Here is a 140,764-nt window from a genome sequence, read left to right as displayed (position 1 = left end):
TATACTAGCTTTTAGTATACCAAGTATACGGTAAAGTATACCGAATACTGTAACCGGCGATCCCTAATATATATAGGGGAAACTATTACAAAATGGGGAACTAGGGCAAAATCGTTTTTTGGAAGTAAATTTTGTTTTAGTATGCAAACAATTAATTAGTGATAAGTTTTAAATTATCATGTGACAAGATACCGCCATCAGTTTCATTAATTTAAAGTTTTTGCCAAAGTAATCTTAACTTAGTAAATATAGTTTTAAATGAACTTTGATGTAACTTTACAGTGTTAAATTACATGACATAGTAATTTAATATTTTATATGACATGTCGAAGCTTATATTGAATTCAACTAATATAAAACAGGGTATTAAAATGTTTGAACTTTTAAATTTGTGAACTTTTCCTAGATGTGGAACTGTTTTTAGCAACATGCCACAATTGGGGAAGGAAACGTTGGGGATAATGGGGTATTTTTCATTTTACGCCAAGTCTTTTGGTCTTTTTAAATAAATTATACGAATTATATTCAAAATAAAGTAAATGAAAATAAAATAAATGATAAAAATGAAATAAATTTTTATACTGAATACATTTATGCTCGATTTATCTTTTATATGTTTTTTGAGTTCATATACATGCGCGTGTGCGTTTGTACAAACGCACACGCGTTACATACACATACAAAATTTATATTTTTATACACATACAAAATTTATACACACAATTGTGTCAAAGAGTTTGCTGTTAAAAAATCTTCCAACCCATTACTGAAGCCTTCATATTGCAATATTATTATTAAGGTTTTGTGCTGTTGCTGCAATCATATATATTGCATTCTGGTCACTGATAATTGATACAATTAAGAATAGATGATAAATTGGGTGACATTCTGCTAACTACCATGCTCTTACGCATGCTGCTGGAAAATAGATGAGCAATCAATTTGAAATTCTTCATTGACATATTTGTCAGTAGAAACATGTTGGCAAACGTTTTATCATTAACTTATCTGAATTGCAAGCTAACTCCTTGTCATTGTATTTAGGTAGGCCATACTACTGACAATAATGGCAATGAATCAAGTGTATTTACTGATTCGAATCATAAATACATACGATATCTATGGATCGATATTATTTTTTTATTTTCGCAAATTTACTTTCGCCAGCTGATGCTTTGCTAAAAATATTTAAATTACTTGAAACCATATAGGGGAAAGGTGCCTATGATGGCATACTTAACTTTAAAGTTTCTCTGAGTCATTACCTGAAAACTTAAAAAATAACTTTTGACATGGGTGAATTCCCTCTAGCATGCAGAATAATAATGAACCTCAGAATTTTTACTATTTTGCTTTTTTATAAGTTTATACCATTAAAAAAAAAAAACAAGTATTTCATCATAGGCAACTAACTGCTCCTATAATGGCACACTTTAAAGAAAATAGACAAACAAGAATTTTTTGTTTTTTATTAATGGAAACACAACTTATCAAAAAAAGAAAATCAAAGATAAATATTTGGTCTATAAGCATAGTTGACATATAAGTTTTTTTCAATTATTATTTATGCCTGCACATAAACAATGACACCAAGATCTGCATTTTTGACAACAAATCCATGGTTCTTTAGAGCAAGACAGCAAATAAAGTTCATAACAATACAAAAATACTGTATCAGATTCGAAATCCATTATTTTATTACTTCCTTTAATCTCCTCACTGCAGTATTTTTCTTCAACAGTCGTCTTTCTTTTTGTTTTTCTAACAAATTTTTCCTTTTCTTTGTTATCTTTTTCTTTTGCCATATCTTTTAATTCTTTGATATCCGGTGTGGTATTCAGAGATCCAGTTTTTCCACGTTTTCATGCCCTTTTCAATTCAATTTTAGGGGTTGCTAAAGGCACTGGACACAACTTTGTATACTAGATCTTATCCTTTCGTTGAAACAGAAGATCTAATGCATATGGAAGCTTCTGATGGGGGAGATCTCATTTTTAAATTGGTTTCTCAAACTCTTGTATTTCATCTTTTTTCTTAGCCTGATTACTTTTTTATGCGCATTAAAATTTATTTCAGGCATTTTTTTCAACTCATTTTGCAGACTTTCCTATGATGGCAACTCCTCGGTATGCCATCATAGGAAAGAGTCAACATATTTATTAAAACAAGCCATGTCTACCTTATTCTACACGTAGCATTAAAATAAGTATTCTAATAAATGTACAAATCCTGCAGATGAAATGCATGAAAATTTCACTTCTGTATGATATATTATAAAATCGTAATCCTAAATATATAAGGGCATTAAAACTACAACACCACATGCGAAAATTTATGGTTGTTGATTACAAAAGCATTATTTACGACAGAAGGACTAATTTTCACCAGAAGTAATTAATTACTAATATACACGTGTTGGTCTAATCACTTATACACCAAAACCAATATTTTTGGAAATATGACCAGTATGCCATCATAGGCACCTTTCCCCTAGTATGTGCCAACATTGTCATTTGTGAAGAAATTTGTTACAACATTTTATGTAGAAATAGGTTTTTACTAAAGAAAAAAAAATGGTATAGCGGGCGCACCATAATCTATTGATTGCCTCTAAATAGGTATATAGGTATAATTGGTTAATAAGAGCATTAAAAAGAGGGCTGTCGCCATTTATTACGCTCTAGAAATATTCTTACAGTAATTTGCAGCTGTTGCTATGTTCATAACCATGCAAAAAATAATAGTAATATAAGGTTTAAAAACGTGTTAAGGAATAAAGTAATAATTTTAAAAATCTCAAAAACTGCTCATTAACTAAATCAAAAGAATTTAGTTAATGCTGCAGGTGCAAATTTTACTAACGCGCCAGCCACATGTAAAGCGTGCTTTACATGAGAAAAAATTGTTTACGTTCAACACTGAGAAAAAATTGTCATCGTAACATAAAAAATTGTTTACGTGTTTAACACAGAGAAAAAAATGTCATCGTAAATAAAGCTTTTGTTTTGCTACACTAGTATGGAAACTTTTACGCGTTCGCGTGAATGTCTTTTGATAAAGACAGTAAAGTTTTTTTAATGCGCAATGCACTCAAACGTGCAACAGGATCATGATACCAGCATTCGCTCAAGAGTATCATTATCGCTTTTGTTATCTAAAAAAAAAAAAGTTCTTTATTAATGAACCGAACTTAGTTCATAAGCGAAACCGATTAAGGGCCTGTTTATATGAAAAGCGGGCTGGCTCAGCAAACGAGCCAGCCCGTTTACCGAGATCTCGACGTCGTCCTTATTTCAACTTAATTTTATTTTGAGTTTATATGAATAAACGAACTAGCCCGGATCGCTATCCGGGCTAGCTCGTTTATTCATATAAACTCAAAATAAAATTAAGTTAAAATATTGATGACGTCGAGATCTCGGCAAAGGGGCTGGCTCGCTTGCCGAGCCAGCCCGCTTTTCATATAAACAGGCCCTAACTCCACATTTTGAAATTTAACGTGTCAAAGCAATTTATTGCGTCATCACTTTTAGATTAAAAAAAAACTTCTCTTATATTAAAAACATTAAATGAATTTTGAATTTATAATTTAAAAATAAAACTTAAAAAAGAATGTAGATTATTTCATCGCCTTTCTTCACGTTTTGTCTAATACAGTTAATCAATTGGGCAAATGAGCTGTTAATATCGTAATAGATAATGTTAGTACATATTGTTAACAAATACGGCTGACAAATATTGTTAATACATATTGTTAACAAATTTGACAAGTATTGCTTTCTCCAAAAAGTCTACCTCATTTTGACGCCAACTCTCATCAAACATGGGCCTTTTATTTTGAATACAAACAACTTCATTCATTTCTTCAAAGGAAGGATCAGAGTTAACTGCATCAAAGTAAGGCAGCTCGTAAGATAAAACTATTCCTAAAAATCATAATTGAGATCAATCAAAAAAAAAATGTCATAATTAAAATTAATGAAAAAAATAACATTCTGTTCATGTTATCATTGCATCATCAACATGATAGTATTGATTCATATTCATATTAATGATACAATAACATGAACAGATTTTTATTATCATTATTATTATTATTCTTAAATTTAAATTTTTATCAAAAAAAAAAAAAAAGTAAAAATATGAACAACCTTCTGAGATTTATCTAATAATTTTAAAAATGTTAAGAATTAAAAATTTTAAAATCCATACCAATACCAATATCAGTTCGTCTACAGATTTCCCAAAGACATAAACCAAGTGAATAAATATCTGCTCGTCTATACGAGTCAAAATTCTGAATATCAAAACTGCCACTCAAGATCTCTGGAGGTTGATAACGAACTGTTCCTATTCTCGAGCTGTTTGGCATATCAACCTTATCATTGAATGAAGTGTGTAAAACAGATAAGCCAAGATCTGCTATGCAACATGTCTCTAAGACCAAATTATTAACATAACAGATTTTTGAAGAAAGATAATTTCATTTAGAATATGTTCTAAGAAAATATAAAAGTAATAAAATGACAACAAACCACTTACTATTAGTTTTAACTAAAATATTTCTTGATTTCATGTCTCGATGTGCCATAGCTGGTTTTCCCTGTGTTCCAATTACCTCTGTATGCAAGTGTGCCAACCCATTAACAATACTTATACCCATCAAAAGTAATTCCTCTAAGCTCACAATGTTTTCGTGTAAAAAATCAAACAATGAACCTAATGGATGAAACTCTGACACCAACCATAGTTGTGTACAAGCACCTGTGTCTTTATTGTCTGCAGCAATAAATCCTATCATAAAAAAAAAAAATTTAAAAAAACAGATAAGTGCAATCGAGTTACTTGATGCAACTTTTTTTTTAAAAAAAAAACATCAAATTTATTTATTGTCATTAAAATTTAAAGTCGTAAATGCAGAAACTTTGACACATAGGAAATATGTACCAAGTATATTTTCATGACGGAGCATTGTAGTCTGATAGATTTGATACTCACGAAACCAAGACGCCTCTTCATTTGTTGAGAAGATTTTCACAGCAACATCTTGCCCATTCCATGTACCTCTATACACATCACCAAATCCTCCTCTGCCAATGCATTCATGAAGAATTATCTGGCGTGCAATTGTTCGTTGAACTAATAGCGGCAAACCAGCTCCACTTCCTTAAGGAAAAAAATTAATTTTATTTAAACAATGTATTTTGCATATTTTTAAAGAGATAAAATGATATTAGAATTTTGTAATTAAGAAGATTTTCTCCCACTTTAATACCAACTTTTTTCTTCAGTAAAAAATTTCAATAACTAAATTGTGTATTTATTTGCTTAACAGCAAACCAATGCACAATTACTTTTATGCATGTAAAGTGATAATTTTTTTTTATAAGCATTTGTATTTTTATCCTAAATATTTTGTATTTTATCTTAAGAATGATTAACGATTGATCAAAATACATTTTTACTGAAAATCAATAAAAACACAACTTAATTACAAGTTTAAAGGAAATTATTCACCTGAGCTGGTGATATCCACTAAGCTTAATTCATTCAGTTCCATTTCCTCTTGTAAGAGACGCTGGTGAGTTTTTCCTTGAATAAGTTTGAAAGCTTTTTCTTTTCGCACCTTGTGAACATAAAGCACAAGAATGGTACAAATAATAAAAATCATTGAACAAGGAACCGCTATGAAGATTGCTACTAGACTTGCACTGTATTTAGCTGCAGGTTTTGTTGCTGGAATAACTGTGCTTTCTTTACTCTTTTCATCTAAATAGTAATAAAATATCAAATAGAATTTACCAATCAGAGTTTTGTTAAATGTAACAGTATTTAAAGTTAAACTGGAAGTTATTTTTGCTGGAACAAAAGCTGATTTTTCAAATTTAAACAAGAGGTTTAATCAGAATTTATTTACATATTTGAGAGCAATTAATTTTAGCACAAGAGTGTAAAAAGTCTCTACCTGTAAAAATACATTTTTAAAGGATGGTCACAAGATTTAGCTATGATATAGATTGTTCTTATAACATTTTAATATAATAAAATAAGAAGCATACGTATTTTATAATACTCCATTGTTTCTTGTGTTATGTTGAAATTGCACATATTTGTTTCACAACAATCAAACACTTTTTCATGAACTGGTTTATGTTTTTCGTTGAAGCACATAAATGGAGTAGTGCAACCTTTTTCAATATAAGAATTGCTTTCAAGAGCAGCATAGCATATAGTTTCTTCTATTGTTCCATCTCCTACACAAATGTTATTGTCACATTTGCGGTGAGGAAGACCAGTAAAGTCAACATTGTTGCAATAACAACTTATCACCTTCTCAGCAGCTGCAGTATGAAAAAAAATTAGATATTGTAGAAAATATTTAAAGTGTATATTAATCTTAGATGTAATAAAAAGTACTTTGAACAAAGAATAGAGTATGTACAAAAGAATATTTTTTATTACATATATCTAGTAAATATTAAGATTTTAACAAGTTAAATTAACCTACCAAGTACATAATGCTTGAAATCATGAGCAAAAAACACTAATGTCCAAAAGATTGACTTATTTACATACATGTGGCAAGATCATGTAACCAAAACATGTGATCAGATCACTAAATACATTATTGCTACTCTTTACATAATTCCTTGTTAAAAAAATCAAAGAAAAAGGAAAATCTTATATTGTTCAACAAAATATTAAAAAGAAAAAAAGTTCTTTTAGAAAGAAATCAAAGAAACTGAACTTACATGACATTATTTAAACCAAAACATATTTTTTAAGATTCTTTTATTTCAAATTTAAATTGATTTAGTAAAAGACTAATATATTTACAAGAAATAAACAGAAAAAAGATTATTAATTTTTCAAAATCATAACTTAACACATAACTTGGATAGCACATAAATATAATGATTTTTACAAATTAAACAAATTCATAAACTTTAAATTTACATGTTGTTACAATTTCTCTGCTCATTTAATTTTTTTCCTGAAAATGTTTGTAACTTGTAAATACTTTTACAAAGAAACCAGATAGACTGGTCACCTTGAAACAATCTACACATTTTCTGTGAAGAAAAAATCTTTAATCATCTATGAAATTATGAGATCACAAATCAGTCTCAGCCATTGGATCACAAAAATTGAAACAAAATTCTTCTCCTTTCATTGAAGCACTTACAACAGGCTAAAAAAATATTATGATGCATAAAAGAGAGGCATTAACTTATATTGAAAAATTTAATGAAAAATTTAAAATATTGTACATTTTAAAAATATCATACTATGTCATTTAATTTCTTTTTGATAAACACACTTTTCTTCATAACCGCTTCATCTACACTAATCAAATGACTTGGAGGGGCTGTATGGATAACAAAATTTGTCTGAAACAAATAGTCTTTCCTCAACACAATTTTTTTTATTAAGTATCCGATTAAAGCAAAAAAGAATATCAATTCAAAAAAAAGATAACATATTTAACTCTCTAACATATATTTAACCAGCAGAAAAGAGTATTACCTTGCTTTTTTGCTTGAGCAGCAAGTTTTTCTCTATAGTTGCCAAAGTTCTGCTTCATTAGCATTCGTTTTTTAGCCTGGAAGAAAAAAAGAAAAGAGCAATTTAAAAAATTTCAATTAAAGAGTTGCTTTTATTTTATGACAGAGCTTTAAGGAATACCTTAGGTGTTTTTGTAGACTTCAATTGTTGGAGTAATTTTTGACTTTTAATAGCTAAAAAAAAAAAAACCACTTTATGTTTGAAGCTGAGATTTATAAACATATTATTTTAGCATTAGTAGTGTTTAAATTTTTAAATTCAGCTGCTAAAGTAACAAACTACTGGAAACTTATGCAAAAAAAAAAAAAACAAAAAAAAACCTTGATCAGGAGTTGGCTTCTGATTTTTTAGGCCAAGCTCAATTTGTTGTAAGCACCAGTACAGTTCCTCAGCAAATTTATCCTCTTCACTTGTCTCCTCCTGAAAACAAAATTAATATCTCTGCAACAAATACTCACATTGTTAAGTTATCAAAAATTTTTAAAATGTTTAAACAAGTATGAAAAAAAGTATTTTTACATCTTTTGCTATTAATTTCAGAGTATTAAATCTATAATGAAGAGAATTTTAATAATTAAATAGATTTTTTAAATTAAAGTTGAAACTTAATGAAAGAGTAAAAGTATTAAATTTTTAATTTTTCATTAAAAGTATCAACCTTAATTTAAAAAAAAAAATACAACATACATTAAGTATCTAGTGGTGTGTTAATAACATTTTTGAAAAGTATTCTTATATCAAATCTTACAAAAAAAAAAAATCTAAAATTTAAAATAGATCAGTTTAACAATCAGCTTCTAAAGTTATGTTGCATCTAAAGTATTTTAAATCAAAATTAAAGTTATTTTTGTTTAAACTTCTAATTTATTACCATGGCTAAAAAAAAAAAAAAAAAAAAAAAAAATAGATAGAGATATGATTCAAAATGAAATGTAATGGTGAAAAAAGAAATTTACATTTTCAACATCTTTAGTTAGTATTTGCTGCTTTTTAATCTTCATGGCTTCTTTTTTTTTTGTGTTTTTTATTTGTTGTTTTGTTTTCTTTTCATCTTCATTTTCCATCTTCTATCTTTTTTATTTCTCACCTTTTTATTTTATTTCTTCTACAAAAATAACATTTTCTCAAAGCATTTTAAGTTACATGACTTAAATCATTAAAACAACAAGAACTGCTTTGATAAAAATTTTATCATTATATATATAAGAAATTATAGTATTATGACTAAGTTGCTTCCAAAAATGTGTATGTGAACTTTTATATCTCATTATGTTTTTATTTGATTCCAAAAGTAATAAAAGTGAAAATATGAAAAATATATTGGATGCAAATCAAGTAAAAGGAATCAGTATTTACTTGTAAAGAAACTGGATGTGTTCAATGACAACTTTTGCTTGGCAGAATTAATGTTGAGGGACTTTAGCGTTTTAAACAAGATAACAATGATTTTAGTATATTTCAGTATATAGACACAATGACACAATGACAAAGAGTTTCAGGTTTACTTCAAAAAGGGTAATGACAGTCAGTGCTGGGCAAAATACTTTTTAAAAGTATTTGAAATAAAAATAAAATAGTCTACCTAAAAAGTATTTGAAATGAAAATAAAAATAAAATACAAGGAAAGTATTTCAAATAAAAATACATTATAAAACTATTTTAAATACAAAATACAAAATACTGGAATTGTAGCGACTCGAATCGTACATCACAACTTTATTGACATAATTTAACCTTTAAATCAATATTTATTGGCCTTTAAATCAATATTTATTGGCCTTTAAAAGTAACAGTTTTTCGAGTGTTGCATCACTAAGACAGTTCCTTCGTGGCGTCTGAATTTGTCCAGCGGTGCTAAATAACCGCTCAACAGGTGCGGATGAAGGTAAGGTCGTATTGTACCTCACAAATACGTGTTTTATAATTTCATATTTTGCCAAGATTTTAAAATCCGTACCAGAGTCGCTTAAGTACGATAAACATTCGTTGTTGACTGTTGTTTGTTCTGCAATGTTAATTTCGCTAAACGAGAAAAAATTATCACTCATGCCAATACCATTAGCTGATTGAGTACCTGGAAGTGGGTCAGGGTCAGAAATAGTATTAGCTCTGTCCAACAACTGTTGTTGCTGAGACTTAGCTGCACGAACGAAGAGATCACGACAGAAATCTTTTTTATCACCCGGAACCCATCTCATTTTGAAGTAGGGATGCGATACTGCTGCAACTATCCTGCTGGCATTATGTTCAGAAAATGATAGATGAACCTCAAGTCTTGTTTTCAAGCTTGTAAGCATAGATTCTGCAAATTTCTTAGCATGCTTCAGTGATTTCTGCTGCAGGTCCTGCAACTTCTGCTGTACAGTGTGCAGCGTCGGAGATACATCGCCAAAGTACACATTGTCACTTTGTAACCTGTCAATGGCAACAGCAATAGGAGCCATTATCATTACATACTCTTCTAGACATTCTAACTCCTTCTTTTTGAACTTTGGCAACTTCAAAACGTCGCATATTTCTCCAAGCTTATCTTGCAACTGGAGAATGCATTTCAATGCATCATGCCGGGAGTTCCATCGTGTAGGGACTGGTATCAGTATTGCCCTTGCGATAATTTTTTTCACAGCATCCGATGCCTTGGAACTTCTATGAAGCAAATTCCAAATGCTGGTACACTTGGCCAATGCAGCTCGATAAAGACGTTTGAAATTAGCATCAGAATCACATGCTTTATCTGCATCAGTAGTTGATGTGAGGCTGAGAGAGTGACTATTGCAAGCTTCATGGTGAGGCAGAGCAACTTCAGTATCATCATCCGTGTCTTCGCTAACTGGTAAATTTAGGACTGCAGTCATGTCCGCTTTTTCAACATCATTGTCGGAATTTTCTGCTTCATCATCATCACCAGTTCCTGTTTCCTGAATTTGTTCTTCAGCAGTTGCAGAGATCCCTGAACCAGATGCAGTACTGCTAGTATCTACAAATATTCTCGGAAGGCTTTGCTGAAGTTAGAGGCATTATCTGTTACTGTTGCTGTAATTTTTTCCACGTGTAACCCATAATCATTATGAATTTTTGAGATCATTGCAGCCACTGAGTCGTAAGTATGACTTCCAAAAAAACATTGACAGGAAAGAGCAACAGATATGCGTGATACTGAGCATTCAGTACTAATATCAATACAGTGAGCTGTCATTCCTAAGTAGCTCTTTTGGTTCACTGACCAAATGTCAGCTGTTGTACAAACAAATGGTACTTTACTGAAGACTGTTCTTTTATCATCACGCATTTTTTGCAAACGGGCATTTAATCGCATTGCCTAATGTTTTGCGACAAGGTATACTGACATTGCGATTGAGTCCGTGGATCAAATTTTTAAACGCCGGCTTTTCCACTGTGATCAAGGGGCGCATTTCCTTCACAACGTAGTCAGCAATAAGCTTGTCAACTTCATCCTGTGAAATGGATGTTTGATTTCGAGGCATAATATGTATTTGTTTCAACTTCTTAGAAGCAGGACCAGATTCGACAGAAGGTCCACCTCCAACTCCAGATTCCATCTCAGCTACCGAGCGCTTACGCTGTTTTGCAACTTAAACCTTGTGCTGCTTGTATTCCTCGATTCGCTTTTTGCCATGAGCATTCTGCAACAACAACAACAACAGTCAATCAACCGAGATTATTGCATTTATTTGTGTTATGTTGTAGCATTGCTTTATGTGTTTATCGTTTTTACTGTTTAGTGCGCAATATAATATAGTGTTTTTGTAATTATATACATACCTGAAGATGTTGAGTAAAATTAGAAGTTGCTTTCAGTGAACCACTGTAGGTTTTTTTGCCAACACATAACATACACTGTGCAATAATTTTAACACCCCCTGTAGTTTTACTTTTAGATATAATTTTGAAAAATTTTCCATCAAAGTATGGCAGGGACGGCTTGTTCACTCTCAGCATTTTCATTTTCTACAATTTCAGTCGTTTTCTACAATTTCAGTCCATTTTGAATTTTTGGTAGATTGGTTCCCTCTAATATAGTAATTAAATAACAAATTACCATTACCAAGGGTGGTCCAAGGCAGCTCAATCCAGCCAAAGAACTTTTGGAAACCAAGTTTTAATTAATTTGCTGTTGGTGGAAAAGTATTTTGTATTTTGTGTTTTAAACAAAATAAAAAATAGCCTTGAAAAGTATTTGAAATAAAATTGAAAATACTAATGAATAAAACCATTTCAAATAAAAATAAAAATAATACAAAAGTATTTTAAATAGTATTTTAAATACTTTCATTTAAAATACTTTTTAAAATACTCAACACTGATGACAGTACATACTATATTAGCATTATTTCAATATGTTCAGTATGAATGGTGTTGGAGTGCTCACAGGTGTGCCACAAGGAGGCACAAAAATTTCCTACTTCCTCTGTGTGTGGAAAAATAAGAAACAGAAAGACATTACAACAACAACTATTGGCTAGATAGACAAGAGTATGAGGAACATATTCAGTCAAACATGATGAGTTATATATTATTTTCTTGACATATAAAACTAGGATTGTTAAAGCAATTTCTTAAATCTTTAGAAAATACAGAGCCAATGAGGATAATGGTTGAGATGTTAGCCCACAGTTTAAGAAAACTTGTGAGAATCAATTCATTCAGGTTTTAATCAGGTGGATCAACTATTTTGTTGCTTTTTGGAATACAGTGAGTGACTTTCATGGAAAACACTATTTAGCCAACTACAAAGGTATTCTTTTAGAACTACTAGATAAATTTGCTGAAATGAAAGTAAGCTGTTGTGCCTTTAAACAACAAAATGTGTAAATGAGTCAAACTTATTTCCAAGTTCATCTGTACCAAGATATATGTATATATACAATATACTATCAGAGATAAAATATCTTCAATACAAATATTAATGTTTTCTTTTACAGGTAAAATTGTCTCTCAAAACTCATTTTCTCTGGAAACTTTCTGAAAATTTGTACATTATTTACACATTATATATATTAATTTATACATTACCTTATTCATATCAAACTGTTGTTGAAAATGTAACTATTATTAAACCAATTTTTTCTAAAATATGATAGAAAAGTACTAACATCCTTTTAAGAATTAGCAAAAAAAAAAAAAAAACTAAATGATGATTTAATCACAAAAAACTTAAAAACTTTAATTTAATTCTAATTAAAATAATTGAATGAAGAATTTCAAAAAGGGCTTATCCCAGAAATCTTTGAGCATGAACTTTTCCCCTCTTTTTACATGTCACATACAGATTGATAAATTGTGAGTGAAAAAAGTACTTTTATTCCGTATCTTTCTGATGTATAAATGAATTTTGAAAAAAATTTCATCTAAAATAGTAAGACCTTTTTTAATTTATTAAAAACATCTACAACATATAAGCTAGCCAATCAATCCTCAGATTGATATCTGTCAAGAAGCGAGAGTTCTTTTCTTTATAATATGCAAAAGCAAAAGCTTAAGCAAAGGCTTAAGCAGAAGAAGACAATATTTAAAACATTTATAACTCACTTTCTGAACTTCAAATTTTGCTTCGTTGTTTTGTTTTAATATATTGAATATAGTTAACACAACTTAACGATATTAGCACAGCGAAATCAACACACTTAAAACTAATCAACCAGACTGACGCAACAAAAATTTATAATTTCTAAAGTGAGCGCATTAAGAAGATTTGAGATAAGAAAAAGCCAGAACAACGGATACAAATTAAGAAAAGGACACCAATTGCAAGCATTTGTGGATGCGTTTGATGTAAAAGATACATCAAAACGACAAAGTGCTTTTTTTTTTTTTTTGTCAACATTAATGCAGAAAATTTAAGTTTTCTTTAACAAATTTATGTGGAGTAATTTATTAGTTAGAAATTTCTGGCAGGGTCAGAGATGACGTCAGGAAGGGCGAAGGGGGAAGGGGAGGAAGGGAAATGTTTGTAAGTGTTAATGTGTGTAGGTGTTAATGTATGTAATTGTTAATGCATTAAATGTGTCAAAATGACGCGATTGTAAAAATGTATAAAAAGAGAGTGTATTTTGTAAAATGTATTGATTCGCAGTCAGATGTAAAAAATATTATCAAGTTCGTAAAGAAAAAGAGACTCTTTAGTGTCTCAGGGAAAATCTAAAAATCCCCACTCTTTTTGGTGGCGACTACTGCCCGGACGAATGAAACCCACGAGTTAGCGAAGAATGAACCAAGAGCGAACTTACCAGAGAGAAATCAACATAATAAGAAAAAACGTTAAAAGCATAGAACGCAACACGATTAATGGCGACAAATCAAGCATATCCTTGGCGCTGGATAAAATAATAAATTTATTGGGAAGATTTGAAATGGCAAAGGATGAATTGACCAGAAAAATGCTTGACGACGCCCAGTGTATCGCTTCATACAAGCTAGGTGGCTAAAAGTCATATCAAGAAATCGACTAATTAATAATATTTTCACAATAACAGTACAGTCCTACATTAGTAATAACTTGCGGTGTTAGTTATAAAAACATTCCAGAGCAATGAGTCATAAGCAATAAAAAAACGTTAAAATGTAATTTCATTTTTGAAAAAAATTAATTAAAAATTTACAATGGTTGCATTAACATTTAACAAGAATTAAAGAAAGCAATCATTTTAATGCAGCGATGGATTTTACATTGAGAATAAGTACTAGGGTGTCCCACTTTTAACCTGACTAAAAAAAATTCAAATGCACCCTATCTCAATCATCCTTATTTGGTCCCAGGACACACCAAAAAAATTTTTAGGTCTCCAAGTCAACGGGTTCCAGTACAAGGTATTTTCATATGCGAGGTTCCATGGAATTATTCGCCGCCCCCTCCCTTTCGGTGCCCCTAACTTATGAATTGAATAGTAGAAAATTGTCCATTTTACATTTATTTTTGTTCTGAAAAAAAATCTTTCATTTAAGAGTTAATACTTCTGCAAACATGTCATTTACAACAACTAAAGACAAATAAAGTCAAAAATCACATTAAAATTACATAAAATCACTTTTTTCATGTCTTTTCCAACCTCTTTTCGGTTTTTTTGCACAACTTGCATGGTATCCTGTAGAAGACTTTCTTCATAACTTTCAGCCACAAATTAAGATGTCTTATTTTAGACATAAAATGAGATTTTTTATACAAAAATTGAAATATTATATCTTGAATGAATAAAGTCAAATTCAAATATGTTGTTTTTGCAATATTTTGTCATTGCTTTAACGATATTAATGCTCTAATCAAATAATTGTTTTTATGTAAAATATTATAAAACCCTTTCATTTTATACTTTTCAGATTATAACAATTTTCTTAAAATATATAATGGCCGATGATGATGGATTTCCTCGTAAATCTCCAAGGACTAGAAATGCTCAGAGTACTGTTAGAGAGAAAAATGAGAAGAGCTCCATGGTAACTACACCTCTCCTAGGACTAACAGGGATTGTCAACCAGGAACCTCAGGTACATTCTTCAACATAAGATTAGCTTCACAGAGAACTAATAGGTCTAAAAGAACAATCTACATACTTCAGCATCCATTACATATGTTTGCACCAAACAGGTAATATTTTAAGATTTAAATAAAATAATAAATTGGAGAAACTTTTTTTAGGTGAAAAACTTTTGAAACAAATATGTAAAGACTTTTATATATGTTTAGACTACCCACACTGGGAGAAGTTTGTCGTCGAATATATTGGCTCAGGTCAAGTAAGAATAATCAAAACGCAAAACTATCCTGTGCACAAAAGACAATGTCAAGATCTATGCTTTGCATTGGAGGGGAGTGTACAAAAAGTAACAGGGGAGAATTTACTGGAGTATGCATTCTGAGAGAACTGTTAAGTATTTGGGACAAGGGTGGGTTTGATTCAAGATTTCGGGTTACAGAACAAGTAGTGAAAGAGAGGCTTGAGAAATCTTATGAACGCTACGAGAAACTATGTACTCTCAGTACCCTTATGGAAATAAACAAGATGAAAGAAGAGCAATATAAAAAATAAACAGAGAGTTTTATAAAATAAGCAAACTGTGTTTTTCCTGTTTATAAAACAGACATCTTAAAACTTATAAGAGATGACAAAAATAGAGACAAGCAAGCAAAGACAGAAGATATTGAGTTCCTGAAAAGAGCATTCAAAGGTGAAATGGTTAAGTTTGACACTTGGAAAGATAAATCTTATCAAGAAAAAATGGTAGACGGGGAAAAACGAATGTTAGATATGATAGAAAGTATGCGAAGAGAAGAACAACATAAAAAAGAAAAACAAGAAATGTCATAGAAATGGACATAGAAAGGATGAAAGATTTTGAGATAGAATTATCTTCAAGTGGTACGAGTGCTACTGATACTGACAGTGAATTTGAACCTTGCCAAAAAAAAAAGAAGATCAGTGAAGATAGAGTTTACATGGAGCTTTCAATGAATGATGTTCTTGACAAGTGGGTTCCTTTCTTGACTAGGTACAATGTCAGTGTTCGAGCTGAAACTTCACTTCTGTCCTCACTTTTCAAGATTGGTGGTGTTGATTTAAATACAGTTCCTGTATCAAAGAGTAGTCTACATAGAAACAAAAAGATTGTGATTGAAAATGAAGCTAGATTAGTGAGAGAAGAAAATCTGGACAAAGTTTGGGGTTTAAAGGTTGCCATTCATTTTGATACGAAACTGGTCAAACACTATCGAACTGACCAAAAAATGTCTAAAACTGTAGAAAGACTTGCTCTCAGTATATCATCCCCCCAGGTCAATGAACCCTTAGATTTCTTGCTAGGAGTTCTAGAAATTGAGTCATCTAAAGGGCAGGATCAAGCTATAGCTATTCAGAACATATTAGAGTATTATGAGCCCACTGACCAGATCATTAGTTGTATTGCAGATACAACAGCCTCTAATACTAGAAAATACAATGGGGCAATTAAGTTCTTGGTGGATCATGTGCTTAAAAGACCTGTGCTTTGGCTGCTCTGTAGGTAAATATTTTGAAAACATATTTTTAAAGCTTGTTGCACTAAACTGTTGCAAAATTATTACATTTTGTAACTTTTAAAAATTGATATTTAAAGGCACCATATATCTGAAAGACATATTTCCCATGCAATGGATTATATTCAAGGTTCAACAAAATCTCCATTACGTGCAATATATAAAGATTTTCAAAAAATCTGGCCAGAAATAAGAGAAAGGGCAAATAATGTTGATCAGTTGCTGTTTTTCAATTATGAAAGAGAGGAGTATATGGTAGGTGCTGATTTTCATAGAAGTGTATTAGATACTAAGAACTTCTGCATAACAGCCCTAAAACAAGATTGCTTTCAAAGGGGAGATTATAAAGTTCCTTGTGAGCTAATAGTCATTTACCTTGGTGGCCATGTACCTGGTTTTCAGTTCAAACAACCAGGTGCCCACCATCAAGCAAGGTTCATGGCTGATTGTCTATACTTGCTTACAATGCAGCTTACTTCAAAAATTAATTTATAGTTGAATAATAGTGAGAAAGATATGCTCGAACTGTCAACTGACTTTATTGTCACATTTTATGGAGCATACTTTTTAAAGTCTCCTCTGGCTGCCCAGGTTCCATCACATGATTTGGATACTTTTAAGCTAGCTTATGAAATGATGAGCAATAAGCTAGCTTAAAAGCATCCAAATGCTTCATGCAAGCCTGGATGCTTTTAAGCTAGCTTAAAAGCATCCAGGCTTGCATGAAGCAGCTTTCCCAGGGGACCAAGTATGGTCCCCTGGGAAAGCTGTTTCATGCAAGCCTGGTCCGTCATAGTTGGTACCTGACCCCACAGCTAGTTATTCTTTCAATAGCAAATAGACATTTTGAACTGAAGGAAAGAGCTGGGCTAGCTCAGAAGCTGCTAGGTTTCAATTGTCCGCAACCTGACGATTTTGAACAGGAACAACCTCAACCTCCAACTCATGTGGTTCCTATGTCAGTTTTGTCCGACTTTATCACTAAGGACTCCTGGCTGCTCTTTACATACCTAGGTATAATTACGGGAGTAATCAACTCATGGATAAAGGATAACTTTGAAAATGATTCCTACAGACATTTTCAACATCAGATGGAAAATCTAGCAGTAGTAAATGACAGGGCTGAGCGCCATATAAAACTTGTGCAAGATTTTGTGGCTGAAAGTCAAGAAGAAAGTCTTCTACAGGATACCATGCAAGTTGTGCAAAAAAACCGAAAAGAGGTTGGAAAAGACATGAAAAAAGTGATTTTATGTAATTTTAATGTGATTTTTGACTTTATTTGTCTTTAGTTGTCGTAAATGACAAGTTTGCAGAAGTATTAACTCTTAAATGAAAGATTTTTTTTCAGAACAAAAATAAATGTAAAATGGACAATTTTCTACTATTCAATTCATAAGTTAGGGGCACCGAAAAAGAGGGGGGCAGCGAATAATTCCATGGAACCTCGCATATGAAAATACCTTGTACTGGAACCCGTTGACTTGGAGACCTAAAAATTTTTTTGGTGTGTCCTGGGACCAAAAAAGGATGATTGAGATAGGGTGCATTTGAATTTTTTTTGGTCAAGTTAAAAGTGGGATACCCTAAGAAGTACTATTTAACTACAATAAATATTTTATTTAAAAGTTAAGCAATATGTGTTAAAATATGGTTTAAAAAACTGGGTTAAAATTGTAAAATATTTTTTGGTTTTTAATTTTTAAATTTACAGAACTTTTTGTATCCACAATTTATTAACAGCGTATAGCTAAAGTCCTAAGGTGTACAACAAGGAAAATATTTTCACCACATAAATCCACATTTTTTTGTTATTAAATTTCATTTAGATCATGTGCGCTCTTTTTCAAAAATGGAGCTATTTGAAGAATGGCGAAGACATAATCAAGAAGAAAGAAATTCTCGTTTAATGGATTTTATTTTGCAAAGATTTTGTGTTACTGATGTAACTGATGTGACTAGAGATTCTGAGAGGTCTTTGCAGTTAAAAATTTCATGTATGGCTTCAAAGTTCGCAAAAAAATGGTCTGCAGCACATATGATGATGGAGCGTTTTTTAAACAAAAATAAAATTTGGTTAGAGGGGGCAAATGTAAAATTTAAAGTAAGTATATACCAGCAATGTACTTTTGATCATCTGGAGAAACTCAAGGACGACCAAAAAAAAACTTTAAAGACTCGTCCTTTAAAACCAAAAAACGAAGGGTTGAAAACTTAATAAAATCGCAAAGTGCAACTGAGTTGACCACAGCTGCTGAAGTAGCATGCCGTGCGTTGGGGCACAGAAGCCAAGCTACTTTAATCAGAAGAAGTCTGGAATCATCAGAAAAAATTAGATCAAAAGACTTTATTTGTGGGGGCAGGCAGTTAAATCGTGACGAGGCATTAGCTTATTACATTGACTCTAAATGTACAAGCCATTCTTGTAAACAGACGAGAAAGTGGTCTTTAAAGGCAGGGCATATATTATTTCCATCTTATTATTGTCTATGCGAGTTGAAAAAGTTATGTTATCCATTAGCCTACAAGCTATACTTGATAAAACTACTGAACGCCTAATTGAAGCCCAATGCGAAGTTCTTAAAAGTATTACTTTTACTACGCCATTGACACTAATTAGCAAATGGGGATGTGATGGGAGCTTCGGTCACAGCACATACAAACAGAGATTTAAAAACTCTGATGCTACTGATGATTTTATGTTTGTATTTTCATTTGTTCCGTTGAGACTGAGTTACGGTCAAAATATTATTTGGCAAAATCCACGACCTTCATCCACGCTTTATTGCCGACCAATTAAATTTATTTTTTCAAAAGAAACAAATCTTTCAACTAAAACAGAAACTAACCAAGTTTTAAAAGAAGTTTCTTAACTTGTTCCAACATCTATAAGACTCAACGAATCTCAAATTACTGTTAAACACGACCTAATATTATCAAGGATAGATGGAAAAGTTTGCAACGACTTGACTGACACAAGTTCCCAACAAAAATGTGACATATGTGGTGCGACTCCTAAAATGATGAACGGTGAACTAAAAGACTTAGTTGTTAAAAAAGAACATTATGGTTTTGGTCTGTCTACTTTGCATGCGTGGATTCGTTTTTTTGAGTGTATGCTACACATTAGCTATCGTTTAGATATAAAAAAGTGGCAAGTTAGAAGCGATGAAGATAAATCTAGTGTCCAAAAACATTCAGAAGGTATCAAACAAAAATTTAAAAAGCATATGGGTCTTATTGTAGATAAACCAAAACCTGGCTTTGGGAATATAAATGATGGGAACACAGCTCGCAGGTTTTTTTAAACCCGTAATCTCGCAGGTTTTTTTAAACCCGTAATCTCGCCAGAGTTGAGTGGCGAGATTACGGGTTTAGACATCAATCTCATTAAAAATTTCAGTATTTTATTAAGAACACTTTCCTCTGATATTAACTATTATGAATTTGAAAAGCTTTGTTCTGAAACCAAAACTCTTTATACTAATCTGTATCCGTGGTACTATATGCCTGTTACTGTGCACAAAATACTTGCACATAGCACGGAAGTTATAAAAACATGCCTTCTTCCAATAGAACAACTGTCGGAAGAGTCTCAAGAAGCCCGCAATAAAGATTTTCGTCGATTCCGCGAACACCATACAAGAAAAAATTCACGTATTTGCACAAATATAGATTTGCTCAATATGCTTTTGGTAACATCAGATCCTGTCATCAACTCACACAGAGAATTGTCAAGTAAGAAAACTGGTAAACTACCTTTGGAAGTTTTGAATTTAATTATCCCACCTATAATTCCACCACAGCTTGTTGAAAATAGAATTATGTGCGACGATGAATATTATTTAGAGTCCGATTCATCGGGTACTGAAAATAACAATGATTCCATCCGATAACAATTAATTATTAATAAAATATTTTTTTATTTTACGTAGTGTAGTGAGTATATTTTTATATTTTATATATTTGTAGTGAGCATATTTTTATTTTAGGCAAAACTTTATTACATTATTTATGTGTTGAAATTTAGTATTTATTTTTATTACTTAATTATCTTTTTCAAGACAAAAACTTTTAAAAACTTAAAAGTAATTAAAATATCGCCTTTTTTACAATAAAACTAAAAAAAAAAAAACTTTATATAAAAATGACTTTTTGGCGCCCTTTAAGCTTAAACGCGCGGGGTAGTTGCCCCCCCCCCCCCTGCCTCTCCCAGGCTACCCTACTGCATAACTAATCAATAAAACACCAAAATATTGTTAACTACATTCTTAGGAATGAAATTACAAAACAAAATATTTTTGTCCAGCTAGCTTGTATGAAGCGATACACTGTGCGACGGCGAAAACATCGATTCGGTAGAAGAATGGCTTTCAAAATCAGTAATGGAAGTAGAAGCAGCGATTGAAATTAAAAAAGAAATGGTGGACAAGCTGGATTCGATGAACAAAAACGAATGCGTCAGAAAATTCGAGTATGAAAAAAAAATAATGGAACAGCAGTTAACTTTTCAAAAAGAAGCAGAACAAGCCTCCTTGAGAAAACTTCAAAGCGAAGAAGAATTTTATCTAAAGAAACTAAAAATGAAAGAAAAATTGCGTAAATCTCTTGGAAATGAAAACGAAGCTACTCAACAATCCGTCAAGCTTCAAAAGTACACAATCACAAAACTTAATGGCGAATATTAAGACTTTTTGCGATTTTGGAATCAATTCACGGTAGAAGTCGACAACTCAAACATATCAAACATCAGCAAATTCAACTACTTACTGGAACTCGTCGAAGGAAAGCCCAGAGAGGACCAATTTGGTTTACCACATTCGATGAAGCTAAACGCATACTACAAGAAACTTACGGAAAAGATATTTGGGTTCACAAAGCACTGATTAAAGATTTGGAAGGATTAACGGCTATACACAGCACGCACAAAATCAAAGAAGTTCACGACTTTTACAACAAACTTGCGAGAACTGTACGAACATTGAAAACTATGCAGAAACTACAAACGGCTCAATCATTCTTGTATTCATTGATGGATAAACTTGGACCAGGTCGTGAAATACTCACACAAAACGATGATGGATGGGAAGAATGGGGACTGGAGCAACTTGTCGAAAAATTGCAAAAATACATTGAAAGGAATCTGTTGAACTCAACTCTTAACCCCAGCGACAAACAATCAAAGGGCGATAAAAAGAACACAAACGTGCAGTCAAGGTCCTATGAACATCGAAGCACTACATTCAAACAATACAATGGCGGTCTTTATGACAAATAAATCATGGCAACTAGTGGTAAGCATGGATGTATCTACTGTGGGTTACAAAATCACAAAAACGAAGATTGTACAAAAGTGCTAACGTTTGCAAGACGCAGGGAGATTTTAACAAGCAAAAGATTATGTTACAACTGTATTGGTTAAGGACACTCGGCGGAAAATTGTAAATCAAGAGGATGAAGAAAGTGCAATGAAAAACATCACTCGTCCATTTGTCAAGCTGGGAACGCAACAATAGATGGTAAAGTGGAAAATAAAAAAGAAACAATAGGAGCAGTGCTTAATGCAAGTACAACTATTCACCCAACGGTGATTGCAAAAGTAAACGGCGAAAAAGCAAGGATAATGTTGGATACGGGTACTGGAAGTTCCTATATAAAGTACTGTGAATAAGTTTTAGCCCACTTATTAAAACTCATGTTTTTTTTAACAGATTATGAATAATAGCTTCCGATTATTTTTTTATATAAAATAATGTCTAACTTCAAACAATACTAAACGATATTTTAACAAACAAAAGCAATATTTATCAAAATTTTACATAGATTTTTGTATTTAGTTATCTAACGTGTTTATTTTTATTGTATGCTGATCTGAACCCAATTCGTATCAGCTCGTTTATTTATTGGCATTTTTGTTTGTTTATTGCTGTGAAGGCTTCATATTAAATGATAGTACAGTTTACAAAGATATTTCATAGATACTGTGTCTATAACATTATCTTTTGTTTCTTTAAGAGCGAAACTTCTTCTTATTTACGTTTTTTTTTTTTTTTCTTTCGTATTATTATTTTTATTGTTATTTAAGTAATAAAATGGGTAAAATTCCACTACTGGAACGTAAAAAAATTACGTGCTTCATGAAGAAGGTTATTCTCAACGACAAATTGTCCAAAAAACAAAATATTCAAGGACAGCCATCAGAGAAATGATAAAAAATTTTAAAAACACGGGATCTCTTGAGGATAAAATTCGAAGTGGAAGACCTCCAAAGCTTACAAAACATGACACAAAGTATTTAAAAAATGTGTCTCTGCGAAATCCGAAAAAAACCTCCAGTGAATTAGCCCAAGACATTCAGGCTGCGACTGGGACAAATGTTTCCTAATCTTGCATTCGACAACATTTGCTAAAAGCTGGGTTAAAAGCGTGTGTTGCAGTTCGAAAGCCTTAACTACGTCGTGGCAATAAAGAAAAAAGACTTAAACATGCAAAACAGCATAATAATTGGACGCAAGGAATGTTAAACCGTGTACTATACACAGATGAATCGAAGTTTGAATTGTTCGGTAGCAGAAGACGACAGTATGTAAGAAGAAGGGTGAAGAGGCTTATCGTCCTGATTGTCTACATCCAACAATCAAGCATGGGGGAGGTTCTGTTTTAGTTTGGGGTTGTATTTCATCATCTGGAGTAGGTGATTTAATCAGAACTGATGGCAAACTGACAGGAGAACAGTATAAAGAAATTTTAAGACTTCATACAATACGATCTGGAATGAGACTAATTGGTAATAATTTCAATCTACAGCAAGACAATGATCCCAAATATTGTTCCCGAGTGGCCAAAAAATATTTACAGGACATGTGTGAGGAGGGAGTTCTCGAAGTAATGAACTGGCCTCCTCAAAGTCCAGATTTGAACATTATTGAACATGTTTGGGATTATTTGGATAAAAAAGGCTGAATATAACCCCAAAAATGTCGAAGAATGCTTTCGAATATTAAAAAGAGAGTGGGACAATATTCCATAAATTTCATCACAAATTTATATGAGTCATTTCCCAGGAGATTCACTTCTGTGATCAACGCAAAAGGCGGACATAAGAAGTATTAATTGTTCTTTCTTTTTGTATCATATTTTATCAAATTATTTCTAGATATTTTTATTTACAATATATGTGTCTATAAACCTGATTTTTTTTACTTCATAAGTCCTTCATACTTTTATGATAAAATCAAAAATAATTATAAACTTATGGTGGGCTAAAACTTTTTCACAGTACTGTATGTACGAACTTGATAACAAAACTAAAGCTGAAACCTACTCGAAAGGGATATAAAAGTATTGAACAGCTCTATGGAACGGTGGACAAGCATGTAGAAATATATAACGTTACGATAGAATCAACAACGATACCGGAATTTCGTATCAAAGTTGAATGCACCAACGCAGAAAATGAAACACTCACCTTTTTACCCAATCCGATGATTAAGGATGTTAAGAAGCATTTTGCAAAACTGAGGAGGCTGAAATTAAGCGATGATGAAGGGATTGACGAACTTCAACCTGTTCACATCATACTCGGTGCTGCTGTTTATCAGCGAATAATAACCACGGAACCGGTAGTTCTCGGAAAAAATCCCGATAAAGATCCAGGAGCCGAATTAACTATGTTGGGATGGACTCTTTCTAGGAGACGAAAACAATTAAGTTCTGGTATTGAGAAAAGTTTCTTATTGAACACTGGTCGTGATGAGTTCGAACAAATTTGTAGTTTAGAAGTACTTGGATTATCAGACACAAACAGCGAGTCAATGTTCCACCAAGACTTCAGGGAGAAATTGCATCAAACTGACGAAGGTTATTATGAAACCAGAATGCCGTGGAAAAAGGGTGTTGTTAAACTGCTAAACAACAGAAATCTAGTTCTTAAAAGATTGGGAAGTGTAACAACTCGATTGAAAAAAACTTAAAAAACTAGAATAGCATAATGATATAATGATGGAACAAATCAATGAGGGAATATTGGAAACGGCACCAGAAAAACCTACGGGAGAAATTATTCACTACGTTCCTCATCAGGCAGTAATCAAAGAAAATGCCGAGTCAACGAAAATGAGAACTGTTTATGATTGTTCAGCTGGAAAAGACGCTCAATCACCTTCATTAAACGACTGTCTAGAAGTGGCACCATCGCTGCAACCCTAAGTATTCGACATACTCACACGAAATCGGATGAATAAACTCTGCGCTTTAGCTAGTGTGAAGAAGGTTTTTTCTACAAATTCGAATACACCGAATGAAAAGAGACGCACAACACTTAATTTGGTATAAGGACTTAAAGAAAATTGAATTTAAGGAGTTACGATTTACAAGGGTGATTTTTGATTCAAGTTCAAGTCCTTACATTCTCGGCGCTACGATTAAAAAGCATATATCAAAATACAAGGACATTTATCCAAAAACGGTACTTGCTTTGGAAGAAGATACTTATGTCGATGATATACAAGCAGATGGAGAAACGGAAGTAGAACTTGTCAGGTTTAAAAATGAGTCAACACACATCTAAATGGAAGCTGGTTTCCAGCTGCACAAATTGCATAGCAACGTAAGCAAATTGGAAAGCGACGCTGAGGCTAAATCAACAAAAATACTTGAAATTCCTTAAAACAAAGAAACGGATCAACTATCGATTGACTTTACAGCTTGCTTCACTATCGGAAGAAGTGATAACAAAAAGGAAAATGGTATCCGCTATCAACAGTGTCTTTGACGTATTGGGATTTAGTGCACCTGTTTTAATCACTGGAAAAATATTATACAGTCCGCTATGCTTGTTAAAACTCGGATGGGATTAACAAATTCCAAATGAATTTTCAGAAAAATGGAAGACCTGGATCAAGGCAATAAGTATTAAAAGAACTATTTCAATTCCGTGGAGCGTTCTGTCTGAAAGAATCATTGAAATGGAGCTCCATGGATTTTCAGACGCAAGTAAATCAGCAGTATGTGCATGCGTCTAGATTTCAGTGAGGCATCAGTATTCAAAAACGAGCAACCTACTTGTAGCAAAAGCACGGTTTGCACCAAGGGATCTTAGTATTCCTAGAGCTGGTACACACCTTGAGCAAGTTAATGAATCATGTTAGGAAGACATTAAACAAGTATAGTGTTATTGAATTATATCATTGGGTTGACAGTACTGCGGTTCTTTACTGGTTAAAAGAAAGGGGCAATTGGTCACAGTTTGTCAAGAACCGAGTTCAACAGATCTTATTTAATGGAGAAGTAAAATGGCTTTATTTCCCAACAAAAGAAAACCCAAGTGATCTTGGAACAAGAGGAGTGAGTCCTGAGAAATTATCAAGCTTATGACTAAATAGACCTATATGGTTGAAACACATACAAAATTGGCCAATCCAACCAGAAATAATCGAAGAGCCGTATGCATCATGCGAAACTATTAGTGTAAAAGAGAAACGAGACTGGCGAAATTGGATGCAAAACTAAAGATCAATTACATCATGGAAGACGAGATGGAAGATAGTTGATTAAAACCGAAGTCTCAGCTTTAATCGGGGGAGGGTGTCGTGAATAACGTATTTAAGATGTAACTAGCGTGTGTGAAAGTGTTAATGTTTGTAAGTGCTGATATGTGTGGGTGTTATTGTAATTGTTAATCATTAAATGTGTCAAAATGACGCGATTGTAAAAATGTATAAAAAGATTGTATTTTGTAAAATGTATTGATTCGCAGTCAGATGTAAAAAATATTATCAAGTTCGTAAAGAAAGTGTCTCTTTAGTGTCTCAGGGAAAATCTAAATAACTCCCCACATCTCAAGTTGAATCTCTTGCTTATGTCCACGAGTTGAAGAATTAACAAACTTAGGAAGAGTTTGTTCATCAAGGAAATCTAATCCATGAATAATTTTGTATTTTAGTTATTTAGTTATGTTTTAGAATTAGGTACAAATAATTATTCATATTCCCACAAATTGAGAAATTGTTGCTATAATCGGTATTGGCGCCAAATCAAATTTCCTCGTTCTATCTCTTGAGGCAGGTATTGATCCATATATTGCTTTTTTTTTTTTTTTTTAAATTTCAAATGTTTCAATAAATTGATTGCACGAAAAGTGATAAACGTCCAAAGAAGTGAAGACATTTTTCATTAATTTTTTTCTTTGAAATGATCCCAAACTGTTGGTGCAAAGTTTTTTTAATAAATTTCGAAGCAAAACTCGAAAAAAACATACTCTTTGATAAATTTCGAAGCAAAACACTAAAAACCGTAGGAGTTTATTAATTTTTTAAACTCTTTCGGTTTTAGGGTCGCGAAACTTAAGTGCGGTAAAATGTTTTTATTTTAAACATTTTACCGCACTTAAAAGTTTCGCGACGCAATTTCCTGCAACATCTTTAAAAAAAAAAAAATTATTGTTTGCATCCAAATTTTATCAAGTAATACTAAATAAACTAATTTTAACTTAATACCTTCAATAACTCTAATAACTATAAAATAATTTTATCTAATAAAAAATTTGCTCTAATAAAGTAACTCGTTGTATAACGCAATAGTTTCTTTATAAAAAACTAACGAAATACAAATTTTTGATCAATTTAAAAAAATGATTCACCTAAGTATAAAATATATTTTTATTTTAAGAGAGAAAATTATAAAATAGGCCTATGAAGATTTCTACTTAATATAGAGCGAACATCATTTGTAAAACGCAGAGCATCTAGAATTGGCAACAGGTTTAGTAAAGCTGTGTCAGAGGGATCAGCAAACCACGAAACAATGGGGATTGCGTTATCTAAAAATTAATAAAACACGAATGTTAAAATAAATAATCTTACTCAAAAACAGAACCCTTTTGCTATACTAACAATCTAAAAGAAAAGTACAGAACGATGTTAATAATGTTAACCATTTTATTAACATCTACTAATACAGAATTAGGTTAAACTCACATAGATAATTGAATATAAACTTATTCGACAGCGACAATAAAAAAAAAGGATTTTTCTACTTAAAGCAGCGATTATCAATTCTGTAGATAATATTACTCTACAGCTAAATCCTCATTATTCTACAGTAACAATCAATTATTCGACAATTATAATTTAATATTCTATTTATATTAAACTACTAATATTACTATTTTTATTCCACAGTTCTGAGGTTGAATATCACCTCACTTTATATGCTAAAAATACTTTAGCATCGGCGTTTGTGATGCGTTAATCGAAATTGATCAAAATTGAGGTTTCTTACGATTATTTGAACCGCAACTAAAATTCGGTTTTCAGTTAAACGATCGTTTGTAAAAACTCGACTGTACTCGACCAAGATCGTGAAGTGGTCATTTTTTTACATTTTTGTATATTGTTAAGATCAAAATTGGTTTTCACAATGGTTATGACATAACAAGGTTTTTTACGAATAATACAATGTTATACAATTATTTCAATTTTTTAATTCTGTTTTGTGAGCTGTTTTTTTAATCCAAATCATTGAAAATGAAACAAGCGCACATTAATAAATATTCTAAATGAATTTTAAAATTTTATAGATGCAATCGTGCAAAAAGAATCATACCCTGTAGCCCTTTTACACATATCTTGATGCCTGGAACATATTGTAATAAATAGTTAATATTATAGTCTAAACTTAGCAGCAACTCTGAGTTCTTTCTCAATTACGATAGCAGTTAAACTCAAGCTGAGTTCAGCTCTGAGAAACTGGGGCATTGCACACCACCAGAAAGTAAACCCGGACCTTCATCACGGCAGAGAGTGTGTTACCACTGTACTACTAAGTGTGTGCATAATGTGGACACTTGGAACTTCTTGTGATTAAACTTTCATGTTCGTAAAACAAACCAAAAAATAGTTGGCTTGTTTTCTCTGACGCGCCATCTTACTAGATCGTTGAAATCGATAAAAAAACTTTTAGATTGTAGAATGTCGGCGTGAAGAATTGAGTCAATCGTATCATATTTTCTCGACTTTTTACGATTTTGAAGATTTTTACCAAACTACGATTTTCATTAGTATTTTTAATAAAAAAGAGACTATATATTTTAGATTTTCATGAAATAGATACAACTTTTTTTTATGTTAACTTGAAAAAGTGAAGAAAGATTGCTGATTGCTGGTAGTTTAGAGTAGTGATCCTTTGAGCTACCAAGTTAATTTAAAGGACACTTATCATTTCACTGTAGCCAAAAGTATAGGAAATAATTCTTCCGAATAATAAAAGGTATAAGAAAAAATTCGAATAAAAAAAAACCTTCTACAACTAGTGTCCAGCTTAAGCATTTATAACACGTTTAAATGTTTTAACAAAATTTTTGCTCTGGTTGTCAATGCTGTAAATGACGTCAAGCGTAGTGGGCGAACCGACCGGAATTAACTAGCATTTTTCTTAATAATGATATTATTATAGTCACGGTTATTATGGATCATGACAATGCCAACCTAGCTGACCCAAAAACGCCACTTATATAGGACGATAGCGTACATATCAAGGTACACTGTGATGCAAACTTTGAAATCTTTTAATTTTGTCCGCGGAAAATAAATTCATTTGAATGTTCAAATTAAGTGGAATTCTTACTTCATAGTGCGCCAATAAAAACACCTGTAGAATGAAAGCCACTCTAGATAATTTGATAAAATTTGGTGTAAATATTATCTATAGCCACAACAAACTCTGGATAAAATGTCAGCCGAATTGGTTATTTGGTTAATGATTTATGGCAGTTTTAGTTTAAATTTTGATGATTTTTTGCTACTTATACCTCAAAACGTTACCGATTTCTGTGATATTCGGTCACTTTTTCAAAATAATGGTTACATGAGTGTTCTACTATGTACAACCACAGGGTACCTTGATATGTACGCTATCGCCCCATATAAGTGGCGTTCTAGGGTCAACTAGGTTGGAATTGTCATGATCCATGATAACCGTGTAGTGTAGTTGTAGCCGTGTGGGTTTATAGAATATTAAGTTTTTGTGATTTAGATTAAACTAAAAGTATTTGGGTGCTGCGCTTTGTAAAATCATATGAAATAGATTAAAAGTGAATTTATTCATTTTCACTGGAAATAAGTAATATGGAAACTATCACTGCAAATCATTCTTACAACAAAACAAAGAAAGCTGGCAATTTACACCCCAAGATCTGGACAGAAAAACTTTGCCAATTTATTATCAGAAGTTTTCAAGTCAAAATCTCAGACAACTGAAGAATGACATGAAGAACACTAAACTGATTGTAATGTGCAACTTAATGTGAGTAACCTGAAGCAACTGCTAAGATGTGGCTCTGAAAACCACATCTTAGCAGTTGCTCACCTACTGCACCCATACTAAAAAAGAGCACTTCTGAAGCAGGACCGTAGTTTTGATCCAGTTTACAACAAAGTGGTCAATGATTATCCAGCTACAATTTCATACAATGATGAGAACAAATCAGCTGGTAGTGCTGATAGTGCGTTAATCCTTGATAACGTAGTTGATGTTGTTTTACTGGCCACACAAAGGGGTACTCAACATTCCAAGTAAACTGTTGAAAAAGAACTGATAACTTTATGGCACTGAGATTCCCTCATGATAAGATAAAGATAAGAAAATGGTTTTAATCAACATTTTTGGTCTCAAAACATAATCGATTTTTTACAAGTATTTCCTTTATTGATCGTTAAAACACGCTACAACGGTTTTTAAACCTCTGTAACGTGTTTTAACGATCTTGACATTTTTTCACGAACCGCAAAATCAAATTTTATTGATTTTCAATGTTTTAAACAATTCTTATGCTCTTTAACAGTATGAATTAGTTACAACAATTTAATGCTACATTATTTTTCCAGGTTGATGTTTTGAATTGGTGGAAAAACGTTGCTAGTGAATTCCCTCTCCTGGCACAACTGGCAAGGGACTACTATGGAGTACCAATCAGTAGCAGTGCCTCTGAGCAGGTCTTCAGTGCTGCAGATAACATTTTGACAGAAACCAGACATAACTTGATTCCAAGAAAACTATGGAAGTGCTTTTATTTTATCAGCAAAACTATGAGAAAATTACAGGAAGTAATGGGACTACGCCTATGATGAAGTGGTGTCTGTAGGGAAGGAACAGATAGCACAGTAATCCTGCCTCAGCTTCATCAGCTGCAGTTGATGAGGCTTAGGCTGGACCATTAAATGAACTGAGCAGGTAATTAAGACAGTCAGACACAACTACTAGTAATCAATGTTGATAATAAACCTGCTACCCCAACTAGAGCAACTACCAGGATGTCACCTACAGCTGCACCCTCGAAGAAAAAGAAAACTTTTGAGAAAGACTGAAGGCCTATCAAACTACAATAAGCCAAAAGTTTAGTGAATCCTTTTCAGATAAGGACTTAAAGAAATCTAAATTACTCCTTGAGAAATGATTGATCAATTACGGGCCAGTTTCTAATTTAATACAATATTTCCTTTTCACCTTGCGAAAATTTAAACTCGTTTTACGATTTCAATTAGTAACAACCTAAAGTCATTATTTAGAACAAAACAACTTATATAGCGCAAAAGTTTTTTTTACGAATTTCGCGGTATGTAATCGATTAGACGATAATTCGTCTGACTATTTTTTCCCGTGAACTTTGGAAAGTCAGGGCCTGTTTATATGGAAAGCGAGCTGGCTTGGCAAGCGAGCCAGCTCATTTGCCGAGATACCGACGTCATCATTATTTTAACTTAATTTTATTTTGCGTTTATATGAATAAACGAGCAAGCCCGGATAACGAGATCTCACTGTTTTTTGCCGAGATCTCGGCAAACGGGCTGGTTAATTTCTCATATAAATTTGTACGCATGCGTATAAACTCTTACATTTTGTAAATTTGAAAGCTTCCGCGTAAAATAATAAATTTAATAATAAAACTGACAACTTCCGTGTACTTAAAATTTTAGTTGTTTTGCTTTTATAATTTACCAAAGATCCAGTATCTTTTAAGTAATATAAAGTAAAAGCTACTTTTTTATCTGCTGATAGAGCTCTAGAGTTAGGCGAAAAAGGGTCAGGAGATAAATAAGGGCTTAACTCTGAAACCAAATTCATGAAAAGAAACCATAAAAGGCTAAAATTTTTTTCCATACATCAATGGGAGCTACACCAGTTATTATATTATGCCCCCATAAATCAGTTCTGCCAGTTTTAAACCAGCAACTACGGTTTTTCTTTTAAGGCGCCTCTCTTTTGCTTGTTTCAACTTTTGAAGTGATTGTGATCGTTTTCGTAAAAGAATAATATTTAAAAAATTGTCAAATTTAAATTTGTGAAGCTTATATAACACAATTAGGCTTTTAAGAAGCATCATTTGTGTTATAATACCAGTTAAACATATTGTTAAAATGCAATGTGTTTTTTTGTCGCTAGCCGCCATCTTTAAAGTTATTATTTTACCGATAAAGAGACCAGCCCTGCTAGAAAAAGCCAGGCTGACCTCGATATCATTTTTTATTTTTTGGCAAAAAATTCATATAAACGCAATTTTAAAACTGGCTCGTTTTCCGGGCTAACTCGGCAAACGGGCTAGCCCTTGTTCATATAAACAGGCCCTCAGACGAGAAAACTTTTGTTATTTAAAAAAATGAATAATGGCGAAATATAATCACGTTTTGCAGGTTTAATGACGGGGGTAATATGCCATTGCTAAGAGCTTTTAAAGCTTCTTTTTTGTAATCCTTCAAAAATTTAATAAAAAATAAATCACAATCTATTTTAAAAGCATACTTTAAATTATCTTTTTCTTTTGCTATACTGCTTCTGAATAGCACTGACAATTTAATTAACTAAATTTTGGCGCAACCTATGATTAACCCCCTCCCCCCGAAACTTTACGATATTTCATTAAGATCAAAGAAAAGCCGCAGGAACATATTTGTTCCGGTAGATGAAAAATTGCATTAGGGCTTGTTTATATGGACAAGGGCTAGCACGTTTGCCGAGCTAGCCCGGAAAACGAGCCAGTTTTAAAATTGCGTTGATATGAATTTTTTGCCAAAAAATAAAAAATGATATCGAGGTCAGCCTGGCTTTTTCTAGCAGGGCTGGTCTCTTTATCGGTAAAATAATAACTTTAAAGATGGCGGCTAGCGACAAAAAAAAACACATTGCATTTTAACAATATGTTTAACTGGTATTATAACACAAATAATGGTTCTTAAAAGCCTAATTGTGTTATATAAGCTTTACAAATTTAAATTTGTTAGTTTTTTAAATATTATTCTTTTACGAAAACGGTCACAATCACTTCAAAAGATGAAACAAGCAAGAGAGAGGTGCCTAAAAGAAAAAATCGGAGTTGCTGGTTTAAAACTGGCAGAACTGATTTATGGGGGCATAATATAATAACTGGTGTAGCTCCCATTGATGTATGGAAAACAAATTTTAGCCTTTCACGGTTTCTTTTCATGAATTTGGTTTTAGAGTTAAGCCCTTATTTATCTCCTGACCCTTTTTCGCCTAACTCTAGAGCTCTATCAGCAGATAAAAAAGTAGCTTTTACTTTATATTACTTAAAAGATACTGGATCTTTGGTAAATTATAAAAGCAAAACAACTAAAATTTTAAGTACACGGAAGTTGTCAGTTTTATTATTAAATTTATTATTTTACGCGGAAGCTTTCAAATTTACAAAATGTAAGAGTTTATACGCATGCGTACAAATTTATATGAGAAATTAACCAGCCCGTTTGCCGAGATCTCGGCAAAAAACAGTGAGATCTCGCTATCCGGGCTTGCTCGTTTATTCATATAAACGCAAAATAAAATTAAGTTAAAATAATGATGACGTCGGTATCTCGGCAAATGAGCTGGCTCGCTTGCCAAGCCAGCCCGCTTTCCATATAAACAGGCCCTTAGCGCAAAAACCAAAGTTTTCTCGTCTGACTTCCCAAAGTCAGACGAGAAAACTTCACGGGAGAAAAAAGTCAGACGAAGTATCGTCTAGTAATCGATATAATTCGTAAGAAACCGTTGCAATAACAGTACCATGCCGAAACTTTAATTTTAAATGATCGTTGAAAATCGAAGGTTCGATTTTGAGTTTTAAGATTGAAACGAACCGTATCGTTCAAAACCGAAACCCAAACGCCGATCCATAGAAATATTTAATTTTGTAATAAAACTTATATTTTATTAACGGCACTACTACCAAGACAAAATATAAAAGTTCTTTCAAACTACATAAACTATAACTAAAAAACTTTCTAAAAAAATTTTAAAACTAAAATCGTAGTGATCCTGTTTTATTAAAAATTTAACACCATATTGCAAAGTGAGAGAAATGATTATCCTTTTTTTTATACACCCCTCATTAGGGTAATGCGGAGCAATATGAGACAGTTCGCGTTTATTATGATGCCAGCCCTACAAATTATTATTTGCAAGATTTCTAAATATGCAGTAGTGTTCAAAAACTATTTTGTGTCAAGAAAAATATATTGAGTCACTTTGAAATAAAAAAGTTGAATAGAAGGGGAATCATTTCATCCAAAATTACGAATTTTTAAGTGTTGTTATTATATTTTTTCCTAGCCTTTTTTGATCTCACTGAGTGGAAAAGCTTTTTACGTTTAAAGTTTTTTTCTTATTAGAATCTTTAGGCCTTTTCCTATCATTTTCATTCTTTGGTATTTTATATCTTCAATAAAATAGTCAGGAAATTAGGCAATTCGATACCAACATTATGCGGGTCAAAACGAGACATTCTGTTTGTATTTGTTTTGCCGATATCTACATTATGTTTATTTAATGTTTTACATTAAAACAACAAACATAGAAAATATTAATATTTACATGCTGTAGATTTAAATTTATTATACTGTATTTACTTACTTTTTATTTTATTAATTGAAATGTTTAGTTGTTATCCAATATAGAATTATGTTTTATATTTTGTTATATAATTATATTTAAACATAATAAATATTTAATCAAATTGAAGCAAATAATTGCCTGATGTTTATATTTACTATGTTTGTATTTTATAATCTTATTGTATTGTATTGTATTGTATATGCAATTGTAATGTAATAAAGTAAGTGGTATATAAAAGATATAGTGAGCAGATTTAAGCATATAAGTTATTGCAGTAAACTTTAAACAAAATACAATGAATCTTATGTGTACTTTAAATACCTAAGTACAATATAGGCATGTAAGGTTTTATAAATTCTTGTAGTTGTTCTCTCTCTCTCTCTCTCTCTCTCTCTCTCTCTCTCTCTCTCTCTCTCTCTCTCTCTCTCTCTCTCTCTCTCTCTCTCTCTCTCTCTCTCTCTCTCTCTCTCTCTCTCTCTCTCTCTCTCTCTCTCTCTCTCTCTCTCTCTCTCTCTCTCTCTCTCTCTCTCTCTCTCTCTCTCTCTCTCTCTCTCTCTCTCTATATATATATATATATATATATATATATATATATATATTTCACTTTCTAAATATATAAATATATTTAGAAAGTGAAATATGGTTAGAAACTATATATGAAAAACTGATCGTGGCAATTTTTCTGAGCAGAGCATGTTATTGGCAATCAACTCCGTAAAATTAAAGAAAATGTCACTGAGAAAAGCAGCTTTGATATTTAGTGTAAATAAAGATGCTTTACATAGAAGGATTCAAAGAAAATTAAAGAATTTAGAATCTTGTAATATACATAAAAGATCACTTGGTTCATTTAAAAAAGTATTGCCAGATGATACTGAAAATTAATTAGTTAGCTACATTAAAGAAATGGATTCAGTTTATTATGGATTGTAGATAAGTTACATTCAACAAATTGTCTTCCAGTATGTAGAAAAGTATAACATATTTCATCCATTTAATAAATATAATGGTGTTGCAGTAAGAGATTTTATAAGTGGATTTTTGAAGAGACATCCAGACCTCTCAATAAGAAAGCCTCAGGGGTTGTCTTTTTACCACCAGAAAAGAGAGAGGAGTCACAGATAATAACAACATCACATTACAGAAAATCACTATTTGAATCCTCTGAAAAATCAAAAAAGTTAAAAGAACGCAAAAAAGAAAATAGTGCATTAGGAAAGGGTTTTGCAACTCATATTTTGTAAGCTTCAAGTAAGATGGTAGAAGATTTGAAAAATATCAAGTTATTTTTTCAAAAGTTATTTTTTCAAAATTATTAGATAAATTAGTGCTTAAGTGTCTCATTTTGCCCCTTGTTACCCTACAATGATTACCCTTTCATCAGTGAATACATTTTTCTATTAAAAAACACTATGCAGTAAAAAATGCTTCAAAGAAATGCTCACTAATAATCAGTCCTCTAAGATTCTGAAGTGAACAATTTAAATGTGATTGTTTTATATTTTTATAGATTGCTGTTTTGGAAACTGCGTATTACAATCAGTGACATAACGTTTGATGGAACGTACGATGGATAACTAAAAACTCTGACAACTAAAAGTTATAAAAATAATCATGTTTTTGTAACTTCTTAAGCTCCCACTGAAAAATATTTCGGTCCTTAAATTTGTAATTTGTTTTTTTTCTATCGTAGAATTTTATTAACAATTTGTTATTAGTATTTATCAACATACATTAATCCTAATATAAAACTTTATATTACTAATCATGTATCACTATCATTAAATATTACTAAACTGGATTAGAAAGAGTTTTTATATTTTTGCTACAATAAATTTATTTGAATTCTATACAAAGTTGTAAATAACTTACGTGGATGTCCTCTGTACGCACCAGGGGAGTTATCTAGTATAAATATTCTTGATAGATCAGGATTAATTACAGTTAAGTCTTTAGAAAATGCTCCATTATCCATTTTACAATGCTAAAAAAAAAATTTAACTTTCTTTGTAAATATGTAATAAAAAAATTCATCTTGGAAAACAAAACAGCATTAAAAAGTTTGCCATCACACAATGATCCAGATTAAGTAAAAAGTGGCAAAAATTATCTAACTGTTAAATATATGTACATTAGACATACACAGTACATCAAAATAGGAGTTTTTTGAAGTCAAGGAATTCAAAGTTGGAGCTTAAAATCATTCTCATATGCATTTATTACCTGTATAACGCAAAAGTACGCGTTAAAACGCACAAATATGCTTTAAAACGCATATTAAGGGACTTAAAAATTTGTAAATACTATTTTTAGTGAAGATGAACTCAAGAGATCCAACAGTGCAAATTTGAATTATCTAGTAAAAGGCTTTCTCATTAACAGACCGTTTTTTTTTTACTAAATTTATATCATTTATCTCTTTTGGCTAAATCTACAATCTTTGCTTATTCACTTCTTTCACAAAGATCTCCCCATTCCTTAATTGGTCTTCCTGGTCTAGGATGAGAAGACATCATAATTGATGAGATTCCTTCTTCTTAATTTTTACTTTCAAAATAAAAATCTGGGGCCAATGCTATAAACAATTCGAAGTTTTTTTCGAGAAAAAAAATCTTTTGTAAAAATGCAATTTTTTAAGTAAATTATTTTTCGTAAAAAAATGCGTAAACTCGAAGAATTTATCGGTGTTTGTATTTTTTTCAGCATTGCCATAAAGCATAAAACGTAAAGTCACTAAAACTCAGGGACTTTTTTTATCCGTAATATGTCATTGATAGCAATTTTTATTTTAATTTTTATTAAGTAGGCCTACTTAATAAACTTTATTAGTTATTAAGTAGGCTGTGCTGTCTATTCTATTTTTATAAATATTTTTATATTCTAGTATTTGATGTTTAAAAAAACTGTGTAAAATTAAAATAGGAACATGGATTTAATTTTTTCGGATGAAGACTTAGATTTCGAAGTTGCAGAAAATGAGCTTCACCACTGATTGCCTCGAAAGGTTGGTGTTTAAAACATTACTTAAAATTACTAAATTTTGATATTTTTTTAATGATTTTTTATCGAACAAAATCAGAAATCATACTAAATAGGCGCAGAAATTATAATTTTGTTTTGTTTTTCAATTTCATTTTAGTTTAATGGTTGCTTTTTTAACGAAGATGTTTCTGACAACATTTTTCGAGAGCAGTATCGAGTCCCAACAGCTGTATTAGATTTTTTAGAAACTAGGCTTAAAGATGATTTGCAACATTATACTAAGTGAAATAAAAGCATTTCAGTACATTTCCAGGTAATGGTATTTCTTCATTTTACTGGCATATATGTTTTTTTCCATGTTCTCAGAGACTGTCATGGAATCTCTACCAACACAATTTATCGTATTATACACAGTGTAGGAGAATATTTTATAAGCTATATTCAATGTTAGTGTATTAAGTTAATAAAACTATTACACATATTTTTATTTAAATAGTTTGCTAATTAAAACATACTAAACTTCTCAAGAAGAACCTCTTTGTTTTCTCTGATCTTTATTGCTAGTAACATTTTAAGTTCTTTAGACAGCATTTTATTTTTTGTGTATTTGTGTATTATGGCATATTTTATTTTGTTGTGTATTTGTGTATTATATGGCATATTTGTCGACTATTTATACTTTTCTTTTGTCAAACACTATGAAAAATTTGTTTAACCAAAATAACTATCGAAAACCTTCATAAATAAGCATGGAATGTTAAATTCATGCATGCTTTGTTAACGAAACACAACAAGGAACTGAATAATCGATTGAATGCAGATTTTAAGTAATTAGTTTTTTGTGGAGTTACCAAAATCCTTTTCAGTTTTATCTATAAAATATCTACATAAAAACACAAACAAAGAATGCTCAATGATTTTGAAGCGCTAACGTTGTTCCAAGATTAGCTGCTAAAAATCACGAAGAAAATATCTAAAATTGAGATTTAAAAATTTATCTGAAGTTTTTTTTCGAAAAAACACATTTTTTATCTGAAAAGGAGATTCCGTAGTTCGTTTATAGCATTGGATTTAATAGCGAAGTTTTTATCTTAAAAACTGAATTTTTTGAATGTTTATAGCAATCGACTTTTTTTTTCTTCACTTTTTACGGTAAAAACTTCATGTTTTACGGAAAAAACTTCGTTTTTTATGTTTATAGCATTGGCCCCAGTACAATTCTATTTAAGCTCACCTAACTTATCATTAGGATTTTAACAGTTTTGATAAATTTAATAATTATTTCAACAAGTGCTTCATTATTTGCTTCAGACTTTCAAATCTTAAAAAATAGTTCCAACATTTTCATTTCACATTTCAACTTTAATTACTTTATCATCAAATATTATTATAATAAGATGTAAAAAGATATTCTTCAAATTTCAAAATAAAATGTAAACATTAGTTTGTGTGTTATTACTCAAATGCCCAAAAACTGCTTTTGAATCAAAAGGGGAGAGACAGGTGTTGCATTTGAAAAAACATTGAACTTTTTTTGACTGGTTCATATGTTTAAAATTGTGCATTGTTAAAAAGAAATTGTGAAAAGTTAAAAAGAACTGGTTTTTTGAATCTAAAGAAAAATACGCAAATTTATTTTTAATATCTAAGCACTCACAGTACTTAAATAAAAATTATAATAAATTTTTGTAAGGAGGTAGAAAATGCTGTTGTTTACTAGATAAACATACCTTAAGTTTTCATACTTTTTATGGTGATAAATTTAACTTTTTTACCTTTAAAATTACACAATAATATCAAGGGAATTTTTTAAAGTTGATTTTTGATCAAAAAGTAGTGACTTTTTTCAGATTTTATGCCAATTTTAGATTAATATGGGTCACTGTGCATTGTAAAAAAACAACAATATAATGCTGAAATATTTCCTGGCACACCAAAAGTAAAATAAATAACTACCTGTCTATAATATCTTCTGTTTAATATTCCTTTGTTTCTATCAAGTTTATCAGCAACAGCTGACCCATATACCTCCATACTAGCTGTAAATACAACTAAATCAAACCACTGGCTTATCTGAAAAAATAATGCCAGAAAAGAATTCAATCACTTTACAACCTATGATTTTCTTAAAAATTTTTTTTTTGGTAAGAAAAACAAAGAAACAAGTCAATTATATACCATTACAAGTAAAATTAATAAAAAAACAAAAAAAAAAAAAAAACAAGAACAAATAAGTTGAAAAAAGAAAAAAAACTTGCAACATCGAGAAAAAAGTCAGCATGTGGTCTTTTGTGTACATAAAAACGAACAGGATGCCTATCAATTGTTACCTATAAAGATATCAGCTGTCTCTAGAAAATTAGCCAGTATTATTTAAAATAGTTTACTCTAGCATATACATAAAAACTTTTGTTAAACTTTATTTGTTATTTAACATAATAAATAATAACTTTTCTTAGAGAAGTATAACCTTCAGAACAAAATCAGCAGGAGTAGAGGACTTGACTGTAGGCCTTGCTAAACTAAATAATAATTGATAATAATAATAATAATAATAATAATAATAATAATAATAATAATAATAATAATAATAACAAAAATAATAACAAAAATAATAGTTATGATTTAAAGGGACATAACTAAATAGGCACATAGTATTTTCAATTTCTAACAATACACTGTTACGGAAAAAGGTGTCCGTGTCTGAAAAAAAAGGTGTTAGTGTAAAAAGGTGTTGATAATATGAACGCGAACACCTATATTGGTGTTTATGTTAACGTAATAGGTGTTGAAGACAAAAAATTACAAACTGTTTAGAAAGTAGGTGTTAGCGTTAAAAAAAAAGGTGTCCACGTAAAAAGGTGTCGACGTCGACACCTTTTTAAACATAAAGCTTTAAAAGTAAATTCTTAGGGCGAACGAAGAAAAAGCTTATTTTGGAATAAAATATTTGTCATTTGGCGCGAAAAATATTTGCAATGGCTTTTCCTTGTGTCAAGTGTTCATTTAGATGCAAATCCGTTGGCAATTTGCTATCTCACTATCATCGAATCCATTATGGACAAAAGTACTTTAACTTTTCATCATTTACATAAAAAATATACACACATGCACATACATGTAAAAATTAAAAAGTTATTATCTAATTGAAAGCTATATACATATATATATATATATATATATATATATATATATATATATATATATATATATATATATATATATATATATATATATATATCTTTCAATTGAAAGTTATATATATATATATATATATATATATATATTTATATATATATATATATATATATATATATATATATAAGTTACAAACTTTTATACATTCAATTGTCAAACATTAGTTATAACATTTTAATTTTTGTAATTTTTTTTAGAATACCGTGCCATTTTTGTTCTGCTGAATTTAAAAACTATGTAGTTGCTAAAAATCATGTTTATAGAAGGCATCAAGATGAACGACAACATAATATTTTACAGAATCAGATTGAATCACCTATTCAATTGGATTTGCCAGTTTGTATTGAGACAAAGTTATGTGACAAAAATGCAGACCAGTCCACTGATATATTTGACATGTTTGATGAGATAAAAAAGTTTTTTATGATAACTATGAATTATCATTTGCTTTCTGAAAATACATCAAAAAAGTTACTTTTGCTACACGGTGATTCAGTTAAAGCTATATTGGGTGACGTATGTAGCTCATTTAAAAGTTTTTTGCAACAGGCTGGCATATCAATTCACAACCCATATGCCCAATCTTTCTTGTGTAAACTTCAAAGAGACAACAGTATTGATTTGTGTTTATCACATTGCACGAGTCCAGATAAGTTTGATAGTTATTTAGGTGAATTGGGTCATGTAAAAGCAGTGAAAGTTACTGTTGGTGAGGATTTTTTTTATCATGTGCCACTAGGAGAAAACCTAAAAAGTATTCTTAAGGGTCAAATAATTTTGCACCCGGACTCTTTATCTTTTTCAAAATCAAACTACTTTCAAAGTTCTATCCTGCCATTTTCAGATCCAGCCAAAACAGTATACATTGGTTTGTATTCTGATGAGTTAGAGGTATGTAACCCAATAGGTACCAGTAGGGGTATACATAAAATATCAGCCATTTATTTTTCTATTTTAAACCAAAACAATAATGGATCTAAAATGAGCAACTATCATTTAGCTTCATTGTGCAATTTTAAAGTGGTTAAAAAAATTACACTCAATGAGTTTTTTAAGCCAATTATTGATGACTTGTTCAACTTATTATTTAATACATTTTTTGTAAATGATGAAGAATATCATGTTATTGCATGTTTTATGGCTGCTGACAATTTAACAGCTCATCCGCTTCTTGGTTTGCAATCACATTTTCATAGTGGATACATATGTAGACATTGTTACTTTTGTGTTAGACAGGAAAACACAAATGTATTTCAAAGAACTCACGAATCTTATATTGTTGATAGTACAAAACAACAACATGGATGTTTGGAGTTATCTCCGTTTTTACACTTACCGTATGTATTTTTACCTGCATTTTTTCCAAGTGATTTCATGCATGATTTTTTAGAAGGAATAAGCCATGTTGTAGTTTCAACATTTTTGAATCACTACATGGCCAAGCGAAAACTAACATTGATTGGTATGAATTTATTGCTAAGAGATGTAAAATTGCCAGTGAATTTAATATTGACGTCAACTTATATGACATCAAAGCTGGCACTTACTGCTAGTGAAATGCTAACCATTTCATTGTGTTTGCCATTGTTTCTTTTTGATAATTTCTATGATGAAGATGCACCTTATTGGGATATGATGATTATCCATTGTGAAATTTTATTGATTTTAAATAGCCGTTGTAATGAACATATTGAATCGTTGTATTTTCTTATTCCACAACTTATTAACTATATCAAAACATTATATAATGGCACAAGAGTAGCAGCAAAGCTTCATTTCATCACTCACTATCCTGACCTTTCAAGCTACATGGGAACAATGAAAACTTTCTGGTGCATGCGTTTTGAACAACGGCATCAGATTTTTAAAAAGCTAGTCAGAGTTAGTCATCAATTCAAAAACCCTATATATTCATTTTCAAAAAGGTTTCAAATGCATGAAACTTGTAGACGCCTACTTGAAAGGACTAATGATATTGTTCCAGGTAAGCTGCAATCATAGTAATTGAATAATCACATATTTGTTTATTTTCATGCAATATTATACAAATATTTTATTTTTCAGGATCTATCTCATATGCAAAGATATCTCTTCGTCATGCTCAAGAAGTACTTCTTGAACCGTTTAAACCATATTTGAACACAATTTTTCATACAGAAAAGTTAACAGTCCAGGGAAAACAGTTGACAGTATCTTCTTATTTGATTCTAAGCGAAGAAAAAGCTGTTAAAATAAATTATTTGATGTCTATTAACAATGTTTGGTATGCAATGTGCCAAGAAATAGCAATATCATTTTTTCCTTTGGTTAACTCATATGTTGTAGAGCATCATAAAAACTCATTTTCTTTACTTGACATTTTTTCTCTTAAATCAAGTGCATCTAAATCTGTTGAAATAAAAGAAAAAGAGTTTATTGTCCGATTATTTATCATATGAATATTTTTCATGAGTTGTTATTTCTGCCTTTTATGTTTATAATTTATTTTATTCAAAATTAAACAAAACTAGTAACTATGTAATGTCACTTTTTTTCTTTGGGCCCTTGAAAAAACCCAGGGCCCTGGCAAACTTCTGCGTCCTCCCTATTACCCTCTTATAAAGCCAGCAGGTAGGTCATGATGTTTATATCTTATATTAATGATAATTAATATTAATGATAGTATTAATTATATACTAATTTAATACTAATTAGTTAATTATATACAATAACAAAATAATTTACTTTTTGCGTTATATATTATCATCGATATTTGCAGATGCAATCAATTAATGTACAAAAAGGTGACACAATTAAAGTTATTCTATACACATCATATTCTGATTTGCTGTCAAAATGTGGCAATAAGTTCCCATGTTCGTCCAGTAATTTGCTACAATTGTATGATGGTTCTGGTGCAGAAATAGATGATGGAGAAACCCTCGATTTTTTAGTTAAAAATAATAATTTGAAACTAGTTTTTTTGGAACGTCAAGTGTCAAGTTTAGCATTAAATAAATCATCAGAAGAAGTTGTGGGAAATGAAAGTATTTCTTTAAAACAATGGCCAGGTTTGAAATTTGAAATCCCAACAGATGCAATTGTGGAAGCAAGGCTTACATGTGGGATACTTGATGCCAAATCAATTGTAGCAGATGGTCAATTTATGAACCACTGGGTTGGGATCATTTTTCATAAAGTATTGGAATATGTTGATCAACAAAATCCGTGTGTTTTTAGTTGTATTATATAGATTTTTTATCTAAATATTTTAACTCTAAGTTCTTAAACTAAATTAGTTTGTTTCAATATCATAGATATATAAATGGAAATCAATTAAATGAGCTGGTGATGGTTATTCAAGAAAAGTATCCAGAGTTCAAAGCTGTTCAATATTCAGTGAGTTAATCTGTGGTGTAGTGGTTGAATTCAATAAATTAAATTATAATATTTTGTTGTTTAAAAATATTTTATCCTTGCTGAAAAAATGTAAAGTTTTATTATAACTATTATAAAAACATTTTATTACAGTTGTGTTATGACTTTTAAATAAATTGATTAAATCTAAAAAACTTAACATGTGATTTTTAATTTATTATGAATAAAATTTTAATAAAATTATAAATTATAAATTGAATTATAAATAATAAAGTTTTTTATATTTTAATATCATTTTAAGTAATAATGGAAACTACACAAAGCAATACATGATTAAATTGACTAGAAAAGAAAAACGTTAATTTATTTTTTTTACTACTAGAAATGCTTCCACCAAAGAATTATTGACAGGTTCAAAAATTATAGAAGAAAAATGAATTGTGCTTCTGTCATTGAAAAGCGAAAGAAATATGCAAAAGCTACTGTGTCAAAGGCAATGAAGAGGTTTTTTTTATATAAATATACTTGATTATTATGTATTAAACTAAATATCTATAAAAAGATGAAAAGTTAGTCAGTTTTCATTAATTTCTCCTGATTTTCTTTGTTTACTTTCAAAGCAAGATTAAGAAGAAAATAATGGAAAATATATTCCGGATTTTTCCAGATATTTTACGCAGTCAGTTTTCCGGATTTTTAAAATGTGATATGGATGATCAATGCTTGTTCAATTTAATAGTTTTTTTTTATTTTATGATCATATTATATATTTCTATTGTGTCCTAATCTATTTTAGAGCAGTAAGTGACAGTGATATCAATGAACCATTAAGACTTATAACCAATATTAATGAAGTATCAGACATTGTAAATGAGGCATATGTAAGTTTACAATTATCTATTTGCTCCAACCTTTTTAAATTGCAATTCCTAGATTGTCACAAAAAATTGGGTACCACATATTAGCTTTATATCTGTTTTATAAATTATCATATTTTTGATTGTATAAATGTTTATTACATATTTTAATAAAACACTTTAGCTTGTTACAATTTCAAACAATGTTCAAACCTCACTTGAACAAGAGGTTGTAATGGAAACAACTTTCATGCAACGTAATAATGCAAGAGAAACTGTTGGATTTTTGACAGAGTTAGAATTATTTAAGTCCTACTTTTTATCAGCTAAAAATGTAAGAATTTCTTTACCTAATTTGTTTTTGACGTTTTTCTATCTATTTGAAAACAAAGATAATGTGTAAAAAGTAATGACTTTCTCCTTAGTTGTCCTTATCTTTTAATGAAAACTTTCCTGTTCAGGGTTAAATCTTCTTAAAAATTGGGGAAATTTCACCTTAAATCTCCTTAAAATCCTTATTGGTATCCTCATTTTATTAGTGGTAACTGTGAAAAATTATATTTTTTTAGGTATATAATGAAAGCAAGAGAATGCTCCAAGTGTATCAGTTAAATGAGAGCTCACCGTACAAGGATAATGGACTAGACTTTGAAGAGGTTCAAGTTTTGATGAAAGATTCGCTAAGAAATATTTGTATGAAATGGGCCCCATTTTTAAAGAGATATTCATCTGTTCTTAATCTGGTAAAGATGGTAAATCCTACAATGTCTTCTTCCGATTCACATACAATTGGATTTCAATTTATTGTGGCTAGATGTTCAAATTATTGTGGCTAGATGATCAAAAACTTGTAGAATTTACTGATAAGGTAAGTTTAACTTTAAAGTTAAAGTTTTTTTGAATTCCCTTTACAAGGCCTATGGAGCTACATTTTTTAGTTATTGTTACAACCCTCTCTCAACTCTAACTCCAAAACACAAGCTTTGATGTACTACATGATGATGAATCTACCACAACAGCAATTTTAATTTTTTCAAAATTTCTTAAATCATTTAATGTAAAATTAATAATAATGATTATTTAGTTTAAAGTTATTGTTATGCCTTGAAACTCCATTCTATAACTGTTTTATTGCATAATTACTATTGCATAATTTATTGTATTATTTATTGTTTTTAGTGTATTATTTGCGTAATTAATAAACAAGTTAATATAAAGTATAAGTTGTTTTTAAATGCATATATCTTTTATGAAACTATACTAGTGAAAATTGTTTTGTCTTCTTTTTTTTTTTGATTAACATCAAAAATAACTTATTTTGATCTATTTGATTTATTTATTTATTTATAGAATATGATTCGTCTTCACTATGAAAATGGAGATTTTGCAGTTACAGTTGATAAATTTTCTATTCCCTGTGCAAACTTAATCGAAGTTCTTCTTGTCGGCACTTCTTTGAGTGTAGCGTTTAATTTAATACATTGCAAAAAACAAGAGGCGGTTTTTGAAATATTAGAAATAATTATGCAAATTAGAAAAATGAGTAACATCAGAATTGTAAAATCTATTTTGTTACTTTTATAATGACTTTGTTAAAATGCTTTAAATATATTTTTGGTTTTATCTTTAACATTTTATGTTAATAGTTTTATGTTTTTTTAACATTTTTTATTATATAAATTGTTCTAAGTTTAATTTTTTTTGTCACATTCACATATTTTGTGTTTGTAAATTATTTATAAAATAAATAGCTGATTATATTTAATTGATTATAAGGCTTCGATTCTTAGTTCTAATTCAACTGAGTATAATCAGCTGTTTTACAACTTGTCAGTCTTAAAATCAGTTAATACATCATACAAATAATACTACTGCTTGTAAGGCACCATATAGTTAAGGAAAAATAAAACTAATAAAGAAATTATAAAAAAATAAACTTTGTTTGTATAAACTTTTGCCTATTTAAAGGATCTTTGATTTAAAATGATGATATGAAAAAGTTTTCAAAAACCTTTCAGGAACCTATTTGATAAATGCAGTTTTAGATATTATTATACATTGTATATAAATGTATTTGTGTGATTTTTTTATTTTGTATATTAATTGTTTTATGGAGATCTTATTTGTTCTCATACAATTTTTGTTTAGTTTATTCAGGGGTACAATAAATAGAAAACAACAATGGGTTGAACAAAAGATTGAACTTCCGACTGAAAATATTTAAGAGAAAGAACTCTCTATTGAGAATTCTTTCTCATCATCTGCAGATGGAAAAAGTAAAGTAAATGAAAAGGTAACATTATGTAGTTTTTCTTTTATGAAATGAACTAAAAATGAAATGCAGTAGGAATATGTTTTAGTAATTATTATTATTATATTTTTTCAATGTTAAATTATAAAAATTTTTGCTCGTTTTTAGATAATCATTCATCAAATGTCTGGAGAGCAGATATCTATTATACCATTTTAATGCAAGTTCTGTTAGTCAGCATGACAACCGTTTAGTTGCAAAAACTGGTGAAGTCAAGTATATTTTAAAAGTTAAAAAAAACAACTTAAAAAACTTGTATTAAAATTTTATTTCAAATATATGAATTTCTTTTTTACTGATAATTTTTATTTGTTATAAAATATGCTTGCATATTTATAGTCTTAATGTGTATATAATATAAAATGATAGGTTGTTTTATAAAACATATATTATTAGCGCTCATGGAACTTTTTTTTCATAAAACTAAATTGGAAAATTTTTTGTTAAAACATGCTAATTATGAGTAAACAGAAAGGTTAAGAAGATCATGTTTACTTTTAAATAATTAAATATGTGCGTCATAAACGCGTTGTAATTGCGTGAACACCTATTAAACATGAGCACCTTTATTTGCATCGACACCTTTTAACAGCAACGCCTATTAGGTGTTAATGCAACAAGAACACCTTTTTTTACATCAACACCTTTTAACGGCAACACCTAATAGGTGTTCATATAGTATCACGCATGAACACCTTTTTTCTTTTACATGAACACCTTTTTCCGTAACAGTGTACAAACCTCTTTTAAAGTAATTTGTAAAAGGTTTGAAAAAACAATATTTACATAATTTTTTTTTGATTGCTGTTTTACATCGCAAACAATAAAACAAGATTTTTTAATTGAAATAATTGTCTCATTTTGTAAAGGCAAAACTTTATTTAGGCAGAGGGGTACAATTTTTAGGCTCTTTATTTTTTTTCAAATACCACTTAGTTGATTAAGAAGTTTAAAAAAAAACAACTTTATAGCTTATTTCATCTTGGGGAAGTTGATTACAAATCTTTGCCTACATTTTTTATTAACAAATAAATTTTGTGAGCTCAGATAAATTGATAGTTTTTAATGGTTTTTGTTGCATTGCCAGGAAGCTGAAATTGAACTGATTTTCTGCCTTAGTCAAACATTAATAACTTTAGAAATTTATTTAAATTTCATAAAATTATTTCTCAGATGTTGGAACAGAAGAACACAAACAGCATTTTGTTGTTAGACAAATGAATAAACATTGTTAAAACAAAATGACAATTTTAATATTTTTGTTTACTTTTTATAACTTCAACTGCTCCTATTCAGCTTCTGAAATATTTACATCTAAATCTAAATTTATCAAAAGTAATGAACTTTACCTTTCCAACATTTATAAAAAGCTATACACATTATCAAATACACAAAGACTTAACCTACCCATCATGATGTGAGTGAATCAGTGTTTCATCAAGATCTAAAACCATGACTTTACGAGGTACAAGTCCTAATAGTTAAATTTAAATAAATAAAGAATTACAATTAGAAATACAATTAGTACACAAAAAGTAAATGACACAAACATTATGATAAGTAAAACAGAATATCTAAAAATCTTTGGTTTGGAACATGTATTATCTTTAATTCCTCAGCAGATTAGCTTCAATATTTTGTGAAATATGTCTCATTAAAATTCTCAGCTTATGGAAAACCTATATAAATAAGAGCAGCATTTGTTCATTCAATTCATTAGTTCCGCTTAATTTGCTAAGAAACCTTGTGCAACAGTACAGCTTCTCTAATTTTGTATGGTTCAAAAAAATATTATTATAATCAAGATTAATGAAAAAATGGTGTTGGCCTTTAACTTCGATTTCAATATTTAGTTTGTCATTGAGCTTTGACTTTTTTTTCCTATAATTGTCTCATTTCTCATCACCCACTTTTCACCACTATAAATAAAATAATCATTTTGTAAATTATTACAATAAAGTATATTTTATATATAGTTGTCCAGGACATGTTATGTAGTGAACAAAGCTTATTTGAAGTGAAGTTTTTCCCATTATACAACCAATATTAATAATAATTTTTTATATAATAATTTTTACAGATTTTTGGTGATCTTGAACTTCCCTGAACATTCTCCTTACTTTTGAGCATGACTCAAAACAACAAAAATCATAATTGACCATATTAGTATGGTTTCTTTTATTTAGATGCTAGTAAAATTCATGAAAAATTTCAAACTCTTAAGTATACTACTAAGCTCTCCATTTTGGACTTAAAGAAAGTCCATATATCAAAAAATAATTTTCCTTAAAACAGTTTTTTATATATAAAAACATCTTGTGATGATGCTGATGATGGTGTAGTGTTATGCATACTTAACATTTTTAGAATTTGTTATTTTTAGTTTGAAGCTTTAGAAAAATATCAAAATGAGAAGTGTTTCTTTTAGGAGGAAGAACAGAAAAATAATTGAAAGAGTGGCTTTTATCATTATAAATTTTTTTAAAAAATAGTTTTTAATAGTGGCAATAAATCCTCATTTCAATAGGCTTAATTTTGTTCACATTATGATGATTCAAGAAAGATTATACAAAAACTAATTATCTCAGGTTTCGAGTAACAAGTAACTTAAATAAATTTTTAACAGTAACTTTTGCTCACAGTCTAAAATACATATTTTTTACTTTTAACATTTTATCCATTTGAGTTTGAACATAGGGTATGAAACTAGGAATAATAAAATAATATCCAAGAGACTTATAGCAAGTCTTTTGTATTTGCCACTAATTATTCTGTAAATTAAAGGATAACAACAGTTTTCTTAATTTATTGCAGCAACTGTAAAAGGAAGTAAAACTTATAAATAAGTGTTGAGCTCAGAATGAAGAATGTCAAGCACCGTTCTTAACATCCTAAAATTTTGAAAAATTTAGTAATAAAGAGTAGTGATTGTCTTGGTCTTAATAAAAAAAAGACCCTGATAAACCAATAAAAATTTTTGCTGATTCCATTTACCAATTAAATATTACCCATTAGGACCAATATCTTCAGGCATTAAAAAACTTTAGTGCTCAACCAGACTCAATACCATGAATAAAATTTTAAATAACTGATTCCTATTGGTCCTATTGGTGTCATTGTCAATGATCACTAATCAGAGACCTATTAATCAGCCAAACAATCACTAAAGAAATGTTTACTAGCCATTCAAATCTTTGATCTTAGTTTTGTTGAAAGATAATTAAGAAAGCTACAAAGGTAAAAGTGACATTCCATTATCAGATCTGAATCCCACTACCCAATAAAAGTGATATTAAAAAACCCAGGTATTTAAAACAAGTTACATTCATAACCACGAATGCCTATCTAGCATTATTACATCCTAAAAAATTTAAAATGCTTTTAGTAAATAGATTTTAGTAAATGAAGTGTTTTAATGCCTAGTAAGTTACTAATAATTATTTAGTACTGCTAAAAACTGTTTTTCTGTAATAACTACTATTATTTATGCAACAAATTACATAAATTGTATTATTAACCGCAGAAATAAAACTGTTTATCAGATGCCACCATCCTCCATTTCTTGAGTATGTGAACACTTTTGTCTCAAGTGGTCATTTAAGATAATGAATTTAATAAAATATTATTGTATTAAAAAAAAAACAAAATGAAAACATTTTGGTAAATAGTAAAGTTGATCTTTAAGTTCTTGTACATCTGAAATTATTTTTGACTAGCTTAGTCATGTATAACTGGGCAAGTGATGATAAACCTTTATGTTTAAGTCTTCTGATATTAATATAGGTTTTTTTTCTACTGATCATAATATAGGGCAACTTTTTGTTCATTCTTAAATCCAAACACCTAAAAAGCTTTAAAAAATTAGAGCCATTGTCAGTTGAATTTTACTAAAATTCTCATGATAAGTTTTTTTATTGTTTGACAAGGTCAGTCTAACAAAAACTTTTTTTTTATAAGCCAAAGAGAAAAATGATTTCATCAGTGAAGATTTTTTATCAGAAATTCTATTTTCTTTTGGACAAGGGTGTGTCAACAATCTTTAGTCTATTACAAAAAAATCCAAATTATTTTTTTTTGTTTGTTTAATGTGTTTTGATTAACAAATTTACTCCCCATCAACAGACTGTTAAACAAGTAGATTGCTGAATATGGCCAGTTGAATGGTAATTTTTTTCTTAAAAAACTTTCCATACATTTCACTCTTAGATTTTCTCATCTAAGCAAAGTTTAAAAATAATTCTACGAAGTTAAAATTAAATTTAGAAGTTAATAGAACAATTTGCCCATATTAAGAAAGTTCAACATTTCCATGCAATAACTGAAATTTAGCAGCGCTATTTTGCTAATGCTTAAAACTCTTGAATTCCTTTTAAACCATTTTTAAATTATTTACAAAGTACACACACTTTAATTAATACTTAAATCCACATTTAATAGCATTTATATAAACACCAACATTTTGTATTCATTTTTTAATAATTTAAGCAAACAGATAATTTTGTTTTTTTGTTAAAAACTAAGCATCAATGAGAGAAAAATTAATTTTTTAATATGAACAAAAACATAAATTTTTAATGTGAACAAAAACATAAATTTTTAATGTGAACAAAAACATAAATTTTTAATGTGAACAAACAAGTGAAAATATAAAAGAAATACTTAGTCTTTCAATAGAAACTGGTGAAAGAGGATATATATCATACTTGACTGTTTGATGCTGAATTATCTAAAATTAAAACACTGTAATTGTAAACATTAAAAAAAAAAAAAAAAAACATAAAAATGCTAAGCTATTGTTTACATTTTTGTTTTGTTTATGACTCTTTTGTACATTTTAATTATTGTTAAATATATTAATTACAGGATATTTAGACTTGCAGGATAAAAATGGAAAATATAGAAAGCTATTCAAATCACTTAAACCAAAAGCAGTACAATAAACTGGTAACTCTTAATGACAACTCAGCACATAATAGATTCATAGATTACTGCTATTACTACAGCAGCTTTCTTGCACTGATTGGAAATCATTACTTTGTCAATCAATAAGATGATTTTTTTAATTTCTGGTTTTCAATTTGATAAATCACTAATATTGGAATGAATATGGATTATAAAATAAAATAGAAAAATTACTAAAACAATCTATTATATCTTTATTAGACCAAAATAAGCTGATTTTATATTTGTTTTTATTTTAATAAACATTGTAAATTAAGTAAAATTAAGTTACTTAATTGTTACATGTGGTTACTTAAAACAAGTTTTTACTTAATTTTAACTGTTGCATCTTAAACTGAATCAAAAAAAAAAACTTTTCAAATTAAAAAAGAAAAAAATTCTTTTCAAATTAAAAAAGAAAAAAATTCCTTTAGATAGGAATGTTCTTTTTCAACATTTGTTTTTTCCATTTATTTATGTGATGAATCTCATCTAATCATATTTTAGTTCAGTAAATTAAACAAGTTTTGATTACTTAGTTTCTTAGTTTTATAAAATTTAAAAAACCACATAAGATATTAAGATAAAATAGTTTAGAAAAGTATTCTTCAAAGATGTAGATAAAATATCTTCAGGCACTCACTGCATCTATACTAGATAGAAACGTCAATTGAAAAATGTTGGAGCTAGGAAGAAAGTAGTTCTCTCTGCAAATGAAATGAGAGATCCAACTGAAATGAAAGATCTAACCAAAACATGTTAAATAACTTAGAAACCGAGTTTTTCCTAAAATCACAAAAATGAAAATAAAGAGCTGGGTGAGTAAATCTTAAAAAGTGCAAAAGCAATAAACAAGAAAAACAAACCTGACCATACAAATAAAGTTATAGAAGCCCACCACTATTTTGATGATAAGGTTTTACAAGAAGACAATTGTGTTTAACTTAAAATGCTTTAAATTAACTGTTATTTTTACATTTGTAACAGGTTTTGATTAATAAATAGCCTGTACATAAATGGTGGCTTACAATTAAGTTGATAATTTCAAGAATACAATTGAGCTAAATTTGCATAGGTTTGAATATTTATTTCTATATTGTTTGCAGGTTACAGTTAATGAATACTTTGTTTTAACACAAATGGTAATATCATGGGTGTTTTTAGAGGCCACCTACAGTTGTGTGTTTTTGCTAAAATATTAGCAAAGAGCAGAAACTAATTTAAGAATTTTTAAGGTTATGGTTTAAAAAGGTTATAGAAAAATAAAGTATTAGAACTTTAAAGTACCAAAATATAAAACTTTGATTTTATTTTTAAATTAACTTGTTTAACAATATAAAAAACCTTACAGTTTCTGCAAACTTGTAAAACTTATAGTCATATCAAAAATACACTATAACTAAAAATTATGTAAATTTTACGTACAGCTCTCATATTTTTTCGGAGTAAGCATCCAAGTAAAGTCCATATCTTCATAATAAAGATAAAAACAGCTCGTAATCCCATAATAATTTCAGTGAATATCTTCGTACAAAGACCTTATAAATCTATTTATTGATACTATTTAAATTCATGGTGATTTCTACATGAAGTAGAATTTTTGAAATTAGAAAAAGTTAAGTAATGCAAAATATTATGTATATGTATGTATGTATGTATGTATGTATGTATGTATGTATGTATGTATGTATGTATGTATGTATGTATGTATGTATACATGTATGTATGTATGTATGTATGTATGTATGTATGTATGTATGTATGTATGTATGTATGTATGTATGTATGTATGTATGTATGTATGTATGTATGTATGTATGTATGTATGTATGTATGTATGTATGTATGTATGTATGTATAAATGTATGTATGTATGTATGTATGTATGTATGTATGTATGTATGTATGTATGTATGTATGTATGTATGTATGTATGTATTATGAATATATATAATATAATATATATATATATATATATTATCACAAATCATTATTCATTAGGCAGAGTAATCTAAATCAATTAAAATATTGATTTTTCTCACAATAAAGAAAGTTGGATTATCAGGCAAACCAATTAGCAAAGATTTTAGCTATAAAAAGAGCCCTCTCTAAAAAAAAAAAATTAAAAGTTTGATTAATTTTGACTCCAACTAAATATTAAATAAACAAGTTTGAAACAACATTTTTAGAATAAACAACTTTATTTGCTTCAAAATATATAAGTAATATGCATCAAAAGCATATTTTTTATGACTTGCCTCCTACAGCAAAATCAAAAAATTTTATGTTATAATACCAATCGATAACGTGTTAGTAGGAATATATAGGGAGATTAGAATATGAAAGTGTTAAACTGTATTTTCTTCTTCCGAATCTGGAATGTAAACTAAAGGAAAATATCAAAGCAAGTTTGTTGCGGACGTGGTTAAGCAATCATTATCAACGTTAATAGTGAGGCAAAGCCCGAAAAAACTGGTAAAAAAAACACCAAAAAAAACAATTGCTAGGAAATTATAAATTGAGTTATAATGTAACTAATAGCATCAGAAGACTAGAATTAACTACTTTTTGTTAAACTTTAAGGATTCATCAATTATTTCACTTTTTCTTTAGACTTATTATCTTTATTTTATTGCGAAACTCGTTCACAAAATGCTCGCTTAAGTGTCATTCTTTTAAGGTTGATATGGGTAAAAACAGTTCAAAATTTGATTTGAAGACATATTTTTAAGATATTTGGTAACTATAAACAATACTTTTGACCCTGCATTTTGATTTTAGATTGTTATTCCTAAGATCTTGAAAAAAGTCCCCCGATGTGATTTTTTTATTTTTGTTTAATCATGAATTTGGTTTAAAAATTAAAAGATTCCACAAGATTTCATGGTAACTTTTATCATATTCCAATTGATAGGTATATATGAAAGCAAAAGAAAAAAATCAGTCGCCCGAACTTGCCCCAATTCAATACACAACCTATAAAAAAAAGTCAAATGTAAAATTTCGTGTTATTTTTTTTTCACACATTTTTCTCATTAAGTTAGCACTTTGGAGGTAATTTGTCATAACTCAAAAGCCAACATTCAAAAACTCATGCTCAAAAAAATCATGTTAATTTTCAAATCTCAAAAACCCAAATTTGCATGATTTGACGGTCTACTGCTTAAATTAAGCGTTTAAAAATAAAACTTGCGTACAAAATAACAAATAACATTTCCTTGCTTACATTCATCATGAAGAGACTACATTTAGTTCCTATCATTCAAAAGTCAAAAATTAATAAGTTATCAATAGTTTAAAGTAAATCCAAATCTAAATGCTGAAACATTCAAGAACCTTCTTAAGATTTCTGGAATATGGGCGAATCTAATTGGATAAGGAAATAAAAGTTGGCAGAAAAGATGTTGCAGCAGGTCCAGGTAAAAAGAACAAGGACTGGGAAGATCTAAGTGAGACAAACAAATGATCTAAGGTTGTAATAAATTAACTGAATTCAAACCAATTCAAAGAGTAGTTAACTCACTTAAGTATTAAATTGTTATCTTGTTTAAAGTTGCCTAGTTAAGCGAACATCCTGCTGAAGCGTTAACAATAGCTTCATTAAGAGAAGCCTCAGGAGATCCTACCAAGAAAGATTTTGTTCTTGTCATGAAAAATGCTACACATTCTGGCAAAGTAAAAAAGCACGGAGGTTAGTTTTTTGATAAAAATAAAGACTGAAGATGCCCTGAAGTTAAAAATTCAGACTTGGTCAATATTTTCATGAAAGTACTGCTCTTATTCTAAACAATTATTCTTGGTATGTAATTCCCCCAACTGTTCATAAGCTCTTGGAATATGGGCTGCAGGTATCTGAGGCATTAGAACTGCCTATCGGTTTTACTCTGAGGAGTCACAAGAGGCTCTGAATAAGGAAATTCGCAAAGCTAAATTGAACCCTACAGCCAAGATATCTAGAAAGAATGTTTTGGTGAAAAAGTAAAAATACCTGTTAGTCAGAAGTGATCCTGTAATATCTAACATTAGTTTCAAAAAAATAGATATCTTAAAATAGAAAACCACTTCCCCTTGCAATTTCATCTTTGTTAATGACACATTAACAAAATGAAGATGTTTTTCCTAGTAATTTAAGTTTTTCTTTTTTTGTTTTGGTCATAGAAAAGTAAGATGAGATAATACGGTATTTTGGTTTTTTGAATCCAAATTTTTAATTTTAATTAATATATATGTGCGTTTTGGTTTAAGGAATATAATTTTTTTTTAAATTAATCTTTGTGCGTGTAAAAGATTCTAACACGCAAACGCGTGTGTAGTACGCCTTATGTACACGTAAAATTTATTTAAAAAGTACATGCTATTCTTTTATAAGGTATTTGGGATCGAGAAATCCAAATTTCTTATTTAAATCTTTATTTGCCCTTAAAATGACAATGACGCGCGTACGTGCGCAATACGCATAAATTTTGCTTCTAATAACAACTTTACATTTTCGAGTTCACCTTTTTGAACAGTAAAGAATAAAGTACAAGTTTCTATGTCAGTTATTTGAAATGAATCAAATTTAAAGTAATTTATATAGTTAGACATAGAATTTTAGAAAGAAAATGACTCTCATACCTTATACCATTTTGTTCTTAAAAGTAAGTCTTGGAATGATTGATTTTGCATCATTTTCATCTCAATTAAAATTACTTACTGACTGTTTTTATATTTTTATGTTTATATATTTTGGAAATTTCACACTAAATTTCAATCTTGGCTTCTTTCTGCAGATGGTGTAAACAGATTTTGCGTATCTTCCAGATGACTAATGCATTCAATCCCACAATTTTAAGTCACGACATCAAGGCCCACTACCATGCTTAAATTTAACGATAAAAAATGTTCACGATAGCAGTAGGAAAAGTAAATATAGTGTTTGTTTTTTAATATTTCAAAGACATAAAAAATAAAAGTTTCAACCGAAGTAATACATTCGTTTTTAAGAAAGGGACACTTATTCTTGATAAAAAGCAGTTTTTATTAACCTAAGAAAAACTGCTTTGTTTAGCATATGTCAGTTTATCTCAAAGAATCTCACAAAAATCTTGAAAAAGATTTTAAAAATCAATAAAATTATTATATATATCTTATTACCCTTTGAGTGTACCGTTTGAAATTTTTCACTTTTAGATTTTCTCTTTTTTTTTTGTCTTATTCAGAATGAGATTTTTATTCAGAATGAGATTTTTGCAGCTGATATTGAGCTTATTATTTAAATAAAATATTATTCATTTTATACATTATTTATGCCTGTTTAGTAGTTCATACTCGTTAGCTTTTTGATCATTTTTTCCAGCTAATAATGCTCGTTGCATCATTTAAAGCTCTAATGGAGTTCAAACACAAAAAAGTACGTTCTCCTACCGAATTAATACCTTCAAATACAATTCTTTAATAGAATACAAACCCTATAAGTTCAGTAGATCAGTTATTCAGTTAGATCTTTAACAACATTGATTAAATTACATTCCTGATTTTCTGATATTGATATTCTTCCGGTTTGTAAAAATATTTTATCAAGCATAAGGATCTTAACAAATCTGGCATCAATTACCCAGCTCATGATAATCTTTTTTAGTGAGATCGAAAAAATGATGCGATTTGTTAAACTGGTTTTTCAAGGCTCGTGTTGTTTTTGATGGATGTCACCATAAGCCTCTTTCAAATACTTTCACTTGCTCATCAAAGAATCTAAAGCCTACTAAATGCTCTGAAAGTACCAGATATGATGGCTGAAAATATATTTGTAACTTACCATGACGGGGAAGTAAACCTAATGAATATGGGGCTCGCCCTCCAATAAACATTCATCTCGGACGACGGGAGTCTTCATCTACTTTCCGAAGAAGACACAAATTCTGGGAAACGCTCCACAGGGCCTTCTCTGAACTGAGTAACTTCAACTTATGACAACTGAAAACTGTTAAAGTGGTTTTGAAGCTGCTATGCCTTAATACATGCATAAATCATGAAGCAGGTAAATGTTAAGCCTGGAAACCTCTCCTTGTATTTATCGTCAGCGTAATAAATACAAAGCTCTAACTCATTTAACTACACATAATAAAATCAAAAATAATTATACAGCACCTGCCTTATTTCGAATAATTTTTTATTGATAGACCATTGTTGAAAAAGTCCCAAATTAATTGTAGCTGCTTACAAAAATTTAATTGTGTTCAACCCGTATTCATTTCAAAAAATGGAAGTTGTATAATACGATAAAAAATGTTGCGTCATTGAAATCAGAAAAATGACGGTTTCGTTTGAACGGCATCTCTTTGTATTACGTCTGTTAAGCTAACAACTATTTTTCTTTGACCTTGATAACTCAACCTGCCGTGCTGTGCTAGCAAATTATCCAATACTATCACATCACCTTGCTCCCACTGAAATCCAATTGACGCTTTCCAAGTTATGTTGCGAATATGTTGAACGAATTCTGGTTCGAACTCTTCTCCATCTCCGTACGTCGTATGCAATAAGTACTCATTGTTTTTTAATTGTTTGTGAATAAAATTTGGGTGATTTTTGTAGTACGTGTTGTGAGCTGCTGTGAGCTGGTTAAACCAGATTTTTTCGCCTGTTTCTGGATGGTAAATTACAGGTGAGGTATTATACCACGTTGTCAAAGTTCCATCTTCATTCCACTTCCAACTGTTATTATACTTCTGAAGATTTTCTTCTACCTTCTAAAAAAATGTTTTCTCATAAATAGTTTTTATAGTAGAATTTATATAATAAAATCGCCTTAAAAAGTATAACACAAAAAATTTTTACTTGTCGCGACGAAGTACCATAAATATCTTGCCAAGTCATATATTTTGTTACTTCCCTGTTGCCATGGTTACGAATGTAACGTATTCCTTTCTTTTCGGCTTTTTCAAGATATGTTTTGTTAATTTGTTGCATTATGTCTCTATTAAATGCAATTGGTGTCTCACCATCTGTTGTTGGAGGCGTTAAACAACAAAAGAAAATCTATGAACACATTATTACAAAAAGTAAATAAATATTCAAAAAGTAAATAATTATTGGAATAAATTTTTTTCTTACCTTTCTCGGAAAAGTAACATGATAACTCATCTCGTTATGCGGTTCAATGCTAAGATTTGCCGGCTCATTGCTTGTTTCATACACCTCACCAATCAGTTTTGCTCGCGAAGCATTTCCTGCGATGTAAGCGATACTTTTATAACCTGTATGCTCCATTAATGTGCTAAAATCGCTTTCTTCTCTAAGGGGAAGTCTTTTGAACAAAATGGCGCTGTATTGACTTAAGTTTTTATCAATGTAAGAACGAAATTCATTAGCAATTTCGCTCAGAGTTACTTTATTACTTAAATTACAGCGAACAACTAACAAGTTTTTATTAGGAAAATGGTTAAGGTATTCTGGCATACCTTCTTCCAAAGATCCAGCTAAAAATTCTCTACCTTTTAAGGTGGATCCCTTAGTTTTTGTAAAATGCTCAGTGCATTTATTGAACGAAATTAACCGCAAACTTTGAAACATTTTTGCGGTAAACATTTCTTAAAAATTTTTGTTGCAACAAAACGGTTAAATAACTCTATGAAACCAAAACAAGACCAAGAAAAACCTTCTATCACTAAAAAATATTTACAGTTTTTTATGTGCATTCTAACCCTTTATTTACGAAAGTTTTAATACAGATTTAAACTAACGATAAACAAACATCTCATATGTTGTAGCAAGCAAACAAACATCTCACATGTTGTGGGGAGCGTGATAAACAAACATCCCTGTTGCGGCGTTATAAGTTTTAATCGACCTTTATATGAAAAGTATTTAAAGGTTTTAACAAGAAGAACAATGCTAATAATAACAAATATCGAATGTTGTTTTTGACTTCATTTTCCAAGATTTATGCTTTCTTTATAAAAAAAAATATTAAAATGGTTAAATTTTTTATTTTATGAAACAATTTTTTTCTAATGATAATTTAAAAACAGATCGATTCCGTTAAAACTTTTCTAATCAGAAAAAGATTGACGATAACTTATATACATAAAATTATTTTACTTCAGTCCTTCAAGACGCATGTGCAGAATTGCTATTTTATTAAACCCGTTAAACTTTATTTTAAAAAATAAAAAAATAATTTATGAATTACGTAACCACATGACAATCGTTTAATACAACCGTTTTTACCGCGATAAATGAATAATTCGTAAAATGAATAATTGTTTTATAACAAAGCGAGGAAAATCGTTTCAATATTTGAAACGTGAAAGAGGGCATTCCGAGGCATCATATTTTAGTCGTTTTAATTGACAATTAAATTCAGTGTTTCCAACATTTTTTACATGTAAAATGCCAAAAGTGTGAATGTAAAATGCCATAAAAATCCCATCTTTCAAGTTGTGGCTGTTTCAAAATGATTTGGTCACTTAGTTTTGAACAAACTTTGTCAAACTCAAGACTAGAACTTGAACGTGTTTGTGGAAGCTTAGTGTTTATTTCAAAACTGGATCAACAATTTAATTTTTGCATTGCAAGTCAAAAGGTGTTTTTCATCATCCTTAAAAATCATGAGGAGTAAAAATTAATTTCAACTTTTTTCCAAAATAAATATTTTTTCCAAAACTTTAGTTTTTCTCTACCGAAATGCCAAATTAATACTATAAAATGCAATTGGATTAAAAAAATGCTAATTTTTCAAAATTTGGCATCCTGTAATGCCATATGGCTGATTTAATTGAGAAGAGCAGAAACATATAATACTTTATTCTAAGGCATTTATAGCACAATTATTTTGCAGACATCTGAAGCAATTTCATGTATTTATAACATGCGTCAATATTTTTAGTTTCTGTCAATATTTAATGTGTTCGACATGGAGAGCAACTGCTGTCCTCTGTAGTTGATTTTAATAGAAGAGTTTAACATTAACTTTGATATGCAGCTCTAGAAACAAAAAGATGTCAACAAGTCCAGGACAGTGACTATAATCCTGTCAAAACGGCTATTTTCATAGCCACAAAATGTTTTTAAAAACATTACAAATGGTTTGTTTTGTAATATCTCAAGAGCTCCAATTCACAAGAACAACTTTCATTTTAGGCATGTGTATGTTTTTATAGTGTGCCACAAGATTAAGAGAAAAGTTAGGGGAGCGGGAAAAAAAAAATCAATTTGCTCCTATTACATGTTTGAAAAGCTCTTTCAAATCCAATTGAAAAGGTTGCAAATAGTAATACCTACAAAAGAATCTTGAAATTGTTTAGAAAACAACAAATGATTTTAATGGAAGTGTTTAATTTGGTTATGATAAATATACGTGATAAATATATGTAAAAACTTAAATATTGATTTTTCAAACCTTAGCACGTAAACCAGATTTTAAAAATATTTTTAATTAACCATATACATTAATACTAAACTAAAAATGAAGGTTTTGATCGAGTGACGCAACATAAAACCTGGCGGTCTCTCTGGTTCACAGTGGTATCCAAGCTAATTTCTTAAGGTGTACAACAAAGAAAATATTTTCACCACATAAATCCACATTTTTTTGTTATTAAATTTCATTTAGATCATGTGCGCTCTTTTTCAAAAATGGAGCTATTTGAAGAATGGCGAAGACATAATCAAGAAGAAAGAAATTCTCGTTTAATGGATTTTATTTTGCAAAGATTTTGTGTTACTGATGTAACTGATGTGACTAGAGATTCTGAGAGGTCTTTGCAGTTAAAAATTTCATGTATGGCTTCAAAGTTCGCAAAAAAATGGTCTGCAGCACATATGATGATGGAGCGTTTTTTAAACAAAAATAAAATTTGGTTAGAGGGGGCAAATGTAAAATTTAAAGTAAGTATATACCAGCAATGTACTTTTGATCATCTGGAGAAACTCAAGGACGACCAAAAAAAAACTTTAAAGACTCGTCCTTTAAAACCAAAAAACGAAGGGTTGAAAACTTAATAAAATCGCAAAGTGCAACTGAGTTGACCACAGCTGCTGAAGTAGCATGCCGTGCGTTGGGGCACAGAAGCCAAGCTACTTTAATCAGAAGAAGTCTGGAATCATCAGAAAAAATTAGATCAAAAGACTTTATTTGTGGGGGCAGGCAGTTAAATCGTGACGAGGCATTAGCTTATTACATTGACTCTAAATGTACAAGCCATTCTTGTAAACAGACGAGAAAGTGGTCTTTAAAGGCAGGGCATATATTATTTCCATCTTATTATTGTCTATGCGAGTTGAAAAAGTTATGTTATCCATTAGCCTACAAGCTATACTTGATAAAACTACTGAACGCCTAATTGAAGCCCAATGCGAAGTTCTTAAAAGTATTACTTTTACTACGCCATTGACACTAATTAGCAAATGGGGATGTGATGGGAGCTTCGGTCACAGCACATACAAACAGAGATTTAAAAACTCTGATGCTACTGATGATTTTATGTTTGTATTTTCATTTGTTCCGTTGAGACTGAGTTACGGTCAAAATATTATTTGGCAAAATCCACGACCTTCATCCACGCTTTATTGCCGACCAATTAAATTTATTTTTTCAAAAGAAACAAATCTTTCAACTAAAACAGAAACTAACCAAGTTTTAAAAGAAGTTTCTTAACTTGTTCCAACATCTATAAGACTCAACGAATCTCAAATTACTGTTAAACACGACCTAATATTATCAAGGATAGATGGAAAAGTTTGCAACGACTTGACTGACACAAGTTCCCAACAAAAATGTGACATATGTGGTGCGACTCCTAAAATGATGAACGGTGAACTAAAAGACTTAGTTGTTAAAAAAGAACATTATGGTTTTGGTCTGTCTACTTTGCATGCGTGGATTCGTTTTTTTGAGTGTATGCTACACATTAGCTATCGTTTAGATATAAAAAAGTGGCAAGTTAGAAGCGATGAAGATAAATCTAGTGTCCAAAAACATTCAGAAGGTATCAAACAAAAATTTAAAAAGCATATGGGTCTTATTGTAGATAAACCAAAACCTGGCTTTGGGAATATAAATGATGGGAACACAGCTCGCAGGTTTTTTTAAACCCGTAATCTCGCAGGTTTTTTTAAACCCGTAATCTCGCCAGAGTTGAGTGGCGAGATTACGGGTTTAGACATCAATCTCATTAAAAATTTCAGTATTTTATTAAGAACACTTTCCTCTGATATTAACTATTATGAATTTGAAAAGCTTTGTTCTGAAACCAAAACTCTTTATACTAATCTGTATCCGTGGTACTATATGCCTGTTACTGTGCACAAAATACTTGCACATAGCACGGAAGTTATAAAAACATGCCTTCTTCCAATAGAACAACTGTCGGAAGAGTCTCAAGAAGCCCGCAATAAAGATTTTCGTCGATTCCGCGAACACCATACAAGAAAAAATTCACGTATTTGCACAAATATAGATTTGCTCAATATGCTTTTGGTAACATCAGATCCTGTCATCAACTCACACAGAGAATTGTCAAGTAAGAAAACTGGTAAACTACCTTTGGAAGTTTTGAATTTAATTATCCCACCTATAATTCCACCACAGCTTGTTGAAAATAGAATTATGTGCGACGATGAATATTATTTAGAGTCCGATTCATCGGGTACTGAAAATAACAATGATTCCATCCGATAACAATTAATTATTAATAAAATATTTTTTTATTTTACGTAGTGTAGTGAGTATATTTTTATATTTTATATATTTGTAGTGAGCATATTTTTATTTTAGGCAAAACTTTATTACATTATTTATGTGTTGAAATTTAGTATTTATTTTTATTACTTAATTATCTTTTTCAAGACAAAAACTTTTAAAAACTTAAAAGTAATTAAAATATCGCCTTTTTTACAATAAAACTAAAAAAAAAAAAACTTTATATAAAAATGACTTTTTGGCGCCCTTTAAGCTTAAACGCGCGGGGTAGTTGCCCCCCCCCCCTGCCTCTCCCAGGCTACCCTACTGCATAACTAATCAATAAAACACCAAAATATTGTTAACTACATTCTTAGGAATGAAATTACAAAACAAAATATTTTTGTCCAGCTAGCTTGTATGAAGCGATACACTGTGCGACGGCGAAAACATCGATTCGGTAGAAGAATGGCTTTCAAAATCAGTAATGGAAGTAGAAGCAGCGATTGAAATTAAAAAAGAAATGGTGGACAAGCTGGATTCGATGAACAAAAACGAATGCGTCAGAAAATTCGAGTATGAAAAAAAAATAATGGAACAGCAGTTAACTTTTCAAAAAGAAGCAGAACAAGCCTCCTTGAGAAAACTTCAAAGCGAAGAAGAATTTTATCTAAAGAAACTAAAAATGAAAGAAAAATTGCGTAAATCTCTTGGAAATGAAAACGAAGCTACTCAACAATCCGTCAAGCTTCAAAAGTACACAATCACAAAACTTAATGGCGAATATTAAGACTTTTTGCGATTTTGGAATCAATTCACGGTAGAAGTCGACAACTCAAACATATCAAACATCAGCAAATTCAACTACTTACTGGAACTCGTCGAAGGAAAGCCCAGAGAGGACCAATTTGGTTTACCACATTCGATGAAGCTAAACGCATACTACAAGAAACTTACGGAAAAGATATTTGGGTTCACAAAGCACTGATTAAAGATTTGGAAGGATTAACGGCTATACACAGCACGCACAAAATCAAAGAAGTTCACGACTTTTACAACAAACTTGCGAGAACTGTACGAACATTGAAAACTATGCAGAAACTACAAACGGCTCAATCATTCTTGTATTCATTGATGGATAAACTTGGACCAGGTCGTGAAATACTCACACAAAACGATGATGGATGGGAAGAATGGGGACTGGAGCAACTTGTCGAAAAATTGCAAAAATACATTGAAAGGAATCTGTTGAACTCAACTCTTAACCCCAGCGACAAACAATCAAAGGGCGATAAAAAGAACACAAACGTGCAGTCAAGGTCCTATGAACATCGAAGCACTACATTCAAACAATACAATGGCGGTCTTTATGACAAATAAATCATGGCAACTAGTGGTAAGCATGGATGTATCTACTGTGGGTTACAAAATCACAAAAACGAAGATTGTACAAAAGTGCTAACGTTTGCAAGACGCAGGGAGATTTTAACAAGCAAAAGATTATGTTACAACTGTATTGGTTAAGGACACTCGGCGGAAAATTGTAAATCAAGAGGATGAAGAAAGTGCAATGAAAAACATCACTCGTCCATTTGTCAAGCTGGGAACGCAACAATAGATGGTAAAGTGGAAAATAAAAAAGAAACAATAGGAGCAGTGCTTAATGCAAGTACAACTATTCACCCAACGGTGATTGCAAAAGTAAACGGCGAAAAAGCAAGGATAATGTTGGATACGGGTACTGGAAGTTCCTATATAAAGTACTGTGAATAAGTTTTAGCCCACTTATTAAAACTCATGTTTTTTTTAACAGATTATGAATAATAGCTTCCGATTATTTTTTTATATAAAATAATGTCTAACTTCAAACAATACTAAACGATATTTTAACAAACAAAAGCAATATTTATCAAAATTTTACATAGATTTTTGTATTTAGTTATCTAACGTGTTTATTTTGGCATCCTGTTATGCCATATGGACACGCTGTATGTATGTATGTATATATGTATTTATGTATGTATGTATGTATGTATGTATGTATGTATGTATGTATGTATGTATGTATGTATGTATGTATGTATGTATGTATGTATGTATGTATGTATGTATGTATGTATGTATGTATGTATGTATGTATGTATGTATGTATGTATGTATGTATGTATGTATGTATGTATGTATGTATGTATGTATGTATGTATGTATGTATGTATGTATGTATGTATGTATGTATGTATGTATGTATGTATGTATGTATGTATGTATGTATGTATGTATGTATGTATGTATGTATGTATGTATGTATGTATGTATGTATGTATGTATGTATGTATGTATGTATGTATGTATGTATGTATGTATGTATGTATGTATGTATGTATGTATGTATGTATGTATGTATGTATGTATGTATGTATGTATGTATGTATGTATGTATGTATGTATGTATGTATGTATGTATGTATGTATGTATGTATGTATGTATGTATGTATGTATGTATGTATGTATGTATGTATGTATGTATGTATGTATGTATGTATGTATGTATGTATGTATGTAAAACAGCGCGCAGGTAATAACTTGGGTTTGCTTTAGTTGCAAACAGGGCAGATGAACACTCTACTTTCTTCCTAAAAATCAAACAATGAGTTCTGAACGCTATATTAGGTTTTAGAAAGAAGACTTCTTGAAAAAATCTTTTTGAAATTCATCAACCCACTTTCTCTATGAAAGATGGCGGACGTTGCCATGGATTGAAACAATAAATAGCATGGTTCTTGAGCAAAGGAATTAACATGTTAGAGTGGTCCAGCAACAGCCCAGATCTCAACCCAATAGAAAACGTTTAGAAGGTCTTGAAATCAAAGATCGTCGAGCGTCCTGCACTTCGATTCCAGAACTGATGATGGAAATAAAGAGAGTTTGGATTAATGACATGTCTCTGCAATACTTTCAAAAGCTCTCTGAAAGCATGCCGAAACACATTGAAATGGAACTTATGAACAAAGGGCAGATGACTAAAGGTTAAATAAATCTTAAAAATTAATATTTGTAGTTTAATTGCCTATTTGTTCTGGATTTTTTGAAGATAAAAAGCGAAATTTAAGTCAGATGTCCACAAAATTTCTGCACTAGCTGCATTTATCAGTTTATTTGTTTGAGTTGTATCAGTTACAATCTAAAAATTATTATCATCGAAAGTTTCGGTTAAGATCACAACTCTTCGAAAAACGGTTATAACGGTTCGTAAACTAAATGATAAATTTTCTTACAGTTAATAAAATCGTATTCTAACCGTTGCTTGTAACAATAGGTCTTTTAAGTGTTATCGTGAGTATCACTTACGTAAGGCTTGGATAATTAAGACATGATGAAGAGAATCCTTATGCACAACTTGCTCTATTATCTCAGCTTACAGAGAAACTTGTAACTTTTTTTATGCAGGCACCAGGTTAAAATCAATTAAAGTCTTTAAAGTAAAATTGCTTTGTTTTTTAGTTTTTAAAACTTTAATAACGATTATATAAAAAGGTTTTTTTACTTTGTCTTCTTCAAATATAGCAATTCTAAAAATAAAAATAGATAAAATTTGGCGCAATAAATGCAATTTTGACCCATTCTAGTTGAGCAATAAAATATAGTACAAGTGCGAAAATTTGTTACAATGTTAAAGTGCAAGCAACTTCTGCGAAAGTTTCGATCGTACAAAGAAAAAAAAAAATTATGAAATAAAAGAGCTTAAGAAAAAATCCTTTCCAAACTTTTGCAAGCTGTAATACAAAAACGTTAGTAAAAGAGAATAAAAACCAGCTTAATAAAGGTTTATGTTTTACATTACATTCTCTATATATAACATTACATTCTCTATATATAACATTACATTCTCTCCAACAAACAAACTTTTAGTTGAGATACAAGTTATATTAGGAACTTCATTTTAATTTTTGATTGATCATTAAAAAAATTCAAGATAGGCGTCAGAAAAAAGTCTTTTAATGAGTTATCATAGAGAGATGAATGATTTCCCAATAAGTGTGGTAAATTTCCCATGAATTGACAAAATTAAAATATAAAGCTGAAAGTTAAAGTAAAGTTCCATTATAAGGTTTGTAGTCTCGAAAACTCGAAAAATGACTGAAGTTACATCTTATGTAATTTGTCTTCATAGAATTAAGATATTTACTTTCACTTTCCTTTTTTTTTCTTCAAATATAGCAATTCCAAAAAATTATCAAGAAATTTCAATCCTGTAGAATTTCAATTCTGTACTAATCCGGCATTAACTAATGTGTTCTAAAATTTATTTTTATATTAGTAATTCTACAAGAGGTGACAACTGCCTGAAAATAAAGTTTGGATTTGCATCTGATTTTGTTTGGCTTTGCATTACAATGTTGTTACAAATACTTGTTAAAAAAAAGATGTGACATGGATACCAAGGCCTTCTAGTTTATTTGGAGTTTTTTTTTAGTTTATTTGAATTTTTCAAAAGGCTCATTTACAATAACGGATTTCCAAAAAATTCTTCAACTTCATCGAGTGCAATCAAATTCTTATTCAACCTCATTAGGTAGAACAACAACTTGGAAATTGTCACCTATATGTTTAGCTTCACTAACATGATTCATAAGCTCTTCAGAATCGCGGAAACGCTTTAGCTTTGATTGGCTGTAACAAGCAAGACAAAAGTAAGGTAAAACAGAACCGTGTTTCGACTTATGGTGGAATGATTGTTCATCGATATTTTTAAATCTAGCGCGACAACCTATGTCTTCTAAGCAAGAGAGTGGATGAAAAGTGCAATAATGGTCAATAAATTTATCTACATTACAGTAGTAACGAGCACAAGGACATTGGCACAGCACGTGATACTCCGACATGTGCTCTTTGTATTTTTCAACATTACAGAATGACTTATCGGGACAATGTTCGCATTGCTTTTGTTTGCGCATATGATTTTTAAGTTCATCTAAGTAGTAAAAGCCGTTCCAGCGCTGACTTCTCTCACAAAAAATGTTGTTACAAAGAAAATTATGCTTTTTACGGTCGTGCTTCTCTGCTGATGCAATGTCTTTAAAAACTGTTTTACACGCTCTGCACACGTTTTCAAATAAATCTAGTATTGTACTACTCCATCCATCAACAACCAGTGTGTTTGTTTTATTTGATTTCAGCAATTCCTCAGCTTCTTTGTATTTACCATCGTTGTTCGTCACAAGAGTCACGTGGTATTTAAATCTTGAGTACGAGTACGAGTTAAGCGTCGTTGCCTTTGTGTAAAAGTTTATTAAGTAAACCAAAAGATCAATCCAAGGAGCTTCAACGGACGTTGTGTGACTTTCGTGTAACACTAAGTTTGATGACAATTTTTGAGTTTGTTTTTGGAGTTTGTTGCAATGTCTCTTATTTTTGTTAAAAAAAAGGTGCACCCTGACATACGGATATTCTTCAAATTCGACTTCATTTAAAAAGCGCTCACCTATACTATTCCACTCAACCAGAATGACGTCGTATAATATTGTCTCAGCTGGACCATAATTTGGATGGAGGCCGGGAAATAAAAAACATTTTCTTAAACTTTGTATTTTGGAATCGTTTTTAGACATCTCTTAACTCCTTTGCCAGCAATTTTTCGCGAAAAATTATTTACCAATTTGTTCATTTTTCGATTTTATTAATTATTTATAATGACGTTCCAATAATAAAAATCTTGAATCTTTATTTTCGATTAAAAAATGACCCAACACTGTTAATAGAAAGCTTTCGAAGCGTGATTTAAAAGAAAAATTTTCAATTGAATCTCGATTAGTTTTACTAGGTAGGAGGTGGGAGTGGGGTGGTGGGGTGGCACTAGGAATAGAATTTTGATGGGTGGCTAGTTTACTGATTCCTTAATATTTACATTTGTACACGATTACTTTCAGGATAGATATATTTGTTGATGTTTGCGCATAAAACGCTTTGGATATTTATAGAAAACTAGTAATATTGTTTTTTCTGTCTTTCAATCCGAGAAAAGTCTGTCAGCAATGAGAAGATTGCTTAACAAAGAAATATTTTTCGAGTAACAATCATAAAGAAAAGTGTAACAAACAATGTATTAGTTTTCTAAGTTATTTTTAAATTCTAATTTTTAATTTACATCTGTGTAACGAATTTATAAATTACTAATGTTATAATAAAAATATTAGAACAACTAGAAAATTTAAATACCATGCTACAAAAAAAATTTAAATCCTCATTTTAAGTACAATTGTCATGGAGATTTATTCAGCTTTACCAAAAATGCCACCAGAGGCGAGATCTTTTGTGCTTTCTAGGTGCACGAGGATGATGAATTTTATTTTTCTTTGTACCTACACTAGTAGAGGAACATATATCTGGTAAAATCCGAAGCGTTTTGGTTTCTGGTTCACAATCAGCACAAGATCCACCGCAGTTGGCTGAAATAGTTTTACCATCAGGTGATGCTTTGAAGTTCGTTATGCGCTCAAACATATTATCTGGATATCCTGTTGGCACCCATCGTAAATCTCCACGAATGTGCGCTCCAGTGTTTGACAGGTCTATGCTGAATTGACCTTGACGACAGTCTTCAGAGCTTTTTGAATAACAGTCACCAGCTGAACCGTAAGCAATTTCTTTACCTTCGGAATACGCAAACTGGAAATCGTTACGAATAATCAAGTCTGATGTGTTCACATGAACTCGACGAAACCTAATTTGTTAGCATATTTTGTGATACATTAGCCATTTTTTACGTAATTCGCTGAACATATAACAAATTAGGGGTGGGAATACATGAGTTGCAATTAGTGTAAGAACATACATTAGAATAACAAATCTTAATCTAAAACTTGAAACCCCCTGGATTGGTATTATCTAATCAATATAAAACAAACGTGTACCATGTTTTGCCCCATCTTTTTTCAGATTCTACAGGTTCGTTAACAACATCCCCCTGACACGTGTTAAAGTTTACAAGGCGAGGTCTGTAAAAACTTGCATAATTCTTTTCAGGACCAGAAGTCAAAGTAAGATATTCTTTAGGCACATACTGCTTATACTTTGACATATTATAGCAGTACATACTTATCACATCACAATTCGTGCTTAAACGTAAACTGTACTGGTCATCGGGTGCACCATGTATGTAGTTACTAATTACCGTGCAGTTCTCTAAACAGCATGATTTAAGATTAGTCAACCAATAAGTTAGCATTTCAGAATGTTACCTCTAACAGACTAACAGTTTCCGTTCCGGTGTAACAGAAATTCGAACTCTTGTAGTTCTAATTTGCTGGTAAATTAGGACTACGAATAAACATTATCAAAATATAATTTTGGGGTCAATACTTTGTCCAAATATATGATATAAATATAGTGAATACAAATTTTGAGATATTGAAACTTTTAAATATTGTTACAGTAAGATGAACCCAAGAAGAGCTCACCTCTTTTTTATGAATTTTTGTTTGTAATTTTTAAATTTACTGTTAGTAGAAGTTGATGCAATTTTTATGGAAGGTAATTGTTAGTAAGGTAGGGCAGGGCACGTTGCGCATTAATGCAATTTGGGCAACTAAAATATCTCAAAAACTATGCATCTAGTGACAAAATTTCTAATAAATTTTTAATTTCTATAAAGCATCTGCAATTACTTAAGTATTAATATTTTATTCATTTATTGTACTTTATACTAGATTTATATTTGGTGGACCAAATGTAAAAATCTTACCATTATTTCCATAACGTAATTTTTGTTTTACAAGTCAGGGCGAGTTATATAATAATGATATAAAAAGGAATAAGGCAATATCAAATTTGACAAAAAAACTTTCCAAAGTAAACATATATGAATATGCATGCATGCATGCATGCATGCATGTATGTATGTATGTATGTATGTATGTATGTATGTATGTATGTATGTATGTATTTTTGTATGTATGTATGTATCCATGTATGTATGAATGTATGTATGTATGTATGTATGTATGTATGTATGTATGTATGTATGTATGTATGTATGTATGTATGTATGTATGTATGTATGTATGTATGTATGTATGTATGTATGTATGTATGTATGTATGTATGTATGTATGTATGTAAAGAGATTAAAGATATCTTGTAGTTTTAGCAAAAAATGCACAACAAGCTCCACCCTACCGTACTATTTGTTGATTTTCATTATTAACTTTTAAGATATTTTAATGGAAATCGAATAATGATGATGCAAACAGTATTAAAAGTTTATTTCCAAACAGCAAATTTCAATTTGATTGTATAAAGCATGATGAAGTTCTAAGCTGTCAACAAAGTAGGAAAATTTTACTAAGAATGAATTTGCAAATCAAGCAAATCGTCAAACCAAAAAAATTCAAGCAAATCACTAATAGTAGGGACTGATGTCACTGTTGGTGATTTACTTGATTATGTTGTCTTAAAAACAACATAATCAAGTAAATCATCAACAGTGACATCAGACAACAGTGGGAGAGTTGAATAGAATGAGTCCCTACTAATGCTGTATCACTTTTGAAACAGCATTAGTAGGGACAACATTGGTTTAATGGGGTGTACTTATCAGATGGGATTTCAAAATTCTTGTTCCAGGAGGTAAATAATCAGATGTAAAACGTGCTTGTTAGTGATAAACTCAGTTCAATTTTTTTTGATATTGTCGAGAAGAAAGTCTAGAAAAGCTGAAGGTTCAATTGCATTCATTTATTTACTTCTATGTGCTTCACATATAATTCAACCTCTTGATGTTGCTTTTTATACACCTCCAAACCAAATGTTTGTGAGAATGAAGTCAAATAAAAATTTTTCTCCTAACTTTACTTGGGTTTTTTATGGCCCCAAACAAAACAAATAAACTATATAAAATAGTTTTGAAAATGTAAATAAAAACTTTCTCTTTTAGAAAAATTAAAATGAATTATTTTACAGTGCCTAAAATAATTTCCAGTAGCAGAGGCCGAGTTAATTTCATTACAAAGTGATAACAAAGATAACAATTGATAATATCCCTTGTAGTAAAAACAAAATAAAAAAATTTGGCTGCTGTGTTTATAAAATACAAAATATGTAACTTGCATGCTCATAAAACTCCTCTGTACTTTTACAGTTAACTAGTCAATTAGTGAATCCCATGATACTTATTGTCATTCATAAAGGGTTAAATATTTGACAAAACTAATAAAATTGACTTACTTGGTATGTCATAGATCACATTTGCTTTACTTATAGTTAGTTCACTGATAAGTAATTTATAGGGCTTGTCCGGACACCGTGTTTCATAACCAAGTTTTAAGGCATTTTGCTGGTTAGTTGAAAGTTGATACAACTCAATGTAATAGCGATTTCCAGGTTTTAAAATAACTTTAAAGGTTTCTTTTTTGGTACTAAATAAATATATGAAAAGAATAATTTAGTTAAAAAAACAAAACAGGTTTTTTAAAGTTTGGTCAAGTTTTTATAATGAATTGAAAGACAGATAAGACAAGCTAAGTATACCAAACTATAAAAAAAAAAACACCAGTTACCTGAAATCAAATGTAGTCAGTTTCTGAACAGTTTCAGAATAAACAGACGGTTTTTCAATATTCATAAAAAGCGCAGTATCTCCATCCCCTTCCATTTGAAAAGTATATTCAGCTGGAAAATATAACCAATGAAAATGAATAAACCTTCCAAACAAAAAAAAGATATTTTTACTTTTATAACTTTATACTTTACTTTAAAGATAATTTACTTTATATAAATTCTCAGAGCAAAGATTACTTACAAGAAATTGGTGGCACAAAATAGCCACTCAATTTGGCTGCAAACCTTGTATTACTAATAGAAGAACTATTTGGAAATATAGGAGCAATAAACTCTGTTTGAATAGTTCTGTAAAACGATTGCTTATCTTGCAACTCTGCTTTTAAATTTGACACATTCATACTGCTAGGTTGCTCATACAACTCGTAAAGAATTCCAGAATATGTTAAAATACGATGTTCTAAAAAAAAAAGAAAACTAAAATAGAGTTAGGAAATTAATAGTGACTATAAAAAAAAGGAGTGGAAGCTATTTTAATAAATTAGTTTATTGTATAAAATTTGTTGGTTGCATACTGTATCTTCCACAAAATCCTTTAAGATTAATTATATCATCAGCATCCAATGCCCCTGGGAAAAGATAAAATTCATCAATTGACCCTGTTAACTGTTTTGAACTTTCAGGTTTGTCTTTACCAATTCCAACATAACCATTCCAGTCTCCTGGTAACAAATCAACCTCATGTGCTGATATTGTTAAGTACCTTGGTTCCACCTCAATTCCATTCAAATATAAATATCCCTAAAATATTGACTTTAGCAAAACATGTGATGTTTTCATAAACTAACTTTGTTAGCTTATGAAAATAGAATCACATATTTTGGTTTTAGTTAAATTTTCACAATTTAAAATGTAAATTATTTTTTAACTTGAATCTTTAATTTATTTGTAATTGTAGTGTTTACCTTATTATCATCCAAATCGTAAGTAACAGCAAGGTGTGTCCAATTGTCAAACATAAATACCCCTATACTACTTCTTAAACCAAACACTGTTTTATTTTCATACTTGATAAAAAAATGAATTGCACCAGAGGAATGCACTTCCAACTCATACAAAGCTGTAATTTATTGAGAAAACATCATAAACAACAGGTTAAAATGTATAGTACTAAACTTTTCAAAACTTTACTGCCTGGTTTTCTTAAAGGATTACCAATAAGAGTGATTTATAAAAACAATCACCTTAAAAAGATTATTCAGTTTTTTTACTACTTCTTCAAAAGAAATTAAATTAATTTCTAATGCTTTTATCATTAAAAAAAAAAATCAATAACTAAAAACATGAGTAGAGAAAAATAGCAAAAATATTAACTGTATAATTAAACCAACTAATGGAAGTAAAAATTTTTACATTTAATTAAAGTAAAAAATAGTCATAAAAAGATGGTAGTGGTAATATTTTTCTTTTGGTGGTAAGTGTACATGATGGTAAGTGTAAGGTAGTGGTAATATTTTTTTTGATATTAATTAAATTTGTAAAAGGATTTTAAAACTAAAAAAATCTCACTTATGCCATCTGCATTTTTGACAGAAAAAATTGTATGTATTTTGCGAACAGGTTGAAGGTCAAGCCATGCTGCAATTGTGATACCATCAACTGGTTTATTTCTGAAACTTGAACCATTTAAGATAAGGGCTCCAGGATCATTCATGGTCAATTTTGTTAAGCAGTGAGGCCGAGTACCTGTAAAAACATCCAAGAACAAGCAATAACAAAAAATTTACCAAAAACTTTATGGTGATTCAATTCAAATTTTGTGTTAAAAAACTGCTAATTAGATCTAAAATGAGTTAAACCTTAATTACTAATTAAAAAATTTTAATAACTAAATAAAAAAAACTTTTATGGAATTATAATATTGTTTTTGAAGCTCTAAGAAAAAAACTAACTATCAATTGTAACATGATCAGTTATGGTGCCATCATTTCCCCATCTTGATTCATCATAAATAGTATGAAGAGAACTTGATTCTTCTATGCAATTTAAATCAAATGTAAACATAATGGTAGGTTCATATAAGTAACCACGGTGTTCTAAGAAAAGAGAACAGCAGTTTATAACATTATTACAAAATAAAGATTCATAACAACATTTTAAAGAATGCATAAGTATCCTTATTACTTCAAATTACAAATAACAATTAAGTATTCTATATAACTAATATAAAAAAAGTATGAAATTTACATTTAAAAAAATATGATTATAAATATGAATATGAAAATGTTAAATAAATGGTTTTTTACCTTCAATCCAACCAGATTTCATTAATGGTGCTAAAAAACAAAGAAAAAAAATTCTTTTTTAAATGCACAGTTAACTCTTAGAAGATTTTTTCTTTAAAAATTTCAGTACAAATTTAAAATGAATTTGAAATTTCAATACAATTTTAAACTAAAATAAAAAAAATTACAATTGCAAATATTTTTTGACAGAGCTCTCAAATAATTGTCATCAGTGGTAATATTTTTTATTTGGAACACGGACTCTTTGTTGTTTGTTATACTTAAAAGATCAGAGAATAATGGTTTTTCTCCCAAACCAACTGCCACAATATATACACCAGATTGTCTAAGTGGTTTAGCTGCTTCATATAAGACTGTATTATCAACAGCTAAAAATTGATAAAGATAGGATTTAAAAGACAAGAAAAATCTAAAATCAAATTTTAAAAAATCGAACATGTCTAAAATCAAATATAAAAAACTATACCACTCTTTCCAAATGTAAAAAGCAAAATAACATAAGGAACTCCACCACGATTTTCATTAGTTTTTATCAGGTTTTTGTAAACATGCTGCAGTGCAACATCAATTTGATTTGCATCATCCAAGGTTTCCATTTTCTCTAAAAAAGAATCCATAACTTTTAGAATTCTAAAAGAAAATTTTTTAAATGATTGGTTTCAATATAAAACTTATTATAGCACGCAAATAATTTTAATAAATTAGTTACCAATAGCATCTAGTACAGCTTGTTTTTCTAACAAAAACTCAAATTCAGTTGTTGCAAAAGAAGCATACTTGACAGCAGCAACTTGGCTAACATTAAACTCATTAATGAAATTGATAAGAAATGATTTCAAAGTAACCCAAAGATCTTTTGAACTAGATGATGCATCAATTACAAGTATTATATTTAGTTGACGTTGGCAAACTGATTGACTAGGTGTTGTTGTAATTACTGCTTTTGTGAAAGTGGATACAGTAGTAGGTACTTTTGCTAAATTTTTATTTAAATCATCAAAAAAATATTTGACATAGAACATTAAAAAAGTATTTAAAAAAATCTTATTCAAATTTACATGGTTTGCAAACATCATCCCCAATATTCAACATGAAAGCTTCAGCCTCTTTATATGTTGCTGCAGAAAAGACAGAATTGTTACTGGATGCCCACAATTCAAGATTGGTTCTGTTGACTTTTTTACCAATTCCAATAATTATAACCTGGATGCCTATAAATGAGCAGGGAATTTTAAACAAAAGAAGTCTTCAATAGTAACTTTGTAAAGAAAAATTAGGTAACAAATATTAAAATAAGCAAGTAAAATTTCATTTTATTTAGAGTATTTTATTTCAAGCATATGATGTAAGTATGTACATATGTAAAATTGATAAGAAAAACTTAAGCTTATGACTATGGGCATAACAATATTACAAAAATAGGTGATTAGCTTAAAGTTCATGCAGTGTAAAAAGCTAAATATTTAAAAGAAGGGCCCAAATATTCCTGATACCTAATTAACTGTAATGAATACAATTGTCATACCTAGCTGTACAGAACTCCCAAAAGACTTGCTTCACAGCTAGTACACACTCTATTTAACTGTTTACATAATTATAAACTATCTATTAAAAGTAAAACAAAAACATTCTGACGTTGTATCTTCTCCTACACAACTCTCCCCATCTTCTTCTACACAACCCTCAAATCTTGAAGTTTATAATTTGCAGACAAATTTTAGAAGTTTTAAAATGTTTGAAAGAATGTTTTAAAATAAACAAAATAATAACCTTTATTCTTAACTAGCTCCCATTCTTTTGCTGGATCTTGAGTTCCCAAAGAAGGGTTACCATCTGTAAATAAAACAATCACTTTTTTAACTCCATTTCTCATTCCTTTTTCTTGAGTAAAAATAACATTACGGGCTTTAGCTGCTGCCTCCCATGTTCTACTGAAACCTTAAAAACACAATTTTAAATAATTGCATAATTATGCTTTGCACTATTTAAAAAAAAAGAAAACTGATTATAATTAAGCAAAATACAAAAAAACCCCAAATATGAACACAGAAAATGATAAATCACCTGCTGACTTCAAAACAATCATTTTTCTTAAAAATATTTCTTGTTTCTGCTTATCTGGTGATGGCCAACTGTTCATAGATCCATCAAAAAACTGATCTGGAATAGTTAAAATCATATCTGTTCCATAAGGAAAATAAGAAAAGTGAACTTGATCTTTTGAGATGGGAAACATCAAGGCTAAGTTGATAATGAAATCGATCATTTTTATTCTGTCCTCTTGCATTACACTGACAACACTATTAGACATGTCCACAATGAACGCAACATCAACTTGGATCTTGCATTCTATGTTATGATTTCAAAATTATACATGATTTTTATTTTTAATAATCTTTTTACAAAAAAATTATAAAAAGTAACATTCATAAAGAAAGAATTAAAAAGCCTTTTTATAAATAATTCAATATTTCAAAAATTTGATATTACCATACCAGAGAGGGGGGCAGCAGATGAAGTTGATGTTGTTGTAGTGACTGTTGTAGTGAACGTTGTAGTGGTTGTAGTAGGTACAGGTATTTTTGAATCTTAATAAAGATATAATATGCAAGAGATAAAATTAAGTTAAGTTTTACAACAATAAATTTACAAATATTTTGCTGCTGGCAAGTATTTGTTTACCTGCACAGATCATGCTTATTATATTATTTAATTGCAGCTGAGCTTTCTCTGGTGTTTCACAGAGAAAAATCTTTAATTTGCTGGATGCCCAATCATTAAGGTTTACTAAATTTGGTTGACTCCCAACAGCAATAATTATTACTTCAATACCTTAAAACAAAAACAATCATAATGATAAAGAGATGAATATTTAATAGACTAAAATCAACAGCTCTTCTAATTACAATTACACTTAATATCAAAACTAAATGTTTTCTCAGTCCTTGGGTTTAAAGTGTATTTTCCTATTTTCGTATGTCTGAAGTAAATAGAAGAAACTGTTCCAAAAAAAAATATTGGTTTTGTAGTAAGACATAAGACATCTTGATATATATTTTTTATTGGAATGGTTGTGATTCACATGTAGTGCTGAGTAAACTTCTAAAATGTACTAGAAATATGATTTTTTCAATTGCAGCCCCAGAATCATACTATCCTGAGTTCCCTGCTCTTACCCTTCTGGATAGCAGATCACATTATCTATATGGAAGAACCATGTCAAATGAAAACCATTTACAGATCCTCAAAAAATGTTAATGCTATCACTGCACATTATACAAGGGAAATGATCTGTGACAAGATCATAAAATAAATCTTGTCACAGATCTTGTCAAGTCACAGATCTTGACAAGGGGCAAGCAGTTTTAAAATACCTTAAAAAATTTTTTTTTAAAAGTTTTTGAAGGTTAGAACTAGCAGCTTCATTGAACCAAATATATAAATTCATTGAAAAACTTAAGAGAACAAAATAAGTGACTTAGAACAGTTTCATTGCAAAGATTCATGAACTTCTGTTACAAGACTGAAAACTATAAGCACCTGGTTCAGTCTCTCAAAGAATTACACTAAAATGGAATGGAGAATATCATTTATAACCCATTTCTTTGATCCTCACAATGACAAGTCAAAGAGGACATGAGGCTTACTAAAAGGAGCAAGGTGAGGGTTTTTACCAAAATTTTACTGGACTTATTCAAGACAGTAGTTTGCAATAGTTCAAAAATCTCAGAAATGATATGAATCTTTTTGAATGCTTTTTACTTTCTTTCTATAGTTGTGATCCCAGTGTTGTTCTATTTCTGACTATAAATAAAAAAGATAAAGTTCATCTGTTTTATCTTTATAAATAAGAAACTTCTATTGTGTTTACCAAACCTGTTTTTCCATTGTTTTAAGACACAAACATTTGAAATAAAAGATTTAAAAGCCAAAGACATGAAGTAAAAATTGTACAAATGAAGTTTATGTACAAAATATTATTTTTGTTTCCACTTAAGACTTTAGTTTAAAAAACAAAAATATAAACCTTGGGATTTTAAATATTGAAACTCTTTTGAGTTGGTACCAACTAATGGCTCTTGTCCTGAAGTACCATCTGTAATGAAAACAGCAATGTGTTTCACATCAGGTCGAGTTGTGTTGAACATATGCTGCCAAGTGGCTTTTGCAGCCAGCCATGGGTAAGGCTCTCCTGTAATTAAAAATTTTATATTTTTTAATTTACTTCAAAAATTATATATATCTAATGCATATGTATAAGTTATTAGTAAATAATAGCTTATATATATGCACGACTATCTAAAAAATTTGGAACTTTTTTAAAAAAAATTTAAAAAAATCGAAACTATGAATATTTTCAAAACAAAAAAATTTTAGATTTAATTTTTTGTAAATTATTTTTATAAAAATTGAATTATCATGAATTTTTAAAATTAGACTATTTTTAAATTATCTTGTTTAATTTTAAAAATAGGCAAAACAAAAGACATCATTGATTACAAACATGGTAAAATTGATGCTCTTTATTCAAAGAATATAAGTGAAAGAGAAATAGCAAAAATTATAAACAGATTACTGAAAGACAAAAAGAAGCCAGACTGGAGTTTGCTGGAAATTGCATTGAAACAAGGTTAGATTGGAATAATTTTGTATGGTCTGATCATGGCCACTGAGAGGGGAACATTACTAGGGCCCCGTGTGTGTAGAAATAATTTTTTTTTCATGAAGTCTTATTTATTTATCACTGATTAAATCTTACTAATCACTTCCAAAAAATCTTAAAGACAAAAAGTTTTAACATAATATGCTTTTTATTCTTTCTTTTTTTCTTTTGTAAAGTTAAAATTCAAATTTTTTCAATTGAATTTTTTCAATTGAATTTCAATCAAAATTAAAACTCGAATTTTTTCAATCAATGTTGTTAACTGTTCTTTTGTTAATTTTCTTTTTAAAACATTAACCGTTCTAAAGATTGCATGACTTGATTTCTCATTAATGCTGCATTTTTAAAATTTTTGTTTAAGACACAAATTGCTGTTGTTTTTGTAGGTGTATATTTTTAATTTTTATTTACAACTTGTAAATAACAAATACGTGTTAAATTAAAACTTTTAATGCATATAGCAATTATGTTAAATACAAAATATCATTATCCAAATATTAATATTATTAAAAAAATTTTATTATTCGTAAATTTTAATTTGTATTATTTATTCTGTGTATTCTGTGTAATAATTTGTATTATTAATTCTGTGTAAATATATAACAAAAGAGCTACATTTTAATTTCTGAAATACAGAATATTAATTCTTGCCATAAAGCTGGATAGGATAAATGAAAAGAGCAACAAAAAAGAAATGAAGAAAATTCTGGAGTATGAAAACACTAAAAAATTTGGGGTTTACATTTTCTTCAAAAACACAGAACAATGACTATTACAATAATAGAAACATTGATGCTGACCCATTTAGTGCAAGAAATGAAATGGAATATGAATTTCTGCGCTCAAAGTGCAATCTGATATTTCAGCACTTTCTTTGTATAACAACTGTTCCAACATCGATATTGGAGTGGTAAAATTAAATGTAACACCAAAAGACGTAGAAGATACCATTCTAAGAGGTCTAGAACCACACCCAACAGAAAAAGCAAAAAAGCAGAGATTGCAAGTGCATTACTTATAAGCAGAAATTCAAAATGAACTCATATCTTGCTGTGCTGATTACTTGAGAACTTGTATTTTAAAGGGAAAAGAAACTGAAATATTATTCCCTTATTGTAGATGCAATACCCAATTCTGGGCATATAAAACAAACTACATTCATTTTATGGTGTTACTATTAAGTCCAACAAATTTGAAATTAAGGAAAGATTTCTTGCATTTGTTGACTGCAATAAGAAGACTGGAGAATATATTACTAGTTCAATTTTTGAAATGATACAAAGGTATAACATTCCAACAAGTGACTGTCATGCACAAGGATATGAAAAACTGTTACCTTGCTTTAAAAAAATCTTATTTAATGTCAAATAGAATTAATGAAGTAATAAAAAAAAAAAAAAAAAGGTGGACCAACTTACTATTAAGAAACTAAGATGGTCTAAAAATTTTGTCATTTAAAAATAAAAAAAAGTTGTTATTTAAGAATAATACTAAATATGTTAATAATTTTAAGAGTGGTTGAAATTAAAGTGGTCTTAATATTTTGTTGGAGAGTGTGTACACACACACACACACACACACACACACACACACACACACACACACACACACACACACACACACACACACACACACACACACAAACACACACACACCACATACACACACACACACAATACTTTAAAGAATGAAAATTTACCTAAATAGTTTAAAGAAAGAAGATTTTTGAAAAATTCTCTCTGAGTCTCTTTGTTTGCTTCCAAACGCATATTTAAAGAACTATTGAACCATTGCTCAGGAATTCCCAATTCAGGATTTATGCCATATGGTATGTATGCAAAATGTGCTTGATGCTGCGAATATGAAAATGCCATTGCAATTTCAGTAACCAGTTTAACAATTTGTTGTGCTGTTTGAGTATTTGACATATCCATTATAAAACCAAGGTCAAGAATTCCATCATCACATGCTAAAGTATACAAATGTAGTAATAATTTTAAACATATTCCAATACACCAAATTTGAATATGTAACTATTTAAAAACTTTCTTGCTATTGTATTTCCTAAGAAGTAAACTATAATGAACATAAGATATTTTATGAAGAACAAAAACTAGCTGTTTTGAATAAATATAAGCTAATTTACAGAGGTTGGTTTCTTTTTTAAGATTTTTTTTTCTAACTTAAGATTTTTTTTTCTAACTTAATTTTTTGAATGCTATTGATGTTTTACCTGATTGATTTTCATTTGGTCAATTTAATTTAGAATCATTCATACCTATTGGACAAGGTCCCAAATTGCAACCTACTTCATCATTTTCAGCATTTTTTGGCACACAAAGACCTTCACCAGCCATTCCATCAACACAGAGTCTAACTCTTGATTTTATTCCATCACCACATGTAGCACTGCATGAAGTCCAATTACCCCAATTACCCCAATGACCTTTTACTTAAAAAATAATTGAAAAAAATTAAAATATTTATTGAATTAAACACATTTGAAATTTAACTTCAACCATTGAGCCTTTTGAAAAAGAAAACTTGACATTCAGAAAATATGGAATTATTCATTTACTTACAATCACAGATTTTGTTAGTGACTTCTGATATCTTGCTTTGCAAGTCAACATACTGCGCACTTACAATGTAAGTGGGGTCAGATGCTACTAGTTTTAAATTTTCATAGTTGATTTCATTGCCCACTGCAACTGCAATAATTGTCACTCCTAAAAAAATCTCTTTATGAAAGCATTTTACTAATTACTTTAAAAAAATTTTATAGAAGCATTTTACTAATTACTACTGTTGAATTTTTTTCTTTTTACAAAATGAAAATTTAATATCTTTAAATTTAAAACCTTTGCTTTCAACAAGTCTACGCGCTTCATATAAAGAAATATCCATTGGGTTTGCTAATTGTTGAATGTCTTGTTTTCCGTTAGAAATTATGACAAGTGCTTTATTTTTATCTGGTCTCATCCCATTTTCAACAGTGAACATATTAGTACTTACAGCAACAAGACCACGATTAAGGAAAGGAGAACCTGAAAATTATAACGTAACAAAAATGAAATCATACGCAAGAAAAAAACTATTATATTAAAAACAGAACAAAATAATGATCAGAAAGCATCATTATTTTGTTTTTATTTTTTTTATAATAGTTTTTTTACTTTTTTTTTGACAGATTTATCAGGATCTAATTCTGGAACAGCAATTTACCTTTTTTGACAGATTTATCAGGATCTGGTTCTGGAACAACAACACTGTATAAATGAGCACGCTGGCTGGCTATGTCACCAACTAATAAATTACTTACATCAGGATTAGAAAACCAATTGTTTTGTAATAGCAATGCAGGTGTAGTGCTGTAGGGAAGATAAGCAAAATGTGACTTGTTTGCTGATATATCAAACTGAAGAGCTGTTTCAACTATGAAGTTTTTAATATACAGAGAAAAATAGCTGCTTGCATCTCCAGAAAAGTCAACCAAGAAACCTAGATCAAATATCTTCTCACAGCCTAAAAATAAGTATGAATAAAATTTGAATTTTTAGAGATTCACCTAGTAAAAATGCACACGGGTAAACCTTAACATCAAATTTGTTTATTTTGACAAACCAAATGATACCAAATAATTTCTAAACTCTACTAAAAATTTTACAAAATTAAGTAAATTGTCTTTACTGATTTCTTCTGTATAATTAATTGCACTTACGAACTGGACACTTTTGCATTTCACATTCTTCTGTTTCTGATAAATCTCCATAGCAATGACCAGAAGGACATGGTCTTAGTCTTTTTCTAGTTCCAGTACCACATGTTACAGAACATGGTTCCCATGGCCCCCATTCTCCAGGTGGTACTAAGAGTATAATTAAACATAATTTTTTTTACCTTATTAAAACATTTTTTTTACTGCCATAATTGTTATTATAAATGTTATTCTTTTACTATTATTATCATTATTACTCCTCCTCCACCTCCTCCACCTCCTCCTCCACCTCCTCCTCCTCCTCCTCCTCCTCCTCCTCCTCCTCCTCCTCCTCCTCCTCCTCCTCCTCCTCCTCCTCCTCCTCCTCCTCCTCCTCCTCCTCCTCCTCCTCCTCCTCCTCCTCCTCCTCCTCCTCCTCCTCCTCCTCCTCCTCCTCCTCATCATCATTTTTATTATTTATTATTATTATTTATTCATACTGTCACATGGTTCCATGTCACAAGCTCTTGTTTCATTTGGGTGACCAATACACTGAAGCCCACCATAAGCAGGAATAGGATTGTTACATTTCCTGTTGCGATTCTGCATTCCAGAATCACATGTTTTAGAGCATTTACTCCATTCTGTCCAGGTGCTCCAACTACCATCAACTAAAAAGTTAATAACAAAAATTTATACAACTTTACAAACATCACAAGAATATGATATTTTTATAAATTAAACAATTTGAAGTAAGAAAGTTTGTCACATTTTTTAGTGATATATTGCATACAAAATTTTTTTTTAACTAAAAATATTTGATACTAATAGAAAAAATAGCATCAGTAAGAACAGAAAAAGGATTTTATAATCTGGAAACTGAGTGTGGAAATTATTTACCAGAACACTCAGCATTCTTGCAAGGCTGAACTTCAGTATTATTTCCAATACAATACAACCCACTGTTTTGTTGTGGTGGTGGGTTATTACATTCTCGATATCTTATACTTATTCCTTCTCCACATGAAAGTGAACAAACACCATAGTCAGACCAAGAGCTCCATGCTGGTGGTTCTAATTAAAAAATGTATAAAAGAATATTAAAATAAATCTATAAAGTTTTAACCTCAAACTGTTGTTTACATTTTGTGGAAATCCAGCTTTCTGAACAAAAACAACGTTTATTATTAGTTTTTAAAAAAACTCACAAACTTTTTTCACCTTCACAAACTTTTTCTTGACAGCTTACTACTTCATCAGGAGCTCCAAGAACAGAACAGGGTTGCCCACCATAGCTTGCTACTGGGTTATTTGGATGTCGATACCGAGTCTTCAAACCAACACCACATGTCTCTGAACAAGCTTCCCAAGGTCCCCAATCAGAATACCCACAGTCGACTGGAATTACTACATACAAAAATGATAATCAAGTTTTGCATCATTAGCAACAACAACTTGAATGAAATTTTAAAAACTGATTTCCTACTTATAATGTTACAACTGAATAATAATCTTTATATTTAAGCTAAAGACATGAGTATAATAATATCTTTTAAGGTTTTTTTGAGGCATTTCTTCAAATTAAAGCTGATTTTTTTTACTTTTGCAAAAAATAAGTGCTTCTCTAGTGAGCTTACCATCTTGCAACCCATACACAAACATTGCATTATTGTTTGATCCAACGCAGTGTTGATCTTCTTTTTGACATCGTAAATAAGATGCATTTGTTCCTGGAAGAGGATCTGGAAGTTTTGATATGCATAATGTTGACAAACCATCCTAAAATATTTATAAGAAGAAAGTATGAAAAGTTAAATAGGTATGAAAAACAATAAATTATTGTATTTTTAAATGAAAATTAATCTATTACTTTAATTATACAAAATGTACCTTTTTTATAAAATATTATTAACTATTACCTTTCTAAATGTGTTGTTTACATCAGGCCCTGAGAGACAAACACCTAGATTTTGAAGGGCAAAGTGAGTGTATTTCTTCTCTTGAGTTAGAACTGCACATTTGCATACTAACTCTGTAAGATAATTGTTCCAATCAATGTAACGATTCCGGGCATTTTCTGAATTGTTGAAAAGTACTTCTGGCATAAGCTGAATGGTATCATGATTGTCTTTGTAGCAATTAATTTTTTGATATGAGGCACTACCTTAACGAAAAGTAAAGCTACATTATTAAACTGTTATTGCTTAAATAAAAAAAAGAAGCAGAGAATTTGCTAAAAAGAAAAACATAAAATGAAAGGGACTCTTACAACACTCTACAAAGCATTCTTCAGTTTGATTGTTTTCCCCAATGCATTCAGTTCCATTATAAGCAGATGGGGGATTTGCATATCTTTGCCTTGTTCTCTTTCCATACCCACATACTGTGCATGTACTCCATGTTGTCCAATCCGAAAACTTACAGTTGACTAGTTTAAAAAAACCATTAATATATTGGTTATAACTCAGTAGTTCAACAATTTAAAGATGTTTTTGAAGTTTAAAAAGCTCTATTTATTCTTAGATTTGCATTTTGTGAGTGTAATGCATTTATCAAACTAATAAAAAATTGGTTTTGTGCAAATAACAAAAAAATAATTTTTATGAGAAAATTACCAGGACAGTGATGTGTGTTACAGTCTTCCTCTTCAGAAGCAGACCCAAGATTTTGTTCAATGCAAGATAAACCACCATGTTGTGGCAGAGGCATGCTACAAGAACGACTTCTTACACGCTTTCCACCCCCACATTCTTTGGTGCAAGAGCCCCAATATCCCCATTCTGTATAATTTCCATTAACTAAATATATAAAGTAAAGTTATGCTGCATTCAACAATTCAAATATTTATATAAGCATTTTAAAACTGCAACAAAGTTAAGTAAAGTTTGATAAGTAAAAAGAAAAAGTTTACTTTTGCATGGTGGATTCTCAGAACACTCCCTGTTTTCTGCACATTTCCCTTCACATGTTGGCCCATTAAATTGAGGAGGGATACATTCTCTAGTGCGATTTTGGATTCCAGGTCCACATGTAGTTGAACATGGTGAAAATGCTGTCCACTGTGCCCAGTATCCGGGTACTGTTCAATAAGAAGTATAAATAACTTGTTATAGCAACACATTGAATGGTTCAATGACCTAAGAAATTGGTCTCAACAAATAAAGAATTGGCTGAAACACAACAGCATTAGAGTTTAAAACAAAAGCCTAAAAAATGTTGAATAAAAAAGTTCTTTAGAATCTAAAAATAAAATTTTTTATATAAGCAGCTCAAAAATATTTTAATTAAAAAACTAAATTTTTGGATGGGGACTTGTGTTATGTAGTTAAAGTTATTAAGTATAAGAACAAACTATTTGTATATCTGGATAAGAATGTTAATAACCTGGACATTCAACAATATTGCATAAAGAGTATTCAATGCTAGGGCAAGGGCAACTTTGTGCTGTACAGTTGCGTTCACGCCGTCTTTCACCATTGCCACAACTTGAAGAACATCCAGACCATGTACCCCAAGGTGACTCTTTGTCAGGATTTAATTCATCTAAAAAGATAGAGACAAAAAAGATAATTATAGTAAAAAAATTTGTACTTTTGTCGAAAAAACAATTATTAGATTGCATGAACTTTTAATTTAAAATATTTAATTCTAACATACTTAATTAGCTTTTCAAAATATTTTTATAAAACAAACCATAAATCATTATAATCCCTTCACTGCAAATACTTTAAAAAAGATCAAGTTTGTTCATTAGCATGCCATTTACAAAATACCTGTAATACTTCAATATACTAGAAGTATCCTACAAATACCTGTAAAAGCACAAGCTCCCATAAAACATGTTGTTTTCTCATTTTGAATCAAAGCTAAAACTCCATTTAATCCTGTAGAGCACATTAATCCAGAATGCAATGGTGCTGGACTTGAACAATTTCGAATACGCTCAATAATTCCTACACCACAAGAAACTGAACACTGTGACCAAGATGACCAACCAGCCCAACCACCATTTACTAAAAGAATAAAAAGAAGCAAGGAATAAAATGCTATTTTCACAATGTTTTCAAAACTAACTAATGAACTTTAAATAAAAACATACCTGGGCATGACAGATTATTACAAATATCCATTTTTGTAAGTTCTCCAAGTTTTGTGCAGTCTGCACCGTCAAATGTTGGATTGCTACAATTTCGTGAGGCTAAACGCAATCCACCACCACAAGATTTTGAACATTGACTCCAACTGCTCCAAGCAGTCAAACTTCCATCATTTACAGATACTTAAGGCAAAATATAATTCAATTCCAGAAGAACATCATTATCTATTTATAAATGTAATTTAATTCCAGAAGAACATCACTATTTATTTATAAATATATCTATATGTATCTAAACAAAATCTAAACAAAAACTTACCATCAAATACACTATAAACATAAGCAGTACCAACTTGCCCAGCACACTGCAAACTACCATTAGAACAAAGTTCATAATTATTTTGGTTAGGTACAGGCATAACTGTTTGATTTGTATCTATTTTAAACTGAATATCTGAAGATTCTGTGGTTTGATCCAACTTAAGCATACTTAGGCATTGACTTGACTGTGTATATTGAGTAAATATTTCAAGAGAATCAGGTCCCGACCAACACTGGGCATAGTTAATAATTCCAAAATATTTGTATTTCAACTCTTTTGATTTCTGTGCACATTGACAAATAATATTGGACATAATTTCTTCCCATGGTTTAACACCTAGGAATGATTGTTCATTAATTAACTGTACAGAGAAGGTTTTAGTGCCAGTGTTGACATTCTGAAAGCATCCAACAACTTTGTGAGGTATATCACCTAATTTTATCAAAAATTTTAAATATAAAAAAAAATAAACTAACCAAAAAATATATAAACAAATAAAGTACAAAATCATTTATAAATATTATTTTTTAAAACATTTTTTGGTTAAATTATTTCTGAATTGAACTCAGTAATGTAATTACAGCATTCAGCTAGTTTGCACAATCTTTTTTCACTGTTTTTTCCAATGCAAATGTCACCACCAGATTGAGGAACTGGGTTGGTGCATGTGCGATGTCGTGATTGTCTTCCTTCACCACAATGCAATGAGCAAGTACTCCATTCTGACCATGCTTGCCAATTTCCATCTACTGTAAATGCAAAACAAGTATTTCAAACAAATTAGTTCATGCTGCAGTTAAGGTTAAAAAATTGTAAATGTTCATTTCTTAATACCAGGACAATCTTGTTGATTGCAAGGAATTTCTTCATTAGCTTCTCCAAGATTTTGTTGAATACATGTTAAACCACCAAATGCAGGTGTTGGCATTGAACAGACTCGAGAACGTGCCTTAGTCCCATTGCCACATGATCGATCACAAGGAGTCCACTGAGTCCACTGAGAATATTGACCATTAACTGAAAGTGTAAACAAGAATGTGTAAACAAAAATTCACTTTTAGTTTATCATAAAAAAAAACTTTTTTATGTACTGTGAGTTAGTAAGTAATCAAGGTAGCAAATAAGGTATTAACTTTAAATTATGGATTTTTAAACCATTTTAGTTTTTTAAAAATTTTCTAAAAATCTTTGAGAATATTGACCATTAACTGAAAGTGTAAACAAGAATGTGTAAACAAAAATTCACTTTTAGTTTATCATAAAAAAAAACTTTTTTATGTACTGTGAGTTAGTAAGTAATCAAGGTAGCAAATAAGGTATTAACTTTAAATTATGGATTTTTAAACCATTTTAGTTTTTTAAAAATTTTCTAAAAATCTTTGAGCTATAAAGTAATAAAGTAAACTAATTACCAGGACATCCTGTCAGATTACATGTTTTACATTCTTGATGTAGCCCAAAACACACTTTGCCACCATTTTCTGAGGCTGGACAGTTACATTTGCGCACTCGATTTATATTTCCAAGACCACACGTACGAGAGCACACACTCCATGACTCCCATGGACACCACTCTCCATCAACTAAGTAATAATTTATTATTATAAACTTCATAAAAAACTTTCTCATTAGAGAAAAAGTTTGAAAAAACAAAATAATATTTTCAGCCATTTATAGATAAAACTAAAAATACCAGGACAAAATCCAAGATTTTTATTTTCTATTATGGCATCTGAACCTACACAACTCTTTCCACCAAAAGCTGGAACAGGGTTTGTACAAGCTCTAACACGAGTTCGGATTGCATTACCACATGATGTTGACCATGGTGAGTAGTCTGACCAAATAGACCAACCCCCATTAACTAAAAACAAATACCTTGATAAGTTTTAAATAATTTGTTTCACATATTATTACTCTGAAATTCATCAGTGAAATTATAAATTCTAAAAGAAATACTATAAAACTTAAAAAGTTACAATACTTGGGCATTCTTTTAAATTGCACTCAATAGATTCATAAAGTTGACCAGTACAGTTTTTACCACCATTCAATGACATTGGTTGATCTGGTGATCTTTGCCGCTGAGTGTATCCAAGCCCACATGTTTCAGAACACTCTGACCATTTTGACCATTGTGACCAACCACAGTCAACTAAATAAAACCAATACAAATTTAAAAATAAACTTAACATACAAAAATTTAATACAAAGATCTTCAATTAATCACATTACCAGGACAAGGTCCCTCATAGCAAGAGTCTTCTTCTTCAGATAAACCAAGATTTTGTTGTAAGCAAGTTAAACCTCCTCTGACTGCTGAGGGATTTGTGCATGTTCGGTAGCGAAGTCGCTTTCCATAACCGCACGAATATGAACAACTGGACCAGGCAGACCAGGAAGTGTAACCACCATTAATTGCAGCTAAATAATAATTTATTACATTAGTTTTGGGCAAGCTTTAAAAGCATCAAATAGGTTTTCTCAAATAAAAGAAAAAATTTTCCCATTTAACAAAAAATCATACAATCATTCAATCCATAAACAAAATTTGTTCTATCACCACCAGCACATGGTCTGCTGCCAAAAGGATTAGGACAAAGTTGAAATTGGTCTGAACTAGGGTTTCCCCCTGTTGTAATACATGAATTTGAAGGTCCATAATTTGCATAAGTTTCTGAGGCATCAGCTCCTGAATAACATTGGGCCAAAGATTGTATACCAAAATGGGTATACTTATTGACCTTAGCCTGAGAAGCACATCGACAAACAAGATCATCTAGAAAATCATCCCATGTATGAACATCTACATTTTCTTGATCATCAAACAAAAGTGTAGGCAGGGCACGTGTTGAAGCAGATAGTGATGGCGACTCTTTGAAGCAACCAAGTGGAACATATGGTATAGCACCTTCAAAAAGATAACTATTTGAATTAAAAATAAAATTTATATATGTTTTAACTTGATTACATTAACACAAGTATCTCTTCATCACAGTTAAAAAGTAATTATTTACAGCAAGATCTCTCAAACGTGCAGTTCCGTACTTCACGATCTTCACCAAAACAGTATTTTCCATTATTTTTAGGTGCAGGATTGTTGCATGTTCGTTGTCTTATTTGTATTCCACCAAAACCACAACTTTTTGAACATTCACTCCAATTGCCAAATTCACTCCAATTTCCATTAACTAACAAAAAGGCTATATATTTATATATGTATGTATGTATGTATGTATGTATGTATGTATGTATGTATGTATGTATGTATGTATGTATGTATGTATGTATGTATGTATGTATGTACGTACGTACGTATGTATGCATGTATGTATGTATGTATGTATGTATGTATGTATGTATGTATGTATGTATGTATGTATGTATGTATGTATGTATGTATGTATGTATGTATGTATGTAAGTATGTATGTATGTATATCTATATGTATATATATATATATATATATATATATATATATATATATATATATATATATATATATATATATATATATATATATATATATATATATATATATATATATATAGGCTTTACATTTTCAGAGCGTGTTAGCAGTTCAAGATTTTTGATGTTTAAAATTATATTATGCTGTTTGTGTAGCACTGAAGATCATGACTAGTAGCTAAGTGTTGAATTTTTAAAAAACTACTTGCACTGCTTGTTTAATGAATATCAGACACAAAATCTAGCAAAAGAGACTGAATATAAATCAATGATTTTTTTTTTGTAATAAACTGAATTTTTAAATTCAGTTTTAAATTCAAATTTTTAAAATCAGAACTTCAAACTACAAAAAAATATAACTTGAAAAATTAAAATTACTTAATCTAACTTTTTATAGGAATAACCTGAAGCAAATACTGCTCTTGATCAAAGCCATGCCTCATTCTGCTTTATCAGTTACTACTTACCACTGTTGAAGATTGTTTTAAATCTTTGAACTTATCACTAAGTTCTCAAGATCCTGGATCAAATTTAAGAAATTGAGTTAAAATAGCAAGTTGATGAAAAAATACCACTGTGTGCTTTGTGAAACAATTTTACAGGCTAATTTCAGGTACTCACAGTTCTGGATATCCACCATTATAAAGGTTTTTAAAGTTCAGTCTACCATTATAAGGGTAGATATTCCTTTCTGTGGATCATCTTCAGCATATAGAGTTTTCACCAATTGCTTAGTTTCAGTCAACACATCTTCATTAAAAAAACACAAAGTTGAACACAAAAACACAAAAAAGCACAGTTCCAAGGAATTAAAAGTAACCATCAGACTTATTCAAAGCTGTCATGTGGCAAAAGAAATATTATCTTCATTGTAAATCTTCAATATCAGAACCTGTCAGATGTTACATTTGATAAACAAACTGCCATTGCTGAAGTTACATAAATATATGTAAATCTGAATAAGTGAATACTCTAAAACATTCCTGAAAAACGGAAGCAAACACCAATTCCATCATATGATAACAACATGCAAAAAATCTTTCTTTATTTTTTACTTTAGTATGAAATGTTCTTTTCTGCTGCAATTATTACTTACAGTTGTGTCAAAACACATACCCTTAACTTAATCAAACTTTCAATCATCTAACAATTCAGCAACCCAAATGATTGTGACTCCAATATCTTACCACAGTTTTGGAACATGTAGAAGCTGATCCACTCTAATTCCTTGAAACATTTACTGGTGTTTGAGATCAAATCAAATGAAAAAATGCCATCCCATAGGACAATGAGCATTATCATTTGATTGAATCTGTTTTTTTAATTGTTCTGAAACTGTAGTTTTTTGTCTGCAACTTTCTCTTGGCTGATGAGCCATAAGTTTGCTTTACTTCTAAGTATTTTGACATCAGTCAATATGACATCAGTCAATATGACATCAGTCAATAATAAAGCTCAGAGTTTATTAAAGTTTTTATGCAAGAATGTAGAGTATTTATTTTTAACTACATTAAATGTAAACTTCAAGTTCAGAAGAAAATTAGAAAATATTTTTCCTTTTTAATTCAGTTTTGACTTTATGAAGAAGTAAATATTAAATGTTCAAAATATACTTTATTATTTACAAACGAAAATACTTTATTATTATTATCAAAGTCTTTAAGACGATATAAACTACGTGGTTGCAGGTTTTATGTTATGATCTAATCCACAGTGGTGCAAATTTCACCGAAAAATTATTTTTAAAAGGGAAAAATGACAAAATTATTTTACAAATTCCTAATCATGAAAAATTAGACTAATTTTTTGTGTGATTGTACCATATGTAACCATAAACTTTGCAATAAATTTCCCACAACTTCTTGAAATTATTTTCATAAAATTCTATACTTTTATTTTTTTTTTAGAACTGTGGTAACAATACAATAACAGTTACTCTGAAAATATTTTGGACAATTTTGCAGTGAAAGTAAATAATCAGGCAATTATTATGCTCAATTTCAATGGCCTCGTGAGAAATTGCCATCAAATTAGAAATGGCCAGGTCAACAATTTACACCATTATTGGTCTGCATAAGAAATTTTGCCATAGTGACAGGAAGCCTGGCACTAGAAAAATTTTATAAGGGCTGTCCATGATTGAATTTGCCAAAATCCAATCCAGAGTATGAGGAAGATGGGGTTGCAACTGAATGTATTGGAGCATATGATCAGGAATGTCATAAAATAGAACCCAAAAGCTAAGTCAAGGGCTAAGACAAAGAAACATCTTGTCACCAAGACTGTCCAAAAATTTCTTTACAGATCCTACATATGCCCCCTGAAAATTAATTAAGTACCATAGAATGTGAAGTAAAAGTTACAGATCACGGATCCTGCCTCTGTGATGATCTTTGGCTTCATTACCTCTGATGGTCAAGTCATACCTCTGGTGTTTAGCATAGTTAGGGTTAAAGTGGACACAAATGTTTACCTGGACATCTTTAAAAGGTATTTCAAGCTTTGGATTAAGTCTAACTACACTCCAGAAGACAATGTGATCTTCCAGCAAGACCACACTTTACTAAATATTATGGAAAGCACAGAAATAGCTGAAAAACAATGTGACCACCTCATCCCCAGATCTAAATCCTCTTAATTTTGGCATCTTAGGGTATGGTGAAGTTCTGCTGCAAGGCCTGCAACAAGTCTCACAACAGTATTGAGGCTTTGAAGGTTTCCATTACTAGAGAGTGGAACAAAATTGCCAGAGTACATTAGGAAGATCTGCCAAGTTCTTCCTAATGCACTCTAGCCCTTTTATAGTATATGTTTGGAGTCTTTTATGTGAGATAAATTTATTTCCCCACTTGATTTAGCTTAGGTTATAGTTTGGATCACTTAGATTATTAAATTTACGGTACACACAAAAAAAACATCAGAAGTACTAATTCAGCATTGCTGTATTAGTACTTCTGATGTATCAACTTCAGTTTGTATATTGGTTAATGGAATATAATTTAATATTTTAAAAATTACAATACAAGAATTATCTTGCATTTTTCTTTCATTCAGTTTAAATTAAAATTTCATTTTTAATAAGATACCTCTGAATATTACCTAAATATAAAAATAATTGGTCTATATTACTTTTAAAGTTATAAGAATAAAATGGTTAATTGCCACACTCATCAAAAATTTCAAAAAAAAATTGTAATTAGAGTTTATACACATTTGATATACTCAGTATCCCAAATTCACAAATTCAAGTGTGCTCTGCAAATATCTTTAAACTGACTTAAACAAAGATCTGGGAAAATAAGTAAGTCACAGTTTTCTCAAAAGAAACTTCTTTCTGTTGTAACAAAGCTATAACAATACTGTGGCATACTTCAAATCTATTAGATTTAGAACTTATTTGAGAAAGAATTTAACACTGAGGATATCACTTTGTACTTCTTATAAGTACATTTTTGGTGCCCCAATCTTTATGGAGAGTTAGCTAATGTCCCCCCAAAAATCTGCCATTTAATTAAAAGTAACAAGAAATAATTGTTCTAACATAAAGTATAGCTACTTAGTAATAAAACATATAAACATTTGAAAGTTTAGAAATGGTTTAAAGTTGAATTGAGCAAAAATGAAAAACTGTTGCCTTTTTATTCATGTTATCTATAAAATCTTAAAGATTACTCAAAAATTAAAGACAAATTAAACTTTGAAGGTTTGGTAGTCAAACAGGCTTAAATTCATGATGGAAGTTAGCACTATATCAGTAGTAAATTTATCCTGTAAGCTAGCAGTATACCATAGTAGTAAATTAATGATGTAAGCTAGTACTATATCATAGTATTAAAAAAATTAATTTCTTTTTGTTGTCCTAATTTAGAACTTTTCAGTGTACACCTAATGCGATATCTAGAATATATATATTCACGTAAATAAATAAATATATATACATATGTATGTATGTATGTATGTATGCATGTATGTATGTATGTATGTATGTATGTATGTATGTATGTATGTATGTATGTATGTATGTATGTATGTATGTATGTATGTATGTATGTATATATGTATGTATGTATGTATGTATGTACGCATGCATGCATGCATGTATGTATGTATGTATGTATGTATGTATGTATGTATGTATGTATGTATGTATGTATGTATGTATGTATGTATGTATGTATGTATGTATGTATGTATGTATGTATGTATGTATGTATGTATGTATGTATGTCTGTCTTTCTGTCTGTCTGTCTGTCTGTCTGTCTGTCTGTATATACATATACATATCTATAAACATGTAAAAAAATGCACACATATCATAAATGATTGAAGAATAAGAAAATGCATTCAGTCTTACTTGGACACTCAACAGCTGCTTTACAACATTGTGCTTCAATCAAAGGTCCAATACTTGAACAGTCTCTTCCACCACACATAGGAGCTGGTGAATTGCATTTCCTTGTGCGTGTTTGCTCACTCATTCCGCATGTTGCTCCACACTGGCTCCAAGATGCCCATTCCGAAAAATTTCCATGTACTAATAACAGTAATTAAAACAATGTACTAATAACAATAATTAAAATAAATAAAATTATTGCTGCAATAGTTGCAATAAATTTTGTATTATTCACAAATAAATGCTTAGAACCATAGCAAGCATGTTTGCTTTGGTTTTCAGGTTTTATTCTTTTATACATATCTTTACAAAATCTCCAAAAATTTAAAATGACTTTTTAAAATGACGTGACTGCTTTAGAGCTACTTTTTAGTTCATTAAAACAGCAGCATTTTGCAAACTTCCTGAAGAAACCTTAACACTGCTTACTATGTTGAGGTTTGTTCAAGGAGTTAGCAATATAATATGTTGCTAATTAGTCTTTACCTCTGAAGCAATTTATGCTTAACTAAACAAGTTCCATTGAACTACAAGTCATATTGTTGTTTCTTGTTGTTTAAATAAAAGAAAGTTAATTTATGTTTTTAAAAGATTAGCTTTGATGCTCTGGCTTGAACTTACCTGGGCAACAAGCGGTGTTACACAATGCATGCTCAATAGGGTGTCCTAAACCTAACTTAATGCAATCTCTTCCCCCATATTTAGGTTTAGGATTTGTACATGTACGAGTGCGATATTTATCACCTCCTCCACAAGTCTTTGAGCACATTGACCAATCACTCCATAAAGTGTATCTACCATCCTCAGCTAGAAAACACAAATTTTAAATTATCTTATCCAATTTTTTTTTTGCCAATAAATGATTAAAAAAACTAATGAACTACTTACAGCAGTTAACAGGAGCTCTACATGCAAAAACTTGTTCATCTGGGCCCTCACAAACTTTTCCTCCATACTGAGCTTCTGGATTATTTGGCAAACGAATGCGCTTTTGTTCCCCATTACCACAAGTCACACTACAGTCAGACCATTGAAGCCATTGTGACCAATTGCAATCAACTAGTAGTAAAATAGTTTTTTAAATAACATAACAAAACATTTCAAAAATAGCCCCAACTTTTTTGTCACCATTTAATGCTTTATTTACCTTTACATTTTTCAAGTTCGCACACCTCTACAATTTCATTAATTCCAACACAGTTAAGTCCCCCATTTGAAGGAGATGGAGAATTGCAAAGCCTTGTTCGAATTCTTGATCCTTCTCCACAACTTACAGAACATTCACTGAATAATGACCACTGACTCCACATGCCATTTACTGATAAAAAAAAAAAAATAATTATCAAGTAAAAAAAAATTATTGATGAAACAAAATTAAGATTTGCTATAAAAAAAAAAAAAAAAAATTATGATATAAAAAGTAAAAATAAAAAAATTATAATTTAATGCAAGTTTTTACCTGGACAATCAGCATCTTTGCAGACAGATACTTCATGAGAAGCTCCTAGTTCAAAACAAAAGTTACCACCAAATGTTGGTTTTGGATTTGTACAAGATCGAGTACGTAAGCGTTCACCAAAACCACATTTACGGGAACAAAAGGACCATGAGCTCCATTCAGTATAGTTTCCATTAACAGATTCAGCTACAAATTAATTTCAAGTAAAAAATACATTTCTATAGAACTTATCAACATGCAAAGATCTTACTAAAAGCTTTACTTAGATAATAAATATTGTTAAATTAATGATACTATTACCAAATAGATGTCATAATACTAATAACTAAACCATTAACAAAAATGAAAATAAAAACTTTAATTTAAAAACTTTTATACCATTCTCTAATCCATACACAAAATTAGTATTTTCCATCCCTATACATGTAAGAGATGATCCTTGACATTTAGATTGGTCAACATCAACACATCCTGGCCATGGATGTCTGTTGGGTCTAAATGAAAAACTATTCTCTTCCCCATACCTGTTGTATGTTAATGACACTCGTGGACCAGACATACAATCGCCAAAATTTTGGATAGCAAAGTGAGTAAATAGTTTATTTTTTGCTGATTTAGCACATCTATGATGAGAAATTTTGATCAAAAGAAAAATATTTTTCTATGTCTTTTTGTTACCGAAATTCAAATAAAATTTAGCTTAGAAAAACAGCACAATTAGATAAATATAGCTCAATCAAATTAAATAAATACACCACAATTTAAAAAAATACATCACAATTAAGTAAATAGAGCATAATTAGATAAGCTAAAATTAAAGTTATGATTACAATTCCACAATAACAATTTTAGTAAAAAACAATGGAAAAACTTTTTCAGTTTTTAGAACCAATTTACCTACAAATAAGGTCAGTAATAGAACCCTGATGATCAAGATTATGGATAGGTTTTCCAGATTCAATAAAATTGTCTGGATCATTGTCTGTGAAAAGCAAATCAGGTAAAGGACGTGGTTCAGTACCTGGATCTTTAAAACAACCAATACTCTTGTAAATCACATCACCTAAAATTAAAGTCATATAAAGAATAAGAATGTATTAAAAAATCATAATAAATTTATAGGAAATTCCGATTTTAAAAATTATTTTATAAATAATTAAATAGATAAAAAATAATTCACTTTACTTACAGCACTCAGAAAGCTTACAATACATTATTTCCCAAGGGCTAGCATCACAGTCTTTTCCTCCATTAGTTGGGGGTGGATTTGTACAACTTCGATTTCGATATTGCATTCCATCACCACAGGTGCGAGAACAATCACTCCATACTGACCATGGACTCCAATTTCCATCCACTGTATAAAAAATAATTCTTTTCATAAAAAAAGAGTTTTGAAAACTTCCATTACTAACTCTTAAACTGAGGTACAATTGGGCTAGATACTTAAAGCAATCACTTGCCTGGACACTCCATTATGTTATAACATTCTTCAACATGCTCCAGAGGACCAACATTTCTGCAATCAGAACCTCCAAACCTTGGTGCTGGATTTGCACAGTCTCGTGTACGAAATCTTGTACCATTAGAACAAGTACGTGAGCATGGGGACCATACAGACCATAATGTTACATTCCCATTTACTATAAATTATTTTTAAATCTTAGAAGGAATTTTTAATTAATACACAAATAAAATGTTCAAATTTAGACGTCAATAAAAATAAGTAAAAAGCTTTTGCCTAAAAGATATCAAAGGCTTTTTTTTGGATAAAACAAAAACAGTTTTAACTAGGTTGACCAACTGCTCAGTTTTTCCTCGGACACTCACAATTTTTTTTTTGTCAATCAAACAGTTAAAAATCAAAAGTGCGTTCAGATTCTTAGTCTGTTTGTTTTGTGTTTGATTCAGTTTCTTCTATTTTAAAAAATCAAGACATTATTTTCAATATCGGGACGCAGGATGAATTTTTTAAAATAGAGACTGTCCCAGGAAAAAGTATAACATTGGTCACCCTAGTTTTGACTAAATTCCATAAAATTTTAGCTAAATACAAGGTCATAGAAAAGATGTACTAAGTTTTTAGACAGACAGAATCTTTTAATGAACAATTAAATAAAATAATGATAATGGTTTGGATAACAAAAAAAAAATTTTAAACTCTTTTTTAAAGTATAATGTTTAAATTCTCTGATAAAAATTAGGCAGTTTCAATCAATTATAATAAATTAAAAAAACTATCGAATTTCAGCATAAAAACATTTTGCAGTCTTTATCCATAGGTTTTGATAATCAATAATACTTAGGTTAACTTTTATACTTACTAGCACAGTTTTTTTCAAAGCAATCAGCTTCCACTGCACTTTCTCCTTTGCAAATCTGACCACCAAATTGTGGTGCAGGACAGTTGCATTCACGTTGCCTTGATTTTTTACCTATTCCACATGGTGTACTACATTCAGACCATTCTTTCCAAGCACACCATATGCCATCCTCTGAAGAAATTGTTCTTATTATTGTCATATTAGGCAAATAAAAGAATAAAATAACTTAAAATGAAACTTACCAGGACATCGCAAAAAATTGCAACTCATTAAATCTGTTGCATTTCCTAGCTCAGGTTGTTCAGAACATTGTAATCCACCATATTGAGGCTCAGGGTTGTTGCATTCTCTGAATCTACTTTTTATTCCACCAAACCCACAGGAAACAGAGCATGGACCCCAATCACCCCAAGGCCCATATCGACCATCAACTTAAAAAAACAATTTGAAGCAATCAATTTTTGATATTTTTTCCATTATTCTTTTTATTCAGTACTGTTTCAATAGCATCATTTAATGGTGAACAAAAATTTTGCTCTACATAGAAAAAATTTACTTATCAATGGCCAAACATTTACTAGTCATTTAAAATAATTCTACTTGATTTTTATTCATACCTCTAAACTATTTTTTCTATAGAAAAAACTTAATAAGTGAGGCACTTGTCAAAAAGTTTGTGATGAACACAAAACTAAAATGATAAAATTTTGCACTGAAATTTGTGAATTTGTGCAAATAACTAGCTATAAAATAGTGGATTACTAAAATGCTTAACAAAATCTTCAGATTTGAAATTTAAAATATTTGATTGCCTTTTCTGAAAGAATTTTAGATTTTAGTATTCTTTTGGTAACATATAAAGTTATTTTTTTACATTTATTTAGCCAAGTTAAGATCTAAGTTTTAACAGATTACCATAAAATGATATTTAAAACTCATATTACAGATAAAGTGAAAAAAATTATTATGGTACTAATAAATGCCTCAGTAATTCAGAAAATGGAAAACCAGAACACCCAAAAAAGGACATCGCAAGTCAAAGATCAATTTGCCTAATAATATCTAAAATGTACTGAGACTTGAAATGTCCTTTTTAAGGAATAAAACCACTAAAAATATTTTTAATATTTATTTCAAGTAAAGCTAAATTCTTATGATTTACAAGATATAAGTTGAACCTCTCAAGCCTCAGTACATAAAAAATACTACTAATAAATAACCAATTTCAAAAAAATACTCATCACAAACTTATGCATCCCCGAATAAAACATTTCCCGTAAGAAAGAAATTTAGCAATAACTTCAATTATACTATGCTACTTAGTAGCAAGTAAAAGTAGTCAGAATAGAAAGCAATATTAGAATGTAGAAATTTTATCACAGGAAAAAAAAGATATAAGATGATGCAGCATAAAAAAATCAGCTATTGTTCATCCTGCCTATATACAATAAAGGAAGAACGAGAAAGTATCTTTGCATGATTATTAAACTTTGATCTACGAAGCGATTGGTCTGGAGTTTTGCCATGACTCATAGAGGAAGAATCCATTTTCTCATATTTTTCGTGCTTAGGAAAATATCCTTTAGGTAGTTCTGCTAAAGAGTCAAAAGGACTTTTCTTTAGACTCATTATTTCAATAAGTGGAGCATTTATGGAGGAAACACTATTTAGAGGACTTGATTTACTTGAAGGGTAAATATTAGAAGAGTAAACAACGGATTCATTACTTGGAGGAATTTCTGTAGTTGTTGTTGGGACAGGAGTAGTGGTACCATTTGATTTACAAAATTGACAAAATGAACACACACCCAAAGCTGGTGAAGGACAACCTCCTCCTAAATATAAAAATTTTGTGTTTTAGCTGACAAATTCATTTTCAATCTTTTAATGCTTTAAAATATTTTTATACAATAAAAACAAAAAACATAAATTACTTACGTTCTGATCCTTTACATGTATTAGCAACAAGTCGAATCTGATCAACATTCAAGGTACAGTTGTAGATGAACAATTCATCTATAAATCCACGAAATCTATTGCTACTTACTAAATGAGCATTTTCACTGGTAACTAAAAATAAGAAAAATTTTAACTTTTTACAGAGAAAAACTCAAAATTGTGTAGATAAAATTCAAAATAGAAAAATAGTTTTATGTAAAATGTTTTATTATGATTATAGATCTCAATAAAATATTGGTTCAACTTTTTACCTGCTCTTTCCACTGCAGTCACATTAACAGCATTTATAAAGATGGAAGATTGATAAGATGTGGCATTGTAAGTAAGTGCTAAATGAAACCAGTGCTGATCTGAAAATGCCATATCACTAAGAGATAAAAAATATGTTCTACCAAATGTATCCAGTTTTGTCCACTTCACTTTCCCAGCTTCTAATTCAATGTTAAAATCTAAAACCAAACAACAAGTATGTTTAATAGATGATGCATTTCAATCATCAAAAAAAAATTTGTTTAATAGACCTTTGGTACAATAAAAAGTAATACTTACCTAAAATTCCTAATGGAAATAGTGACTGAGAAAATGTTGTAGAATCTGCAAATACCCATGTAGCAATTGTGAGTCCATTGGCTGGAACATTTTGGAATGTTGTTTTATTGAACCATATTTCACCATTTTTGACAAGTGTAGCATTTTGGCAAGAAAAATTTCCATGTAAAAAGGAAACATCTCCATTATATTGAGCATGATTTCCAAAAGGACCTTCGTCAAATATTACTTTTCTATTTATATCAACATTGTCAAAACTCCAATGTGCAACAATACAATCTTTAACTAAAATTGAATAATATATACTTTATTTAATATTCCATTAAAACATATTTATCACAATAATATTACATATCAACTGTAATATTTTGACTTTTTTTAAACAATTGTAACTCATTTATTAAATGTAAATCATTTTTAAATTTGTTTATTAATAAATAAATAAATAAATAAAAAAAAAAGGGTAAAAGATGCAAACTAATATGTTTTAAACTTTTTAATGCACTTAATGTTTTTTATTTTTATTTTAAAATTGATAACATATGATATAACAAATCCTGTAACAATAAAATATAATAACTAATAAACAAATTTAAGGACTCCTGTGATCTTTATTATGGTTAAAAATTGAAAATATTTTACTTGGTGTAGTGGGAGGAGTAGGTGCTGGTGTAGTTGTTATACATGGGTGAAGATTACAAGCTCTAGTTTCAATATCTTGCTGTAATCTTAAGCATGTGCGATAACGCTCTTGATACCCTCCTCCACATGGTTGAGCACATTCAGACCAAAAAGACCATTCTGTGCAGCCAGACCATGTTACTGGTGGTGGTAATGTTGTAGGTGTTGTTGTTGTTGTTGTTGTGCTAGATGTTGTTGTCGTCGTTGGTGTTGTAGTAGATGTTGTTGTTGTTGTTGTTGGTGTTGTAGTAGATGTTGTTGTTGTTGGTGTTGTAGTAGATGTTTCTGTAGTTGTTATTTCTGTAGTTGTTGTTTCTGAAGTTGTTGTTGTTGATGTAGAGGTTGTTGTTGTTGGAGTTTCAGTTGTAACCCAACCTAACAAAAATTAATAACATATGTTTAAAATATTTTAAAACAAAGAATTAGAAATCATTTTTTAACTTCTTTTTAAAAAATTTAACTTACAAGGCATAGTATTACATGGTCGTGCTTGAAGCTCATCAGATTCATGAGTGTCATTTTTGCAATGATGAATTCGAGTTTGCATACCATTGCATGTTGCACTACATGGTGACCATTCTTCCCATTCAGAGCATGTACCTGTTTTAATTTAAAAATCAATAACTAAAACAGAAATCAAAACTCATATTAAATTTCAACTTTTGCTATAAACTACTATTACTGTTATTACACCAGCCATATATTTATATATATATAATGGAACTTACGTGGTACAGCTGTGGCTAAAAAGTAAAATATAAAAAAATTCAAAATCCCACAGATAATAGTAACAATTAATGTCAAATCAAAAGTTTAATTCAAATTACTTGACTCACTTGTTGGACAAGGAATTTCATTACAAGTGATATTTTGCTCATCATAAACCCCATCACAAGTTCTCCATCGAGACATAATTCCTCCAAGACACGATGCAGTGCATTCTGTGTAGGCAGACCACTGGCCACAATCTTACAAAAAAACATTTTAAATAATTTTTTTTCTTCTGAAAATAAGATTAGTAAGGCTATCAAAAAAATAAAATTGAACATGGAAGACTTACAAGGTGGATAACAACTTATTTGATTGCATGGTTGAAATTCTCTTTCATTAAATGGTGCTTTGGTTTTTACAGAATAACACACTCTGAAATGTTCTTGTTCACCTCTATTGCAAGATTTTGAGCATTCACTCCATTCCCCCCAAGATTCACCTGAATTATAAAAAAAATCAATTATTGCTTTTTAAATACAAATACAACTTTTTAATTTCTAAACTTAATTTTAAAAAAATTTCAAAACTCACAAAAAGGAGGACATTCCTGAGTATTACAATGTCTTGTTTGTGTTTGAGGTGTTGCAATCATTCTCCCAAGATCTTCCCAACTACCAATCCGATGACGTTCTTGATAACCACCTCCACATGTTAATGTGCATTCAGTCCACTCACTCCAAAGAGTCCATTCTAAGTAGATGCAATATACAAAAATGCATTATTAAAGACCAATATTTCCATTAATATAAAATTGTTAAGAAATAAGGTCCTTTAAATAAGACCAGTAATTTTCCAGATGATTTAGGTCCAGAGAGTTTCCTAGCCAATATTTGTGATGTCCAAATACTTGTGAGGTTCTCATTAATCCATGCAATTGGAGTCTTTGATGTATGGTACTTTGCGCTATTTTGCAACAAAATTGCATTTTTAGGCACTTTTTATTATTCATAGCTTCTTTACAAACTAGAAAAATACTTTAAATACAATAATCAGTGTTTACAGAGATGCTTTAGTTAATGAAATGAAGCTGAGTTTTTTATCCTATAGAAACTTTTGTGCCACCCTTTAGTATACATTTTATTGATTTTATAAAAGAAAATTCGATCTTACCAGTAGGACATGGTTTAGTATTACATATTCGTGATTCAGTGAACTCCAGGACATCAACTTGAATGTTGTCAGTAATAGAGCAATTTCTTTTGTGTTCCTGCACACCGCCTCCACATGTTTTGCTACATTCACTGTATTCTGACCATGGATTACAAACTAAAATTTATTTACATTGTTTAATTACTTTAAATGAATTATTCAAAAGAAAAGAAAAATCGTTTAAATTGACCCAATACTTTTTTATGTAATACGAGTATTAGTAGCATGTTTAATTCCAGATAACAGCTAAAAACCTTTTTTTTAGAATAAGAAAAAAACATTTTACACTTGTAATAACTTTGTTTGTTGAATAATTTAAAATTAGAGTTTTGTTTATGTGGTAATTTTCAATTGTGTCTTCTCTCATAAACAATTTTCTTTTTTTTTCATCTGTAACTAATTGCCCAGCAATATTGACTGGTATAGAAAATGAATCTAATGTATTGAGTCTTATTTGTAGGAAAGTTGTAATTTCAAGTGAAAGCTTAATTACTGGGAACTGATTGAATAAACTGTTTTGGGTATATCAATTGAAAATTCTTGTTACTTCCATTTTTATTTTCTTGGTATAGTTAAAAAAATTCTATTTACAGCACTATTACTTTTTCTGTCATTTATATTAAAAAGTGTGATAAATGAAGTCAAATTTAAGGAAATTAATATTATGGAAAGTGTCAGGTGGTAATTTAGTTCTAATGACTTGCTTTTTTAAAAAATCTGCTAATTTAACATATATAATACTCACTGAAAAAATTAAAAATAAAAGTAAATTTTAAATTTTTAGACATCAGACAGATAAATTACGCTAGATTAGGAGCTCCTACTTCTGTTTACTGAATTGAAATATTTAGCAGATAACAAGATAGCAAAAAAACTTACGAGGTGGACAGTCAGCCATATAACATTGCTTCGTTGCTATTAACTTTTCAGTTTTATTTCCCTGCCTGCAAACTTTTTCGTGTGTTCGCTTTCCAAAACCACATGAAGTACTGCAATCACTCCATGATGTCCATGCATCACAAACTAAAAATCAAACTTTTTTTTTTTTTCACATTATTGATTCCTTGCTTTTTTTTAACTTTTTAAATTACTTACATATTTAGATAAATATGTTTATAAATGCAGCATTTAACTATGAAAGTTTGATAAAATATTGAGATACTTATTACACACCTTGAACAGGTTTTTTAGTAGTTGTAGTTGTTGTGGTTACTGTTGTTGTTGTTGCTGTAGTTGTTAAGGGTGCTAATGTAGTTGGAGCAATAGTTGTGGTTGCAGGACAGGGAGCTTGAATACATGCTAAAATAGAAAAAGTAGATATTAGTTTACAAATGAGACAATCATTTTGAATGAGTAAGTTGTTTCAGCAGAAAACTAAACAAAATGATTAAAGAGATAAAACAGAATGACTGAATTAACCAACAAAACTGGTTAAATAAGATGTCATACAAAAAATGTAAAATATTCATAAGTCTTAAAACAATTACAATTAAAGATACAATTTCAAAAAATTCTTTTACATATAATTTTTTGTACTGTTTTTTTATGTGAAATTTCAAAAATATGAGAGTGCTTCATAGTAAAAAATGAATTCAAAAACTTCTTTGAGCATATACAACTAAATTTAAACTATTGCGGTATTAACAGTTTCTTACATCCACACAATCCCCATTTTTGATCTTGGTCAAAATTATTTGTTGTTCCACACCAATATCCTAAACCTGGTTGTAAAACACACCCATATTGAGGTTTACCCAAAAAGACAAATGGAACTGAACAGCATGAGCCATATGAGTTTCCACCATAACTTGGCAAAGAACAAGGTGCTAAAATACAAAAAATATATAAAAATCTATTGTTGATTATTATTCTTACTTTTTACACAAAAATTATGAAACATAAAACATAAATATTTATATCATATAAATAGCTGAAAAAAATAATTCAAATTTTGATAGTGGTAAAAAATGATCGCTATACTGTAAGAGTTGGTAGTGTATGATTGTTCTTTTGGAGTTGAGTAAAAAGTTCCGCTGCTGGATATTAAAGAAGCATTAGAAACAGGATAATCTTTTTCAGTAATATTAGTTATTTGTAGCGTTAAATTTTGCAGAGGAGGTTGTACTCTTGCTTCTACTAATGAAGCAACATTTTTACATTTGATTGCACAATGCTTTTTCATCCAGTCATGAAAACAAATGTCTGTTGTATAGTTTATGCATCGCTTATCATCAGCTTTTTCAACTAAAGATATTTGGAAACAAATAAAAAATTAAATTTCAATAAAGAATCCAATTTCAAATTATCAAACTTTAAAACATTGTACAGTAAAGTAATAATGTTAGTACTTACAATATTATGATAATGATAATATTTACAACTCAATGTTTACTTAAAAAGAATTTTTTTATTCATCATATTTTAAAATTTTTTATATTTAGAACCACTAATGTGTAACGCTACATAAATTAGCAAAAAACAATCTGTAACCATATCTGTCATAAAACTTTCATTAATTGCAAAACAATATACTGTTAAATTCTAAAAGACTTTCATATATTTACTTAAGTTGTTATAACAAGCAATACAAATATAAAGAACTAAAACAAATTATTAACCATTATATTGCAATGGTAGATTTTGAGCTCCAGATTTTCCAAGCTCGGAGTGAAGTAGAGTAGGAGGGCCTGATACACTTTTTCCATCTTCCGTTACATAAGGTGGATATCTGCTGACTCCATGAAAATCTGAATTGTTATCTTTATGTGTAATAACTGCAGTTTCTGTGAGATGAGTATGTACTCCTTCTGTTATATATATATATATATATATATGAAATAACAAGAATATTTCCAATAAGCAATTTATAGATAACAAAGAAAAATATATACATACAGAGTATAATATAAAAATTACCAGGATGAGTTTCATTTTCAGGAATCAATTGTCGATTAACAGGAACTCCAGATTTTTTGAACCCATCATTTGGTGAAGCCATTTCATTACCTAAAAAATTGTTTCCTTTGGCATCATTACTTTGAGTTTTAAGATTAGTTGATTCTACATAATTAAGACCTTCCTTTGGAGTTGATTCCCAATTGGAATTTTGCTTTGAAAATATCTGACTATTTTCATCATTTGAAAAGCTTTTGGCAGCATTTAGATTATGTTCAAATTGATCACTATTCACCATTTGATATGCAGCATTCAATTCTTGTGGAGATATTTTCATGAATTGGCTGTAATCTCTTTCCTGGTCACCTCCAAATTGTTTTGGATCAAGGAAATCTTGTGAGCTTTGTTTTGGTACAGTATTAAAGTCACTATACCCTTCATTTTGTGGTGGATGATTATCAGCACCAACAAAATTTTGATTTATAACTGAGTTTATAGAAGGGTTGCCACTAAAATCTGATAGTTTTTGTCCCCAGATATCATCTCTTTTTTGTTTTGGCTTTCTTGATAAATGATGATGAACTTTAGCTGAACAGAGAACAAAATTATAAATATTATTCACAAATAATGCATTGAATGTGTAATTTCGAACTTATCCAGGACAGATGCAGAACTGCTTTAAAAAAAAATTATTAAGTTAATTATTAACACTAAGATGTTTCACTTAACCATTAGTAACTACAAATTTATTGCCTGTTTTATACATAAATAACCACATTTATAAGTTAGTTTTATATCTGACTTTAATTTTAATTTAGATTTAGTTTTAAATTTATAGAAAGTAAGCCCCAAGTTGAAGGTAAAATAACTTAAACAATCTTAACTAGAGCCTTAAGCACAAAGTCCTACGTCTTAAAATTGCTGTTATTTATCTAGTCATATCAGGCGCTACTCAACTTTCTCCCCCCCCCTCCCCCCAATTTTATAATTGATTCCGATAGAGAATTTTATGCTGATTCAGAAAAGTATAAAAACATAGACCTGAAAATCAACGGAAAGTACTCTGAATCGAAGTCAAAGTTGTAAAAAATCCCACTAAAAACCCTAATATTCGCCATTTTTTTTCAAAACGCTTTCATTATTAACGAAAATTAATTACCGTTACATTGCGCAATAAACAGACCTAATTTCCATCAGCCTTTGAATTATTATTTTAAAGTATTATAACAAAAGTGTTTTAAGGAAATGAAATTAATGGAAGGTTTCAAATAAAGCTTGAACGTAGAAAGTGAGAATGTAGACAAATTAATGAATAATTATTATTGTATTGTAGGCTGGTTTTCTTTATTAAAAAAAAAACGGTTTGAAGGTTACATTTTCTAAATTTCACATGTGATAGAACAACTATGAACTAAGTTTCAAAAGTTTTTCTTTTAGGAAAAAAAACTGTTGAATTCTTTTTTAAAATTTATTACAAAAGTACACAACTTGCAATATAGTTTATTCTCTAATAAATCAAAAAACGGCTATTTTCATTGCCACAAAAAATTGTGCAAGATAAACATTTTAAATGTAAAAACCATGCTATTAATGCTTTGCTTTTGTCAGCTAAAAGATCATTAACTTATTATTTTCAAAATGGCGAATATTAGGGTTTTTAGTGGAATTTTTTACAACTTTGACTTCGATTTAGAGTACTTTCCGTTGATTTTCAGGTCTATGTTTTTATATTTTTCTGAATCAGCATAAAATTCTCTATCGGAATCAATCATAAAATTAGGGGGGGGGGGGGGGAGAAAGTCGAGTAGCGCCGTCATATCAATGAATAAGATGCATGAATTAGAATTACCAGAGCAATTTTATTTTTCAACAAAACGTTAAAATTAAATTTAGCTCTTGGTCTCCTGCGAATTTTTCGTAAATTTAGTTTGCCAACGATGTGTAAAAACTTTAAAACTTAAAATGCTGAAATTTTTTTTCCCATTATTTAAACTTAAAGATTTAATTAAAATATGTATATAAACTTTTCTTTTGCTTGTTATAAACCAAAAAGATTGAATAAACAAATTTCGATTTTAAAATAGTTAAAAACTTTTATTTTACTTATTTACTTTTCTTTTAAAGAATTGTACAAATGCCATTTTCTGGGCAACAGTCGTAAAACAAAACGCGTCAATAACTGTTTCTTGAAAATTTAACTTCAAATGGAGAACAAGTTGCGCGGATATTTATTTTGTAATAGGAAAAATTTGAAAATATTGTAATTAGTGATAATAAAAATTTTGGAAATTTGAACACGTATGATTGAACCTGTCCCTTCATAAAGTTCAAAACGAATTGTGACAATCAAGCTCTTATAGAAAACGTCACTTGGTGCCAATACGTGTTAAATAAGATGTTGCACAAATCTTTAAGAAAACAGGAGTGCTACAAGTTGTAATTAAAAGCCAGCAGTAGCCTTTTTCCATTAACTCGATTGTTAATGCCGAATGGGTATTTGCGGCGATTTGCAAAAAATTTTGGTTAGGGTTCGTTTCAGTTTAAGACAAAAGTTTTTACACATATTGAAATGTAAAAAAGAATTTTTCTCTACCTCATTTAAACGTTTGAAGAGTATTTTAAAAAGTAAGGATTTTAGCGGAAGAAAATGGTTATTCATTTTAATAGGTAATGATTACTTTTAAAATACACTATATTTTTTAAGTTTTTTTTCCAAATAATTTTTTAAAATATACGTTGTTACTTTAAAAAATAATGATAAAATTTTAAGTAAACCTTACTTTTTAAAATAATTAAAAAAAACTTTCTTCCAAAGTTTAAAATAGCGAATTGAGCAAAATATTTCCTACCTGATGATATAAAAAAATCTCTCTTCTTTTTAAGAAAGATCCTAAAATTAGCTACCGAGTTCTGTCAGCTACCGAGTATTGTCAGTAGAGTTTAGCAATAAGGCTGGTTACGTTAGTATTAGTTACAGCACAGTTAGAAGGTGTCTTAATAAACAAAGGTATTGACTGTTATGTTGCTGCCAGAAACGCGCTTTTAAGGGTGACAGATAGGATTAAAAAATACAATTGGTGTAAGGAAAGACTTCACTGGTCAGAAGAAAATTGGTCTAAGATCATTTTTATGTGATAAATCAGATTTTGAGGTGGTTAATTGTAAATCAAGATTGATCGTTAAAAGATTTAGCTTCAGAGAAGGAAAGATTTTTTGTACCAAGAGTACAACGCGGTTATGGCTCGATAGGTATATAGGGATGCATTTCTCTTAAGGGAATAGGACTTCAAAATACTTATATGTGGAGAATTAACCAGTATTCTTACAAAAAGACTTTGGAAAACAAGCTTTAACCTACTGCTAGATCATTTTTTGGAAGGCTTAAAAATTGGATTCTTCAACAAGACGGTGAAACGGTGTCATGAATAACGTCTTCAAGACGAAATTAGCGTGTTTGATGTATGCAAGGTGTTAACGTGTGTAAGTGTTAATGTATGTAGGTGTTAATGCATGTATGGTCTTAATCTATTTAATGTGTTAAAATGACGCGATTGTAAAACTATATAAAAAGGGAGTAGAGTTTGTGAATTGTATGATTCGCAGTCAGATGGGAAAAATAATATCAAGTTCATGAAGGAAACAGTGACTCATTAGTGTCTTAGGGAATGTTAAAATAATTCCACACAACGGCACATACTAGCAACTCGGTGAAAGAGTGGTTTCAAAGGAAACATATTACTCTTCTACCCTGGCTAGCACGATCACCAGACCTGAATCCCATCTAAAATATTTCTAAGAAATTATCAAGAAAGAATGTGGAAAGCTTTGCGCAATTGAAACTTGCACTAGGGAAAATTTGGAACGAAATTCCAAAGGAATTATGTATGCATCTGATTGAATCTATGCAAAAAAGTATTCGAGTCCAAAAAAAAATCTATTTTGGCTATAAAATTTATTCTAAATAAAAATGTAAAAAAGTTTTTATTACTTTAAAAATCATCGAAAGAATTTAAGTAATCGCTTAAAAATCTTAGTGACCTTATATTTTTAAAAGACCTTGTATATCTGTTTTTGTTATTTAATGGTTTTAATGGTTATTGTTAGAGAAGTTTATTATGATTGTAAAGAGTTGGAACTCAATTAAGTGCTATAAAGTTCAAATTTAAAAAAAATTAAAATTTGGTCTGTGAACGGCTAACCTATTGAATTCTTTTAAAAGTACAGTTTAAGTTGCATTAAAAGAGTATTTTTAATGTCAACTCTTTAGAAGTATTAAATAAATACTTTAAACTCTCAGATTTTTTTTATCTTTGCTGCATGTCTTACGATGGTATATTAAACTAAACATTCTGATTGGTCAAAATTATATTGTACACTTTCAATATTACTTTCAGTATTACTCGTGGATTTCCAAACATTTTTACAAAAATTTTAAAAAAATGCTTGATAGCTGTTCAAAAAACAAAAATTTACATTTTTTTGATACCTTTAAAATTAATTAATAATCTCAAAAAATTGAAAGACACTAACCACCGTGGCACCAGGCATGTTCAATCGATATAATCATGATCATCAATATCTTCGCAGAGATCATCTTTTTGCTAATTGCTTTTGTCCCCAACTTGAACGACTTGCTAAAGTTATGAAAATATAAAATTTAAATATCAAAAAAAAAAAAAATCATCCCAGTTTTATCTCTTCTTTCAATCCCCCGATTAAATATTTTAATTTTTGAATAATCTAATTACTAAATATTTTAATTTAAAACTGTACAAAAATTAGTCTACCTCTTTTAAAGAATCTTTTTTTTTCTTTACTGAATTACAATTACTGATTACAAATCATACTTTTCAGATCATTGTACTAAATAGCGACGTATCTCTATGAATATAAAGTAAAACAGGAGTCTAAGACAAGGTTTTATTGCTCCAGGTGTAATTGCTGTTCTCTAAAGATCAGTTATCTGTATAACAAAAAAAGTGGCTGATCGCGATACGCATCGGCAAACATTAGAGATCAACTTCTTTGACTCATTTAACGCCTGTACGATCCAGCTGGGGCTCTTATCGAAGTTGACTTAAAACAGTGGAGCTTGTTTTTTGTTGATGTTGTTGTTTTTTAAAAAAATCTTTTATTTATCGCTGCTTTTCGCTCAGTTTTGAATCCGGTTTTTGTTTTTATTGACTATCTACCGCCCATTAGAGCTCTTCTTTAATAGCATTTCTTTTTTTAATAAACTTTTTGAAAAATTTTATACTAAAAATACTGCCCTCGTTTATTTGATATTGAAATGGGAAAAAAATTAAAAATATATTCTCTAGCTTCATCTAAGCAAAATTTATATCTAAACTGCTAAAAACTGCTTAAACTGAACTAGAAAAGAAAATTTTAAAGTTAATTTATACATAACTGAAACATTTCTTAACCTTAATTTTTAAGATATATGCTATAATATTTACTATAAAATTGGTGTGTTACCCAGTTTTTTCTGAATTGTATTGTTAAAGAATGAAATTTAGTTATTAAGATCTTTGGATGTCTAAATTTTAACTCAATTCAATGGAATAGTTAATCAAGCAGAGATTCTGGCTTACGCAATTCTTCATAAAGACCTTGCGTGTGGCAGTCCTGTTTAGCGATATTACATACTACTATCATAGACTAAATATATCCGTATTTCATTTAAAAAAGTATAGTTATAATTATTAACTATCACTGATTAGATTTTCTTGATTAACAAAATCTTGTTATAAAAACAATTCAATTTCTACTTCCCCTCTGGTTAACTCGTGTTCCTCTCCCACATATTCTTCACATCTTTGTATCTTAATAGTAATTTTGAAGGAGAAGCAAAATAAATATGAAAATAATTTAATTGTTAAATGCAATATCAGTGAAAGTTAAACGAAATTGTGTTCTAATGGATTACACCATTTACTTAATGATACAAATTTTAATTCCAAAATTTTTATTTAAGTCATTTATGTTGGTTTACAAATTGTAAACTTGATCGAAATTAAGCTTCTAATTCCAAAATCATCAAAAAATCTCTAAAAATAATTATGGGTAATTGTAAAGTGAAGTTACAAAGGACAGCTTATACCCTGTATTTCTGAAAAAGTTGTTTTCCAAATGAGTGCCGCGTTTATTCACACCAGAACAAAAATAACAACGAATTGATCATTCAAAATGCTGGTTGGAAATCTTTAAGCGGAATTAGCCCGATTTTTAACTCGTTACATTACAATGAATGAAACATGGATCCGCCATGTTACTTTATAATCTTATTTTTTTAATGTTCAATTTATAGCTCCCCTTTTATTTAAAGTCAAAATACCATTGAAATACCATTCTAAATGGAACTTTTATTATCCTTTATTCCAGAAAAATGCGGTACATTAGGGTGGAGCTTATTTTTTAAGTTTCAAACTTTGATTGTCCTACCCTCCCATTCTATTCCTTTATATAAAAAAATAATTACTACTAAATATGGGCTCATTTGGACAAAATTTAGAGGAAGCTCAATTCTCCCTAGCTCACGGTGATTCAATACTTATTAAAACTTGGGATTTTATTATGCGCATGCGTTAGCTGCAAATACATAAATATCATTATTTTAATTAAAAGTGTTATGCTTTCATTTTACAGTGCTTACTAGTTTGCCCGTTTGCTTATGTTTTTTTGTTGTTGGTAAACTTGATCTTGTAAATATAGCAAAACCGATCACAAATGAACTTGATTGAGTATTGTAATTATTAGAATTTGAAGTAGTAAAGTTGCTTTATTGGGATCAACAAAGCTTTGTTTTTAGCGAAATTAACACATTTTATTCATTTATATTTTAGAAGAACTGAAATTTTTGTAAGATTTTGGTAAGTTAATAACAATACTCCTTCTTTTTATCTTTTCAAAAAAAATAGTCCCTATTACCAGTCATTTTTTTATAAGAAAATATAATGTTTTTGAATAGGGAAGGTTTCACGAAAAAAACTCCGTAAAATATGGCGAGTAATCACCAACAAAAACTTTCCAGAGTGTGTAGAATATGTGGAAACCTTTTAGGAAAAGACAGTTTAAAAACTGACAGTAAAATAGATCGAATTTATAAAGCTTTTGGAATAAATGTATCAGAAGATTCTCAGTGTAGTCATCCAGAGAAAATGTGCATGAAGTGTTATACTTCTCTTAGAAACATCGAAAATAGAGGCAGTAAAGTTTTCAAAGCTCCAAAAATTTGGGTAAAATGTCCAACAGTTGAATGCAAATGTGTTTTTGGTATTCCTGGTCGAAAACCTCTATCTAATGTTGGGCGACCAAGAAAGGTTAAAAAATGGACAAAATTTCATATAAAATCATTTCTTGATTCATTGCCTATACAAGAAGATAAAGAAATTTTAACAGAACTAAACCATGAACTAAATCCACATATAGTTTTATGCATTTGTAAGATTTGTGGGGAAGTTATGAATCAGCCTGTCATGCTAAAGAACTGTCAACACTCATTCTGTAGCTTGTGCATTTTATCAAATGTTAAAGATAAATTAGAAAATGATTCAAATTGTCCATTATGTAAAACTAACATCACAATTGACAGCCTATCATATTCTGTCCATATATCTGAAATTATAAAATATTTAACTATTATATGCAAGAATTGTGACAAAAAAGTATTTTTGAAAGACAAAAATTTTGAAAATCATGACTGCAGAAAAATATCAAATAGCACCATAAATGAAAACAACCAATTAGTTAGCATAAACAGTTTTTACCAAATCACTGACACAAGTGAAATCCCACAAGAAGCCAATGATGCTGTTTTACATATCATTAAAAAAAAGTTGAATCAGTCCAAAACATCTACAATAGAATTTTCATCCGGTGGGCCTAGGGTAAGAAATATGTTTTAACTTTATAGCAAGTTAAATAGTGTTTACTTTTCTATTATGCTAGATATAATTATAATTATTAGAATTGTAGTAGTATTTAAACTTTATTACATCATTTTAATGCAATCTATATTTTAAGCAAGAGTAAACTAGTTTGATTTAGTTTTTTTAATATTAAATATAACTTATAAAAAAAAATATAAAATATTATTTTATTTTCTATTTTAAGTAATGTTTTGTTTAATTTACAGCCACTTTGTTTTGTTTCTGCTCCCAAAGCTTATAAAGATAGCGCAAACTGTAGTAACAGCACTCTAAGAAAAAGACAAAAATATTTATTGGAACAATTCAACCATACAGCTGGTAGTTCTAAGGACTCTAAAATCTGTCAAACAGCTGTAATGTTAAAGTCATATGATAATGATGAAGCAAATGAAATTTTAACTAAAGCCAATATTGGAAGAGTGGATTTAAATGCAGAAGAAATGGTTGCTTTAAAAGCTGATATGGGTATTCCTTGGAATAAATTGAAAACTATGGCTAGGTAAATATAAATATGGAACTTAAAATACTTTTTGTAATTTCGTTTTTTATTTGAGAACTTGTAGTTCATTTTTACAATTGTTTATAATTGCAAAACTTATTGCTTGTATATTATTATTCTAGGTGGTTAAATTCGAAAAATATTAAAACTGCTTCAAACAACAAACAAAGAGTTGTTGCAAAGGAATGGGCTGGAAATGATTTAGTTGTTTTAGATGGACCATTTACATTTCAAAATGAGAATAATAATGCTGTTGTTGAAATTAAACTAGCTCCTTGGGCATATATCAACGACCTACCTCAAAATATAGAAAACCTACTAAATCTTATGGAAAAGTAATAACTCATTAATTTGAGATATTTTTAATAAACACTTAAATTTATAAATTACTAGAAAAATAAAAGTTAATCTTTATACTAATTTGTATAAGATAAGTATATATATATATATATATATATATATATATATATATATATATATATATATATATATATATATATATATATATATATATATATATATATATATATATGTATACAAACTTACAAATTTAAATGTTAATTCTTTAAGGTTTGACTTACTTAAACATGATGGGATTATAAAGGATGAAATACATATAAAAATTGGTGGTGATCATGGAGGTGGTTCTTTTAAAATGAGTTACCAAGTTGTTAATCAAAATCAGCCTAACTCAAAATCAAATAGTCTTGTGTTTAGTACTTTTGAAGCAAAAGACTATCGTGTCAATCTGAATGTTGGACTGTCTAGATATACACAGCAAGTTGATGAGTTGCAAAAAATGGTTTGGAAGTAAGTTAATATGTCACAGCAGTCACGGTTAATATTTGTTCTGAACAATAAAATATAATTTTTCAGAACAATTCATATTACTTTTTTTTTCTTGAGTTTCCACACATGTTTGGGTGGGTACTTTGTAATTAGTTTTAGGATGTTATTACTGTATCAAAGCTGTAAAATATTTATTCTCCATAAAGTCTTAGATAAAAAAACTTTTTTGTTTAGAAATCACCATTGTCGTGTTTTTATGTTTGGAGATTACGATTTTCTGTGCAGTGTATATGGAATCACAGGAGCTAGTGGTAAGTTTTTTTTCTACTATGAAATAAATAAATCATTATCCTAACAAATCTATTTCTGCAATTGAATAATTATTTTTTTAATCAGTCGTACAACACATTATTTATTACTTTTTTTCTTCATTTCACAGGTCAGCACTGCTGCCTCTTTTGTGACATAACAAAGGAAGAGATCAAAATAACTCCTGAAAATCGAAAACATAATGTTTCACATAGAACACTTTGTTCGTTAAGAGATAACTTTGAGTCTTTTCAGAGTTTTGGAGGAATTTTAAAGAATGCGAAGCTTTTCAACAATGTTATTGATCAATCTTTGTTTAATATTCCTCTGGATCAAGTAAATTAGTTCTTTTTATTTAAATAATGCTGTTATACTACAAAATAGTTACAGTTGTTTTTATTAATTTTAACAGGTTGCAGTGCCTGCATTACATATATCTCTGGGTATCTACTTGAAGTTTTTTATTATGTTAGAAGATGAGTGTCATTTAATTGATATAAAACTTGCTGGAGAACTTGCATTAAGAAATAAAACTATTGGTAAAGCAGAATTTGACAAGTTTATTTCCATGCATGTCCAATCAAGTCTTTTGAATAGCATTATTACAGATTGTCTAGAAAAAATTACTCTTCTGCAAGACACAGTTGGAATACAAGTTTTGCGTGATCCAGAAAGAGCAGAAGATATTTTGAAAATATATAAACCAAGAATTCTTTATTATGAATTGAGAAAAAACGAAAAGGTATTGTTTTTCAGTAAAAAATATGAATCATTAAATTTACTATTAATCAAAATTTATAGATAAAACTTGCTTTAAAACTTTGTTCAAACTAGGATAATACAATTTAATAAAGAGGATGAAGTTTTTCTTACTTTAAGTTATCAATAATTTTTTTAATTTATACAAATATAATTAAAAGATTAAATATCTGTAAATTTTGTCTACCTAATTTAATTAAAAAACATATTATTAGTCAATAGAGCTACAAAGTTTACACGAATGTAACGAACTAGACAAAGTGTCAGGACCATGCATTCAAAAACTAGATGAAATATTGAAAGAAAATAAAGTTGAAAGGCAAGCCTATCATGGGAAATGTTTTGTAGGAAACCATGTTCACAAAATGCTTAAGGTTGTTGTTTTAATACTGTAAATACATATATATATATATATATATATATATATATATATATATATATATATATATATATATATATATATATATATATATATATATATATATATATAAATGCATATATGTGTATATACAACAAACTGTTTTATTATATATAATAAAAAAGTGTATTGCATAAAACAATATATTTAATGCTCAATGCTAATAATGCCTTGATTTATGAATTGATTTGACTTTTTTTGATATTTTTTTATTTATAGCATCAACCATTGCTTGACTTATGCAATTCGATTCCAAAGCTAGTTGTAGACCTTGGATTTATAGATACTGGTGTTCACTTACAATCTATTGATGTGAGCCAGAAATTTAAAAAGTTATTTTCATATTATTCTAAGTGTCATAATATTATGAATAGTTCACACTATTTCAGAGATAATGATATTCAGGAGCTTGGTAAATATTTAACTGACTTTTTCGATTTTACTCTTGTAAATTTTTATCTTGATTGTAAATTATAATACCTAAACTACCTCTTGTTATTTTTACAGTATGATATTATTGAGTATTATTTTTCTTTATGTATTGTATAATGGAAAATTTCGTCAATTTTTAGATTTAGCAATCAAAAAACTCATGGAATTTTATAGATTTACATGGCCAGATGCTTCTGTAACACCTAAAATGCATTTACTTGAAAACCATGTATATCAGTTTATTGAAAAATGGAGATTAGGAATCGGTGTGTATGGTGAACAAGGTGGTGAAAGTTTACACGCCGAATTCAACAATCTTAATAGATTATTCTGGCATATGAAGGGTTGTAGTCGGCTAGAAAGCACTGTTAAAGAACATTTTTTAAGAAATCATCCTAAAGCAAAAGATATAAAGCCAATTGTAAAAAAAAGAAAAATGAGTTAATAAAATTTTACAAATATTTTTGTAAAAGAATTTTAAAATTAGTTGAAAATTTGTTATAAATTTTAAAAGTTTAAAAGAAAAACAAATTCCTAATTTAAATTTCATTTTCAAATTGACCTTATTGATTTTAACCCTTAAGCATAAATAAGCTAACCTTACATTTTTTTCAGTCAAAAAAATAAAATAATTTTTGCCTAACGTTATATAAATTATCTCGATTTAAAAAAATGACTGGTGAAAATGATTAATATAAAATTTTTCCTTAGAGTATCGAGAATAAGAATATGTTTTAATTTTTATCCAAAAAATTTTCAGTCGCAAGATATTCTTTAAATAAGTGAGGGGATGCTGTTTTTTTTTCACCTAAAAACTTAATTATTTTAAACAAAAAAATCTCTTACTTTACGACTTATTATTATTATTTTTTTTAATTTAATAAAGAGCTTATCAATTATATAACTTAAAAACTTTTTATTTTTTTGATTGCGAAGACTAAATAGACATTTAGAAAGGAAATCAATCACTAAAGTTTTTAGTTTTTACGGAAAAACTGCTCCGCCATTTTTTTTTATTTTTTATATAGTGTAATTTAATGCGCATGCTCACAATAACATCCTACGCTTAAATCACCGTGAGCTTTCTTCGAGAGTGAGGCATACTGTAGAAGGCGTTTACTTTTACCGGGTATGAGTATCCTTTACGCACTTTGTTCCTTGTTTTCTCTTGCTGGCCCTTCCGGCCTGTTTATTCCTTCTCATTTATTGGTTGGTTAAATCAACTTAAATGGTATTTTGTTAAATGGTAACTCACTGGGTAATCTGAATTAAATTCTTTTTTAAAACAAATTAATACATTCTGCAATATAAGCTAACTTTGAATAATGTGAATTTCTTTATATTATAGAAAAATGTCAGTAGCAGCTAGATCTAAAACACAGGTAGGTCTACTTGGAGATTCTGTGGCTGAACTCACAGGAAGTAAGCTTCAATCTTTGCGTATGGCTCTTGGTTTGTTTTTGTATCACCACATAGACCTGAAAGAAACTGTTCAACAGTCATCGTCTGTTACAGTTAATGAGATTGCAGAAAGCTCGAATTCTAATGAGAGAACATCGAAATTGCCATACAAATCTGGAACAATCATTTGAAGAACTTGATTTGCTAAAAAAAAAATAAAGGAAGAAAATCTGCAACTCAGCAAGCAAGAGAGAATTTTTTTATCTCCAGATTGGATGATTTATATGATTTGGCTCATGCTAATGCTGTAAACATGATTAACATTCAAAAAGACAAAGACTTCTTGTTTGCACAGTGGGAGAAAGGAAAGCGAGGATCAATGCCCGGATTTGATCTAACTTTGACAATGAAAGAAAAAAGGTCAGCCGAAAGAAAAAGGAAACTGGATTTCAGGCGTCAACAAATGGAGGATCAGGCATCGAGCCCAGAGATCAGAAAGTTTAAAAGCAGAGTTTCGTGTTCAAATTCCTTTGGATATATATTGGGACGGCAAACTCATGCCTCATTAGACTGGCAAAGAAAAGGTGGATTGTTTGCCAGTCTTGGTTTTTGGCGGTTTAAAAGGTGTTTCTCAATTTTTAACTGTTGCCAAGCTATTATCTGGAACAGGGGAGGCTCAAGCTTCTGCCGTCTTTGGGGCAATTGAAGATTGGAATATAACTAATAGCATCCGAGCAATGTGTTTTGATACGACATGTTCCAACACAGGCAGAATTGCTGGTGCATGTGTTCTTCTGTAGCAAAAGCTTAGCATGGAGCTTCTGTACTTTGCATGCTGACATCATATTATGGAACTCATCATTGGTGTCGTATTCCAAGTATGCATGGGGTCAGCATCTGCTCCAGAGTTTCTTCTCTTTAAGAGATTTCAAGAGAAATGGGGATTAATTGACACCGACAGATATGAACCTGGAATGGCAAGTGATGTTGCTGATCTAGTGGAAGATATTCGAGAGAGCACAATCGAACTTTGTAACAAGAATCCTCAACAAAGTCAACCTAGAGATTGGAGTTTTTGGAACTCGTCATTATCTTTCTCGGTGCCGTACCTGAAAGAGGAATTCATTTTATGAGCCCCGGAGCCATGCATCATGCACGTTGGATGTCGAAGGTGATTTACAGTTTGAAAATCTGGATGTTCAGACATCAATTCAAATTAACACTGACAGAACAACTGGGATTACGTGATGCTTGTGTATTTACGGTTCGTGTATACCTGAAAATATGGATTACAGCCCCACTAGCTGCAAATGCTCCATACAGCAATTTGATGTTGATGAAATCTTTGCTGAAGTACTCGACCATCCATCCCGCAATTGCGAAAGCTACATCAATCAAGCTATCCAATCATTTATGGTATTTGTAGCCTGAACTTGTGGGTTTAGTATTCTTTGATGATCAGGTCAGTTCAACCACAAAACGACTGATGGCGAGTGCCATCAGAACGAAGATTTGGAACAAGATCACACCAAAAGGCTCAGTGTTCCAATGGATGTATTAAAAGATAAGAATTTGGAAAATTTTGTAACTGCCAAATCTATAAAATTCTTTTCAATGATGGATTTACCAGATGGATTTCCAAATGTTATTCCTGATTAACGGAATGAACGTGACGATTTCAAACAAGCAGCAGAGATGGTAAAGTTGTTGAAAGTGGTAAACGATCATGTGTATAGTGGACTTATTAATCGCAAAGAAGCCAGCAAAAGAGTAGAACATTTAAACTCAAGAGCTATTGTTAATCAATTTTAAAGTTCAAATTTTTAATCAAAAACTTTATATTGCATAACATGACAATAATTGCGTATTTTACACAATACTCGAACAACGTGAAGTTGTATTATCTCAAAAATATAATTTGTGAAATTAATAAACTTATTAAATTTGTTTATGTTTAATCAATGATTGACAAAAATTGTAACATTTAATGATTACTGTGATGTAACAAGAAATGAAAAATAATCGTTAATTTATTCTTAATCTGTCAAATTTTTCAAAACGTTCTAAACTTTGGAGCACTTGAGCTACCCCTTTTTATAAATATTTTTTGCTGAAATTTTTATGGGAGTATTTTCTACTTGAAAGTAACAACTGAAAAGGATAGGACCATCAAAGTTTAAAAAAAATTTTTTTTGCTAAAATAAGCTCCACCCTACGGTACATGTTTTCAATTTCAAAAAGTTAAAAAGAAATGCTATTCAATAAACTTTTAACTAATATTTTCATCAAATTAATGTTTTAACAATATTATAATTTCGTTGCACCTAAATTTTATGCATGCAAAGTGAGAAAAAGACACTATCGCTATAGAGATTACGTAGCTTTTTAAAGAGTTTAGGTTTAGATTATACTTAAGTGAGAACTGGGGAAAATTTATCTTAAATTTTCTCAACCCATTTCTAGTTCAGTCTTTTTATACAAACGTTTTACTCAACATTTTATCTCAACCCTTTCCTAAATCTTTTGGATTATGCAACGCTCGTTCGTTTTCTCGGGAAAGAGGTGAGTTTTATATTTAAAAATGAAATTGAAGCTCGCCAACTTGAGAGATATAAATATCAAATGCTAATGTTTTTAATTTGCGTCAAACCATTTTTTGTTGCCTTTTCTTTTCAAAAAATAATTGAAAAGTATAATTTAAGAAACTTGATACGTTAATTTGTTGAAAGTTTTTCAAATTGAAAAATGATGAATCCATGGAATTTATAAGTTATCATTAGGGTGTCCCAAAAAAAAATTTAAGTTCAAAATATATCCTGGTTATATGCATAAAAATAACCAATTTTACCAAATTTAAAGGTTTAAGTACCCTTAGAAGTATTAGGTGTAGAAACTGAAAAACAGGCATTTTTGGATTTTTTATATGGTTTTTCACGTAAATGATATTTCCACCTCTTTCTCATTTATTTTGAATTTATTGATAAGCAAGTATGATTTTTAATACTACTACAGATGATATATAAAATACATCAGTTAAATCAATATAACAATAAAGTTTATGTTTTTTAGATATATGAATAAATAGTAATATGGAAGTAAACAATGCAGAAGAATAAACTGGAAAAAAAATTTAACAACGTGGTAGAAAACTTTAAGAGACCATTGTATCTTTTGAACAGACCAATTTTAGAGCTTCCCAAATATCAGTTGCAAACAAATGGTGACATTTTGAGAAGATATTGCCATATTATTATTATAAATCAATAAATCAAATATTAACTCTATGCAGAAAGGAGGGTATCAGCTAATATGTCACCTCCCTGGTGCAAAATTTGAGACAGCTGTTAAAGATTATCTTGTCAAAGAAGTAGTAAATATCTAGTGCAGAGAGGGTTTTCAAAAAGACTTCTTGGTGAAAAGTTGGACCATTAGAGATAAGATTGAAAAGCTCAATAAAAAATGGAGAAAGCAAATAGATCTTAAAAATTAAGATTTTCTCACTATGTTTACAATAAATAATTTTTTTAAATTTTAACCGTCAACGTCTTTTAAAGTTTTAAATATGTAAATTGTCTTTTTTTTTTTTTTTTAACTTCTCTTCAAAAGAGAATCTTTCGATTCTCGAAACCGACTATAAAAAAACTTCAAATGAACTTTTTGACGTCAAAGCTGAACGCAACAGATCACCTGATGCAATTAAAGATGACATTGAATTCTTAACCGACTAAAAGTTGCCTAGAAAAAATGTATACAACTGAGGATATTGACATGATTTACCAAAGGAGAATCGAGAAATCGAGAAAGACAAGTGAAGCTGCTACAAGATTTCATCTTGGTTAAGCAATTCACATAGCAATTCTTTCTTCAATTCTGAAGCATGCAGGGCGTAATTTAGAAGATATTGTTTTGTCAAAATCTGGAACCCACTGAAAAAGATTTCATACCATCAAAAGCAAAGGGCCAGAAATTAGAAATAGTTATAAAAATGTTTTAATCGGTAAGAAACTATTGCTTCACTTCGATAGAAAATTGTGTCATGAATGGGATCTTAAAAATAATAATACTGTTAAAATGTAAAGGATTGTAGGGGAGACCAGGGCTAGTTGCAACAGGGGAAGTTGCAACATTGCGGTTAAAGAATGATTTTTATATATTTTTCTTAAATTTTTCTTAAATAGTAAAGCTATAACTTTAACACGTCGGTTGTAAAAAACTTACAGTTATTAAATAAAAATTTCAAAAGTTATTGATATTTTTTTTCTTTCGATGTAAAATTCTAAATTTCGTTTTTGAAGTTTTTTTGGGTTTTACTTTAAACCTTGAGGTATATGACCATAAAAAAGTAATGGTAAGTTAAAAAAATCTTTTTCAAACACAAAAAGCTAAAAAAAATAGATTTTTTTAATATAAATAATTATATGTAATGATTAGAGTAATTATGATGCCTATGGGGTAAGTTACATCAAATTGCTTAGCGTCAGTTGAATCATAAATTAGCTGCAGGTTTTGTTAATTTTACGCACTTTTCTAGGTTTTCCTAAAATAATGGACGTTTATTTTATATAACAGCGTAACAATAAATGAAAACAAAAGTTTTATGATAAAGATAAGTTTACATAAGTTGTATATGGATATAATATATATGAGACGTATGTATATATATGTACATATATTTATGTATTACATATTATTTATCTATACATGTATCTTATATGTATATTATGTTTAAATTTATATATATAAATTTATACATATTATACATATAACATACATGTATATATACATAATATATAATACATAAATAAATACACATATGTTTCATATATATTATATACATATACAACTTGTATAAACTTATGCATTCATACATATATATATATATATATATATATATATATATATATATATATATATATATATATATATATATTAAATGACGACATCTTGTATGAGAGTTGAATAAATTTGATATATGAACTTCAATAAATACGAATTCTCTCAATACTAATTTTTTATTTTATCTAAGAAATTTTCGCTAGGTTATTGATACTAGCATCTTCAGCTTTAATTACAAATTGATAATAAATTAAATTACAAACAAACTTTAACGGTAACGTCACTTTTTAATGGCTTCTTTAAACTTTGCTTTAATTGGGCTTCTTTAATATTACGTAGGTATAAAAAATATGGCGTCCAGAATTTCGTTTTTACATATTGACCATATGTTATTACATATTACATATTTACAATTTTTGTAGCCTCTCCCAGAGGAATTGATGGATATAAATTGACAACGTCATAAGATACCTGTATTTCATCATTTGATATATTCCAGAGTTTAGCTGTTTTTACAAAAGTTGACGAATTTTTTAACTTTGTTATGTTTTTATCTAAGATTGGTATAAATATATTTACTAGATATTGTGATATTCCATAACTTGGTGTCCCGATGGTCGAAACTACTAATCGCATAGGGTAGGATTTTTCCGGTTTGTGCGCTTTAATTACACCATACATACGTGGCGGTACTGGGTCGCTTGGGTAAAGACTTTCATATTCTTTTTTGGTAAATCGCCCTTTTTTATTCAATTTTGATAGGTAAGTTCTAATTTTAGTAGCAAATGTAATGGTAGGGTCCTCTTTAATTATCTTTGTTTTGCCAATCTCTTGACGAATTTTGTCAATGGCTTTGTTGTGTTCTATTCTAACAAAACCTGCTCCTTTATCAAAAGAGTATATATCAATGTTTCTGTCCTCTTTTATTTGTTTTAATGCTTCCCTCTGTTTATAATTTAAGTTATTGTTTTTTTGTGGTTTAAGCATTTTAAGTTGCCTCAACACGTTTCTGCGTAAGTCTTGTGAACTCTCAATTTTGTTGCAATACTCTAGTTTTAACGCAGTGGATTCTGTTACTGAAATAATGTCTAAATAGGGTATATTTTGTATAGTTGGAACAAATTTAGGTCCTAGTTCTAAAAGATTTCTGTGGTTTTCAGGTATTTCCGTTTCACATAGGTTTAGTACAACATCTTTAAGAAATGAAGGAGTCTCAGCTTTTTCTTTTAAATTTATATTTTTCAAGATATTAAATTTTTTGATCAGACGATATTTAGATTTAAGAAAAAAAAAAATTCTTCTTGATATGTTAGAGCACTTCCCAAATTTAAATAAACTAACAAAACTAAGCGTTTCAGAAATAAAATCACTAATAGAACTGTGTTTATATAAATGTTATTTTTTATGGAATGAAGAAATTCACGAACTTGTAGATTCAGGTCCAATAGGACTTTCACTCATGGTAGTACTTGCGGAAGGTTTCCTGCAATTTTTTGAAAATAAAGCAATCAACATTGCGCTTCATTCTAATCCACCGTTAGAAATAAAATCGTTTTTCAGGTACGTAGATGATAGCCATGCAAGATTTACAAATAAAAATAATGCCATCCGTTTTCAACAAATATTAAACAGTCAACATCATGCCATCAAATACACAATTGAATTGGAAGATGAAAACAAAAGATTAAATTTTTTAGACATCCAAATAACAAATAACCAAAAAGGTAAATATGATTTCAACATACATCGAAAAAAAGCAATAACAAATATTCAGGTTAAGCCCAATTCAAACCACGATCCAAAAATCTTAGAAGGAATATTTAAAGGATTTATTCATAGAGCTTTATCAATTTGCTCTAAAAAATTTTTAAATAAAGAAATCGATTTCCTAATAAATGTGTTTGCTGAAAATGGATACGAAAAGAAGAAATTACAAGACCTTGCAAATATTGTTATAAAAAAACGACACTCAAATAATGAAATAGTTTTATCTAACAACGAAGCAAAAATGCCAGCTATATCACTACCGTGGATCCCAATATTATCACCAAAACTTCGAAAAATCTTTAGGAAAGCAGGTTACAGGGCAGTCTTTAAATCCAGTGCAAATCTTAAATCTTTGCTAACTTCGCGCAACAAAACTAAACTACCATCAAATAGCCATCCCGGAGTATACCTAATAGAATGCGAGTGTAAACAAAAATACATCGGCGAAACAAAAATGAAAATAGCAACAAGAACAAAACAACACCAAAAAAATGTTTTTGAAGAAAAATTAGAACAATATGCAATTGGCCATCATAAAATTAAATGTTCACGTAATATAAAATGGGATCAAGTAAAGACGCTAAAAGTAGAACCCAAAAAATTTGAAAGAAAAGTTCGAGAGGCAATCGAAATTCAATTCAACAACTGCGGACCTAAAAATGGAGGTATGAATTTAGATGATGGTCAATATGTAAAAACGAAATTCTGGACGCCATATTTTTTATACCTACGTAATATTAAAGAAGCCCAATTAAAGCAAAGTTTAAAGAAGCCATTAAAAAGTGACGTTACCGTTAAAGTTTGTTTGTAATTTAATTTATTATCAATTTGTAATTAAAGCTGAAGATGCTAGTATCAATAACCTAGCGAAAATTTCTTAGATAAAATAAAAAATTAGTATTGAGAGAATTCGTATTTATTGAAGTTCATATATCAAATTTATTCAACTCTCATACAAGATGTCGTCATTTAAAATATATATATATATATATATATATATATATATATATATATATATATATATATATATATATATATATATATATATATATTATATATATATATATATATATATATATTTATATATATATATATATATATATATATGTCATATCTGAAGTGGATCTTTGATGGTTTGGCTTGGGTTTTGTGCAACAGGAAAGTTAAATTTAGCATTTTCATCTTGCAAAATGAAAAGTTCTGAATACATTGATGTGCTAAAATTATGTTTGATTCCATTTCAAAACAAATATCGACGCAAAAAGTTTGTTTTCCAACAAGACAACGTCAGCATTCACACTAGTAACGAGACTAAAGCTTGGTTTGAAGCTAAAAAAATCGAGCAAATGTGGTGGCCTGCTCGCAGTCTAGATTTGAATCCTGTTGTAAACATCTGGGGAATCATTGTAAGACGTATCTATGCTGACCAGAAGCAATATAACACTGTGGCAGAGCTAAAAGAAGCGGTATCAGAATGCTGGGAGGATATGGAGCCAAAAGTGCTGGAAAACTTGGTGGGAAGTATGCCAAAACGAATTTATCAAGTAATTGAGCGCAAAGGAGGTCCAATCGAGTACTAAAATGTGACAAAAACATTTTTTTTGGATAGTTTTGTTAAAAAATGTGAACTGCGTCTATAGAAAATAGTCAGTTATCTTTTGAATTTAATTCATTTATGATTGACCGATTTTCAAATTTGATATAATTTTTTGATAACTTTCATTATTTTTTGATACTTTATTTATAATTTATTGAAATACATTATAAAAATAAAGTTAAGTACGTTTTTAGGACATAGTCCACATGCTTTTATAAAAAATGGTCGCAGTGTATCATCAAAAAAGTGGAATTCGAGGGTGCTTCAATATCTATACGAGGCTTTTATAGAATTTAAAATGTTTGAATACATGCTACTTTTTTGGATTCGATAGCAACTTTTCTGATCTCATTCAATGCATCTTCAAACATTTACGTTACATCCTTGGCAGCTAGCTAACAGAAGAATCCATAAAATCAAATGCGTCATATTCATCAAATGCTTCTGAAGAAATGATTCTGATAAACTCAGAAGAAGTTGATGCTGAAAAAGTTCGCCATTTCATTGAATAAACTGGAGGAGGAACCAGACAAGGTGTTGCTAATGCAGCTTTAGAATCAGATCAAGATATTCGTTAATTAATTTTAAAATGGACTCTTAATGAACCACGAGTGGCATTAGACGTTGAATTCAACATTCTTGCTTACTGAAAGGAAAACTAGAAAACAAAATGGAATCGGCTCTATGAAATCTCGCAAGTAATTTACTGTGCAGTGTTCTCCAGCGTAAAAGTTGAACGTGATTTCTCTGGGTTCTCTTTGGTTTATAACCATCAACGTACTCGCATTTCAAATGATTTCTTAGACACTATCATGTTGGAGAAAAATAATCAAGATTTAATTGATAAAATAAAATTTGTATGAAAAACTGAACATTTCACATTTTCTTTTAGTCGAAAAATTTTTTTTTGACGTCAATTGAAAGAATCGAATTCTGAAAACCTTTTTATAGTCGAATGACAAAAAAAATATTTTTATAACAAAATTCTTTTTGATTTTGTGTTAGAAAAGTATTTGACAGAATTCTAACACATAAAGTCAGTTATTTTTCAGAATAGAATTATCGTTAAAATGGCTGTGATATAAAAATTTTTATTTAGTTTTTCAAACATGTCTGATACTATAATATAAGAACTACTCCATCTCGGAGCAATTTCTTTGGGTGATCTCTTGAGATCTGCGAATACTGCATCCTATTTAGGCGCTTGTGTATTTCTTATAACTTTCCTTATTTCAGCAAGAGTCGCTTCAAACGGCTCTGTTACGTCTTTTGCAGCTAATTGGCAAAAATGCGCTCCACAAAACATTTTGGTACAGATTGAACCAATATTGTTTTCTAACACAGTTATCTTTCTCTCTTGTTCTTGAGTATGTGATAGCCTTTCGATCCTATCGTCTCTATCTTCAGAATTTTCTACAAGTTCTTCTTCATAATTAACTCGGTCAAGCAGATCGAAATCTTCAAAATCAAACTGTTGTGCTTCCTCAACAAATTCATTACAAATGATCATTTGATTTTGCATTTCTCTGATAGCATCAGAAGCTTTGATCTGAACAAGTTGAGTAAATATCATCTGCCCCTTTCCTTACTTTCGCAATCAGAGTAATTAGCTGATCAGCTAATTACTCTGATTGTAAATATTCTGAAACCGCTCCAAGTTGCCGTCCGTGCTGAGTGAGCATTCCCAAAGTTCGATTGTGCAATTTTTTCATCTTTTGTATACTGAATACTAGCAGAAAAAACATTTGCATTGAGACGAGAAGCTGAGTCAAACATTATTAATGGATATACATTTTCTATATCCTTTGCAATAATTTCATAAATTTAGTTAGGAGCTTTAAGAATAAATTCTTTTGCTTTCTGACGATTCCATCTCACACAAAAAGCTTGAAGGGCCTTTCTAATCATCTCATTCTTCCGCATGCCATCAGCGACTGTCGTAAGCAAATTTTTCATCAGAATCGATTTTATGAAGTCTCTAACTGTATCGTTTATATTGAAGTCAAATTTAACTTTTTTACGCGAAACGAAAACAGTATTTTCTTCACCATTACCCTCATTATGATTGTTATTTCGAACTCTTCTCCTTTCCAAAGTTCCTAGTTGTATAGCAATATCCTTGTGTTTTGAATGCAAATGGTTTCTGAGATGAGAAACATTTCCGGTAAGAATTTGCTGGCTTTGGCGCACACTTTGCTGGTTTTTGCGCACACTTTGCGTTTCCATCTGTTATTTAAAATCAAAAAATATTTTTTAACTCGTGTGTTTTGCATTTTTCTCTACATAAAGCTTAAATCATCTTAATCAAATTCTCAGGAAAAAAAGGTTAATTAAAAAAAACCATAATTCGAGTAGTAAGCAATAGTATTTTTTTATCATTCTTTTTTAATTAAAAGGTTAATTTAAAAAAATAATAAAAAATACTACTGCTTATTACTCGAATCTTAATGAATAAAAAAATTTCGAACAATGAAAATTCCATCGTCTTGAGACGCTTTTTTAAAAAAAGTTTACTTTTAAGATTTAACAGCAGTAAGACTTAATCATAACGGTAAAAGTAAGAGATTTTTGCTCTCACGTTTTTTTTACTCAGTAAAAATCTCATACTAAATTTTTACTGTATTTTTTATGTACAAACTTATTTTGCGACTTTTACGTTGCATCGTCTGGGTAAATCTATAAGGTATATATTTTTCAGAGAAAAGTTATTTGGTGTAAAGAAGAGCAACACCACATAATTAAATTTTTTAATGATGCTAATGATATTTCCAATTAGGCATATGCATTATCTGGCCGCATAGGCATCAATTCAACCACAGAACATATTCAAAAACCTTTAGGTATCAATGGTAAAGTACATTACCACTTTTGTTTCAGAATGTAATAACTAAGGGTCTGCGTCTCGTTATTTTTTTAAATCGAGACGAGACGAGATGATCCTAAAAGCTTTGTCCCGATTAGCGATAAATATCGAGACAATTTTCAATTTTCACTCGAAATCCGGGACGATACCGAGACGAGACGAGATGTCCCGGACAAAATAGGAGCTTCACAATTTCCCGGAATTTTTATCTTTTTAACGGGACATAACGAGACATAACGAGACATAACGAGACATACTAGTTAATCCTTAATGTGAAATTTAGTATTCTGCTGGGGGGCTCGGCCATTACAATTGTTTTGGTTACTTTATCGTAATTAAACTGTTTACCGAGACTTAACAAGACAAATAAAAATTGAAATGAAAATTTGCATGTGTTTCATTTATTTTATTTGTGATTGTTGTACTGTACATTAATTAAATTTTATTGGCAATAAATAAAAGTTTTTAATTACAAACTTTGTCAAACAATTCATTTACTTGTGTCACTAGTTGAAGGTGCATCAGTTGGAGCTTTGGATGGTCCAGCAAAAGGAGCTGGAGCAGAACTCCTTGAACTGGTGATTAGTGGTGTAATACCTGGTACATGAGATGTTGTAGCAGTAGAGATTCTAGAGGAGGCCGTACTTGCTCGTGACATCGGCTGACTTGGCAGTCTTGGATTAAGCTGAATCTCAACCACATCATCTGATTCAACAACATTGACTTGATTACTCTCTTGAGACAACAAATCTGGAAGGAAATTTACAAAATTTTTTTAAACTTAGTAAATTTTCAGTTTGAATAGAACTTAAAAGTTTAAAGTTAAAACAAAAAACATAGAAGCAATAAATGGAAGTGGCAAAATTTAAGATTTTACTAAAGGCAAAGATAAAGTTAAGATCTCTCTTTAGAATTTTTGTGAATGCCCTACCAGGATGTTTGTCATCTTCTGAGGTCAGTTTTCAAGACTTGATTTGAACAAAGTCATAGTTCTATTGGATATAGAGCAACTTTTCAACATTTTCCGGCTGAAGCTTGGTCCTTTTGTGTGTGACTATGTTTCCTCCTGCAGAGAAGTACACAGCCGTCTTGACATTGTCATACAACAAAGGCAGCTTGTACCTAGAATAAGTTGTGGCAGCCTTGATTTTCAGCTTTGGATCTAAGTAGTGCATAAACTCCTTGAAAGGTCTCGCCTCAACAAAGCTGAATGGAAGATTCATCCTTGCCAGAAGTTTAATAATTTCCAAGTCACCTCGAAGTTGCTTTGGATCTCTGGATTTGTACTTCAGACACTGACTCAGTCTTGCCTGGCTTGACTTGCGCTTTATAACACAATCTGGGATGGAAAGTCGTCTTTTCTTAATGGAGCGGTTGAGAACTTAAGGAGATTTTTCGCCTGGAAAAAATCTTAAAATAGTTTAGTATTGCTAAGTCTCGTTACGCTTCCCGGTTCATTTCGAAAAAACGATTCCGAGACGCAGACCTTTATTCTAGCAAACAAAAAGACTTCTTTTAGTAGTCTTATAGATGTTTTTAAAAAGACTTTCGGCATGAATAAACCTCGTGTCTTTTAAAGATGTGAAATTTTTAATATAAAGTTTTATCTCGACCAATATTAATTCTCCAAATCATTACTCTAGCAAAAAGTTTTATATAAGTATCATTATGGAAACTGAAAATCGAATGAAGCGTCGTCGCTTAAATAAAAGTATGTTGAATTTTATAATGACATTTGAAGATGAAGATATTAATGATAGTACATCGAATTTGAATCCTGAATTTAATGCTTCTCAGGCTGAGCCTGAAAATCCTTGTAAAGCTCTAAATGATGCTTTTAAAGAATGCGGAGAAAACAGTAAGTCTTCGAGTTATAATTATGAGAATTTTGAATGTTGTAATGCAGCACCACTTTTGACAACAGAAACATTATCAGAAGATTTGGCAATGTGGTCTTCGAAAAGCAAAAGTTCTCAAAACCAATTAAACGAGCTTTTGAGTATTCTTAAAAAACATGGTCATTCAGAGTTACCAAAAGATTCAAGAACCCTTTTAAAACCCTCTAAAATTATTACAGTAGAGAGGAAGTGTGGTGGAACTTATGCGTACTTAATTTTTTGAATTTAAAAAATGATTCTCAATGTACTGGGTTATCTATTACTATTAATGTTGATGGGCTACCTCTTTTCAAATCTTTTAATCTTCAATTATGGCCAATACTTGGTCTAATAGAGAACTATATTTTTATCATAGCACTTTTCTGTGGTGATGGTAAACCAGACTGCTTGGATGTTTTTCTCAATGATTTTCTCAAAGAATCTTTATTGTTAAGTGGTGAAGGTTTATAGTATAATGATAAAAAATTGATGTTACACTTAAAGCATTCATATGTGATGCACCTTCTCACTCTTTTCTTAAATGTATGCAAGGTCATACAGGATAGTACTTCTGTGAACGATGCCAAGTTAATGGAGTTTATGAGGAACATAGTGTGGTTTTTATTGATAACAACCCATCAACTCCAAGATTAACTGAGGAGTTTAATTCTCAAAAAAACTCAAAGAGTCCTGTTGTTCAAATAGCCAAGCAGTATCAAAGTCTACAATCTTTGTTAAATACAAAATCTCGAAAGCTAAAAGTGAAAAATTATTCAGTGAAACTGAATAATTCATGTTTTTACATAGGAGAAAATCAATTTTGTTTTGTTGATGAGAAATTGTCATTAGGATTTTTTAAATGTAGAATATTTAGACTTGATTTACAAAATGATTTATATACACAACCTATTCAGTCTAAAACCTTTCAGATTTTCTTCATACCAAGTATTGATGAAATTAGAGTAAAAGTGGTTAAGTTAAAAATGGAAAGTCTTTGCTGAAAGGTTGTTGTTCTACCTTGGAAGGGAGGTCTTGCACGCTTTCTTTTATTGCATGAAATAGAACATTAATTGAAAGGTTTTTAAATTCAAATTTCTTTTGATTAAATGTTTTATATTTATTATGTTTTATTAATTTGCATCTTGTATCCAAAGTTTGATATATATATATATATATATATATATATATATATATATATATATATATATATATATATATATATAACTTTATTTTATTTGTTTTTGACAGTTTATATTTTTGTATAAAAAGATAATCTTTAATTGAAATTATATTTGCTTTATTTTAAAATGTATTTAAATGCAATTATTTGACATTTTTTGAAATTTAAAAAAATCACTTTTTAAGTAAAAATCAGTAAATGAAAAAATAAAATTAAAGAGGTAATGAAGAATTAAAGTTAAAGAGCTAAAAAAGTAAAATTAAAAAAACAATTATCTCAGAGATTTAATTTTTTATAACATTGTTTCATTTCTTTATTATTTAAAAAATTTATTAAAACTACCTTTTTAATAGTTAGTGATGAAGTAAAGTATCTTGAAGATATAAAATATTAAACAGATTTTAAACTGCCCACACAGTTATTTTAATGCTGTTTTTAATACCTTTTTTTGTTTTATTTGTCTGTTTTTTTAAACAAATTAGTGTTCTACCTTGTCATTATCACCATAATTATTAACCTAATGGTTTTTTTTGTTCCTTTTCATTCCTTTGTAAGTTTTTTAAATTAAAGGACAGTTGTCTTTTTTTATTGCTACTTATTTTTTATTTCTGTTATTCCAACTTATTATAAGGTTTTTGTTGATATTAAAAAATTTCTTTTTTTTCATGATTTAGTTTTACACCATAATTTAGGCAAGAACTGTTTGGATAGAGAGCTTTGAGGAAATAGAAGATGTTGTGCTTAGAAGGTGGATAGATACAGATAAAAAAATATTATTCTGGCCTGCAGCTGTAATATTATTCTGGCCTGTAGCTGTAATATATATTAGCCAGATATATTATTCTGGCCTGTATCTTATCATAGAGCTGTTAAAGATGAATGGGATGTGGATGAAATATGGGACAAATATAAACTTGTTAAAATCAAATTTGAGAGTGGTATGAAATTTTCACACAACCCTGTGTGTGTGTGTATACATATACATATATATATATATATATATATATATATATATATATATATATATATATATATATATATATATATATATATATATATATATATATATATATATATATATATATATATATATATATTTATATATATTATAGCCAGTTTTTAAATCTGTTTTGAAAAAAACCATTAAAAAGATCTTTTGACTCTAATTTCTTATCTGGATCTACTTTCAAACAATCTAATCTGTGTTCTGGTACACTTTGTCTCTTAATTTTCAATTTTTTCAAAATTTATATATTTTTAATCTACACTATATATTTTTAATCTACAATATTACTGAATTTTTATTTTTAGCTGACACTTTTTTACCTCTTTATTCAACAACAGAGGAACAATCACCTTCATATTCTGGTGCACTATGTATGTATTACTTTTGAATTTTCTACTTTTTTTTTTTGTTCATTAAAGTTGGAATATTCTTTTATTGTTAACTTTATCTTTGCCTCACTTCTTTTTACCTTCACAATCAAATGAAATGGAACAATCAAAATTTTTTTTTGTATATAATTTTTTTTTCAAAGTGTCTTCGTAGAGCACAATGCGCTCTACATAGCCATAAGCTACTCAGAGCGCAATAATGTACATGCGTGCGCAATTATTTTATTATAATAGTGCAATTTACATTTCACAATAAAGCTGGTTAGATAGGCGGTTAGGGTTAGGGTTAGGGATAATGATAGGGATAATGATAGGGATAGGGATAGGGATAGGGATAGGGATAGGGATAGGGATAGGGATAGGGATAGGGATAGGGATAGGGATAGGGATAGGGATAGAGATAAGGATAGGGTTAATATCAACAAGATTTTAAAAGAAAAAAAGAAAAATTAGCGCATGCGTACAAAGTATTGCGCTCCGAGCAGCTTATGGCTGTATAAAGCGCATTGCGCTTCAAGTAGCAATGGCCTTTTTTTTTTATAGACTCCAAACTGAAAAATTGTAAGTTCCCCTTTCCTCTTACCCCTCACCTTTTGTGGTCTCAAGGAGCTAAAGCCTCAGCCTTGGACAGGCATTCAAATAAGAAAAAAATGTATTAATAATAACAAAGTACCAAAAATTTTTAAAAAAGATCTGTTGTAGATTAAAAAAATAACTTTATTTATATATATAATTTTTTTTTTTGCTTTAGCTATACCTCATACATCAGAACCAAACAAAAAGCTTCAGAAAACAGACATACAAGAAAAAATCATGATTGAAGTGCTTGGACCCGAGAAGTTACTTAAAAATGAGTTTCCTATGGAAGTTGGAAGTAAGCTCTTTAACATTTACTTGATTTTTTTATTTGCAGTAAGTAAAATGTGGAGTGTGTTTGTAATCACATTTGGCTTTTTTTTTAGGTATAAGAATATTAGTTGTAGATAATTTTGAAAATGTATTAAATGTTTTGCATTCTATATATTTCTTTTTTCATTTCTTTATATAATTTAGAATACCAGCACATGATGTTCAAGATGGTTTTAAAGGTTCTTGAAAACCAGGAGCTCATTTTAGCTTTAAACAAACAACCCATTAGTAATTTTGAAATCAAGAAGTTAGACACTATTGCAGAGTATGAGGATTTTATCAAAATTTTAGAGGATGATTGTGTTCGACTTGATTTGGTAAATATTTATGCATATGTAAAAACTTTATAATCCATATAAATTAATAGTGAAAATAGTTATTTTTGTATAATTATTTTGCCAAACTTTTATTTAGGTTAAACAGCTCAGTCTTTTAGGTGCAGAAGATTTTAAACAACTAACAAGATTGGTCATGAATAGGTTTTTTTATTATATTTTGTATAGCAATCATATTTCGTATTTGTTTGTGGCAAATTTACTTTTTATGTATAGTAATTATGGAAATCAATAATTATAAATTGTTTAATATTTTTCATAAATTTTATTATTCATTCGGTATGTTTTTTAGATTATTTACAAATAACCTGTTGACACAGCTCAACTTAAAAGGTTCTGGTGGAAAGATTGGTTTATTATCAACAAAACTGTATGACTTAATAGAAGGTAATCTAAAATAAGTTTAAATTATTCTTTTAATTCTAATCTTTTTTTTTTTTAAATTTTAATTCTAATACTTTTAATTTAGTTAAAAATCTATGTTAAGTTAAATTTATTTCCAGTATATTTGATAAATATATCCTACATGATGCTTTATTTGATTTTTAGAAGTTGTAAAGAGAAGATTTGAAAAGGTTTCAAATGTTGAAATTAAACAGCAAATTGGACAGTATTGTACAAAAAAAACTAAGAAGAAATATTCTTTTTTATTGTGTATATGTATATATGACTATATGTTGTATAAATTGTTTAATAAAAGACCTTTTTAAGACATCTTTAAGACGTCTTTTTCCATCTTGAAAAGACATCTTTAAGACGACTAAAAGACGTCTTTTTGTTTGCTGGGAAATTTTATTATACCATTACCTTCTCAAATAACACGATATCATAAATTCCAGTTAATAAGATATGTAATACAAACGGTTATGTAATTTTTTAAACAATCAAACCATATATACATATATAGGGCTATGCAAAAAAAAGTCTACTAATCAGTTCATAGCAAATTCCAACACAACAAAATAAAGCAAATGTCAAACAAAGTATTTTAATGCATAATAAAGCAATGTAATAATGACTAAGCTACACAAAAGTTATTACATTACAGGTTTATGGTAAAACATGTACTTTGGCGAAAGGCCAAACGAGTCATCTTGCCCTGTTCATTTTGCCCCTAGGCTACTTAATCTTCAAAATGACTCAGAACTCTACATAAATAAGTTATCATAGCTTAATACTACTTGTATGGCTTCCAAATTGAGCAAACTGAATGAGAAATTTTTGCTTACCTTTGGCTGATGATGTAATGATGAAATAAATCAAATACAAGTGGATTTATTTTTTTTTTTTTTTGATTTATATAGGAAAAACCTTTTTAACAATTATCTTTGATTCCGAAAATAATATTGACAAAGAAAGCATAAATAAATCTAGTAGATGTAATCTACTTCCCTCTTAATTACAGTTAGAATTCATATTTAGTTGAGTTTTGAAGATAAGAAGAATGAGGCAAGATAATGTTTTCATCTTGCCTCATTCGTCATCTTAACCCAAGTTCCCCTAATATGTTATAAAAATCTGAATGTACTTGTAAATTATTTCAGCAAATGATTAGAGGTTGAAACTTATATTGATAAAACTAAAAAATCTGTGACATTATTCTTGTGTAAACAATTTTGGGTAGGTATGACCGTTATGGTTTGGTAGGTATGGTTTGGTAGGTATGGTTTGGTAGGTATGGTTTGGTAGGTATGGTTTGGTAGGACATTGGGTAGGTATGACCGTTTTTAATTTCAAAAATTTTGAATTTTTTTAAGTTAAAAACTGCACCACACAACAAAAGTGCAGGTCAAATTAAGCTAGTATCACACAATTGGTAACAATACAAATATAAGTAGTATAAACAACTATAAATATATAAATTGTTTAACTTATTGCCAGATTTACCTAGATGATACAATTCATTATTCTTAATTATGGATAGCTTTGTTTTTCTTCGAAAATTCGATTTATCACCACCATTTAGTAATGTTTTTGAATATATTTTGTCTTTTAAAAAAATACAAACGTCAACTAATTCAGTATGCGGCGTTAAATTTTTAATATAACAATCCATTTAAACATCTAAAAGAGAAAATGTTAATTTTATTCGTACAAAATGGAATCGCTTCTTTATTGCTTTTCAAGAAACCACAACTTTTTAGCGATTAAAAGTGACGACAAAATACAACGCAGTCGCAGAATACATTTTGCCGCAAAATATTCTTACTTGGGGAGAAATACCTCATGATGACCGTTAAGGTTTTATGAGATTTTTACTGGGGAGTAAAAAAAAACGTAGTAGCAAAAATTTTATAACACACTGGAAATTTCAACAAGTAAAAAAAATCTCCTTAGTATAATATTTGATTCGACGAATGCGCATTTTCAAAGAAAACTTCAATTTCCGTAAAAATTTTGATTATTGGAAAAAATTCAATTCAAACCGATATTAATTATCTAATTGGAATGAGCATTTGTCAAGAATTTTTAACAATATTCAATGAGTAAAATTAAGAATTTAATGTTATGGTTGACAATACATTTGAAATAACAGTTTTAATACAACTGATGAGCGACTGGTTCAAAAGTTCAAGCTTTGATCCCATCAAAAACTGACAATTTACTTTCTATTAATTTTCGTCGAAAAGATATTTTAGCCATTGGCATGGACATAAAGTTCCCAACTTTTAACTCTTGTTTTGAATATAAAACTTCAAATTTTGTTGATAGCTATAAAAAAAAAACCATTCTGACAAAATCATAATTTTTTTTAAATAGTCAAAGTTTGGCAATAAGTTTCAAATAAAACGCAAGTAGTAGAGAAATGAGAGTTCTGGGACAAGGCGTAAAAAAGTCCAAGTAAGTTAAAAATAAATAAACATTTTTGTAATAATTTAGTTAAAGAAGAAACTCTCTAAGTAAATCATACCTTTTTAAATAATTAAATAAAAATTAAATAATAAATAATAATTAAAAAGTGGGAGTAAAAGTCCATCCAAGTTTTTTTGAAATTAGAAAAAATTGACTTAAATAAAATCAATTTAAATATTAAAAAAATGTTTATTGCGAGAACAAAGTGTGCTGGTGACTTGAAAGGCATGTTTGATCTTTTGTTTTATAATATGAAGATGGTGATCTTAAACATTAGTAAGGAAGAGATTCATTTAAAATCAAAAACAATCATTAATTTAATGTTCGAAGTTAATCTTTCAGCAGACCAGTTTGACGAGTACGTGTTTAATTTTGACGAGCCTTTGTATATTGGTATTGAGAGCCATATATATATTTAAAACGATGAAGAGTAAGAGTTCAGTGACTTTATCGATTTTCAACCCTGGAAGTTTAATTATTGATGTTAAGTCTTTAGATAATTTTGAGTATAGCATTAAGGTGGCAACAGAGAGTGTTCAAA

General features: G+C 29.8%; 9 protein-coding genes and 2 pseudogenes across 19 annotated transcripts; 5 read left to right on the top strand and 6 right to left on the bottom strand.

The window, feature by feature from the left end:
* Positions 1–2,648: 2,648 nt before the first annotated feature.
* LOC145186173 (activin receptor type-1C-like) lies at positions 2,649–7,192 on the bottom strand. Of its 4 annotated transcripts, none has more exons than XM_090097450.1 (9): positions 6,958–7,192; positions 6,509–6,616; positions 6,060–6,341; positions 5,518–5,769; positions 4,948–5,166; positions 4,543–4,794; positions 4,213–4,437; positions 3,796–3,926; positions 2,649–3,154 (listed from the first exon to the last, which is right to left on the bottom strand). In XM_090097450.1, the coding sequence occupies exons 2-9, from the start codon at positions 6,576–6,578 to the stop codon at positions 3,029–3,031; spliced, it is 1,557 nt and encodes a 518-aa protein (XP_089953576.1). In that variant the 5' UTR covers positions 6,579–6,616; positions 6,958–7,192; the 3' UTR covers positions 2,649–3,028. The 4 variants fall into 4 exon arrangements, with proteins under 4 accessions (XP_089953576.1, XP_089953577.1, XP_089953575.1 ...); XM_090097451.1 differs by having other exon boundaries at positions 7,052–7,189; XM_090097449.1 differs by having other exon boundaries at positions 6,753–6,969.
* On the bottom strand, positions 7,052–12,654 carry LOC145186175 (UPF0488 protein C8orf33-like). Of its 3 annotated transcripts, none has more exons than XR_016455525.1 (6): positions 8,523–8,673; positions 7,887–7,986; positions 7,687–7,739; positions 7,528–7,603; positions 7,290–7,391; positions 7,052–7,192 (listed from the first exon to the last, which is right to left on the bottom strand). XR_016455525.1 is itself a non-coding variant. In XM_090097453.1 (6 exons), exons 1-6 carry the CDS (start codon positions 12,607–12,609, stop codon positions 7,115–7,117), a joined length of 396 nt encoding a protein of 131 aa, XP_089953579.1. In that variant the 5' UTR covers positions 12,610–12,654; the 3' UTR covers positions 7,052–7,114. The 3 variants fall into 3 exon arrangements, 2 of the variants coding, with proteins under 2 accessions (XP_089953579.1, XP_089953578.1); XM_090097453.1 differs by lacking the exon at positions 8,523–8,673 and adding an exon at positions 12,601–12,654 and having other exon boundaries at positions 7,290–7,369; XM_090097452.1 differs by having other exon boundaries at positions 7,290–7,369.
* A 3,167-nt stretch (positions 12,655–15,821) lies between these two features.
* LOC149884058 (uncharacterized) lies at positions 15,822–20,490 on the top strand (annotated as a pseudogene).
* A 6,583-nt stretch (positions 20,491–27,073) lies between these two features.
* Positions 27,074–54,022, bottom strand: LOC145185390 (CTD nuclear envelope phosphatase 1A-like). 2 transcript variants are annotated; one of them, XM_090097653.1, is made up of 8 exons: positions 53,549–54,022; positions 51,842–51,908; positions 48,590–48,656; positions 39,930–39,981; positions 39,718–39,789; positions 39,416–39,532; positions 36,350–36,461; positions 27,074–27,413 (listed from the first exon to the last, which is right to left on the bottom strand). In XM_090097653.1, exons 1-8 carry the CDS (start codon positions 53,627–53,629, stop codon positions 27,271–27,273), a joined length of 711 nt encoding a protein of 236 aa, XP_089953779.1. In that variant the 5' UTR covers positions 53,630–54,022; the 3' UTR covers positions 27,074–27,270. The 2 variants fall into 2 exon arrangements, with proteins under 2 accessions (XP_089953779.1, XP_089953780.1); XM_090097654.1 differs by lacking the exon at positions 53,549–54,022 and adding an exon at positions 52,767–53,485.
* LOC149884057 (uncharacterized) lies at positions 40,147–43,103 on the top strand. Its single transcript, XM_090097652.1, has 3 exons — positions 40,147–40,526; positions 40,855–42,641; positions 42,722–43,103. Exons 1-3 carry the CDS (start codon positions 40,438–40,440, stop codon positions 43,093–43,095), a joined length of 2,250 nt encoding a protein of 749 aa, XP_089953778.1. The 5' UTR covers positions 40,147–40,437; the 3' UTR covers positions 43,096–43,103.
* On the top strand, positions 43,125–47,477 carry LOC149884056 (uncharacterized; annotated as a pseudogene).
* Positions 54,023–58,206: 4,184 nt separating the features above from the next.
* On the bottom strand, positions 58,207–59,856 carry LOC145186098 (uncharacterized). Of its 2 annotated transcripts, none has more exons than XM_080062170.2 (3): positions 59,219–59,856; positions 58,943–59,143; positions 58,207–58,854 (listed from the first exon to the last, which is right to left on the bottom strand). In XM_080062170.2, exons 1-3 carry the CDS (start codon positions 59,690–59,692, stop codon positions 58,408–58,410), a joined length of 1,122 nt encoding a protein of 373 aa, XP_079918296.2. In that variant the 5' UTR covers positions 59,693–59,856; the 3' UTR covers positions 58,207–58,407. The 2 variants fall into 2 exon arrangements, with proteins under 2 accessions (XP_079918296.2, XP_089954956.1); XM_090098830.1 differs by having other exon boundaries at positions 58,943–59,109; positions 59,219–59,844.
* A 7,765-nt stretch (positions 59,857–67,621) lies between these two features.
* On the bottom strand, positions 67,622–69,412 carry LOC145185742 (uncharacterized). Its single transcript, XM_080061743.2, has one exon. The coding sequence runs from the start codon at positions 69,393–69,395 to the stop codon at positions 68,343–68,345; it is 1,053 nt and encodes a 350-aa protein (XP_079917869.2). The 5' UTR covers positions 69,396–69,412; the 3' UTR covers positions 67,622–68,342.
* Positions 69,413–69,889: 477 nt separating this feature from the next.
* LOC145185252 (SCO-spondin-like) lies at positions 69,890–113,042 on the bottom strand. 2 transcript variants are annotated; one of them, XM_090097858.1, is made up of 75 exons: positions 112,861–113,042; positions 112,604–112,707; positions 108,095–108,661; positions 107,797–107,985; positions 107,159–107,422; positions 106,834–107,004; positions 106,352–106,477; positions 106,058–106,201; positions 105,140–105,295; positions 104,561–104,719; positions 104,319–104,468; positions 104,095–104,226; positions 103,987–104,001; positions 103,724–103,858; positions 103,220–103,633; positions 102,578–102,862; positions 102,280–102,477; positions 102,008–102,139; positions 101,797–101,904; positions 100,312–100,500; positions 100,070–100,240; positions 99,209–99,388; positions 98,935–99,102; positions 98,643–98,808; positions 98,124–98,368; positions 97,746–97,931; positions 97,434–97,604; positions 97,175–97,345; positions 96,908–97,093; positions 96,248–96,427; positions 91,443–91,616; positions 90,953–91,336; positions 90,661–90,849; positions 90,410–90,580; positions 90,119–90,289; positions 89,838–90,008; positions 89,260–89,442; positions 89,007–89,174; positions 88,423–88,857; positions 88,107–88,286; positions 87,820–88,020; positions 87,392–87,550; positions 86,919–87,086; positions 86,623–86,805; positions 86,277–86,435; positions 85,927–86,171; positions 85,645–85,786; positions 85,229–85,414; positions 84,908–85,081; positions 84,508–84,678; positions 84,032–84,178; positions 83,536–83,835; positions 83,172–83,357; positions 82,893–83,039; positions 82,589–82,762; positions 82,010–82,279; positions 79,675–79,839; positions 78,330–78,479; positions 78,143–78,235; positions 77,712–77,996; positions 77,418–77,585; positions 76,706–76,858; positions 76,357–76,623; positions 76,114–76,248; positions 75,815–76,015; positions 75,648–75,677; positions 75,294–75,437; positions 74,911–75,087; positions 74,307–74,461; positions 73,917–74,142; positions 73,583–73,801; positions 73,341–73,452; positions 73,009–73,199; positions 70,698–70,968; positions 69,890–70,507 (listed from the first exon to the last, which is right to left on the bottom strand). In XM_090097858.1, exons 2-75 carry the CDS (start codon positions 112,665–112,667, stop codon positions 70,066–70,068), a joined length of 14,244 nt encoding a protein of 4,747 aa, XP_089953984.1. In that variant the 5' UTR covers positions 112,668–112,707; positions 112,861–113,042; the 3' UTR covers positions 69,890–70,065. The 2 variants fall into 2 exon arrangements, with proteins under 2 accessions (XP_089953984.1, XP_089953983.1); XM_090097857.1 differs by lacking the exons at positions 103,724–103,858; positions 103,987–104,001; positions 104,095–104,226; ... (9 more) ...; positions 112,604–112,707; positions 112,861–113,042 and having other exon boundaries at positions 103,220–103,651.
* A 1,617-nt stretch (positions 113,043–114,659) lies between these two features.
* LOC149884055 (uncharacterized) lies at positions 114,660–119,767 on the top strand. 2 transcript variants are annotated; one of them, XM_090097759.1, is made up of 11 exons: positions 114,660–114,945; positions 115,044–115,962; positions 116,211–116,503; positions 116,626–116,838; positions 117,074–117,313; positions 117,527–117,603; positions 117,732–117,937; positions 118,014–118,343; positions 118,576–118,734; positions 118,998–119,190; positions 119,351–119,767. In XM_090097759.1, the coding sequence occupies exons 2-11, from the start codon at positions 115,075–115,077 to the stop codon at positions 119,653–119,655; spliced, it is 2,904 nt and encodes a 967-aa protein (XP_089953885.1). In that variant the 5' UTR covers positions 114,660–114,945; positions 115,044–115,074; the 3' UTR covers positions 119,656–119,767. The 2 variants fall into 2 exon arrangements, with proteins under 2 accessions (XP_089953885.1, XP_089953886.1); XM_090097760.1 differs by having other exon boundaries at positions 114,702–114,945; positions 118,998–119,090; positions 119,351–119,647.
* Positions 119,768–135,354: 15,587 nt separating this feature from the next.
* On the top strand, positions 135,355–138,084 carry LOC149884054 (uncharacterized). Of its 2 annotated transcripts, none has more exons than XM_090098101.1 (7): positions 135,355–135,479; positions 136,043–136,108; positions 136,878–137,000; positions 137,180–137,352; positions 137,450–137,514; positions 137,663–137,757; positions 137,920–138,084. In XM_090098101.1, the coding sequence occupies exons 1-7, from the start codon at positions 135,464–135,466 to the stop codon at positions 138,078–138,080; spliced, it is 699 nt and encodes a 232-aa protein (XP_089954227.1). In that variant the 5' UTR covers positions 135,355–135,463; the 3' UTR covers positions 138,081–138,084. The 2 variants fall into 2 exon arrangements, with proteins under 2 accessions (XP_089954227.1, XP_089954228.1); XM_090098102.1 differs by having other exon boundaries at positions 135,406–135,669.
* The last annotated feature ends 2,680 nt before the right edge of the window (positions 138,085–140,764 follow it).

Source organism: Hydra viridissima, unplaced genomic scaffold (genome assembly GCF_058129835.1).
Source record: "Hydra viridissima isolate aposymbiotic clone 2 unplaced genomic scaffold, HvirCarnegie_v1 scaffold_9, whole genome shotgun sequence".
NCBI lineage: Eukaryota > Metazoa > Cnidaria > Hydrozoa > Anthoathecata > Hydridae > Hydra > Hydra viridissima.
This window is presented reverse-complemented; position numbering and strand designations above follow the sequence as displayed.

What these genes read in the sequence shown, in the direction of transcription:
- LOC145185390 (XM_090097653.1), bottom strand. Translation starts at nt 53,629, where the DNA reads ATGGGATTACGAGCTGTTTTTATCTTTATTATGAAGATATGGACTTTA. An exon ending in TCCGAAAAAATATGAGAGCT is followed by an intron (nt 51,909 to 53,548) that starts GTACGTAAAATT and finishes TTTTAATTTTAG; the next exon opens with ATAATTCAGCATCAAACAGT. An exon ending in AGTTTCTATTGAAAGACTAA is followed by an intron (nt 48,657 to 51,841) that starts GTATTTCTTTTA and finishes TTTAACTATTAG; the next exon opens with GACTTGTACCTCGTAAAGTC.
- LOC149884055 (XM_090097759.1), top strand. Translation starts at nt 115,075, where the DNA reads ATGGCGAGTAATCACCAACAAAAACTTTCCAGAGTGTGTAGAATATGT. An exon ending in TTGCAAAAAATGGTTTGGAA is followed by an intron (nt 117,314 to 117,526) that starts GTAAGTTAATAT and finishes TTTTTTGTTTAG; the next exon opens with AAATCACCATTGTCGTGTTT. An exon ending in TGGAATCACAGGAGCTAGTG is followed by an intron (nt 117,604 to 117,731) that starts GTAAGTTTTTTT and finishes TTCATTTCACAG; the next exon opens with GTCAGCACTGCTGCCTCTTT.
- LOC149884057 (XM_090097652.1), top strand. Translation starts at nt 40,438, where the DNA reads ATGGCTTTTCCTTGTGTCAAGTGTTCATTTAGATGCAAATCCGTTGGC. An exon ending in CGAATCCATTATGGACAAAA is followed by an intron (nt 40,527 to 40,854) that starts GTACTTTAACTT and finishes AATTTTTTTTAG; the next exon opens with AATACCGTGCCATTTTTGTT. An exon ending in GACTAATGATATTGTTCCAG is followed by an intron (nt 42,642 to 42,721) that starts GTAAGCTGCAAT and finishes TTTATTTTTCAG; the next exon opens with GATCTATCTCATATGCAAAG.
- LOC149884054 (XM_090098101.1), top strand. An exon ending in TTCATATTCTGGTGCACTAT is followed by an intron (nt 136,109 to 136,877) that starts GTATGTATTACT and finishes TTTTTGCTTTAG; the next exon opens with CTATACCTCATACATCAGAA. An exon ending in ATTGTGTTCGACTTGATTTG is followed by an intron (nt 137,353 to 137,449) that starts GTAAATATTTAT and finishes ACTTTTATTTAG; the next exon opens with GTTAAACAGCTCAGTCTTTT.
- LOC145186098 (XM_080062170.2), bottom strand. Translation starts at nt 59,692, where the DNA reads ATGTTTACCGCAAAAATGTTTCAAAGTTTGCGGTTAATTTCGTTCAAT. An exon ending in ATGTTACTTTTCCGAGAAAG is followed by an intron (nt 59,144 to 59,218) that starts GTAAGAAAAAAA and finishes ATGTGTTCATAG; the next exon opens with ATTTTCTTTTGTTGTTTAAC. An exon ending in ATGGTACTTCGTCGCGACAA is followed by an intron (nt 58,855 to 58,942) that starts GTAAAAATTTTT and finishes ACATTTTTTTAG; the next exon opens with AAGGTAGAAGAAAATCTTCA.
- LOC145186175 (XM_090097452.1), bottom strand. Translation starts at nt 8,630, where the DNA reads ATGGAAAATGAAGATGAAAAGAAAACAAAACAACAAATAAAAAACACA. An exon ending in TAACTAAAGATGTTGAAAAT is followed by an intron (nt 7,987 to 8,522) that starts GTAAATTTCTTT and finishes TTTTGTTTTCAG; the next exon opens with GAGGAGACAAGTGAAGAGGA. An exon ending in TGCTCAAGCAAAAAAGCAAG is followed by an intron (nt 7,370 to 7,527) that starts GTAATACTCTTT and finishes TTATCCATACAG; the next exon opens with CCCCTCCAAGTCATTTGATT.
- LOC145186173 (XM_090097450.1), bottom strand. Translation starts at nt 6,578, where the DNA reads ATGTATGTAAATAAGTCAATCTTTTGGACATTAGTGTTTTTTGCTCAT. An exon ending in AGTGGATATCACCAGCTCAG is followed by an intron (nt 5,167 to 5,517) that starts GTGAATAATTTC and finishes TTTTTCCTTAAG; the next exon opens with GAAGTGGAGCTGGTTTGCCG. An exon ending in AGAGTTGGCGTCAAAATGAG is followed by an intron (nt 3,155 to 3,795) that starts GTAGACTTTTTG and finishes TTTTTTTTTTAG; the next exon opens with ATAACAAAAGCGATAATGAT.
- LOC145185742 (XM_080061743.2), bottom strand. Translation starts at nt 69,395, where the DNA reads ATGTCTAAAAACGATTCCAAAATACAAAGTTTAAGAAAATGTTTTTTA.
- LOC145185252 (XM_090097858.1), bottom strand. Translation starts at nt 112,667, where the DNA reads ATGATCTCTGCGAAGATATTGATGATCATGATTATATCGATTGAACAT. An exon ending in TACTAAAAAACCTGTTCAAG is followed by an intron (nt 106,202 to 106,351) that starts GTGTGTAATAAG and finishes TTTGATTTTTAG; the next exon opens with TTTGTGATGCATGGACATCA. An exon ending in GGGAGCTTGTGCTTTTACAG is followed by an intron (nt 87,551 to 87,819) that starts GTATTTGTAGGA and finishes CTATCTTTTTAG; the next exon opens with ATGAATTAAATCCTGACAAA.